The sequence below is a fragment of the Peromyscus eremicus genome, chromosome 6 (genome assembly GCF_949786415.1).
Source record: "Peromyscus eremicus chromosome 6, PerEre_H2_v1, whole genome shotgun sequence".
NCBI lineage: Eukaryota > Metazoa > Chordata > Mammalia > Rodentia > Cricetidae > Peromyscus > Peromyscus eremicus.
Genome location: NC_081421.1, coordinates 79,333,403 through 79,458,125, shown reverse-complemented (window position 1 = coordinate 79,458,125; position 124,723 = coordinate 79,333,403). Strand labels below are relative to the sequence as shown.

At 39.4% G+C, this 124,723-nt stretch overlaps 2 protein-coding genes across 3 annotated transcripts; both read right to left on the bottom strand.

The window, feature by feature from the left end:
* Positions 1 to 29,916: 29,916 nt before the first annotated feature.
* Positions 29,917 to 31,266, bottom strand: LOC131912855 (tripartite motif-containing protein 43-like). The gene has a single exon (XM_059265097.1). It carries the CDS (start codon positions 31,264 to 31,266, stop codon positions 29,917 to 29,919), a length of 1,350 nt encoding a protein of 449 aa, XP_059121080.1.
* A 26,576-nt stretch (positions 31,267 to 57,842) lies between these two features.
* LOC131912626 (chitinase-like protein 3) lies at positions 57,843 to 119,566 on the bottom strand. Of its 2 annotated transcripts, XM_059264938.1 has the most exons (11): positions 119,276 to 119,566; positions 74,133 to 74,162; positions 73,461 to 73,662; positions 69,102 to 69,158; positions 64,781 to 64,946; positions 62,274 to 62,398; positions 60,408 to 60,531; positions 59,967 to 60,140; positions 59,074 to 59,193; positions 58,851 to 58,992; positions 57,843 to 58,126 (listed from the first exon to the last, which is right to left on the bottom strand). In XM_059264938.1, the coding sequence occupies exons 3-11, from the start codon at positions 73,643 to 73,645 to the stop codon at positions 58,095 to 58,097; spliced, it is 1,125 nt and encodes a 374-aa protein (XP_059120921.1). In that variant the 5' UTR covers positions 73,646 to 73,662; positions 74,133 to 74,162; positions 119,276 to 119,566; the 3' UTR covers positions 57,843 to 58,094. The 2 variants fall into 2 exon arrangements, with proteins under 2 accessions (XP_059120921.1, XP_059120923.1); XM_059264940.1 differs by lacking the exons at positions 73,461 to 73,662; positions 119,276 to 119,566 and having other exon boundaries at positions 74,133 to 74,158.
* Positions 119,567 to 124,723: the final 5,157 nt, after the last annotated feature.

Sequence of the window (124,723 nt, the reverse complement as noted above, 5' to 3'; positions counted from 1 at the left end):
TAGCAGAGCTTATCCCAGGCAGTTCCTGACTGTGAAGTGTAAGATGTTTTTTTGTACATTACCTCAGACTTGAGTTTCAAAGTATCTATTCTTTACTTCTACCTCACACTGCCCACTCCTTGTTTTTGATTCTCTTCTCCTGCTCCTTTCTTCTTCTCTCTGCCCCTCCTCCATGTTCATACATGTATTCCCCTTTGGGTCACATGCATTTTATTATCATTTACATGCCCTTTCCTTTAAAAATTCTTCCATCTTAGCCAGGCGGTGGTGGTGCACACCTTTAATCCCAGCACTCAGGAGGCAGAGCCAGGCGGATCTCTGTGAGTTCGAGGCCAGCCTGGGCTACCAAGTGAGTTGCAAGGAAGGTGCAAAGCTACACAGAGAAACCCTGTCTTGAAAAACCAAAAAAAAAAAATATTCCATCTTTATTGTTCCATTTCTAGTTTCATGAGTCTCAGCATGCCAAGTGCAGAGATTACTTTGTTTATTTGGTTGGTTGTTTTATTAGATATGTTATATCTATATGTTCTTGGCTGGTGTGGTACTCAGATCTGGATGGAAATCTTGAGCATTGTTCTTCATCCACCTTTTAACTTTTGGAATAATATGTTTGACAAGGTGCACTAAGCTCCTTACTGTTATTCTTGTTTATTTTCATTCTTTCTTAAAATTTTTAAAAAGTTTATTATAATTACAGCATTTCTCCCTTCTCTTTCCTCTATCCAAACTCTTCCATATACCTCTTCCATCTCCTTCAAATTCATGGCCTCTGTTTTCACTAATTTTTATTGCATATGTATATGTGTATGTATACACATACATATTCCTAAATATAACTTGTTGGGCCCATATGATGTTACTTGTACACAGGTTTTCAGGGCTGAACACTTGACATTGAACATAAAATTGGTGTGATTTTCCCTGGGGAAGACTTTTTCTCCCACTTCTAGTTTTCCTCGGTTGCCTAGAATTCTTTGTGTATGGTTGAGGCTTTGTAGGCTTTTCCCCATTCACTTTGGTATGTCCATTGGCACCATCCTTGCTAGACTTAAGGATATTTCAGACCCACAGAAGAAGAGATATGCATGTAAATATTCTATAGTTATTTTTGTGGTTTATTGAGGTCCTGATTCTTCATGTTTTTCCTTAATTCTTAAAACTGGCTTGTACACCTGCATATTACTTTTACAAATTCTGAAATTGAGGCTAATAAACTGTTCCACTTTTCCATTCATAAAAGGTAATCAAGAAGACTGAAGCATACTGGTAGGAAGGATTTGAATATCCATCCTTCTGGAAATTTCCACTGGTTCCACTCTCTAGCTTGTTCATAAAAACAATCAATGAATTATCTGAGCAGTACTAATAAAATGGAGAGAAACAGACATAAGGATAGTGGTCAATTCCAGTTGTCACTATTAGGAAAGGAATGGTGGAAGCATTTGAGCTAAATGTTTAAAGTAGTTGATAGATGATGGATTTAGGAGGAAAATATTCCATACTGTAAATGGGCTCAGAAAAAGGTAAAGATGAGAGTTCTTTTGAACAAAAAGAACAAAATAATATGTGTGATTCATACTGAGATGCTAATAAGAGGTGAGGTCAGAAAGGTGAACTGAATGGAGTCTTGATGAAGGATATGAGAAATACTTCTCTTTATGTGACAGTTGGGATCAATTAAACCATCCCCATGTACATGGAACTGGGTATAGACAGAGACTAGATTTAAAACTCAGTAGGAAAAAAAGAACCCTGAACAACCTTTCACTATAATAATTTCTTGGAGCAGTGGTGTTAGGGAATACAATTAAGAGTCATGAGAAGAAGATAGATTCCAGGAATCACAAGTAAGAGTTATGAGAAGAGAGAAAATACAGAACCTTTACAAAGGCAGAAGAAGAGAAAGAGTTAGTAGGATGATTTTAGTATCCTAAGTGAGCAGGAGAGTTTTGGAGCCATTCAGGAATTGTGGTTAAAGAGATGCTGGCCTACAGGTAATAATCATCTGGACAGCACCATGCTCTAGACTCAGGGTCTGGTGACCAGTTGTATTATGTTGTATGTTGAGGCAGAGGAACTCAGTAAAGGCCACCTTGGGGTAGAAACTGGAACAAAGAAGAGGAACAGAAGTAGGAAAATTAATAAAAAGGGAGGTAATAAACTTGAATACAAAGGATAGACCACAATCACCCACACCTTTGTTTAAATAAAGACCCTATTCTTTAATGAGTAGATGAGTGACTTACAAGAATGAATGAGTGAGACGTTAGTCAGTATGCATGAGTGACAAAAGGGGAAATGATTAATTAGTTCCTTCACTTTTTTACTGTTCACTGTATATAAATTATCTTTAAATTTGTTAGGTGTTCCATTAATACAACCTATTAATATGATTCCTATGTTTGAGAAGATTTTCTCCTCCAAATAAATGGAAATCAATACAGTATTATTTTCCTGTCAATAATGAGTTCTCAAATAGTCTTGATATTTGTGAGCACTGTCAAGATGAACACGATGGAGCAATGAAACTCAAGGAAAATCTGAAAAGACATAAAAGAAAGGACAGAGAGTGTAAAGCAGGCTGTATGAAGGCAGATCTCCACCTACACAAATGGCCAAGCTCTCCCTACTCAGTAACAGGAGTTATTTTTACTCCATGCCCCTGAGCCAACTTGTTTCTCTAGTTTTCCAGAATCTTTAAAAATATTGCTTATCCATAAATACAAACCAAAGATCCTAATATTGCTTTTTGGACAAAGAATGTAACAAAATTCCTTTCTTGATGATTGGTCTCCCAGTGCCATGAAGTCTCCCTCCCCTAACCAAATCTCAATAGTCTTATTAATCGGAGTGGAAGGGTGTACTTACAAAAGAGACCCTTAATCTTTTTTGACCTCAGTTGGCTTGGAGTTAGCTGAGGGTCTTTTATTATTTATTTATTTTAAATTTTATTCATTTACTTGATGGGTATGGAGGTTTTGCCTGCATGTTTGTCTGTGTACTACTTGCATGCCTGAGGTAGGAGGAGATTGGAAGAGGGCATCAACTACCCTGGAACTGGAGTTACAGATGGTTATGAGCCTCCATGTGTATGCTGAAAATTGAACCTGGCTCCTGTAGAAGAAAAGCCAGTGCTCTTAACTATTGAGCCATTGCTCCAGCCCTGATAATCTTTTGAAAATGGAAGAAAGGAAAAGTTATTTGTAGCTGAAAGTTTTCCTATGTTCTGATCAGTCCACAGCCACTCAGACTCAAGTAAACACACAGAGGCTTATGTTAATTAAAACTGCTTGGCCATTAGCTCAGGCTAACTACTGACTAGCTCTTACACTTAAACTCGGCCCATTTCTGTTAATCTATATATTGCCACATGTTCCATGGCTTTACCTATGTGCCATTACATGCTGCTCCCAGAGCAGAAAGCTGGTGTCTCCTCCTCAGCCTTCCTTTTCCCAGAATTCTCCTCATCTGCTTGCCCTGCCTATACTTCCTGCCTGGCTACTGGCCAATCAGTGTTTATTAAACTGATTGTTTATTAACCAGTGTACAAAAGCATTATCCCACAGCAGTTATTGCTCATGAATTAATTCACAAAAGTTGCTCTGCCACAGATGCCTCACACCAGGTCACCATCCCTTGCTGTGTTGAGGCCAGCTCCTTATGCTGACAGAAAAAAGTGCCATCAATTCTTTGCTTATACCAGTCAGTTGTTCCTGCCTTATTTCTTGATGACTCCAACATTTATCATGACACTATGTGTTTCTAATTCAAAATATAGTAATTGTCTTTTTATGAGTTGAAAATGCTGTATAAGAACTTAAAAGCCCAAAGATAAAACCATCTGACTAATGCCTCAAAAGTAAATGATCTCCAGGCCTGATGACATGTTGACATTTCAGGGCTTGGAGCATCAGGAGTTCAATATTAACCTTGCTACATACTTAAAGTGAGGCTAATATGGCCTACTTGAGTCTTTACCTAAAAAACAAAACAAAACAAAAAAAACAATAAAAACATGGAGCAGCATCACCATGGTACTTCCTGCTCTGTAAAAAGCAGGCTTCAGTCCATTATCTTACTGATTCTGAGAAACAACACTGTGTGAAATTGGATGTAAGAGGTCTATCCATCCCAACTTACAACCAGCTAGCCAAGGCAGAGATGATCCATTATGACACATCCCAGGCCACGTGGAGGCTTTTAACTCCTTCCTGCCAAGAGTTCACTTTTCCATATTTAGAGGGTGGTGTATTGTAACAAGAGCCAAATAGCCTTACATAACCTTCCCTTCAGCATTTGTTTCCATGTGAATTAAAACAAGGGAAACATCAGGAAGTAGCTACCTCATAATGATTTGCAGTTATGTGCTAAGTAAGCACCAGTCATTGTTACTAAAATAACAGAAAACAACAAAGTCACAATTCACAGCTTCTGCATTTTATTTCAGCAACAGACAATGGCTTCTAGAGTTAATTGATAATCTTGTAATGGGGCAGGTAACTCTAAGGAGATCTTTATCACAGAAATACCCAGTATTTCTTACTGAAGTTCAATACCCAATGTTCTCATGTTATCTTCTCCTCTTTCTGACCCCCAACCAGGAAAGTTCTTTAGAAACCTGTGGTTTCTTATGAAATCTATAATCACTGCACAACTTTCTTTGCTATATTCTTCTCAGTAACAAGCTCTGCCCACCAGCTGATACACTATGCCCAGGCAAGGCCGAGGGCCTTCAACCAGGATGGCATCAATCCCTGCCTGTGCACTCACATGATCAGTGCCTTTCCTGAGATTTGGGACAAGATCCTGACCAACTCATGAAATAATCTGACTATCTATAAGGCATTAATTGGCCTGCAGACAAGAAAGTGATAGAAGAATTTAGGTTCAGAGACTTTTTATCTTTAAGAACATTTAGGGAAAGGCACACTATCATCCTCCTAGAAGCCATACAGATCACAGAGCTAAACAGTTTCCTTGTGCCTGTTGTAGGGATAGCATTAGCATTAAGGAGAATGAGTACATCACAGAAGTAGCTGCCTACATATTTACAGTTCAATAGTCAAAGCAAATTTATAGAGGTTGACTACAGATTGATTGAAAAGAAGTCTCTTTTCTACACAGACATAGCCCAAGCCTGGTACTCATGAACTATTCTATATCTTCAGTAAGGAACCTCACTCCAGGGCATAGAATTTTAGGAACATTAAAGAACAGTATCCTGGCCCATACAGTCTAACTACTTGCAATGTGGGAGTAAGAATGAAAATGGAGACAAACCAAGGTGAGAGTCTGCATGAACTTATGGGAACAACTAACTGTTGAAAATAGATTTCCAATTCTATCATATAACAGCACTTGTAGCATGAATCTTAAAAGTTCTTATTAATAAAATCAAACCTGAGGCCAGTTATTGGGGAGAAATGCTGGAAGGTCAGAGAGATAGAACAAGCCACAGCTAACCTCACCTGGCCAACTTCTCAGCTGATCTTGTTTCCTCAGACTGGAAGCTTCTGTGTCCTCATCCCAATGGCTCTCAGCTGAACTGTGCTCGAAATCCTGAACGCTTAACCAGCCAAATGCTTAACCAGCCAAATGCTTCTAGTTTCTGGTCCTCATGCCTTATAAACCTTTCTGCTTTCTACCACCACTCCCTGGGATTAAAGGCTGCTTTCTGGGGTTAAAAGTGTGAGTCACCATGCCTGGCTGTTTCCAATGCAGCTTTGAACTCACAGAGATCCAGAGGGATTTCTGTCTCTGGAATGCTAGGATTAAAGGTGTGTGCTAACATTTTCTAGCCTAAGTATCTTGTGGCTTTTCTGTTCTCTGACCCCAGATAAGTTTATTAAGGTACACAATATTTTGGGGAACACAATACCACCACATTTCCTCTCTTTTTGTCTAAAATTAAAAAAGGCTTATAACTAATACAAGAAAAACTATCCAATAAGTATATACAATATATACAGCCAAAATTATATTAATGATGTCTAGTCTATTAACATTTGACAGATTCAGATAAAAACTCCATTATATATATTAACAATGTCCAGTCCAGTAACATCTGATAAACTCAGACCAAAATTTTTTCATTACTTATCTTATTTAAAACAAGTAGTTCCTTTTTAAAAGTAGATTCCATAATCTCCCTTTTTAATCTTACCATAACCATATTCTCTCTTTTTTCTTTTCATAATGGATTCAGTAGTCTACCTTTTGTCATTTTTATATCTTCCCCTTTTTCTTCAGTGTAGATTCAGTGATCTACCTATTTATCCTATTATTTCTTTATCTTTTTTCTCAGAGTAGATTCAATGATCTATCTCATATCTTATTCTCTTTTTCTTTTTGCTTTTTAGGGGTGAAGATATCTTTAGGGAATCTTGAAAAGATAATTTTTGAGTTAATTGTCAAGTCCTATAACATTTGTCCAGTCTCTGTATAATAGGAAATTTTAGGGCTTGTCACAAGTTCTTGTTCAAGTAGTCTGTCAGGCTGGATCATCTCAGCTAGTCATCTCGAAATTGCCCTGACCAGTTTGTAGTCCAACGTAGATCTTTCCTTGGTGTTAACCAGCTTAATGGCTTTATCATAGTCCATGTGAAATCATCTTTGTGGAGTCCTGTCTTCTTTTTGAAGATTTCAAAGTTGCTGTTAGATGTAGTCATGGTTCCCTGCAGACTTTTTTTTTTTTGCCTTCTCTGTGGTTTGGAGCAATCACAGTCTGATAAACGTCTGTCTCTTGGAACAATGAATATTCTTCCCTAGAACAGAAAATCTTCACAGCAATTTCTCCCCACCATTTGTTTTGCCAAACTTTTCCAAACTGACCTTTGTTGATGCTTTCTTGTAACATGATGGTTCTGGCAATTCTTCTCTGAAAAAGCAGTAGTAAACCCTTCGTCCCAGGTAGCAGCATCACTGCAGTCACCAACACGATGAGAAGGAGCTGGCAACATGGAGCAGTAGCCACTGCTTCCATGGTCCCACCACTGTTTGTGGCTCAGTCTGGGCCGAAGCTTCTCCCAAGCCTCCTAGGCTGGTCTCAAACTCGGGATCCTCCTGCCTCCACCTCCTTCAGCAAATCCTACCGGTGTGCGCCACCACAACCGACCGAGAGTAGCTCGGGTCTTTTCAAGAATTAATACCACTAACGTTGGGTGCCAGATGTAGCATGAATCTTAAAAGTTCTTATTAATAAAATCAAACCTGAGGCCAGTTATTGGGGTGAAATGCTGGAAGGTCAGAGAGATAGAACAAGCCACAGCTAACCTCACCTGGCCAACTTCTCAGCTGATCTTGTTTCCTCAGACTGGAAGCTTCTGTGTCCTCATCCCAATCTCCTACTGTTTCTTTGGAAATAGTCAACTGAGGAACTGAAGAGATAGCTCTGTGACCCTGGGTTCAATTCCCTGCACGCACATGGCAGCTCAGAACTGTGTATAACTGTATTTCAATGGGGTTTGATGTCTTTTTCTGGTGTGCAGACATACATGCTGACAAAACACCCATATGAATACAATAATTGAATAAATAAACCTTAAAAAGAATAGCTGAAAATTCTCTTGAAGATACATGGTTTAAGATTTTGGGAATGGATTTAAGAAGCTTTAAATGGTTCCTTTTAAAAATGATTTTTCAAGTTGACTTTTTTTGAGGTATCAGGATCACCAAGACATTGCCCTCCCTTCTCGCAGTCTTTATCAGTTTTATTGTCATCTCCATTGTTGAAACTTCCAGACTTTCATTGCCTCAGTGTTGGAAAAGCTCTTCTCTGTCACAACATGGCCATTTCTGCGCAAAAATCAGAACAGTTGTGGTTACCCAAACAAGATGATTAAAATACTGGGTCTAACATGTCTTCATGGAGGGGTAGGTGCATTCAGGAGGCTGCAAAAGACAGAATCATGAGACAGTGTACAAAGATTCCAGAGGCCAGTTGAGATACCCTATTCTTCCCCTAGGATGTATCTGTTTAATGTTTTCTAAGGATAAGGAGAGATTTTTATTTGGTGATATAGTTCCTTTGCAAGTTGACCACGATTAGTCAATAATCCTAGTTAAAGCTCTTCATCTACCCTGCTAAACTAGGCTGGAGTTGCTTCTTTGTTATATCACTAAAACCTTACCTGGGCTAAATAGGTGTTTGTCCACCTCTCACCAGAAGACCCAGCCTAACACTTAGTAATCAAATGCCTGCATCAGTAGGAGTTTGATTTTCTCGACATGGACTGGAAATATCTCTAGCCCTCATGTAGGTCTACACAAAACTTGAAATATCCTGACTTTCCAGGTTCAGATGAGCTGAATTCTGTCATTTTAGCTGAAAAGCATTCCTGACTCTCATACAGAAAATGTCTGGGACCACTCAGAGAACCTACCTCTCTAGAGTCTCAGCTATAGACAAAGTATCAGGAGGCCCTATTCCAATCAGGATGCTGAAGAAGTAAGGATAGAAAATAATAATTAAGTAATTTAAATAATAAATATTAGATAAAAATAATAATGAAATCAAATAATTAAATATCATGATTGATAGAGTTGATAGTCTTAGACTGTCATCCCATTGAGGAAATTTTTGAGTAGGAAGTGATGCGGAGCAGCAAGCCTGCTCTGGTGATTACTACCATGGTAGGTTTTGGTATCTCGGGCATCAGTTCTTTGTTGAGGTCACCCAGCTGTGCTACTGGATGGTGTGTTATACTTTATTTTTCTGTGTTAAAAACCATTACCAAAAACAACTTGGGGAGGAAAATGTATATTTCACTTCACAGGTGAAAATTAATCATCAAGTAAAATCAAGGCAGAAACACGGAAACGGGCACCAAAACAGAGACCATGGAGGATCACTGCTTGCCTGATTTATCTCCCTAGATTGAGCAGCCTGCTTTCTTATACTCTTCAAGAACACCTCCCCATGGGAAGTACCTCCTCTAGTGTCCTTGACCCTTCCATGTTAATCATTAATTAAGTAAATATTGCACAGAGTTGCCTACAGGTAATGTGATGAAGACATTTCCTCACTTGAGGTTTCATCTTCACAGATGACTCTAGCTTGTATCAAGTTGATAAAGGCTAACTGGCATAGTGGTGTCTTGTCCTGAAACAACTCTGTGGTAGTTTCAATGGGTACACCATGGGTACTTTTTGTAGGATTTTAATTTCAGTCTGATTGCCTGTTTTGGACCTTGTTTGGAGGCTTTGAAAGGCATGTCTTTAGGATGTGTAGGTGTGAGAAATGTCCACAATATGATGTTAATTCCTATATCCTACCCCAGTTAGTTGGACTACACCCATACCATGAATTAAGGCCTTCATAGTTCCTGGGAGATCTACATTAAAAGAACAGCCCAATATTTATTGGTCACTAGCTGTAACATCCTTGTCAGTATGTGAGACTGCACAAAGATGCAAACCAGAGACAACTGAAGTCATCCGTGCATTTGGAGAAATAAAAGTAATCATCAGTTAAGTATTTTTTCAAGTGGAAAGTCAGATTTTCAAGTTTTGTTAGATATTTATTTTTAAAAGGTTCAATATATCAACACTATGCTTGATATTTTAAATAGCAAAAAAGAAGACAAATCATCAGAATTTATTATTAATAAAAATGAGATATTATTGATTCTTTTTGGATAAACTATAAACTGTTTTCTCTTACTTTGCCTCTTTTTTCCTTTTGCTTTGGATATTTATACCTTCTAATATATGTAACACTCTAGAAGAACCATGAAAAAGTTTTAGACTTTCTATTTTATACTTTTTATCAGATGGACATATATAAAGCCCATGCTATTAAAAGAGTTTGGATTATTAAGACATAAAACTTCAGAGTTGTCCCATACACTCTTGAATATGTTATAGGTACTTCATTTAGTAGACACAATTAAGTCAAAAGATGCTTAACTAATAATTACCATTCTGTCAGCTACATGTGAAACATTTATATCACTAATCTTTTTCTATTGCAGAATTGTGTAATGAACCTTTATACAGAAGTTAGACCCTGTTAGAAAGTTCATCATTAGATATTCAGCATATAGACACACCCTCCATTTGGAGAACTCCTAGACCTCATAGTGTTGCTATCTCCATATGTGACTCCGGGCCTTTTGTGTTCTATACTAGTCAGTCTGCATTCTGAAACTTCTGGGGTGTGTATCTGGAGAAGTGGAAAGACAGACTTTTCTTTCTTCATGGACTTAACAATATAAACAATACTCAATTTCTTTGGCTCATTTAGCATGTCCTTGTGGTAGAAAGTTGGCAATCATGCTTATCTTTAGTGGGCTAAAGCACACTATCCAGTTGCAGTCCATATCTCTAATCTCAGTGATTCTCAGGCAAGATGGGAGACAGAAAGAGGAGATCTCATAAGCTCACAGGCCAATTATCATAGCACACAACAAAAGCACTTGTATTATACAGGTTGAAGCACCAATACCTATGATTGTCCTCTGAGATATATCTGCATGCTGTGACATTTGCATGCTTGCAATCACACACATACTTTTATACATTTGAATGTACACACACTCACAAACTAAAAATAAAAGATGGTAGAGGTATGGATGTTTCTTTCTGTGTGTTTAGTTCAAAGAGGTTGATACTATATAACTCTGTAATTGTAGATTTAAAAGAATATGCTCTTGACAATGGTGGCTGTCAATACCAATGCTGTAATAGAAGTGGCAGTTACTACTGCAGATGTCAAGCTGGCCAGAAGCTGGAGAAAGTTGGCAGAGGATGTGACGGTATGGGTTGAGACAGCTTGCTTATGGATAAGGAAATCGAGAACATCTGTGCAATGCAAAAGATGTGGGTTGTTTCCCATACAAACCCAGTTGAGCACTTGTGATAAGTATTGTCAAGAGAATATCTTCTTCTTGTGCCTAGATTACCTAATTGCAACATGTTAGAACACATCAAGTATCTGAGTGCCTGACTCTCACGTAGGCTTACCCTTTTAATAAGGTTTCAAAGATTACAGTCACCTTTGAACATGAGACCAGACTGCCAGATGAGGAAACCTAGCCATGAGTTGGAAACCTCAGATCTTGAGCTATCCTATGGAAAATATTACATTCATGTGATAAACAGCCTTGGGTTTAACTGGTGATCCTACCATCACAATGTAGAATTTAAAATGGGGACATTTATAAAAATTGCCAGAAGAAAACTTTTGAAATTTAAAATAATAAAATAAAAAAATAAAACTCATAATATTCTATTCTTCCTCAAGGAGAGATCAACACTGAGTGTCTTTCTAATGCAGTGAGTATCTGTTCCAGGGAACAGTGTCTTCATCAATAAGAAAGACTGTGGTTCCTGTTAGGACTGTGAATCACAGTCCAGCCCTGCAGAGTTCTAAGTAGGACTTGCTTTCTTGCTCTAAGACTAGTCATTTAAATTCTATAAAAAGAAGAACATCATAGCACAATATCGAGGACTATGGGGGTCCAGCCCCTGGATAGTCCCCTCCCAGGGTCCGGGAAGAATCTACAACCAGCTGATAATTAATCTTTAATGATAGGAAATGAATCTATGTACACGAAACTCCTTGGTCCATACACTTTATTATTCTGTCAGTTCTCCCTCTACAAGCTTATATTCTGCTCTCAGTTTTAGCTCCTTTCTTGCCCAATTTCTCTTTACATTTATCTGTTGTCCCCTCCAGGTTCTATCTTAGTTCCTTCATCTAGTTCTGCCCCTTCTAGGTTCTCATCCATCTAGTTCTTTCTCATATTAGCTCCTCTCCCATCTCCTTCTCTCTCATCTTGTTCTTCCTCATCTTGTTCTTTCCCATCTGGCTCTTCCTCATCTTCCATCTCGTTCCTCTAGTCCTCTCTTCTAGCCCTTCAATCTAGTTCTTCCCCATCTCAGTTTGTTCCTCTCAAGTTCTTACCCATCTAGTTCTTCCATTCTCTTTTCTCTTCTCTGCCCCTCATGCCCTGGAAGTCCTAGTATTTATACACTTACAAGCAGTAATCCCTTGGCAGTGCAAAGCCAGGCTTCCAGGGTCAAATGGAGGGGTGATAAGAATCACATAGAGGGGCAATAACCATTAATTATCATTTGCAACCCCAAAGGGAAGTGACCAATGGGGAAATGAATTAACTAAAGGCTAAATTTGGGTTATATCCAAGAAGAGAGATCTTATGTGCTCAACTATAGTCTTAAACGTGATGGTAAAATGTTAAGAATCTATAAGTTGCTAGGTCAATGGGAGAAAATAAAACTGCCTTCTTTTTTTCCTGTGGCTCCTATCTGTCCAAGCTATCTTCCGTTTTTCTGCAGGGTGGGGGGAAAGTGTACTCAGTTGCTAAGCAACCTGTGTACAGCTAGATGCCTCTGGTGATAGTTAAAGGGAGATCTGGAACTACAGGTAAGGTTTGGGAAAGGAGGAAGTAAAGCTTAATTGGCACATCCACCAGGCCTTCTCAAACAGTTAGTCTGGATGCTTAAGTCTGTTCTTAGAGAGTACGGAGGTGTCTCTGATAAGGTACTTTCCTCCATCTGGGGATGGACCTGGCCGGATGCTGCCAATGATAATAATTACAGGGAGGCTAGAACTGGGATTCTGGCTGAGCATAGCTGTCAGCATGGAAAGTTATGTAAATATTCCTAGAAGTGGTTAGGTAAGGAGTTAAAGGTCTATAAAGTTAGTAAGGCTGTAAGAAAGAAGGATCCGGGTTAAATTGTGTAAAGATATTACTTAACATCCACCTGACCTAGGCGGTGTGTCCTTGTGGAATTTACCTTAAATCAGGAGACTTTCATGTGGACTATTGTTACTGCTAGCCATTGAAAGTGGCTAAGGGAGATATCTGATTCCAGAGAAAGCCTTTCCTGGGGCTGTTCTGCAAATACCTGGAATGTGTATGTTCAGAGAGTAATCAGTCCACACTGTTAACCCTTCTTAGGGAAAAGTCAATTGGGAAAACTATGAAGGTACACATGATTTTCATAACAGAAGACAGCTGATATATAACAAGCCAAATAACACCAAAAGCTCCTTGGAATTTGGCTTCCTCTGGAGAAAATCCTTAATCCCTCCAGGTAGTGACTTTGCCATAACCAGTTGAGTTCTTATGATATATTCCTGCGGCCCACAGCAGTACAATACAATTTCAAAAAGCCATTTGGGAATAATACATTAGAATTTTCATTTCCACACCCAGTACTCAGAAATATTTAAAGTGAATTTGCAGTTGAACTCTAGGAATGTTGGATTTAAGGAACAATAGATAAAGAGGCTCTAATCAGCTGTGATGAACACTGATTACAAAGCATAAATATAGCAACGGTTGCAAAAGGAAGAAGTAAGAGGTGATATGTTGGTCCTCCATATCACTTCAGGCTGTGTAATTAGAGAAATCAAATTCTGGCAGGTAAATGGATATATTTGTATTTGTGCCACTTCGTGGTTTTTCAGGCAGAGAGCTATCCTTGAAAAACACAAAAGGGATGGAAGTTACCTTTTCCATGTGTTTTATCTGTAATCCATTTAATTTTTGATCCCCCCTACCAATCATTTCTTGCTTCCTTATCACTCTCCACATAAAATCCGTTTCTTTCTCAACACAATATTTGGTGCTGTTGCCTTTTTAGAGTGATCTTTTATGAATGCCCCCTATTCATTAGGATTATTATAAGAGACATATGCTCACAGGGACAAGATGTTATTTTTATCTAAAATGTATGCTTTTAAGTCTATGACATCTCCCTCATGTTTCAAAAAAAAGAATAAGAAAGCTGTGCTTATCCGTGAAGCCAGATAGGGACAGTGCAGGTATCCTGAAGCTCTGTGAGGCAGGCCAGAAGGTGGTTGGCTCCTGAACAAATCTCCCAAATATAAGAAGTCTATTGGTCAGCTGAACTTCCACAGAAGAATTGGTCATCTGTTAGAAGGTCTTAGGTTTCATGTTAGCAGGAGCCTGGCTTGCAGCTCACTGTATTTGATTTCCTGATGAACTCACAGATGATAAGAATCATGGAACCAGGACCACATCAAACCCAGCAAAACTAAGAACAAAATCCAAAGCAGCTCACAAGTTACTGCTGTTCTGCGATTGCTCAAAGTCCTTCCACTGGCCATTTATTCATTTATTATTTGCTGTTATTCTGTAATTAGGTGTTCAAGCTGGAATAAGGAACAAATGTAAAAATCTGTTTTTATATTACATTGTAAAATGTTATTGAAGTAGGATTGAGCTATATAATTTCTCATTGTGACAGCTTGTCTCTGTTTGTTCTAGGAACACAACTTAAGTGCATTGAAGCAGGACAAATTGTTAGGTGACACACAACACACTTTATACATTAATGTACTATGCATTTCCTTTTATATTTCTATGCAATAATTCTCTATATTTAGCCAAGACAGTGAAAGTATATTTGCTCATATGATAATTTTACCTCAGATTTCAGCACTCTAGCTTAACCCAGAAACTTATCTGGTGGAGAATGAATTATGTTGCCTATGATTTGTGAAAATGCAAAGAAAACAACTCACTTACACCCACAAATATTAAAGATCTGCTATCAAAACCATTTCCCAATTCTTTTGGGGGCACATATTTATAGCAGAAATTGTGACACTTCCACCCTGACATACACATAAGCCAAATCTTTTTGAGTAAACTCCTATTACATGGCAGGAAAAAGACAGGAATGACAACTCCTTTATGTGTCCATCAGTATGATTCTCAAAACAATAAAAATCGCAGGTCTCCATAATAAAATGGGGGCTTATTATGACTGTTGTATGAAAGTTTGGAGACTTAATGGGTTTTAGTGAGAGCTTGAGGTCTGTGATACAAAAATAATTTCAGAATTGGATGTTGATACTGCTTGAATAACATTAAGTAAGATTATGGATATGTCTGATAGAAATGCATCCCAAATGGGGGATGAGAACAGAGGGGAACAGGAAGTTCGAGCTGGAACAGGGACAGAGTGGGAGAGCAAAGAAGGAGATACCATGATAAATTAAGACATCATGGGAATAGGGAGAAACAGAGTGCTAGGGAAGTTCCCAGGAATCCACAAGGATGACCCCACCTTAGACTACTGGTAATAGTTGAAAGGGAGTCTGAACTGTCCTACTCCTGAGATCAGATGGGTGAATACCCTAACTGTCATCACAGAGCCTTCATCCAGTGACTGATGAAAGCAGATGCAGAGATCCATGGCCAGGCGCCAGGCCGAGCTCCAGTCCAATCAATGAGAGAGAAAAGAGGGATTCTATAAGCAAGAGGCATAGAGATCCTGATGGAAAAACATACAGAGACTGCCAACCAAAGTAGTGGAAACGCATGTACTGTGGACCAATATCTGTGGAGCCCACATGGTACTGGACTAGGCCGTCTGGATAGGTGAGACAGTTGTTCAGCTTGAACTATTTAGGGGGCCCCCAGGGAGTGGGATGAGGATCCATCCCTGTTGTCTGAGCCAGCTTTTTGGAGCCCAATGCCTATGGTAGGGCACTGCGCAGCCTTGGTGCAGGGAGGAGGGATTTGGACCTGCCTCAATGGAATGTACCAGGCTCTGCTGAATCCCTATGGGAGACTTTGCCTTGGAGGTTGTGGGAATGGGGGGTGGATTGGGGAGAAAAGATTGGGGGTGAGAGGAGGGAGGAGAGGGTGGTCTGTGGTTGGTATGTAAAATGAATGGAAAATTTCTTAATAAAAACGTTAATAAATAAAATAGTTTTAAGATAAAAGTAATATAAATGCCATTTATAATAATAAATAAAAAAACAAAAAAGAAATGCATCCCAAGAAGGTAAACATGGTAAAGCCTATACCAACAAAATATGCCCAACCACACAAAGTCATTTGACAAGTAAATGCCAGATGACCAATCAAGCCAATGTATGAAGGGACAGAAGGTTGCAACCAACACTAGTTTTTTGTTTTTTTTTTTTAATTAAGAGATTTTTCTATTCATTTTACATGACAACCACAGATTCCCCTGTTCCCTCCTTCCACTCCCTTGCCTTCACCCACAACCCACTCCCCATTCCCACCTCCTCCAAGGCAAGGTCTCCCATGGGGAGTCAGCAAAGCCTGGTACATTCGGTTGAGGCAGATCCAAACCCCTCCTCCCTGCACCAAGGCTGTGCAAAGTGTCTCAGAATAGGCACTAGGCTCCAAAAAGTTGGCTCATGCACTAGGGACAGGTCCTGATCCCACTGCTTGGGGCCCCCCTAAATAGTTCAAGCTAAACAACTATCTTGCTTATCCAGAGGGCCTAATCCAGTACCATGGGGGGGCTCCTCAGCTATTGGTCCACAGTTCATATGTTTCCATTAGTTTGGATAGTTGTCTCTGTACTTTTTCCAATCATGGTCTTGATATCTCTTGCTCCTAGAATCCCTCCTCTCTCTCATTGCTTAGACTCCTGGAGGTCTGCCTGGGATCCGGCCATGGATCTCTGCATCTACTTCCATCAGTCAGTGGATGAGGGTTCTATGATGACAGATAGGAAATTCAGCCATTGGAAAACCAGAGTAGGTCAACTCAGGCACCCTCTCAACTATTGCAAGTAGTCTATGGTGGAGTCATCCTTGTGGATTCCTGGGAACCTCCTGCACTCTGCTTCTCCCATTCCCATGGTGTCTTCATTTATAATGGTATCTCTCTCCTTGCTCTCCCACTCTGTTCCCATCCCAGCTAGAACCTCCAGCTCCCCTAAGCTCTCATCCCCCAACCCTTGCTCTCCATTACTCCCCCTCACCCCCACTTTGTTCATTAATCTCACCCATTTCTCCATTGCTGGGTGATCCATGCTTCCTTTCTAGGGTCCTCCTTACTAGTTAGCCTCTCTGGAGCTGTGGGTTGCAGTCTGGTTATCTTTTACTTTACATCTAGTATCCACTTATGAGTGAGTACATACCATGTTTGTCCTTCTGAGTCTGGGTAACCTCACTCAGGGTGATTTTTTCTAGTTCCCTCTATTTGCCTGCACACCTCATGATGTCATTGTGTTTCTCTGCTGAGTAGTACTCCATTGTGTATATGTACCACATTTTCTTTATTCATTCTTCAGTTGAGGAGCATCTAGGTTGTTTCCAGGTTCTGGCTATTACAAATAATGCTGCTATGAACATCGTTGAGCATGTTTCCTTGTGAAAAAATTAATTTTTTATTATTAAAAGATAAGAGTTTTCTTTTTTTCCCGGAATTTAGGATCTTCTCACTACAAAGAAATGATCAGTTTTGTACACTAACTGGATTATGATTAATATATGATGTATAAATGAATTATGTATCACACCATACTTCATGAATATTAACAACTGCATACCAATTCAATAAAGTCACCTAAAATACAGTAAAAAAAAATAAGAGTTTTCTATTGCCAAAACTATCTTGTTTTAACAAATATATAACCTGCCAAAAGAATTCTCAATAGTTAGGGTTGAAGCAGAGTTTTGTTTTTGTTTTCCAGGAGAATGGAAGCATCCAACTAAGGAATCCAGAAACAACTAGACAAATGAGACATCTGAAGAAGGAAGAATCAACAAGAGACAATGTCTCAGGAAAAACAGAGCTAATTGGCTGATGGTATGACACATTTCCAACCAGATAAAATTTCATAAAGCTTCCCAATTTTTTCTGCTGTTCTCTACAGACATACTAGAAAATTGTCTTTTTGTAGTTCAAATTCAATTAAAAATTAAAACTGGCTTTGGAATTGGATCATGGCTCTCTCCATCTCTAAACTCAAGCATGCTTGTTAAAGGAAAATACAAAATCTGTCTAATGTAGGAAGAGCCACCTGGGATGGGACAGAAGAAAACTGAAAGTAGGGGACTATCCTATTGCCACTAATATCATCCTTTGGTTTTATTTTGACTGTTGGAAACATTTCTTAAGGTATAAATATTATCACAAAATTATCAAAATAGTATGTATTATATTAAATATTTGCATTTTTAATAAATATTAAATATATACTATATATAAATTTAAACTTTTTGTCATGATATTAATAGTCATATAGAGCAGTAACTGATTCTAGAAATAGGTTTCATCTAGCTACCTGTACATGTTTTGGGCTTGAGTCTGAAACAGATAAATAGGAATTAAGTTTGTGTAACCCAGATGCACTTAACAAATTGTGGTCCTTTAACCTCTAAGAGATATGCTGCATATGACATTTAAGCTGTTTCAATTTTCTGCAGTGGCCTGTGACCATTACTGGAAGTGACCTTTGAGGTCTCCAAGAAGATGATGGGGTCCCAGAATGACAAATCCACCTGGATTGCAATAATGCCACTAAGCTGACAAATACTATCCAAAGATCAGCTTTGGACTACAAACTGCTCAGGACAGTTTCAAGATGATTAGCTGAGATGGTTCAGCCTCACAGACTACTCCAGCCTGGACTTCAGATAATCTCTACACTATCCCATAACATAGAGATTAAACCAAAAAATAATACAACTCATTCTCCAAGGACTTGACCATTGTCCCAATTTTGTCGGTGTCACCTTATGATGCCATCTCTCCTAGACAGCAGGAACTCATCTAGAAAACATGATGCCCCCATTCCTAAGAGGTGGGGTGGGTGCTTTTTGGTTTGTCATTTAGGGGGTTGGTTGTTAGTTGTTACTGGTCATGGTCTGGAGAAAAAAACTAAGCAAAGGATGTTAGATTCAGGTATCTCTTTCTGAAAAGAAAATGTGTGGGATGTAAAAATGATAAGATAAAAGTGTAAATTGTTGAATCTACTCTCAACCTAAAAAAGCAACTACTAGTCTCAAATATTTTGCATTGGTATAATTTTTTTGTATATCAGTACAAATTTAAGGTTATTTCTACACTTACTTAAAATATTTTTATAAATTGATACAAATTTAAGGTTGTTTTTAACTTGCTGTATGTATGTTTCTACTCTTGTTTAAGGTATTGTATTTATACAGCTCATTTTAAAAAGCAATGTGAAGTTTAGTCCTTAAAAACTGTTTAGGATAATTAAAAATGTAGGTTAGTAGTCATGTATAACAATCAAACTTTAGTCATGTTAGGTATGTTTTCAAGGTCAGAGATATTTTAGATAGATGATCTTCAAACATTTCAGAGGCCTACAAAATAAGACATTTAATATGTTTTAACAACATAAGGCTTTTCATGACAGTGAGAACTATCTGTTCTTGGAAATACCAATTACTTCAGATAAGATGATAGGCATTGAAGAAAATTCATATGGACTTTGTTTTATTTGTAGCAAAGTTAGACACCGGGCAAATAAACTTCCCTTGCCTCGACTGCTGACAGTATACTGTCTAAATTGGACAAACAGGACACAAAGGAGGTGACTGCTGAACTTTGCCAAGACAAGGTAGGCAGTCCTTCAAAATTCTTGCTTCACAGGAATGTCAGTCTGTGGTGATATTGTGTACCCCAAAATATTGTGCACCCTAATAAACTTTTCTGGGGTCAGAGTACAGAACAGCCACTAGATACAGAGGCCAGAAAATGGTGGCACACACAACTTTAATCCTAACATTCCTAAAGCAGAGATCCATCTGGATCTCTGTGAGTTCAAAGCCATACTGGAAACAGCCAGGCATGGTGACTCAAGCCTTTAATCACACGAAGTGATGTCAGAAAGCAGAAAGGTATGTAAGGCATAAAAACCAGGAACTAGAGCTGGTTAAGCTTTTAGGCTTTTAGCAGCAGTTCACCTGAGACTCATTCTTCATGATGACTCAGAGACTTCCAGTCTGAGGAAACAGGATCAGCTGAGAAATTGGCGAGGTGAGGAAGTTGTGGCTTGTTCTGTTTCTCTGACCTTTCAGCATTCACCCCAATATCTGGCTACCAAATTTGTTTTTATTAATAAGACCTTTTAAGATTCATGCTACAGTCAGTCAGACATTCTAGGCCTGTAGGCTAAAGATGGATATCCCTATATTACAGATGAACCTTGGGTGACTGTCCAGGGAGCCAGCTTTCTTTGTAATTTCTATAGTTTTGGAAATTGTTTACTGTGTACTTCCTACTTACTCAGGTAGTATTATAACCCTCTTGGGTCTCTGATGGTTTGAAGACTAGATAGTTACAGGTTTCTTTGTTACCAAATTCAAAAATGAAATTTACAAAAGAGATGAAAATATATAAGGTTGAAAGATATAGACGCTTTAATTGTTTATCTAAGAAAATGTTTTGAGGTCTAAAAAGGTAGTTGTGGGTTGGTAGTACAAATTAGGATGGAAAGTAAATTAGGGACACAACTTTGAACTAACCAAGATAGCATAGATAATGAAGTCTTTTCTCTGAATTTGCCAAATGCAAATGAACTGGACATTTTGAATGCAATTCTTACCTTATACTTGTTCATGGTGTATATAGTTTTACTGTTTGAGTTAAAATATTTTTACTTAGACAAAAACGGGGAAATGTTGTGGAACATTTTGATCACATTCTGACTCTGTCAAGACTGAAAATAATGTTTACTTTGAACCAGAGGGTGGAGCTTGCTACTAGCTGACCAAAATTAGTCATAAAGGTTTTGGAGAACTGAGGACATATAGAGAGGCACAGGAAGTAGTAGAGAGGGGCTTAGAAGGATTCTGACATTTTGGATCCAGGAAAGAGAGAGAAAAGGTCACTGATCACTTCTCCACCTCTTCAAAGATGGATCAAGTTTTTACCTCAATATCTGACTCCTGAGTTTTTATTGATAAAAGAATAATTAGATAAATGCTTTAGTTCTACGCATTCTTGTCAACTGAGTCTATTATCAGAGTAAGTTTGGAGCTACAGGTTAAACTTAGTGTCTGATGAGCAAGTTCTCTTTATCTGTTACAGGACAATGGCTGAAGGACAATTTTGGAGGCCCACAAGATCCATGTTTTAGGATTTCTATTGTTGTGATAAAACACCATGAACAAAAGCAACTTGGAGAGGACTGGGTTTATTTATCTTACACTTCCACACAGCAGTTCATCATCAAAGGAATTCAAGGCAAAGACATGGAGGCAGGAACTAAATCAGAGGTCATGGAGAAGAGCTATTTACTTGCTTGCTCTTCATGGATTGTTCACTCTACTTTCTTTTTTGTTTTTTAATTTAAATAACAGTTTTTTCATTTATTTATTTTTCATTTATTCTACATATCAAGCAGTTCCCCCTCCACCACCTCTCCTCCTCCCATCCACACCCCTTTCCCATCTACTCCCCCTCCAATCTGCTCCTCCTCCATCTCCATTCAGAAAAGGGCAGGTGTCCAGTGGGATTGTACAAAACATGGCACATCAAGTTGAGGCAGGACTGAGCTCCTCCCCTTATATTGAGGTAGGGTGAGGTAATCCAGCATGGGGAACAGGTGACCAAAGTCAGCTACACACCAGGGAGAGGTTCTGCTCCCACTTAGTAAGGTTAGAAGCCTTACTAAGAGACCAAGCTACATAATCGTCACACTGCTTCCAGCAGTTACTGGATAGAATATCTCTGATGGCTATTAGGGAAGTCACCAATCTACTTACAGTAGATGGCCATTTCAAGCACCCTCTCCACTATTGCTAGGAGTCTTAGTTGAGGTCATCCTTATGGGTTCCTGGGGTTTTCCGTGGCACCAAATTTTCCCCTAACCCCCAAATGTACCCCCATCAAAACATCTCTTTTGTTACTCTCCCCTCCATCCTGCTTCCAACCTGCCTCCTGCACCCTGGGTAGCTGTTCCAGCTTTGACCTGGAGGTACTACCCTCATTGAGGCTTCCAGTAACTGTCACGCCTACAAGGCGGTTCTGAGACAGGAGTCCTTAAGACCTGAGATCCAGATGTTCCAGCTCTCTTGGTTCCTGGATCCTGGACGCTGGAGGTAGACCAAGCAGAGTTCTCCAGAGAACAACGCTGGCCTGTACTTCACCTCTCCTGGACCCTGTAACCTATCCATTTACTTGTAAGTTACCCCACAAAATAAACCTGCCTTTCAACTACATGGAGTTGCCTTAATACTTAAACCAATAGCCCACCTAAACCATTCCTTTGTGTTCCCATGCATCCATCTCCCAATGCCTGCCCCCAGTTTACCCAGGAGATCTTTTGTACTTCACCTTCCCAGGGAAATCTATGCATCCCTGTTTGGGCCCTCCTTGTTATCTAGACTCTCTGGGGCTGTGGATTGTAGGATGGTTATCTTATACTTTACGCCTAATAAACACCTATGGTGAGTACATACCATGTTTCTCTTTTTAGGTCTGTGTTACCTTACTCAGAATGATTTTTCTTAGTTACATCCATTTGCCTGCAAATTTCATGAGGGCATACTTTTTTTTTTTTAAACAGCTGAGTAATACTCCATTGTGTAAAAAAAAAAAACTAAAACTACATTTTTCTTATCCATTCTTCAGTTGATGGGCATCTAGGTTATTTCCAGGTTCTGGTTATTACGAATAATGCTGCTATGAATGTAGTTGAGCAAGGGTCCTTGTGGTATGATTGAGCATCCTTTGGGTATATGCCCAAAATTGGTATAGCTGGGTCTTGAGGTAGATTGACTTCCAATTTTCTAAGAAACCACCATACTGATTTCCAAAGTAGCTGTACAAGTTTGCACTCTGACCAGCAGTGGAGGAGTGTTCCCCTTACTTCACATCCTCTCCAACATAAGCTGTCATCAGTGTTTTTAATATTGGACGTAATGGCAGGTATATGATGGTATCTCATAGTCATTTTGATTTGAATTTCCCCAGTGACTAAAGATGCTGAGCAATTCTTTCAGTGTCTTTTGGCCATTTGAGATTCTTCTGCTGCAAATTCACTGTTTAAATCTGCACCCTATTTTTTAATTGGATTATTTCATATTTTGATGTTTAGCTTCTTGATTCATTATATATTTTAGAAATCAGCCCTCTGTCAGATGTGGGGTTGGTGAGAGTCTTTTCCCACTCTGTAAGCTGCCATTTTGTCTTATTGACCTGTCTCTTTGTCTTAGAGAAGCTTCTAAGTTTCAGGAGGTCCCATTTATTAATTACTGCTATCTGTATCTATGCTATTGGTATTATATTCAGGAAGTGGTCTCATGTGCCAATGTGTTCAAGGATACTTCCTACTTTTTCTTCAATCAGGTTCAGTGTAACTAGATTTATGTTGAGGGTTTTGATCCATTTGGACTTGAATTTTTTTGCAGGGCAATAGATATGGATCTATTTGCAATCTTCTACATGTCGACATCCATCCAGTTATGAGAGCACCATTTGCTGAAGATTTTTTTCCATTGTCCGATTTTCACTTCTCTGTCAAAAATTAGGTGTTAATAGGTGTGTGGACTTAAGTTAAGGTCTTTGATTTGATTCCGTTGATCCACATGTCTATTTTGATGCCAATACCAAGCTGTTTTTATTACTATAGCTCTATAGTAGAACTTGAGGTCAGGGATGGTGATGCCTCTGGAAGGTCATTTATTGCACAGGATTGTTTTAGCTATCCTGGGAGTTTTGTTTTTCCATATGAATTTGAATATTGTTCTTTCCAGGTCTGTGAAAAACTGTGTTGGGATTTTGATGGGGTTTTCATTGAATCTGTAGATTGCTTTTGGTAAAATTGACATTTTTACTATGTGAATCCTACCTCTCAAAGATTATGGAAGATCTTTCCATTTTCTGATATCTTCTTCAATTATTTCCTTAGAGACTTAAAGTTCTTGTCATACAGGTCTTTTACTTGTTTGGCTAGAGTTATCTGAAGATATTCTATATTATTTTTGGCTATTGTAAAGTGTGTTTCTTTCTCTTGATTTCTTTCTCAGCCTGTTTATCATTTGTATATAGAAGGGCTACTGATATTTTCAAGTTAATCTTGTATCTTGCCACATTACTGAAGGTGTTTATCAGTTGTAGGAGTTCCCTGGTAGAGTTTTTGCAGTCACGTATGTATACTATCATCTCATCTGCAAATAGTGAAAGTTTGACTTCTTCCTTTCCAATTTGTATCCCCTTGATCTCCTTTTGTTTTCTTAGTGATCTAGCTAGAACTTCAAGTATTATATTGAGTAGATATTGAGAGAGTGGACAGCCTTGTTTTATTCCTGATTTTAGTGGAATCATTTTAAGTTTCTCTCCATTTAATTTGAAGTTGGCTGTAGGTATGCTGTATATTGCTTTTATTATGTTTAGATATGTTCCTTGTATCCCTAATCTTTCCAAGACCTTTATCATGAAGGGGTGTTGAGTTTGTGGAAGTCCTTTTCAGCATCTAATGAGATGATTATGTGATTTTTTTTCTTTCAGTTTGTTTATATGGCATTACATTGATAGACTTTCATCTGTTGGACCACCTCTACATAGCTGGAAAGAAGTCCACTTGGTTATGGTAGAGGATATTTTTTTATGTGTTCTTGGATCTAGTTTACTAGTATTTTATTGAGTATTTTGCATCAATATTAATGAGGGAGATTGGTCTGTAATTCTCTTTTTTGGTTGCATCTTTTGTGTGGTTTGGGTATCAGAGTAAATGTAGCCTCATAAAAAGTGTTTGTTAATATTCCTTCTGTTTCTATTGTGTGGACCAATTTGAGGAATATTGGTATTAGCTCTTCTTTGAAATTCTGGTAGAATTTTGTGCTGAAACTATCTCTCCTGAGGCAGGTAAGGCCAAAAGCACTGGGCCATGCCTTAAGCAAACATGTGACATGTACAGTAGCATTCTGACCCAAAGGAGCCTGAAACCAAACCTCCAAGATGACAACTGTCAATGTAAGACCCAGGGCAAAACCAAGAAATGCCATGGCAGCTGGAAGTAGAACCCACCAAAAAGTACACACATGAAAACCTCAGCCCTTTGTTTAATAAACGAGATTACTTGCATATCTCACAGAATCTGTGCCATTGATTCCCACCTTCTGCCCCTGGGATTAGAGACAGCGGGACTCCAGCTGCAGAACCAGCAACATCTTGGCACACCAATATGACTGTCTGGATCCCTTCCTATGGCTCACTCTCTGGTCCACCTTAACTTTCTCTTTTGGGTGTTTTTTGTTTGTTTGTTTGTTTTGTTTTGTTTTTTGGTTTTGTTTTGTTTTGTTTTCTGACTGGTTTGCTGTCCTGATTCCCATTGTGACTCGGCATTGTGACAAGCCCCCTACGGCTGTTTTTCAGTGAGTAGACCCCTAGTTTCAGTTAATTGTTCTTCCTCCCCAACTGATGAGTGTTGGGGTCTCTCTCTCTCTCCATTTCTTTTCCCTCACTTGTCTTTATGCCAGTTCCTTTTAGTTCCATTGTTCAATTATCTGTCATCTCCCGTCTTCTCCACCTGCCCTCATTCCACCCTGAAGCACCCCCACGCAGGTCTGTCCTGGGTCTGTATGCCTTTGAGTGCAGGAAGCCACTTTCACTGTGGCTGCATGCTGCCAGCGCCACCCCCTCCCGGCAATGGCATCTCTGCCTGTCCTGGGTGCCTCTGAGTGATTGCAGGGAGATGCTGCCACTGTCACTGCCAGCTGCCTGTGCTCCTACAGCTGCCAGCTTGTCCCCAGTGCTGTGAGCAAGTGCAGGGAGCCACAGCTACTGCCAGTGTATCTGCATGGCATGGCCCAAGCTGTGATCGGTGGGCCTGAGCACGGATGGCTGCACACTCCTAAGCACAGCTCATTTTCCAGCTATGGGAGACTTGGGCAGTAGCTGAGGCATGCTATTCCACTTCCCTGAACCCTCCTAAGCTCAGCATGTAGTGCAGGGGTAGCAGGGGCCAGGCATTCAGACTATACTTCCTCCAACTAACAAAGGCAATGCATATGTGCTGTTCTGTCCCCACCTTTCAGTTGGCAGCAAAAGTAAACTCTCTGGCCCTTTCTCTCATGCTCCCCCCATAAGCGCACATGCTGTTTTCCACCCCCTGATATACAAGTGGCATGGAGGACAGGTCTAGGAGCCTGAGAGGAGGCGGGTCCCTCCCACCTGGTCTCCAGGCATCCAGAGGCTGCAACCAGTTTTGTTCCTGCAGACAGCCACCCTGCAGACAGCCGCCCTGCAGAAAGCTCCTGGTTAAGTGGCTGTGGTTGCGATCTGGAGAGAGCAGGGCTCTGGGTTCCTGGGCTGCTGCAGCCTTTCACTCCCATGTTCCAGAAGCACCCAGCCCTGTTCAGCAACCGAGGTTGTGATTAGGAGAGGGTTTCAGCTTTTAACTCCCCGGCAGCAATCTCAAGCACTCCCAGGAGAGTGCATTTTTACCCTCCCTGTAACTAACAATGAGTAATTCCCTACTACCATGAAAGAATCTCTGATATTAGCACTTAAAGCTCTCTTACAGACCAGGAATATTTGCATCAAGTGTGCAAACCTGGCTAGTTTTTGGGCTGAAGCCTCTGCCACAGCACCCTGGATATCTCCTGAGAATATCTGGGATTCTTCTGTCTGGATGCATATTTTATTTCTAGCCAGAAAAATGGAGGTTCAGGAAGGGAAATCTCCACATGAGTCATTCATACCTAGTACTGGGCATTATAGCCTGTATAAAATCAGGTACCATGGATGATATTCTTAAAGCTTTTAATGACCACTGTAAAACACACACAAAAAATGGATACCCTCTGGCTTAACTTCCTGCCTCCATATCTAGAGCCAGATTCAGAGGATGAGGACAACCAACCAAAGAAACCTCCTATACAATCTCCTCCCACCTCACCTCCTACAAAGGGAACTCTCTAACCCTGGGCAGAATTCCCTCATCCCCATGCCCTGAAGAGCATCAATGTGATTTCCTTAGGCAAAACCACCCTGAATAATTAAAGCCTGTCTCACAAGGTACCTGAGTCCCTTATGCAAGCCTCAACAATTAAATAGCACACTAATGATCCTTTTGTCTTTCCAGTTAATGTAGGAGCTAATGCTGCCAACCAGCCCTAGGTACCCACCCTTCTTACGAAACTGTCTTTTATTCATAAACCTGCTAATGAATCAAGTCCTGACTCGCCACATTTTGAACAGGTGCTACGACATTTACAAAACTATTATGATTGGTTCCATTTAATGAAAGCAGTACTGTACCCCACAGTTTTTCTTAATTGGCAATCAGCATATGAAGAACAAGCTGAAGCACAGGCACTCCTAAATATTCAATATAATATTGCTATGTCCCTAGGCACACTGACCAGCAGGGGCCAATATGTTAGTCCCACGACCGAAGCCCAAACTGGCCTTCATGCCTATTTTCAGCAGGTCTCTGAACTTGCATTTAAAGCCTTGAAATCCTGCACTTCTTGGGATCTGACTGCATACTTTTATAATCTAATACAGCAGCCTGGGGGACTGTTTACTGACTTCTTAGCCCAAGTCAGTCCGGCATAGAGAAACAGGATGATCCTGGACCAACCAGGGAGATGATTAAGCAATTAACATGAGAAGGGCTTAATGCCCCTACCCACAATGCAGCTGCAGCAGGGCATAATGAGGACATCCATAAATGGGTGATTGTTACTCAAGATCTTGTCCTCCAGGCAGGACCCATAGCTTCCCTTACATTCTCCCTCAATGCACTATTAGCTTCCAAAGATAATGATCATGGGCAGACCTCTCCCCACCCACCTGACTGTTCTTGCTGAGGCTGTAGTCAGTCAACTCACCTTTGTAGAGACGTTCCCAAAGCTAGGCCCAAGACCAAATGCTCCAATGTCAAAAAGGGTTTCATTGGGCATGTGATTGCAGTAGCTCGCCTCAAGTTCCTTTAAACACGAAAAAGGACACTCCTCAGCACAGTAGGTAAGAGGTTGTCGGCTGCAGGATTTGCATTAAGGAAACATCATCATAGAATAAATTGACCTTTAAAATCAGGCCTTCTAACACCTGATACTATTCCTAAAGAATGTCTTATATGCTATTATATTCTTTTTTGTTTTTGTTTTTGATCAAGTTCCTTTAAACACGAAAAAGGACACTCCTCAGCACAGTAGGTAAGAGGTTGTCTGCTGCAGGATTTGCATTAAGGAAACATCATCATAGAATAAATTGACCTTTAAAATCAGGCCTTCTAACACCTGTTACTATTCCTAAAGAATGTCTTATATGCTATTATATTCTTTTTTGTTTTTGTTTTTGATCAAGTTCCTTTAAACACGAAAAAGGACACTGCTCAGCACAGTAGGTAAGAGGTTGTCTGCTGCAGGATTTGCATTAAGGAAACATCATCATAGAATAAATTGACCTTTAAAATCAGGCCTTCTAACACCTGTTACTATTCCTAAAGAATGTCTTATATGCTATTATATTCTTTTTTGTTTTTGTTTTTGATTATTTATTTATTTATTTATTAATTTATTATTTTGCAATACAATTCAGTTCTACATATCAGCCACGGATCCCCTTGTTCACCCCCTTGCTGCCACCCTCACCCTTCCCCCCAACCCACTCCCTATTCCTACCTCCTCCAGGGCAAAGTCTCCCAAGAGGACTGAGATCAACCTGATAGACTCAGTCCAGGCAGGTTCAGTCCCCCCCTCCCAAGCGGAGCCAAGGGACCCTGCATAGGCCCCAGGTTTCAAACAGCCGACTCATGCAATGAGCACAGGACCTGGTCCCACTGCCTGGATGCCTCCCAAACAGATCAAGCCAATCAACTGTCTCACTCATTCAGAGGGCCTGATCCAGTTGGGGACCCTTCAGCCATTGGTTCATAGTTCGTGTGTTTCCATTCCTTTGGCTATTTGTCCCCGTGCTTTATCCAACCTTGGTCTCAACAATTCTCGCTCATATAAACCCTCCTTTTTCTCGCTAATTGGACTCCACCCGGGGCCTAGCCATGGATCTCTGCATCCAGATCCCTCAGTCGTTGGATGGGGTTTCTAGCACGACAATTAGGGTGTTTGGCCATCCCATCACCAGAGTAGGTCAGTTCGGGCTGTCTCTCGACCATTGCCAGCGGTCTGTTGTGGGGGTATCTTTGTGGATTTCTCTGGGCCTCTCTAGCACTTTGCTTCTTCCTATTCTCATGTGGTCTTCATTTACCATGGTCTCCTATTCCTTGTTCTCCCTCTCTGTTGTTGATCCAGCTGGGATCTCCCACTCCCCCAAGCTCTCTTTCCCTCGACCCTCGCCCTTCATTACCTCCACTCATGTCCAGGCTGTTCATGTAGATCTCTTCCATTTCTCCGTCACTGGGCGATCCCCGGGTCTTTCTTGGGGTCCTGTTTTCCAGGTAGCCTCCCTGGTGATGTGAGTAGCAGTCCAGTCATCCTTGTTCCACATCTAGTATCCTCCTATGAGTGAGTACACACCATGTTTGTCTTTCTGAGTCTGGGTTACCTCACTCAGGATGATTTTTTTCTAGATCCATCCATTTGCTTGCAAACCTCATGATGTCCTTGTTTTTCTCTGCTGAGTAGTATTCCATTGTGTATATGTACCACATTTTGTTTATCCATTCTTCAGTTGAAGGGCATCTAGGTTGTTTCCAGGTTCTGGCTATTACAAACAGTGCTGATATGAACATAGCTGAACAAGTGCTCTTGTGGTATGATTGAGCATTCCTTGGGTATAACCCCAAGAGTGGTATAGCTGGATCTTGGGGGAGATTGATGCCCGATTTTCTAAGAAAGTGCCATATTGATTTCCAAAGTGGTTGTACAAGCTTGCATTCCCACCAGCAGTGGAGGAGAGTTCCCCCAGCTCCACATCCTCTCCAGCATAAGGTGTCTTCAGTGTTTTTGATCTTAGCCATTCTGACAGGCGTAAGGTGGTATCTCAGAGTTGTTTTGATTTGCATTTCCCTGATGATTAGGGATGTTGAGCAATTCCTTAAATGTCTCTCAGCCATTTGAGTTTCCTCTGTTGAAAAGTCTCTGTTTAGTTCTATAGCCCCCCTTTTTTTTTTACATTTAATAGTTTTGTAATATTTAATAGCAGTGAAGGATGTAACATTACAGAGTAAAAACTTTAAAACAATAAAGTATTGGATTACACCTTCCTGTGATCATGAATAGCCACTGGATACGCAAGGCCTGACAGGGCAATTGAAGGTGCCAGGAGGATACCTGTATATGAGGGAACTCTTGGTAACATTCAGGAAGCTTAAACAACCATCCTCACAATCAAGAAGCACACCAACCTGGCCCAATGGCTTCTCTATGCAGTGCCGGAATACAGGGCATGTGGTGAGGAGACTGTAATGATTACCCTCCTTCACACACACAAGAAGAAATGCACCCTCAGATTCAATCATTTGGTTTCTACCCCTTAACTGTGAATCCTGACAGACTCCCACAGCCCACTCACAAGAGTCCTTCAAATCAATCTCCCAATAATATTTCCCTGAGATGAAGCTCTGTGATCCCCAGGAAGCAACATAAAATCCAGCAGAATCTGCAGGTGTATCCTTATGGTGAAGACTGAAGCTGAATCTTCTCATGACATTAAATATGTTCATCTTGGAATGAAGTATGGTTACGTTTTCAAAGATAATGTGAGCTTGGAACTGCTTGTAACTTTCAGTCAGTCCAGTGATAGGTAGAGCAGTGAGTTCTGTTTTCATAGATGGGGGCATGCTCAGCTGCATTGACTCACTCCTTCTGAACAAGTCATCCAAATCTTGCAGCAGGACCACATATGGCTCCTGGGACATTGCCATCAGCTCCTGGTACATTTCTCTTATTTCTTTGCTCTTTTGGATCATGATGGCTTCACTTGTCCTGAGTTTCTCTAAAACACATTGGCCTTCATTTCTCATAGACTCCATGTGTTGCACTTCCTCTTCAGAGAGGAGTGGGTGCAGTTTTGTATACTCTGTCCTGATCATTTGTTCCCGCAGAGTCAGGTAGTCCATCCACAGAGTTGTCATTCTGGTCTCTGCCTCTAAATTCTCTTGATTTTCTTGGATCTTCTCCCATAAAGATGCCATTTGCTTTACAAGTCTTTCCATTTGACTCTCAGCAGCTGCTTCAATGGGACAGTGTCTGTGTCCTCTGTGCTCATGGGAGTTAGAACAGAGTTGACAGAGGAAGATCCTATTCTCAGTACAGAAGATCCTCTTTGTCTCTTTGTGCATCATACACTTATGCTCCTCAGAGCTCAGGTCCTTCATGAGGCTGGTTTGTCTGGTAATGGACACCAGTTTCTTCAGAACAATGTTGGTTCTCAAGTCCTTCTGAGATGGTTCCCTACACATAGGGCATCGGACAGGAAGTTGGATGTCTTCCCAGGAAAGGTGGAGGCAGGCTCGACAGAAGCTGTGGCCACAGCTTATGGTGACTGGGTCTGTCAGGCAGCTCAGGCAGATGAAGCACGTGAGTTCTTTCTGGAAGGCTTGTGAAATGTCTGTCTCCATTTCTCCAAGAAATAGTCTCTCGCCTCAGCAGTGTTGTGGAGACACAACAATATTAGCTCAGCTCTGGGGAATGATCTTCAATGTGTGGAGGGGATGGATCTAGCAGTCTAGGAGCCAGGAGGTATGGAAACACACTCTGTCTAGTCTAGAGAAGAATGAGCCTGGCTGGCCCCTGGAGTGTCTTTATATACTCTCTAAGGACCACGCCTACTTCCTCCCATGTTGCTTTTACTAATGCTTGCTGTAGGTGAGCTCCTGTAAATAGCAGTATCCTAAATGGATGGAAGATTGAATTAACTCTTGGGCCAGTATCCACAAGCAAATCTCCACAACAAGGTTTCCTGAGTTCCTGCTTGGGTGTGTGTGGTAGCTCACACCTTTAATCCATGGAGTTCTAGGGAATGAGCTGCTGAAGCAGGAGGAGTTTTAGCTCAAGGCCTGCCTAGAATATACAGTGAGAACTTGTCTAAGAAATAAATAAATGAAGAGAAATTTTGCTACGGTATTTCACTGTTTCTAAATAATTTATGCTGTGATTCTATTTTCACTCTTCCTTTTTTTAATTTCAGTTAATGATATCAATGTGTGATTTTAGCAAAAATAAACATTAAACATTTCTCAAAAATTCTTTAGAATTTTGTTCAACACATTTTTATCATATTCACCTCAACTGTGAGTTCTTCAAGATTCATCCCTCCCTCTACCCTCTCAACTGTCTCTTCTTTTCTTTTTTTTAATAAATACATGAGGAAGCCAGGCATTGGTGGCACGTACCTTCAATCCTAGCATTCTGGAGGCAGAGGCAGGCACATCTCCGTGACTTAGTGGCTAGCCTGGTCTACAATGTGAATTCAAAGCTATGCTTCAAAGATACACAGAGAAACCAGGTCTCTGAAAAAATATATGTATTTGATTAACTAAAACCCAAGAGTCAGATTTTTCTTGGGAGGGAATTTTCTTGATTGAATCATTTGAGGCGGGAAGCCCCACCTAAACTCAGAAGTTTTGAAGTTTGAGAATCCACCTTAAATCTTTCCCCCTCCCCCCTCTGGTTAAGGATATTTCTTTTATTTTTTTTATTATTATTTTTTTTAATTTTGCAATACAGTTCAGTTCTATATATCAGCCATGGATATCCTTGTGCTGCCCTCTCCCGCCCTCCTCACCTTCCCCCCAACCCACCCCCTATTCCTACCTCCTCCAGGGCAAAGTCTCCCAAGAGGACTGAGATCAACCTGATAGACTCAGTCCAGGCAGGTTCAGTCCCCCCCTCCCAGGCGGAGCCAAGGGACCCTGCATAGGCCCCAGGTTTCAAACAGCCGACTCATGCAATGAGCACAGGACCTGGTGCCACTGCCTGGATGCCTCCCAAACAGATCAAGCCAATCAACTGTCTCACTCATTCAGAGGGCCTGATCCAGTTGGGGACCCTTCAGCCATTGGTTCATAGTTCGTGTGTTTCCATTCCTTTGGCTATTTGTCCCCGTGCTTTATCCAACCTTGGTCTCAACAATTCTCGCTCATATAAACCCTCCTCTTTCTCGCTAATTGGACTCCACCCGGGGCCTAGCCATGGATCTCTGCATCCAGATCCCTCAGTCGTTGGATGGGGTTTCTAGCACGACAATTAGGGTGTTTGGCCATCCCATCACCAGAGTAGGTCAGTTCGGGCTGTCTCTCGACCATTGCCAGCGGTCTGTTGTGGGGGTATCTTTGTGGATTTCTCTGGGCCTCTCTAGCACTTTGCTTCTTCCTATTCTCATGTGGTCTTCATTTACCATGGTCTCCTATTCCTTGTTCTCCCTCTCTGTTGTTGATCCAGCTGGGATCTCCCACTCCCCCAAGCTCTCTTTCCCTCGACCCTCGCCCTTCATTACCCCCACTCATGTCCAGGCTGTTCATGTAGATCTCTTCCATTTCTCCGTCACTGGGCGATCCCCGGGTCTTTCTTGGGGTCCTGTTTTCCAGGTAGCCTCCCTGGTGATGTGAGTAGCAGTCCAGTCATCCTTGTTCCACATCTAGTATCCTCCTATGAGTGAGTACACACCATGTTTGTCTTTCTGAGTCTGGGTTACCTCACTCAGGATGATTTTTTTTCTAGATCCATCCATTTGCTTGCAAACCTCATGATGTCCTTGTTTTTCTCTGCTGAGTAGTATTCCATTGTGTATATGTACCACATTTTGTTTATCCATTCTTCAGTTGAAGGGCATCTAGGTTGTTTCCAGGTTCTGGCTATTACAAACAGTGCTGATATGAACATAGCTGAACAAGTGCTCTTGTGGTATGATTGAGCATTCCTTGGGTATAACCCCAAGAGTGGTATAGCTGGATCTTGGGGGAGATTGATGCCCGATTTTCTAAGAAAGTGCCATATTGATTTCCAAAGTGGTTGTACAAGCTTGCATTCCCACCAGCAGTGGAGGAGAGTTCCCCCAGCTCCACATCCTCTCCAGCATAAGGTGTCTTCAGTGTTTTTGATCTTAGCCATTCTGACAGGCGTAAGGTGGTATCTCAGAGTTGTTTTGATTTGCATTTCCCTGATGATTAGGGATGTTGAGCAATTCCTTAAATGTCTCTCAGCCATTTGAGTTTCCTCTGTTGAAAAGTCTCTGTTTAGTTCTATAGCCCATTTCTTAATTGGAGTGTTGAGCATTTCCATTGTCTATTTTCTTTAGTTCCTTATATATTCTGGATATCAGTCCTCTGTCAGATGTGGGGTTATTGAAGAATTTTTCCCATTCTGTAGGCTGTCACTTTGCCTTGTTGAACGTATGCTTTGCTCTACAAAAGCTTCTCAGTTTCAAGAGGTCCCATTGATTGATTGTTTCTCTCAGTATCAGTGCTACTGTTGTTCTATTTAGGAAGAGATCTCCTATGCCAATGTGTTCAAGACTACTTCCTACTTTCTCTTCTAGCAGGTTCAGAGTAGCTGTATTTATGTTGAGGTCCTTGATCCACTTGGACTTAAGTTTTGTGCATGGTGATACATATGGATCTATTTGCAGCCTTCTACATGTTGATATCCAGTTTTGCCAGCACCATTTGTTGAAGATGCTTTCTTTTTTCAACTGTACACTTTGGGCTTCTTTGTCAAAAATTATATGTTCATAGGTGTCCGGATTAATGTCAGGGTCTTCAATTTGATTCCATTGGTCCACATGTCGGTTTTTATGCCAGTACCAAGCTGTTTTTATTACCGTTGCTCTATAGTAGAGCTTGAAGTCAGGGATTGTGATGCCTCCAGAGGTTGTGTTATTGTACAAGATTCTTTTGGCTATGCTAGGATTTTTGTTTTTCCATATGAAGTTGAGTATTATTCTTTCCAGTTCTGTGAAGAATTGTGTTGGTATTTTGATGGGGATTGCTTTGAATCTGTAGATTGCTTTTGGTAAGATTGTCATTTTTACTATGTTAGTCCTGCCTATCCATGAGCATGGGAGATCTTTCCATTTTCTGACATCTTATTCAATTTCTTTTTTCAGGGACTTAAATTTCTTGTCGTGTAGGTCCTTCACTTGCTTGGTTAGTGTTACCCCAAGGTATTTTATGTCATTTGTGGCTATTGTAACGGGTGATGTATCTCTGATTTCCTTCTCCGCTTCTTTGTCCATTGTATATAGGAGGGCTACTGATTTTTTTGAGTTGATCTTGTATCCTGCTATGTTGCTGAAGGGGTTTATAAGCTGTATCAGTTCCTTGGTTGAATTTTTGAGGTCACTCATGTATACTATCATGTCATCTGCAAATAGGGAAAGCTTGACTTCTTCCTTTCCAATTTGTATCACCTTGATCTCCTTTTGTTGTCTTATTGCTCTGGCTAGAACTTCAAGTACTATATTGAATAAGTATGGGGAGAGCAGACAGCCTTGCCTCATTCCTGATTTTAGTGGAATTGCTTTGAGTTTCTCTCCATTTACTTTGACATTGGCTGTTGGCTTGCTGTAAATTGCCTTTATTATGTTTAGATATGTTCCCTGTATTCCTGATCACTCCAAGACCTTTATCATGAAGGGGTGTTGGATTTTGTCAAATGCCTTTTCTGCATCTAGTGAGATGATCATGTGGTTTTTTTCTTTGAGTTTGTTTATATGGTGTATTACATTGACGGACTTTCATATGTTTAACCACCCTTGCATCCCTGGAATGAAGCCTACTTGATCATGGTGGATAATTGTTTTGATGTGTTCTTGGAGTCTGTTTGCCAGTATTTTATTGAGTATTTTTGCATCAATGTTCATGAGGGAGATTGGTCTGTAGTTTTCTTTCTTTGTTGTATCCTTGTTTGGTTTAGGAATCAGGGTAATTGTAGCCTCATAGAAGGAGTTTGGTAATGTTCCTTCTGTTTCTATTGTGTGGAACAATTTAGAGAGTATTGGTTTTAACTCTTCTTTGAAGATCTGGTAGAATTCTGCACTGAAACCATCTGGTCCTGGGCTTTTTTTGGTTGGGAGACTTTTAATGACTGTTTCTATTTCCTTAGGGGTTATGGACTATTTAAATAGTTTATCTGGTCTTGATTATCTTAGGTATGTGGTACCTATCCAGAAAGTTATCCATTTCTTTAGGTTGTCCAGTTTTGTGGAATAGAGGTTTTTGAAGTATGACCTGACGATTCTCTGGATTTCCTCAATGTCTGTTGTTATGTCTCCCTTTTCATTTCTGATTTTGTTGATTTGGATGCTCTCTCTCTGTCTTTTGGTTAGTTTGGATAATTGCTTGTCTATCTTCGTGATTTTCTCAAAGAACCAACTCTTTGTTTCATTAATGTTTTGTATTGTTCTCTTTGTTTCTATTTTATTGATTTCAGCACTCACTTTGATAATTTCCTGGCATCTAAATTTCCTCGGAGACTTTCCTTCTTGTTCTAGAGCTTTCAGGTGTGCTGTTAAGTCACTAGTGTGAGATTTGTCCAACTTCTTTATGTGGGCATTTAGTGCTATGAATTTCCCTCTTAGCACTGCTTTCATAGTATCCCATAAGTTTGGGTATTTGGTGTCTTCATTTTCATTGACCTATAGGAAGTCTCTAATTTCTTTCTTTATTTCTTCCTTAACCCATTGGTGATTTAGTTGAGTATTATTAAGTTTTCATGAGATTGTAGGTTTTCTGTAGTTTTTGTTGTTGTTGAAATCTAACTTTAGACCATGGTGGTCTGATAGAACACAGGAGGTTATTCCAATTATTTTGTATCTGTTGAGATTTGTTTTTTGGTTTTTTTTTGTTTTTTTTTAATTTTTATTTTGCAATACAATTCAGTTCCACATATCAGCCACAGATTCTCTTGTTCTCCCCCCTCCCGCCCCCCTCACCCTCCCCCCCAGCCCGCCCCCGATTCCAATCTCCTCCAGGGCAAAGCCATCCCCACAGACTGAGATCAACCTGGTGGACTCAGTCCAGGCAGGTCCAGTCCCCTCCTCCCAGGCCGAGCCAAGGGAACCTGCATAGGCCCCAGGTTTCAAACAGCCAACTCATGCAATGAGCACCGGACCCGGTGCCACTGCCTGGATGCCTCCCAAACAGATCAGGCCAATCAACTGTCTCACCCACTCAGAGGGCCTGATCCAGTTGGTGACCCCTCAGCCATTGGTTCATATTTCATGTGTTTCCGTTCGTTCGGCTATTTGTCTCTGTGCTTAATCCGACCTTGGTCACAACAATTCTCGCTCATATAAACCCTCCTCATTCTCGCTAATTGGACTCCCAGAGATCCACCTGGGGCCTAGTCATGGGTCTCTGCATCCAGATCCCTCAGTAGTTGGATGAGGTTTCTAGCACGACAATTAGGGTGTTTGGCCATCCCATCACCAGAGTAGGTCAGTTCGGACTGTCTCTCGACCATTGCCAGCAGTCTGTTGTGGGGGTATCTTTGTGGATTTCTGTGGGCCTCTCTAGCACTTTGTTTCTTCCTATTCTCATGTGGTCTTCATTTACCATGGTCTCCTATTCTTTGTTCTCCCTCTCTGTTGTTGATCCAGCTGGGATCTCCCACTCACCCAAGCTCTCTTTCCCTCGACCCTCACCCTTCACTACCCCCACTCGTGTCCAGGCTGTTCATGTAGATCTCAATCCATTTCTCTGTCATTGGGCGATCCCTGTGTCTTTCTTGGGGTCCTGTTTTCCAGGCAGCCTCCCTGGTGATGTGAGTAGCAGTCCAGTCATCCTTGTTCCACATATTGGGAATCCATCTCCCCCAAGATCCAGCTATACCACTCTTGGGCAGATACCCAAGGAATGCTCAACCACACCACAAGAGTACTTGTTCAGCTATGTTCATATCAGCATTGTTTGTAATAGCCAGAACATGGAAACAACCTAGATGCCCTTCAACGGAAGAATGGATAAACAAAATGTGGTACATATACACAATGGAATACTACTCAGCAGAGAAAAACAATGACATCATGAGGTTTGCAGACAAATGGATGGATCTAGAAAAAATCATCCTGAGTGAGGTATCCCAGACTCAGAAAGACAAACATGGTATGTACTCACTCATAACAGGATACTAGATGTGGAACAAGGATGACTGGACTGCTACTCACATCACCAGGCAGGCTGCCTGAGATTTGTTTTGTGGCCAAGTATGTGGTCGATTTTAGAGCAGGTTCCATGGGGTTCTGAGAAGGTATATTCTTTTTTGTTAGGATGGAATGTTCTGTAGATATCGATTAAGTCCATTTGAGTCATGACATCAGTTAAGTCCTCTAATTCTCTGTTAAGTTTCGATTTGGGAGATCTGTCCAGTGGTGAAAATGGGGTGTTGAAGTCTCCCACTATTAATGTGTGGGGTTTTATATGTGGTTTAATCTTTAGTAATGTTTCTTTTACATATGTGGGTGCCCTTGTATTTGGGGGCATAAATGTTCAGAGTTGAAACTGCATCTTGGTGTATCTTTCCTGTGATGAATATGTAATGCCCTTCTTGATCTCTTTTGATTGACTTTAGTTTGAAGTCTATTTTGCTGGATATCAGGATGGCTACACCCGCTTGTTTCTTAAGACTGTTTGATTGGAAAGTCTTTTCCCAGCCTTTTATTCTTAGGTAGTATCTATCTTTGAATTTGAGATGTGTTTCTTGCATGCAGCAGAAAGATGGGTCCTGCTTTCATATCCATTCTGTAAGCCTATGTCTTTTTATAGGTGAATTAAGTCCATTGATATTAAGGGATATTAATGACCAGTGTTTGGTCATTCCTGTTATTTTTTTGTGGTAGTGTGTGTGTGTACTTCTCTTCTTTGGGGTTTACTGCTGTGGCTTTATCTATTGGCTGTGTTTTCAAGGGTGTATCTGACTTCCTAGGTTGGAATTTTCCTTCTAGTGCTTTCTGTAGGGCTGGGTTTGTGGATAAGTATTGTTTAAATCTGGCTTTGTCTTGGAATGTCTTGTTGAATCCATCTATGATGACTGAATGTTTTGCTGGGTATATTAGTCTAGGCTGGCATCCATGGTCTCTTAGTGTCTGCATTATATCTGTCCAGGTCCTTCTGGCTTTCAAAGTCTCCATTGAGAAATAGGGTGTTATTCTGATGGGTTTGCCTTTGTAAGTCACTTTGCCTTTTTCCTTTGCTGCTCTTAATATTCTTTCTTTATTCTGTACGTTTAGTTGTTTAATTATTATGTGGCGAGGGGACTTTTTTGGGGGGTCTAGTCTGTTTGGTGTTCTATAGGCTTCTTGTATCTTCTTAAAGAAGGCATTTCCTTCTTTAAGTTGGGAACATTTTCTTCTATGATCTTGTTGAGTATATTTTCTGTGCCTTTGAGTTGGTATTCTTCTCCTTCTTCTACCCCTATTATTCATAGGGTTTGGTCTTTTTATGGTGTCCCAAATTTCTTGGACATTTTGGTTCATGACTTTGTTGGCTTTAGTGTTTTCTTTGACTGATTAATCTATTCTTCTACTGTATCTTCAACACCAGAGATCCTCTCTTCTAGCTCTTGCATTCTGTTGATTATACTTTCATCTGAAGTTCCCAATTGTTTACTCAGATTTTGTATTTCCAGCATTCCCTCTGTTTGTGTCTTCTTCATTTTTTCTATTTCCCTTTTCAGGTCTTGGACTGTTTCCTTCATTTGTTTCATTGCTTTTTCTTGATTTTCTTTCAGTACTTTATTGTTTTCTTCCAGGACTTTATTGTTTTCTTCTAATTTGTTTGCCCTTTCCTCTAGTTGTTTACAGTGTTCTTCCCAATTTTTTGTCTTTTCCTCTACACAAGCCTCTACCTTCTTCATGATGTCATTCATAAGGCTGTTTTCTTCTGCTTCTTCCAATTTTTGATGTTCAGGTCTTGATGTTGGAGGAGGGCTAGGTTCTGGTAATGCTGTATTGCTCTTCATTTTGTTGTATGTATTTCTGCTTTGATGTCTGCCCATCTCCTTGTGGTTCATTCTTGGTCTTATGAGCACACTTGGTTCAGACAGAGCTGACAGATTCAGGAAGTCTCTCTCTCTTGTCCAGATGGGAGCTCTCTTGTCCAAATGGGAACTCCGGGGCAGGATGGGAGCTCTTGTCCAGACGGGAAGTCCAGGGCAGGATGGAGGCTCTTGTCCAGATAGGACGTCTGGGGCAGGATGGGCGCTCTTGTCCAGAAGGTAAGTCTGGAGCAGGATGGGTGCTCTTGTTCAGAAGGGAAGTCCGGGGCAGGATGGGAGCTCATGCCTCTCTCTCTCTCTCTCTCTCTCTCTCTCTCTCTCTCTCTCTCTTCCAGAAGGGAAGTCCGGGGCAGGATGGGAGCTCTCTCTCTCTGGTCCAGAAGGGAAGTCCAGGGTAAGATCATATGCTATTATATTTAAAGGACTGTTTCTATACTATATCTTTCCATCCAAATAATTGTAAAAGATTTGCTTTCAGTGTACCTTTTCTCAACCTATCTGAACCTATGAAAAGATATCATTGAAAATTTTGCCTCAGAGAATGGCACATAATCCAACTTTGTGTCAAGAATTTGTTGCTGTTGCTTTAAGGAGAGCTATAGAATTGTTTCCTATTGCTTTAATGAAACATTATATGGATGATATTCTGCTTTCTGCTGAAAATGAAGTGCTGGAAGATCGGTTTGCAGGAGTAAAATTTGGATTAACCCTTTATAGATTAGTTATAGCTCTAAGAAAAAATTCAATGAACTACTTCAATTTAACATTGAGGAAATTTTATGTCTTCATTGGTAGTCCTCAGAAGGTGGGAAATAAGAAAGGACCCTTTAAACACTTTAAATGATTTTCAAAAAATATTAGGATATATTGATTGGATTTGACCTATGTTAAAAATTTCCACACCAGAACTGCAACTTTTATTTGATGTCCTTAAGGAAAATCCAGATTCTTTATCTCCTAGAGAATAGATTGAGCTTATATGTACAGCATTACAGAAGGTGGAAAATGAGCTTAAAATGTTCAACTTTAGCTTATCTCAAATTCATACACTGTTCTTATATTGTTAACTATCCCCAACATCCCCACTGGGATGTTCTGGGATGAGTGACCAATAGAATGGGCACATCTCTCTATTAGTCCAGAGAAACTCATCACTCCCTGTTGGGTGTTGTTTGCTGAATTGGTTATTTTAGGCAGGTCTTACATAAAACAATTATTTGGACAAAAGCCAACAAAATTTTGTATTCCTTATGTTAAAAAAACAGATAGAATTTTGTTAAATACCTTGGACGATTTATCAATGGCTTCTGTTGTTTTACCTTTTCTAATTGATAATTATTTTCCTTCCAGCATACTTATTCATTTTTTGCATCAAAACATGCTATTCTAAATCCTAAAAGTACCAGGGTTTGGCCAATACCTTCTGTACAAAGAGTATTTGTAGATAGCACAAAATATGAAAACAGTGCCTTGGTTTCTAGACATGCTTCACTGATATTTACTCACCCAGCTACTTCTGTACACCAAATGGGATTATGCATGATTTACATTCCATTCCAACATTACCCTCAACCTCTAAACTTATGTTCTGATTCTCAACACACAATGCTTGTGGTACAATGTCTAGAAACAGCATGGATAACTTCATCAGGCACCTCTATTTATGATTGCTTATGATTAATTTAACAGAAATTTCAGGCACAAGAGAACCCAGTTTATTTTGGTCATGTTAGGTCACATTCTGAATTTCTAAGACCTTTATCTGAAGAAAATGAAAACACAGGTTTTCTTTGAACACTGACACTTTTCCTAGGGCCTTGCAAACTAAAGGAATCACAAGATTCTCATTTGCATTTTTATCAAAATGATTCAGCATTGTAAAAACATTTTTCACTAACTAAAGAGCAAGCTCACTTGATAGTTAAGGAATTCCCTTCATGTGTAAAATCAATACTGTGACTTTTTCTTCATATAATGTGACTCCCTGAGGATTAATGCCAAATAAAATTTGGCATATGCATGTTAGTCATACTCCTCATTTTGGGAGTCTGACATATGTGTATGTCATTGTGGATATTTATTTGTTGTTCATTTGTGATATTCCCTTGTAAGGAGAAGCAGTTAAGAATGTTATTACATTTTTAAACTCATATCTTGCTATTTTAGGCCCTGTAAAATATATAAAACTGACAATGGTCTTATATATATTGCCAAGCTTATTCAGGAATTTTATCAACAGTATGCAGTAACCCACATCACAGTAATTTCATATAAATTATGAAATTTATATGTCAAATTTATAGGTCAAACCTCTGTGGAAAGAACTAACAGAAACTTAAACAGTATTTAAAAACAAAAAAGGAAGAATAGTATGGCTACTCCTCACAAAATTTTATCTTCTATTCTAGTTCCATCCATTTGCCTGCAAATTTCATGATGTCATTGTTTTTTTTACTGCTGAGTAGTACTCCAATGTGTATATGTGCCATATTTTCTTTATCCATTCTTCAGTTGAGGGCATCTAGGTTGTTTCCAGGTTCTTTCTATTACAAATAATGCTGTTATAAACATAGTTGAGCATGTGTCCTTGTGGTAAGATTGAGCATTCCTTGGGTATGTGCCCAAGAGTGGTAAAGCTGGTTCTTGAGGAAGACTTATTACCAATTTTCTGAGAAACCGCCATACTGATTTCCAGAGTGGCTGTACAAGTTTGCATTCCCACCAACAGTGGAGGAGTGCTCCCCTTTCTCCACATCCTCTCCAACATAAGCTGTCTTCAGTGTTTTTGATCTTAGCCATTCTGACAGCTGTAAGATGGTATCTCAGAGTTGCTTTGATTTGCATTTCCCTGATGACTAAGGATGTTGAGCAATTCCTTAAATGTCTTTCAGCCATTTGAGCTTCTTCTGTTGAGAATTCTCTGTTAAGCTCTGTAGCCCATTTTTTAATTGGATTGTTCAGTATTTTGAAGTCTAGCTTTTTGGGTTCTTTATATATTTTGGAGATCAGCCCTCTGTCAGATGTGGGGTTTGTGAAGGTCTTTTCCCATTCTGTAGGCTGTCGTTTGGTCTTATAGACCGTGTCCTTTGCACTACAAAAGCTTCTCAGTTTCAGGAGGTCCCATTTATTAATTGTTGCTCTCAATGTCTGTACTACTGGTTTTATATTTAGGAAGTGGTCTCCTGTGCCAATTCATTCCAGACTACTTCCTACTTTCTCTTCTATCAAGTTCAGTGTAACTGGATTATTTGTTGAGGTCTTTGATCCACTTGAACTTGAGTTTTGTGCATGGTGACAGATATGGATCTATTTGCAATCTTCTGCATGTTGACATCCAGTTATGCCAGCACCATTTGTTGAAGATGCTTTCTTTTTCCCATGGTACATTTCTGGCTTCTTTGTCGAAAATCACATGTTCATAGGTGTGTGGATTAATGTCAGGATCTTCAATTCGACTCCATTGGTCCACATGTTGGTTTTTATGCCAGCACAGGGCTGTTTTTATTACTATAGCTCTATAGCAGAGCTTGAGATCAGGGATCATGATGCCTCCAGTGGTTGTTTTATAGTACAGGATTCTTTTGGCTATCCTGGGTTTTTTGTTTTTCCGTATGAAGTTGAGTATTGTTCTTTCCAGGTCTGTGAAGAATTGTGTTGGTATTTTGATGGGGATTGCATTGAATCTGTAGATTGCTTTTGGTAAGATTGCCATTTTTACTATGTTAATTCTACCTATCCATGAACATGGGAGGTCTTTCAATTTTCTGGTATCTTCTTCAGTTTCTTTCTTCAGAGACTTAAAGTTCGTATCATACAGGTCTTTCACTGGCTTAGTTAGAGTTACCCCAAGTATTTTATATTATTTGTGGCTATTGTAAAGGGTGATGTTTCTCTGATTTCTTTCTCAGCCCCTTTTTCATTTGTATATAGGAGGGCTACTGATTTTTTCGACTTAATCTTTTATCCTGCCACCTTACTGAAGGAGTTTATCAGCTGTAAGAGTTCCCTGGTAGAATTTTTGGGGTCACTTATGTATACTATCATATTGTCTGCAAATAATGAAAGTTTGACTTCTTTCCAATTTGTATCTCCTTGATCTCCTTTTGTTGTCCTATTGCTCTAGCTAGAACTTCAAGTACTATATTGAATAAGTATGGGGAGAGTGGACAGCATTGTCTTGTTCCTGATTTTAGTGGAATCGCTTTGAGTTTCTCTCCATTTAATTTGATGTTGGCTGTCGGCTTGCTGTAAATTGCCTTTATTGTGTTTAGATATGTTCCTTGTATTCCTGATCTCTCTAGAACCTTTATCAGGAAGGGTGTCAGATTTTGTCAAAGGCTTTTGCAGCATCCAATGAGATGATCATGCGGTTTTTTTCTTTGAGTTTGTTTATATGGTGTATTACATTGACAGATTTTCATATGTTGAACCATCCTTGCATCCCTGGGATGAAGCCTACTTGGTCAAGGTGAATAATTTTTTTGATGTGTTCCTGGATTTGGTTAGCCAGTATTTTATTGAGTATTTTTGCATCAATGTTCATGAGGGAGATTGGTCTGTAATTCTCTTTCTTTGTTGCATCTTTGTGTGGTTTGGGTATAAAGGTAACTGTAGCCTCATTAAAAGAATTTGGTAATGTTCCTTCTGTTTCTATAGTGTGAAACACTTTGAAGAGTATTGGTATTAGCTCTTCTTTGAAGATCTGGTAGAATTCTGTGCTGAAACCATCTGGTCCAGGGATTTTTTTGCTTGGGAGAGTTTTAATCATCTTTTCTAATTCCTTAGGAGTTACTGGTCTATTTAAATAGTTTATCTGGTCTTGATTTAACTTAGGTATGTGGTACCTATCCAGAAAATTATCCATTTCTTTCAGATTTTCCAATTTTGTGGAGTAGAGGTTTTTGAAGTATGACCTGATGATTTTCTGGATTTCCTCATTTTCTGTTGCTATGTCTCCCTTTTCATTTCTGATTTTGTTAATTTGGATGTTCTCTCTCTGCTTTTTGGTTAATTTGGATAAGAGCTTATCTATCTTGTTCATTTTCTCAAAGAACTAACTCTTTGTTTCATTGTTTCTTTGTATTGTTCTCTTTGTTTCTATTTTATTGATTTCAGCCCTCAATTTGATTATTTCCTGGCATCTGTTCCTCCTGGGTGAGTTTGCTTCTTCTTGTTCTAGAGCTTTCAGGTGTGCTGTTAAATCACTAGTGTGAGATTTCTCCAATTTCTTTATGTGGGCATTTAGTGCTATGAATTTTCCTCTTAGCACTGCTTTCATGGTGTCTCATAAGTTTGGGTATGTTGTACATTCATTTTCATTGAATTCTAGAAAATCTTTAATTTTTTTCTTTATTTCTTCCTTGACCCATTGGTGATTCAATTGGGCATTATTCAGTTTCCATGAGACTGTAGGCTTTCTGTAATTTTTGTTGTTGTTGAAGTCTAACTTTAGACCATGGTGGTCTGATAAGACACAGGAGATAATTTCAATTTTTTTGTATCTGTTGAGATTTGCTTTGTGACCAAGAATGTGGTCGATTTTGGAGAAGGTTCCATAGGGTGCTGAAAAGAAGGTATATTCTTTTGTGTTAGGGTGGAATATTCTGTAGATATCTATTAAGTCTATTTGAGTCATAATTTCTGTTAGTTCCCTTATTTCTCAGTTAAGTTTCTGTCTGGCAGACCTGTCCATTGGTGAGAGTGGGGTTTTGAAGTCTCCCACTACTAGTGTATGGAGTTTGATGTGCGATTTAAGCTTTAGTAATGTTTCTTTTATGAATGTTGGTGCCTTTGTATTTGGGGCATAAGTATTCAGAATTGAGACTTCATCTTGTCCAATTTTCCCTGTGATAAATATGTAGTGTCCTTCCTGATCTGTTTCAATTTATTTTAGTTTGAAGTCTATTTTATTAGATATTAGGATAGCTACACCAGCTTGCTTCTTAAATCCATTTGATTGGAATGTCTTTTCCCATACTTTTACTCTGAGGTGGTGTCTGTCTTTGAAGTTGAGGTATGTTTCTTGTGTGTAGCAAATGGATGGATCTTGTTTTCATATCCTTTCTGTTAGCCTGTGTCTTTTTATAGGTGAATTGAGACCATTGATATTGATGGATATTAATGGCCAGTTATTGTTAATTCCTGTTGTTTTTTGTGGTAGTGTTGTATGTTTCCCTTCTTTGGTATTTGTTGGTATGGGACTATCTATTGCCTGTATTTTCATGGGTGTATCTAACTTCCTTAGGTTGGATTTTTTCCTTCGAGTGCTTTCTGTAGGGCTAGATTTGTGGAGAGATATTTTTTAAATCTGGTTTTATCATGGAATATTTTGTTTATTCCGTCTATGTTGATGGAGAGTTTTGCTGGGTATAATAGTCTGGGTTGGCATCCATGGTCTCTCAGTATCTCCGTAACATCTGTCCAGAACCTTCTGACTTTTAGAGTTTCCATTGAGAAATCAGGTGTTATTCTTATGGGTCTGCCTTTATATGTTACTTGGTCTTTTTCCTTTGCAGCTCTTAATATTTTTTCTTTATTCTGTATGTTCAGTGGTTTGATTATTATGTGGTGAGGGAACTTTTTTTTTGATCCAGTCTATTTGGTGTTCTGTAACCTTCTTGTATTTTTATAGGCATTTCCTTCTTTAGGTTGGGAAAGTTTTCTTCTATGTTTTTTTGAATATATTTTCTGTACCTTTGTGTTGGTATTCTTCTCTTTCCTCTATCCCTATTATTCTTAGGTTTGGTCTTTTCATGGTGTCCCAAATTTCCTGAACATTTTGGGTCATGACTTCATTGGTTTTAGTGTTTTCTTTGACTGATGAATCTATTTCTTCTACCGTATCTTCAACGCCAGAGATCCGCTCTTCCACCTCTTGCATTCTGTTGGTTATACTTGCATCTGTAGTTCCTGTTTGTTTACTCAGATTTTCTACTTCCAGCATTACCTCAATTTGTGTCTTCTTTATTGACTTCATTTCAGTTTTGAAATCTTGAACTGTTTCCCTCACTTGTTTAATTGCTTTCTCTTGGCTTTCAAGGGACTTACTGATTTCTTCCCATTTTTTGTTTGACTTTTTCTCAATTTCTTTAAGGGAATTTTTCATTTCCTCTTTTAAAATCTCTAATATCTTCTTAAAGTCATTCTTATGGTAGATATCTTCTGTTTCTTCTGTGTTGGTATGTTCAGGTCTTGCTGATGTAGGTTCTGATGGAGCCATGTTGGTTTTTATGTTGTTGACTGTATTTTTGCACTGGCGTCTACCCATGTCTTTCTCCATTTGGTGCAAGTGGTGTCTTTGAGGGAGCCTCTCTTGATCTGATTGTTACTCTTGATCCAGTGGGACCTCTTGGTCTAGCTGATGCTAATGGACTTTTTGCCTTAGGGAGCAGCTCTTAGTCCAACTCGCACTAGTGGGCTCTGTCTCAGGGAGTAGCTGCAGTCTTACTGTGTGGTAGATGGTGGTAGTCTGACCTGTCTGCAGGATGTCTGCCTGCCAACTGGCCTCTTAGTCCAGGTGGGTGCTGGTAGGTTCTGTCTCAAGGAACAGTTGCAGTTTCAGAGGATGGGTGGGATTTGGGAGAGGTGGGACTTGGGTTTCAGGGTGTGATGGGGGATGGTGGTGGTCTGTCCTGTGTGCAGGAGGTCTGCCTGCAAACTGGCCTGAAACTGGAACTGCAATGGTGGTGGTGTAGGGGTGAAGGTTTGTGTCCTTGGGCCAGAAGCCTAGGGGCTGGGGTGTTTGGGTATGAGGATAAAGACTCACCTCCTAGTCCAGTCGGGTGCTGGCAGGCTATGTCTCAGGGAAAAGTTGCAGTGTCGGAGGGTGGGTTGGTAGTCCCATTCATTAATTGTCACTCTCAGTATCTGTGCTACTGGTGCTATATTTATGAAGTGGTCTCCTGTGCCAATGCCTTCCAGATTACACCTACTTTCTCTTCTATCAAGTTAAGTGTAACTGGATTTATGTTTATTCACAATTGTTTACTAAAAAACAATAAAGCAAATCTTGGTTCATGCTTAACATGAACATTAGATAGAATTCACACAAATATATTCACTGTATTACTAGCTTGCTGCCATTTAAAAACTGTATACATACTCAAATAGCCACTAGATGTAGATTTGGATTTGTTATGCCTTTAATAGTTAGGAGAATGAGGCAAAAGCAAAGCAAATAAATTGTAAAGTTAAACTCAGAAGCAGAGCTGTGATTCATGTAGACAGAACCTGGATCTGAGGTCTTGCTTCTTACAACATAATGCTTCATTCTTGATAAGTTGTTGTAATGTGAATCAGAACTGACCTCACAGTCCATTGCAATTGAACTCTTGGTCCCACCTGAAAAATATTTTCAGAGTTTGTTATACCTTTTAAATAGTAGGTAAAAGATGAGAGTAGGTCATTATTATTTGTTCTTGAGGCTCTGTGTACCTCCAGTTCTGTAATGGCTTGTAGTTTCCCTGACTGTAGAGTATGAGAAGTGTCTATTCCACACCTCAATCACCATCAAAAGAGTAGAACTTGCTACGATGCCTTTTTCTTTTTTTTTGGGGGGGGGGAGCACATAACAAACCCTATTTATTTATTGAATATAGAATGTTATATAAAAACACCAAAAGCTATAAATTACCCAAATAAGACCCCTCCAAAATTCAATGCTTTTTGTCTCTAGTAGGTCAGATCACCAAGTGAGAAGACAAACTGGAAACAAATTTGTTTTAGTCAGGACATTGGAAAACCAGAGAAAGACTATCATGGCTTTGCATCCACGATGGGCTGAAGTATTTCTAAATTATTCACCATAATTGAATAAATGTTGCTTTTGTGGTTTCCGGTACCTGTGATGTGAAAGCTATTAATAAACCAATGTGAAGCCTTATGATTTGGTGACATTTTTGCATGAGATGAGAGGCATATGTTCTAGTATCTCAAAGTACTTGTCTGGCAAGAAAGAAGAAGACAATGAGCAGGATAAGAGAACAAAAAAGAGGGCAATGAATAGTCCTATAGGGTGGTCTTTTCTCAACTCCAGAGAAACAACAGGTTCTGACTTCTGAGTCTTCTCTTGGATGTTGGCAGAGGAAATGTGCATCAGCAATAAGGGACAGTTTACTCTTATTTTCCTCTTATAGGTGACAAAATGGAGCCCAGAGAAAGTCAATGTGTACTTAAAAGTCACACAGCCCAAGTTAGTGACTCATCACTGACTGACCCTTTATAAATTGTGTCACAACATGAGGCCTGAGACATTATGGGCAGTGAGAAGGATTTATATCAAGAGAAAATATTGTGTAGTCTCAGTATGTGAGCTATGAGATTAGATAATGGAAAAAAGGTAATGTTTCCAAGGGGATCCTTGAAAAAAAAGATCCTGTCAACCTCTGCACTGTATAGGCACTCCATAAGTGTCCACTGTACAGATATTCCCAAGCTGCCTATACTGCAGGTAATAGAGGAGTAGTAACTTCAGGGGAAATTGTGGAATGTACTGAACTTATATTCCTCAGCAGGCCAAGCAGAGCTACCAGTCTTACAATCTTCAAGTCACCACACCTTTAGTCAGAGAGTGTCCACTAGGTTACAGATATTTCCTCTGAATGCTCATCCTACTCCATGTGCCAAAATTTTATAAATTTCATTCTTCAGTGTCCACTGTCATGCAGACAGAAAAAGACAATATGAGGGCTAACTGTAATAGTTCCTCACAGCCTCTCTTCAGTCTCCCTGGCATTTGACATGTAGAGAATTTCGCCTAATGACTAAAATTTTGAAAAATGCATAGATTGCCATCTAATTGTATTTTGGAGATACCAGTGCAATGAGATGACCACAAAGAAGAGCAGCAACAGTGGAGTGGAACCAGCAGAACTTACAAGAGGATCTGTGTGTGCTGCAGAGGGCAGAGCCAGAGAAAATGACACAAGCATTTTGGAGGAGCCCAGGAAATTGTGACTGGATCCAAGGCATTGGACACTGTGTTATATACATTGTTGGGATATCGGTTTTGCTTTAAAGTGATTGTGACTGTGCCCTGGTTCTTCCCCCTTAAAGTAAGAAAATATTTAACTAAATTGTTATTTTTTTCAGGGGCCCACAATTGAGAAATTTCAAGGGTTTAAAGAAGAGTTTGTATATTTTAAAGGAATTGAACTTTTAATGCGTTTAAATTTTTAAAGACTGTGGGACTTTTAAAGTTATTTATGTTTATAATATGAGGTCTTGGGGGTAAATGAGAAAAGAAAGGTTGTGGCTTAATGGTAATGAATTTGTTGTCAAGATAATAAGGGATCAAATTTTTCTGGCTAGGTTTATATCTACTGTACACAAACTAAAATCATCTGAGATCAGGGAACCTCCTTTAAGAAAATGCCTATATAAGATTGGGCTGTCGGCAGAACCATAGAGCATTTTCTTAATTAATGATCGTTGAGGGAGGACCTCTCTAAATATGGGTGCAGTCATCCCTGGGCTGCTGGTGATTCTAATTTCTACAAGAAAGCAGACTGAGCAAGGCATGAGGAACAAGCATCTTTCTATGGCCTCTGTATCAGCACCTAGTTCCAGGTTCTTGCCCCATTTGAATTCCTGTCCTGCTTCATTTGACAATTAATAATAATATCAAAATATAAACCAAACCCTTTCGTCCTCAAGTTGCTTTGGTCATGGTATTTCATCAAATCAATAGGAACTCTAAGACAATTGATGTGTTACTGGCCTTGATTCCAAGAAATGCCAGAAGACATTCTTTTCCTCAGTGGGTACTGTCACACAATGCTCTGATCCAGAATTATTGTCACTGCATCTACTCCCAATTCCAATGAGAGCAGGAGCTCATTCAAAGTCCTGAATGGATATCTCACAATCTGTAAAGCCAGCCCAAGGAGCACAGCAAAGGACCTCAGGAAGTGGCAGGCTTCCACAAATATAAAGCACTGTGATTGTGCTTCCCTCTGAGGGAGGCAACAGTGATATCCAGACTCTCGCAACCTAGATCAGAAGTCCATACATAGGATATTTTAAAAAATGTATCTAACCAGCCTGGCTTTTGAATCAAAACATGTGTTTTGGGCATTGGAATCCATTCAGGAATTTAGTGATCAAATATTGTGTGTCTGATACAACACAGCACCTGGGAGTAAACACACTCCAACACTAGGGACAACTGTGGGTACTGCAGCACTGTGTGAACCTTATTTAGAGATGTGGGATCACTCTCATGTGAAGCTTGTTAAACCTCACTGTGAAAACTGAAGTATATTCTGAAGAAAACAACCATATGAAAGGATAGTTTTTTATACTAGGTGTCAGTATGCTACTTCCATCAGATAAAATCTCATTCTGTGTGCAAAACAACCAATGTAGACCTGGTTTTCCATTGTAGTATAAAAGCCCTGGCACAGAATTGGAGGACTGGGAAAAAAGTTTTGCTCTCTTTACAGGCCAGGGTCAATATGATGAAATGGGAAGAGTTCCCTTGAGTAATGGAGCTAAAAATTAGAAGAGAAATGTGTGTACACATTTTGGCTACATTTGTGTCCATAAAGTGACCTCCACATACCCTTGGGTTTCCTAGCTGGAATTTAAGTTATATAAGCTTAAGCTTCCAAAGAAGAGAATGGGGAAGTCTGCTGCTGATAGAAAAATCTGGAGAAATCATCCACGGTCCAGATTATGGCTTCTGCAAAGATATTCTACGTACTTACTAGTTTAAAGAAAAGAACAACTCAGAATTATTTGATTCCTGTAACACAAGGCTGGGGTTATAACTTCCAAGGGATCAACCACTTGATGGTGCCTGAGTTTACCCACTCTATCCCTGATAGGCTTTGGGCACTTCCTGAGTGAAACTCCAAGACTGGATGGCTCCAAGATTTGTGAAATTTCATATATCTGAAAAATGAAGATATTCAAACTCCTTAAATAATAATACAAAGAGACATGGAATACTAATCAAACCTTAATATTTTAGAGAACATTGCAATGTATTATAAAACAGGCTTTAAAACAAAGATCTACTTGCTTCTGCACCTGAAGACTGTGCTTAGGAGTGTGAAGCATAGAATCTATAAAAATATTCTTAACTGAACAATGTCATCTCTTATTGCTTACTGTCATGATGCAGATTAAACTCAGATCCTTGGCAATAGTCAATTGTTCACTAAGGCTCAAACCGAACTAATATTATTTTATCAGTATTCAGATCATGACCATATTTTCAGTGTTGTATTTTTGGAACAATGTAGAAAGAGGAACACACTTACTTTTATAGTCATCATGACCAAAAGAATGTATATGTTGATTTAAGGAAGTTGATGTATTTTTTTTTCATTTTTATTTGAAGTAGAGACATACATGATAAAATTTAAGTCTCTAAAGTAACACTGTTTAGAAAAAGTAGGTACAAGACAGAAGGAACATGTGATGCAGCACATACTCTGCAAATGACTATTGGACACCTCTGCGCATAAAATTCAGAGCTTATTGTATACCTTTCATGCTGACCATATAACACACTCAAGATGAATCTGTTTTTTTTGTGGGGTCTTGGAGGGCTATTACTAGTGATAGGTATGTGAAATCCATTGTGAGGGGTCAGTCAAACTGGAGGTCCATCCATACTTTCTTCTCAGCCACAGTCCCAATACCTCTTGTCTTTACTGATATAATGCTGCAATTGTATAAGGTTAGCTACAGGCCACATGAATCAGATAAACTGTACTTAGGTATGATGATAACATTTTGATAGGATGAAAGGGTAGATTAATGAACTTTTTTTTTTTTTTGGTTTTTCAAGACAGGGTTTCTCTGTGTAGCTTTGTGCCTTCCCTGGAACTCGCTTTGGAGACCAGGCTGGCCTCGAACTCACAGAGATCCGCCTGGCTCTGCCTCCCAAGTGCTGGGATTAAAGGTGTGTGCCACCACCGCCCGGCTAAACCTATTTTTAAAGAGCAACACCTTGTTTAGAATTTTACACTGCTATGGATTTTAATCTACTGATACAAGTTTAAACTTAATTTTGTTATACTGTATATATATTTCTACTCTCATTTAAAGTATTATGTTTATGTAACTCATTTAGATTGTGATGGATAATTAAAAAATACAGATTAATAATTAGTCTTCTATGATAGTCAAACTTATAATCATGTTAAGTTTTCTAGGTATACATAGTATAACTTAGTTAGGTAGGTAATCTTCAAACACTTCAAAGACCTACAGAATATGGCATTTAAAATGTTTTAAAACTTTAAACTTTCTGGACAGTGAGACATGTTTTCTCCTGGCAGCACCATTTTACTTCATAAAGATGGACATTGAAGACACTCCATATGGAATTTATCTTCTTCTTGGCAAAAATAGTCATTTGGGCAAGAAACTGTTCTTGCTTGGACTGATTGACAAAATGTTGTGTCGACTGGACATGCAGGACCCATGGGAAAGTGACCACTGAACTTTGCAAGGCAAAATGGTCCTTCAGGTTCCTGCTTCACAGAGAAAAATGCTAGACATTCTACAGGACACAGAGAGAAGTGACTGAGAGACTCTAGGCCTGTGGGCTGAAGACAGATGCCCCAACTTTACAAAGGAACTTTGGATAACTGTTCAGGTTGCCAGCTGTCTCTGTCTACTCTCACAAGACTCCCAAAAGTTGCTTATGTCCTTCTCCCTTTTTTCAGGTAATATTATATCCTTCTGAGGTCTTTGATGTAGTTGAAGATTGGATAGTTTTAACTTCCTTGGTCATGATAAAAAATAAGTTAGATATGAAACCTTAGACTCACAAATATAGGATAGATAGGATATCTTCTTTAATTTTGCCAAATACAAATAGACTAGATATTATAAATAGACTAGATATTGTAACTGTAATTCTTGCTTGATAATTGTTTTGTTATATGTAATTTTACTATGTTAAATTTAAAACCTTCCCTTTGGAAAAAAAAGAGGAAGTGCTGTGGATATCACTCTGTATGCTGTGAATGTGTTGCTCTGATTTGGTTAATAAACAGAACACTGATTGGCCAGTAGCCAGGCAGGAAGTATAGCAGAGGTGAGATAATCAGAGAGGAAAATTCTGAGAACAGGAAGACTGAGTGAGGAATTGCCAGCCAGATACATAGGAAGCAAGATGTAAAAGTACTGGTAAGCCACAAGCTACATGGCAACTTATAGATTAATAGAAATGGGTTAATTTAAGATATAAGAACTAAATAGCAAGAAGCCTGTCATAGCCATACAGTTTATAAGTAATATAAGTCTCTATATTGGGTCTGAGTGGCTGCAGGAGCCGGGTGGACATAGGAAAACTTCAGCTACACCATTTTCTGAAAGGTCACATGATATGCTATTAATAAAAGATGGGTTATATGTTGTGTGTCCTACAAACATTTGAAAGATACCATAGGAAATAGGATATGACAAATGACCAAACATGACAAGACATAAAAAAAAACATACATTTATTTTCTGTCTGAAACTTATATGACTTTCATGACCCTTGTTTTGTGTCCTATTTGTCTGTACTCTACCTAGGTTTGAGGTAGGCATTGTTTCTAAGGTAAAGATTCATAAGAGATAGTATTATTCAGAGCAGAGTGAGCACAGGTAATGGTTAGGATGAGCCCAAGGACCTTGATAAAGGAGAATGAATTCAAACCATTTTTAACTTAAACTAATTATTATTCATTTGATATGTGCACATGTGTTTCTTTGCATGTATAGCTGTAAGCTTAGTTCAAGAAAGCAAGAGAAGATTGTCATATCTCATGAAACTGGAGTTACAGACAAATGTTATGTGCCATGTCAGTGCTGAGGATCAGGCCATGGTACTCTGGAATAGCTACAAGTGTTCTTAACTATTGATCTATCTCCTTTTGACATCATTTCAGATGGTCATTTTCTACTCCAGCACAATCAGTAGATACTTTTCCAAAGCCTCCAAACAAAGTTATAAAGCAGCATCCCAAGGATAAGTGTCCTCTGCTTACAAGCATGCAGGTTTTCCAGAATGGGACGAATCTCTCCTTGGGGTGGCTGTGGACCTTGTTGTCAATCAAGATGTTAAAGAGGGGAGCAGACACTCAGGTAGGTGGTTACATCAGCCTGGGTTTGTTGTTCTCATTTACCTCCTGCTCAACAGCCTTATCCTTTTACTATAGAAAGTTAGAGGAGGGCAATAGTAAGTGCATTTTTAATCCTTAATAATGAAGAAGATTCAGCTTTTTCAAAGTGCTTTAACATAATTTATGTTACTTTAGCGTGGCAATATCTCAGCAAAGTCAGTGTGATGGATAGCAGTGAATTTTACCAAACTCTAGTCTGCATGTAGTTACAAAGTTTCACTAAATTCTACAGAAAAGTAGCAACTTGTCATGTGTCTCAGATCAATATTCAGAGCTCAGTCATCTTCTCCACACTCTAAATCCACACTTGGATTCTGAGCTTCCATCCATGCCTCAATGGTGGGGAAAATTGATTCCATTTGCAATTTATAAGGATTATGACAGGAGATTGACAATCCGTCCAGTGAAGTGCCTAGTTGGACCATAGCCATGGGCACATGAGGAATTAATTTTTTAAGCTATTTGTAGTTAGGGTGTCATGAGACTTGTTTGGTATACTGGGCTTATCTCTCATAAGGTAACTATCTGAGTGTGCTGGACACGTTTACACCAGATGCCTAAGAAATTTTCGACCATAAAATATGCCTGTAATTGGATGACACCAGGGTTTGTCTCAGGACTGAGATAGAGCCTCACTAACCAAGAAATATGCTCCTGGTCTAAGTGTAGTGCAGCCATATACTAACTACACTGGGCTGCTTTTGCACTCTGTAGGCATTCATGAGCATTTTTTAAAATAGGCTGCAATAGTTCATTATGTTTCAGTCTTTACCTTCCACTCCAGGACAATCCTCATACAAAAACATTGCCTTATTCTCATTTTAAATTACATCTAAAGTCTAGCACAGAGTCTGTGTTTCACATTAACAATAGATAGATCAATGTTTTTGTTATCAGCAGTAGACTTTGGCACTAGGAAGCATTGGCAGTTATGACACTTAATAGTTGTATGACCTTGAGAAAGTTACTTATATTATTTCTGTACCTTAGTTAATCCTTTATAAAATGCAAAGGGTAATGTGTATGGCATTCTATGATGTAGAAACATATGAACATGAACTGTACTGAGTTTCGCTTAAAATGCATTCTATACATTCTCTGAGGACTCATAAAAATTGTAGTTTTTAACAAATAAATATTTTAAATATGAAAAATTATATTCACAAATTATTTGCTCAGGCCTACAATTTAATTTGAATATATACATTTCCAATATCTCTACCCAACAGGTCAAAATACTATCTCCTCATAACCCTATGGCCTCTGAACTAGAACGCTCTTCTTACTATGTCCCACTGACTTGATTTGGCACTTCTCATGCATTCAGGAAAGAGCAGTGCTACTTTGGAGTAAAAGGTATAGTAATTCTTCTAGGCATGTACTCAAAGGAACCTAAGGTAGACCCCGAAGAGATATTTGTAACTTTGTGTCCAGAGTAACATTACGGACAATAGAAAAAAATATGCAATGATGAATATTAATCAGTAGATAAAAATAGAAGTATACTATAATATGCATGCAATGGAGTGCTCTTTAATTTAAGAGGAATATACTGACAAATGATAAAACATTAAAGAACAATATAGAAATTATGCAGAGTGACAATACCAATTGACTAAATGAAAAATTGCACGTTCTAAGAATGCAACATGAGCCGGGCAGTGGTGGCACTCTCCTTTTATCCCAGCACTCAGAAGGCAGAGGCAGACAGACGTGGGTTCGAGTCCCATGCTTGACAATTGTTTTGTTATATGTAGTTTTACTATATTAAAGTTAAAATCTTCCCTTTTTGAAAAAACAGAAAAGGGGAAGTGCCATGGGATGTCCTGCATGTTGTGAATGTATGTTGCTATGATTGATTGATAAATAAAACACTAATTGGCCAGTAGCCAAGTAGGATGTGTATGATAGGCAGGACAAGCAGAAAAGAGAATTATGGGAAGAGGAAGGCTGAGTGAGTAGATGCCAGCCTGCCATCCAGAGAGGAACATGTAAAGGCAGCAGGTAAAGCCACGGAACATGTTGTGACATATAGATTAACAGAAATGGGCTGAGTTTAAGTGTATGAGCTAGACAGTGGTAGGCCTGAGCTAATGGCCAAGCAGTTAAATTAATATGATCTTCTGAGTGATTACTTTGTAAGCGGTTGTGGGGTCCATGAGGCTGGGCAAGACTGGAGAAAACTCCAGCCACAGACAGATCTGTACAAGGCCAGCCTGGTCTACAGAGCAATTTCTATGACAGCAGGCAACAAAGATATACAGAGAAACCCTGTCTCAAAAAAATTAATCCGATATGACATCCTCAGAACAATCAAAATAACAGAAAGAAAAACAGAATGGTGCTGCTATATGAAAGTTGAAGACTTATCTAGTGTTAGAAAAAAGTTGAGTTCTATAATACAGAACTGCTTATGGAATTGTATAATAGAGCTACTTGAAAAAACATAAATATTTCTGGTGGATATAAACTACATTCAAAGATTTTCAACATTGTAGTGTCTATATTCACTTGACTACAGCAAAATATATGAAAAACCAACAATATTTGACAAGTTAAGGAGAGATTCACAGTCATTCCACTGGATTAGGGGAGAGCATATGGCCTCCAACATTGGTTTCATTGAGTAAGACTGCTTAGGATGGATCTCCTTCATATTCAATAATGGGAAAGCACCAAATGAGAAGTCCTTGCATAGCTTCCAAATCTGCAGAACCAGTAGGTGCTCAAACAGTTTTGATTCCTCTGAAGTTGTCTATGAATGTCCTACAAAGGATTACTGGTCAAGCCAAAGAGCACTGATTACCAATTGGAATCCTAGAGTCACTGTGGCTGCTTGTGGAGTATGGTCAACATGGTATAAACACTTCTTCCTGCATTCTAAATTTTATGAACCACGAAACACTGCCTTCTCCCACAGCTCCCACTTTCCTACAGAACCATGTTTGCAAATATAAGATAGAAAGCAAATTAGATCCCCAAATACTCTCAATGCCTCTTTCACCACTATAACCAATGAGTAGATGGCATCTCACACCAACAAAAGATTTGCTCCAAATCACACACAAAACACAAGATTTGAACATGAATTTTATTTTTAAAAAAGGGCAGAAAATAAGTGGCTTTAAAAGAAGCGTGGGAGGATGTTCAGAGCTTGGACAAATGTAAAAGGTGAAGACCATGGCTGGTTGCATCACAGCTGGTGATATGCATCACATACAGTTGTGCTGGTATGTGATTCAATTCAGGCAGGACCAGCATCTACTTCTGTTATTTTCTATGGGAGGCTGACAGAGAACCAACTGCCCAAATTGAGGACCAATTACAGGCTAAAGCTCCTCACGATAAGATGCCTCATAACCTGAAACATAAAGTACAAAGACAAAGTTGTGATCCTAGATAGAAGGTAGACTGCTCCTGGAAATGAAGAGAAGTACTAATGAGATAGCATGAACTGGAGATACAATTTAACTTCATAGTCACTCAAGTTAGATCAGAAGACAAAACCAGACTCGGCTGTTAGGGAAAGTTACCACATAAATCCAGTTTTTATTACATTTCCATGTCTTCATTGCCTACCTGAGAGTATGTTGAACAATTAAATTTACTTCTTTTACATTAACAATATTTTATAAATAGCCAGTCAAGTATTTCAGTTTGATCTTAAAAAAAAACTCAGTACTTACTGCTCATCAGAGAGAATATGGATACAGGTGTGCATTGGACACTGTTGAAGTCTTTCTGGTAAAATGCCCCAAAGGGGCATGGATGTATGCTAATGAAGATCCTTAAAGGGTTAAAGATTTGAAAACTGAATGTGACTAAAGTTTCTGTGGACTTTTATGCCTTGAAGACTGAGTAGACCTGGAACATCCCACCCCACCCACAAGGTAGGCCTGGTTCGTATTAAGTGTATAATATTGATTATTGGAATCAAGGGATTTGGAAAGCGAAGAAACTGTCTCACATCTGGGAAAGGTCCAACAGATAAAATAGAAACATTTTCTCTGGGAACTGGGTGTGGAATTGTCAAAACTACCTTTGGTTAATGAAGGGCATTATACACCAATACTACTACTACTTACAAGGACAGTGGACATTGAGAGCTTTCTTTAAGGTAGAGGTCAGAGGGAAACTTCCCTGGTTACAGAAAGAACCAGTGAAGTCATCCATGTTCAGGGGCCAGACCATAGCACCTCCTAAGTTATTGTCCTTGAGCCACTGAGCCTGTTTAAACAGAAGATATGAGTTACTTGATCCCTGTGAGTCAGAAATGAGATCGCTGCACATCCAATGGACTGAATTTACCTTAATCTGGAAGCTCTTGACATTATCATAGCCAACCCATTCTGTGTTCCTAAATGCATAGGGCACTTCCTGAGGGGCATTCCATTTCTCAGTGGCTCCTTGATTCAAGAAGTTGCAAATCTTTAAATATTGGAGAGATTCAAATATTTAAGCATTAATACCAAAAAAAGAAAAATAGCATACACTTTGTTTGTAGTGGGTAGCTATTCCAGCTTTGACCTGGAAGTACTACCCCCATTGAGGCTTCAGTAACTGTCACGCCTACAAGGCAAGGCCAAGACAGGAGCCCTTAAGACCTGAGATCTGGATGTGCCGGCTCTCTTGCTTCCTGGATCCTGGATGCTGGAGGTAGACCAAGCAGAGTTTCCCAGAGAACAGAGCTGGACTGTGCTACACCTTTCCTGGACCCTGTAACCTATCCCTTTGCTTGTAAGTTACCCCACAAAATAAACCTCCCTTTTAACTACATGGTCTTATTAGCAGACCTAAGGGTATGATTTAGGTTTTCAACCTGTAGTTAGCAACCCCTACATTGGTCACATATCAGATATTTACATCATTACTCATAACAGTAGCAAAATTACAGTTATGATGTAGCAACAAAATAATTTTTTTAGTTGGGAATCACCACACATGAGGAACTATGTGAAAGGATCACAGCATTAGGAAGGTTAAGTACCATTGATCTATCATATGAAGGAATCCTGTATATTCTAAATTATTCTCTATTAATTATTAGTTAAAAATAATAAAAATAAATAATTTGGAATGGTCATTCTGCTTGAGTCATGTAGGTACTACACATAATAAGCATTCATTTTCAGTAGGTTTCAGTGTCAAGATGAAAGAACTTGGCCTGCAGTTCATTGACCACTCTACAACAATCTACTGACCTCATAGTAGGCCCATACTCCTTTTTCATATGTGTGCTTCTCACTAATGGTATAGGCACCGATTCCATTGTCAGAGGGATCACTCAGAGTGAAGGTTTGTCCATACGTGGGGAATCCAACAATGAGCTTCTTAGGATCAGCCCCATGGTTCTTCCAGTAGGTCATGATGTAGTCCTGCAGTAGCAGAAGGTAGTAATAGAATCAAAGCAGCTGGTGATCTGTGCTTACTTAGGTTAGTTTCGGCTCTGAGAGCTCAAATTGTGTGACCTTAATGAAAAATTAATTAGATCTGTTTTTAAAAATATATTGCTGACTTAGTTTTTCAGATCTGCTAAGCAGATTAAGAAGACTGCATAAGCTCAGCTAATGTTTATTTTGTGATTGAATCTCCCAAGGTATTAGACATTTCTCATTTTCATTTGAAGTTGTCCAGGGTCTTACCACATTGAGGTAGGCACTAATGCCATGGTCAGAAGGACCTTCATAGAGGGGACTGTTTTCTCCAGTGTAGCCATCCTTGGAGCTATGGAGATCATATGTCATGACCTGAATGTAATCAAGGGATCTGGAAAAAAAAGAAAGTCCTAAGAATCATTCTTCTTTTTGGTCAAATTTCTGAAAGCTCCGCATTGTATCATTTCCCTATCCATTGAGATTTTAAACTTCCTGCCTTGGCTACTCCCATTTTCCAATTTCATTTTATCTATAATGAAATGTTCTAGAAAATTCTACTTTGAAAGTTACATTCTTATACTCAAGTAAAAAATTAATCTAGGGCTATACAAAACACACACACACACACACACACACACAGAGAGAGAGAGAGAGAGAGAGAGAGAGAGAGAGAGAGGAATTGAAAGGGTTTTGGGTTATATGGTAAATATTTTCATGGCAGAGTACAGATTTTGGGGAGGAGAGTGAAGAGTGGCTTAGAAAAAAATTAAGATTTTAGAAATCTGCCAACCTACAAACTTGTAAGCTGACTAAAATAAAACACACAAAAAGTAGTTTGAACAAAGTACCCAGCATGAATAGAAAATACTCTTCAAAAAGCCCTAGTTTATTAAATGAATGTGTCCATGTGATATATGGAAGACCTCCCTACAAGTTATTAATCAGGTAGGCATTAGAGACATCTAAAACAACCCACCATGCTGCCATTTGTCTTTGATGTTCAGCGGAACAGAATGATAATACCTGATTGTTGAATGCAACACACATTAACTCAAGACAGAAGAATAAGCCTGAAAATGACAATGAAAAGTGTTTTCCTGTTAGCAAGCCTACATCACATCAAAAAAGTTATGTAATCTGGTCAGGGAGAAAATACAACAGTCTTACTGAGTGCTAGACCTTGTATATTACAAAATTGCCCTGATTAGCAATTAGGCATTAAAGACATAATGGTTATGGAAATAATAACTATTTACTGATTGTATAAAATGCCTGGTAAAGGGATGAATCTCATGCCTGCTACTGTAAACTTGGACAAAAGTACAATCCCATTGAGCTCACAGACCCAAGAGGAAATCAAACTTGTTGTTTTCCTTTTGTTTAAAGTACAGAACCCAAGTAACTGTGAATCCTCAACTGTGGATCAGACATGTATATCACAACCAATCAACTTGAAGGCTCAATGAATGTCATAGAAGAGCCAGGGCAAAGATATTATGTGCTGGTGGTAACTTGGGAGGAAGACTGTGAAATGCTGATATCTGGACAAGGTTTGGCTGTTGCACACATTAACTAGCAATGGCTGTGGTTACCTGCACAAGACCTACCAATATCAAGTCAGCCAAAATTAAAACAGTGCCCATTTCATGAAACAAACTTGGGGAAGAAGTTGCTGATGATTAAAGGCTGCTGAGAAAAACAAATTCAAACTCCATGGGGAATATTGCCACAATTATGTGTGTGTGAAACTATGGATAACCCCACAACCATGCACATATAGGCAAAACTAATTGGATTACAGTGGCATTAAGGTCATAAACAACTCAAAACAAGAAATATTGAATTCAATGGGATAAATGTTGTAAGGAATGAAGAAAATTTGGAGAGAGGCAATGGTGAATAAATTTAATCAAAATACATTACAGAAATGTATGAAATATTTAAAGAATAAATAAAAATCTTACTTATAAATTCAAATTCAGTTCATTCTGGGTGCTGTTTTTCTTGTCAATGTAAACAAAGCATTCCCTTTATAAGGCCTATATTCAGAATGGTAGAGCAGCAAGAAAGATCAGGAATAAGTGTGTTCTGTGTAAATACTAACAGAAATTGTGAATATGAATCCTCACTCACTGTGACAGTTCAGGAATCTTGTAGGCATGCTCAATGATGGAGATGACACCAGATACTGTGGCAGTGACTAACAGCCTGGTCTTTTGTTTCTCTAAGGATTCTTTCTCAAAAGCTTCACGCATTTCCTACAAAAATTATTTGATGTTGTTATTTCAAGCTTATTTCAGTTCTTTTCAAAATAAATGTATATAGACTTAAATTTCTTGCAATACACGTTTTCGTATTTTGTCTTAACTTATGATGTTCTTACCTCAACAAATTCAGGAGATTAGATGCTATTACTAAATATATGACTTTCTAATATGTATAGGCATTTAAAAATATCAACACGTTCAACATCTAGTAACTTGTAGTGGTCAGTATCCAGGCTTCAATGTTTGGTCAGAGCTGCTCTTGTACTCAGTTCTCTGGAAATGTCTTCTGGCAGTTCCCTGCATCCCCTTGCAGTGTTGTGGAGAGAGCTGCCATTGCTGACTAGATGAATTAGCTTATACGCTGTACATCCTGTCTAATGATATGCTGAACTGATGAACTGGAAAGTTGGTAAGAACAGTGTAACAGGTCAAATTCTTGCCTGTTGTAATCTGCCTAGATTCTATGTGACTCTATTCTCGTCTTCAATACTCAGGTTATCTCTCATCACTGTTTTGGGGTGTTCTAGAAACTGTTTCTAAAGTACTTTCCCAGAATTTGCATTGTTGCAAATGGGTCAAATGATAAGGTCACTTTACTGGTGAAAGAAGCACAAGAAGAAAAGTGTTTTAGCTGTCTCCAAATATTAAGTGCAAAAAATGCAGCATGATTGCTTTAATTTTGTCCTGTTGAAGAGAAATCACCTAGAAACAATGGCTGGAAATTGTAAATTTTGCACTGAAATTTGTTTCATATCATTACTCATATCATAGCTATCCAATAGAAGCTACCTGTCATTTAGTTGGTACAGAATATTGAAACTCTTCAGAGGTTGGGAAAATATCTAATGGTAAGAGTGTTATTGTAAAGAATCTGTTGTTGAGTGTGTCTGTGTAGATCAGTGGTAGACCAATCTGTCAAAAATTAAATACACAAATAAATTTTTTTTCTTTTTTAATACAAGTATTACAGAAATGACTACATTTTAAAAACCTTCTCTAATCTTTGATTATTATTCTTCTGGTATTTGCTGGATGATCACCAACCTTCCTTTTCAGAACAGTACTTAAAGTCATGTTCTAGGTCATGAAATCTATTATCAGCATTCTTTCAATGCATGTTTTCATCTCCATACTTCACATTCACTATGTTCATAGGTAAAAGAGTAAGTTCCTGTCAATAAATCAACTGTTATTGTTATTTACTCTCAACAAACAAATGTATTCTGATATTGTCCTTTATGTCTGAAGATTAGGATGTTTTTTCATCTCTAGCACAAAATGGTCCCCTATTCCCATTAATGTTTATGTTCTCTGTCTACATGCCCTCCTTCCTTCTTGTAAAACCACTTTTGTCTCTGATCACAGGTCCCCTAATTTACTTCAACAACTTTCTACTGAATTCTTAGCTGCTCACTCTAATTAATTTTAGTTAATATCATAATAATCATCAAAAGACCAAGTTCTGTCATATTTCCCAATTATCTACAACTCCTCAAAATATCCCACGTTCCTGCAGGAGAATTATATATCTTTATCTATGACTAAAGCTCCCTCATAATCAGAAACTGCCACCTTTATAAACTGAAATGTCTCACAAAGTGACTTGCTCATTAATCTCTATCACTTCACTGTGACAGACCCATGCTTAACGAATTTGATGACAATGTTTTTTTTTCTTCATAGACTAAACTCAGGCTTCACTTACTCAGAATCTCTTTCTGATCCTTTTCATACAAAGTCAGTTGCACACACATTTGAGTTTCTGTTGTACACTATTTACCCCTCTCATGGTCATTACCAAGATGCAGTTCAATTGTTTTGTAGATTACAGTGTTATACCTCAGATGAGAATAATTTGAAGCATATTTATTTGAATTTGAAGCAAGTTTATTTTCGTCTTTAGCCTTTTAACTACGTGGAGTGGCCTTAATAATTCTACCAATACTGTACCTATTAACTACCATTGAATATACCATTTTCAGTCACTTCTAGATATTCTGATGTAATTGTTATGAGGTTTGAACTCTGCAAGAAAACAAAACTGGCAGATATGATACTGTTATCTGAATGACTCTGGAAAAATTATTAAAGCCCTTTCTGTATATTAGTTATTTGTCTGTAACATAAAGATCATAATGACTCTGTAACTCACATCATAGACAACATATGAAGATACATTATCATTCTACACCTACGTGTGGTGTAGTGTCCCACATGCTTGTTGAATCAATGAATGATATTTCAGGACCTATGCAATGCTAAGAATCTATAATTATAAATTCTAGTTTGGTTTACTCTAAAAGAACCCAATTCTCCTTGGAAAGGAGAGACTTTGAGTCTTCTAGGAATGAAGACATCTCCTGATTTCCCCACCTTCACCAGGAGAGTAAAGAGATGCTTGTCCTTAGGTGGGCTTCCACCTGACCCAGGGTAACGCCAGTCCAGGTTTAGCCCATCAAAATTGTTTATGCGCAGGAAATTGATGACTGACGTAATGAAATTCTGACGGCTCTGGGCAGTAGACACAATGGCACTGAACCTGAGGGAGACCAAAGGAAGATAAGTAAAGATTTGTGTAAAATTACCACATTGGCAATTTCAGAATTCGCGGCTAATTTCAGAATCTGTGTTGTTCTCCAAGGCTCCCTGGTTTGTTTCCAGCCTCCCCTTGCAAACTACCTGTTAGCAATGACACTTCAGCATTCCCTTTGTTTTGTTAATCCCACCATAAGTACTATTAGATTTGTCATTTTGCTAGTGGTGGAGTCAGAGGAGCAGCAGGTTGCAGTTGAAGTTCAAGGTGTCAGCCTAACATGAGGCAACTCCATGATGGGTGAATATAGCACCAGGAACAGGGATATTGAAGGAATAATCAAGAAGACTGTATGGGGAGGAGTGGAAGCTCCTCTTGGAGATTGTCCAGAGTGCAGAATTCTCTTGGGGATTGCCCTGAAAGAAGAGGCAATCCTCTAATGGTCACCATTGATAGAATCTCACTCATGGTGCTGCAGCCCCTTGCCAGGTACTGCTGCCTGGAGCACCAGCCTCTAGCAGCACAGGCCTCAAAGGGAAGCCACAGAGTTGGCACGTTCTATGACTTTGGTATTGTAGGGGGTTAGGGGAAAAAGACACTCATATTTTCTCTTGATGATTTCCTTCTTCATTCTCTATTCTTCACTGTTCTTTCTGTGTTCTTTCTATAGTATACTTCTTTTTCTACAGCTTATATACCCCAACAAAGTTTTTGAAGCAATACAGGAATTACAATGTGGTTACATTCTGTTTTTCAAGTTAATGACTACAACAAATACAAAACAAACAGTAAAAAATAGCATGTTTTCATATTCCTTACATGATTAAACATTTTATGTATTATAGGTGGAAAACAAATAATTCCAAGAACCCACATACATTCATACCCAAACAGCTTTTTATATATTAACAATGTAGGCAAGCAAGATGTTATTCTCAGCCAAGTCTTTTACTGGTAGGCTGCAGTTTTGTAGTTACAAAGAGAGAGCCAATTACTTTATTACTTATCATGAAAGGTAATCTTATAAGGAATCTTAAAGGAATCACAAACCTAAACTTATATATGAAAAATAATCAGTCAGTTCTACTTTAAACTTTAGGGTACATACCCACTCATCAATAGGTTTTTATATCAGGAGATTTAGAACAAAAATGGGTACAAGGAATTAATCATCACCTTCTGTCATCAACCAATCCTAGCAAGAAATATATGTGAGTTAGTAACAATTGGGCTGCTTTGTTCTCGTTCCCTGAACTTAAAGAGTTCCACATTCAACTCTATGCCTTTCTAAAACTTTATCTTCTTTGGTTTTTCATCTTGAAGTTACTTGACAAAAACATCTTAGTCTAACTTTAAGATATTTTCAACATTGTTTTAGCTGTGATGCACTCTGAAACCTGCAAACACATCTTTCAACAATTAATAAATGGGACCTCTTGAAACTGAGAAGCTTTTGTAGGGCAAAGGACACGGTCAATAAGATAAAATGACAGCCTACAGAATGGGAAAAGATCTTCATCAACCTCACATATGACAGAGGGCTGATCTCCAAAATATATAAAGAACTCAAGAAACTTCACATCAAAATACCTAACAGTCCAATTAAAAAATGGGCTATAGAGCTAAACAGAGAATTCTCAACAGAAGAAGCTCAAATGGCTGAAAGACATTTAAGGAATGCTCAACATCCTTAGTCATCAGGGAAGTGCAAATCAAAATGACACTGAGACACCATCTTATACTCCTCAGAATGGCTAAGATAAAAAACATTGAAGATAGCTTGTGTTGGAGAGCATGTGGAGCAAGGGGAACACTCCTCCACTGTTGGTGGGAATGCAAACTTGTACAGCCACTTTGGAAACCAGTATGGCGGTATCTCAGAAAATTGGGAATCAACCTCACTCAAGACCCAGCTATATCACTCTTGGGCATATACCCAAGGAATGCTCAATCATACCACAAGAACACATACTCAACTATGTTCATAGCAGCATTATTTGTAATAGCCAGAATGTGGAAACAACCTAGATGTCCCTCAAATGAAGAATGGATAAAGAAAATGTGGTACATATACACAATGGAGTACTACTCAGCAGTAAAAAACAATGACATAATGAGGTTTGCAGGCAAATAAATGGAACTAGAAAATATCATCCTGAGTGAGGTAACCCAGACTCAGAAAGACAAACTTGATATGGACTCACTCATAGATGGATACTAGATATAACCAGAGTGCAACCCATGGCTCAATGGAGGCTAGCTAGTAAGGAAGACCCTAGGAAGCTTCCTGGGTTGCCCATTGATGGAGAAATGTATGAGATCTACATGAGCAAACCGGGGGTGAAGGAGGGTAATGGAGGACAAGGGATGGGGCATGAGAGCTTAGGGGAGTGGGAGGTTCGAGCTGGAATGGGAACAGAGTGGGAGAGCAAGGAAAGAGATACCATGATAAATGAAGATGCCATGGGAATAAGGAGAAGTAGAGTACTAGGGAGGTTCCCTGGATTCCACAAGGATGACTTCACTATAGACTACTGGCAATAGTCAAGAGGGTGCCTGAGCTGGCCTACTCTGGTGATTGGATGGCTGAATACCCTAACTGTCATCATAGAACCCTCATCCAGTGACTGATGGAAGCAGATGCAGAGATCCATGGCCAAGCCCCAGGTGGAGCTCCAGGAGTCCAATTGATGAGAGAGAGGAGGGATTCTATGAGCAAGGAATATCAAACCATGACTGGAAAAAGTACAGAGAAAACTAGACAAACTAGTGGAAACACATGAACTGTGGACCAATAGCTGAGGAGCACCAATGGTACTCGAGCAGGTCCTCTGGGTAACTGAGATAGTTGTTTAGCTTGAACTGTTTAGGGGGCCCCCAGGCAGTGGGATCGAGAGCTGTTCCTAGTGCATGGCCGGCTTTTTGGAGCCTAGTGCCTATGCTGAGACACTTTGCACAGCCTCGGTGCAGAGAGGAGGGGCTTGGACCTGCCTCAACTGAATGTACCAGGCTCTGCTGCCTCCCCATGGGAGACCTTGCCTTGGAGGAGGTGGGAATGGGGGATGGTTTGGGGGGAAAGGCTGGGGGTGAGAGGAGTCAGGACAGGGGGATCTGTGAATGGTATATAAAATGAATAGAAAATCTCTTAATAAAAAATAAAAAATAAATTAATGAATAAAGCCTATATGTTCAAATTAAAAAAAGAATTTAAGCTAGCTAGGCTAACTGGGACTCAATTGTTTTTTTTAATCATTAACCTAAGCCACAGTCTATATCACTCCTCAATAGAAACTCATGTATTGTAGCAGTGTGAAATTTCCTTACTTATATTTTAATCATCAAAACTCTACTTAAACTAACATTATTTTGCTTATCATTTATTTAACATTATCATTTAGACAGTACAGCTTAGGAAAAAATCATCTTCATAATAATCCATAGTCAAAAATGCACAGTAGAACGGATGTTTCCATGAGATAAACTTGCTACATTATAGGCAATGAGGATCTCCCACACCCATTCACACCATACCAGATACCAGAAAAAGATAGCAGCAGCAAACATGTAAAGGCACAGCAGAAGCAGTAGATATTCCAGGGTCTGTGGTCTTGAGGCCTTCCCTATCCGAGATTCACCACCAGAGAATTGCCTCCTGGTAGTCTGACACCTTGAACCTGAATTGCCACCTGCTGCTCCTCTGATATGGCCACTGACACCATTTCATTTTTAATAGCCTTCCATGCTAGCTAATCAATCATATACTGTCTTCAAACATACCCCAGTTTATATTAAATCAAAGCATATTTCTTTTGTATGAGAAAACCTCAATTCAGTTCATAAAGTGTTGAAAAGAAGCAGTATATGAAACTTCTCTGACCTGGAGGTTTTTAATTACTCAGAGAAACAGGACTTTGTAGTAAGTAACTATCACTCAGAGAGAGGCCAGAATACCCAAATAAATTTCAATTTGTGAAAGCCACATATGGCCTTGTAAAGAGTGCATTATGTTTATTTGAGTTTCTAGTGAAACAAATTAGTTAATCCATTTACCCAATGGATATTCTTAATAACTTTTTGAAAATAGATTTAATGGAATGAGATTGTGTTGCCATAGCTTGGTTACACTAGCAAAGAACAATCAATCATGTGTACAGAACTTACTGGTTAGAATGAAGCTCACTGCCTCCAATGGCCAGGAGAGTTTTCAGTTCCTTGTTCCTCAAAAACAACAGAAAAAGAAAAATAGAGAAACCTTAGGTTTCCTTTACATAAAGTATCAGTGTGATTTCTACATTACTCATATTATTTAGTACTGTGGTGCCATGAAAAAAACCCATGCCAGTATAGTTTTATATTACTTTTGAAAATTTTGTACAAAAATTCTTTGTTATATTTTTATAATGAAATGTCTTTAAAGTTAGGTCCTCAATAAAAGTTTTCCATGTAGTGTACTAACTGCATTTCTGTGCCAATAACTTAGAGCCACAGTTAGCTCACATTCTTCCTGATGACATAAAATGACAGATTATTTTACCTTTACTAATTTCTCCACCTCCACAAAAAGAATACAAATAAATTCAGTTGAAAGTACACATCTTCATTGGAATAGTTGTTTTGAGACATTAGCTCCCAAATAATTATGATTGTCAGTTGTGATAAGACATTAGAGTTATAGGTTTCCTGTCTCTTCCTTGGAGATCAGATTCTGTGATCCAACATATGGCCGGGGATTACTTTCAGTGTTTAGTTTAGTTTGATGCAGGAAAATGAAAGGAAAAAAAAGTAAGGAAATTCCTTTAGATGAGTTTACTTTCAGTTAGAAATCATACCTTAGATTATTCCTAAGGAACGTGTCACTACTGAATATAGAAGTCACTTGAGTTTTCCTCATTATAGTTATGGGTAAACTAAAACATGCAATTGCAGAATATGAGAGCTTGACTCATAAAAAAAGGAAAATGACAATAAATCAAAATTTCTGATTCTGGCCGAGCGGTGGTGGCGCACGCCTTTAATCCCAGCACTCGGGAGGCAGAGCCAGGCGGATCTTTGTGAGTTCGAGGCCAGCCTGGTCTACAGAGCGAGTTCCAGGAAAGGCGCAAAGCTACACAGAGAAACCCTGTCTCGAAAAACCAAAAAAAAAAAAAAATTCTGATTCTGGGAATCAGTTCTGTCTAAATTCTAACATCCTTCAGTTCTTACTTCCTGAAGTAGAAAGCTAAGATTTCTTTTTCCATTTATAAAAAAATCCTCTGATGCAAAAATCAATCCCTGAGACAAAGAAAGACACTCATCCCATGGGATGTCATAATGATCAAGTCAGGATTTGAAAAAGACTGTGTGCTTCCTTTCAGTTGACACATGGATTCCAAGCCATAAGTGGCAGCATCCTGCAGCAAGAGGTTGCTAGAAAATCAGTCTTCTCTATAGGCCACTAAAGAAATTGTTTCACAGTCTCACACCATAGGAAAAAAATCAACTCACAGTGAAATAGGGATATAAATTAAGGTCTAAATGTACTAAATTTCTGTAAGAAAATAATAAAAAAGTCATTGGAGTCATCTGTGCAGTGACATTGCTTGAAAATATTCCTAAACATATAGGCTACTATTAAAAAGTGAAGAAAAGAGTTTCTTCTATGAATCTGGGGAAAAAGAGAAATCAACTGCATGAAGAGATTTACATTACTCTGGATGAAAATACTTTAAATTATACAACGTTAAGGAATTAATTTGAACATATATACCAGGAATGAAATAAACTACAAATTAAGAAATAAATCATCCTTGAAAAAGTGGGCAAAGCTCTTAAATAGACATTTCTCAAAATATGAAACCTAACAAGTGAATGACAATCAACCTAACACATTTCAAAGAGAGATATTTAAATTGCAACCACATTGAGATAATGTCTCATTGCTGTGGGATGGTCTGTATGTCAAATGTGTTGCTGATTGGTCAATAAATAAATCACTGATTGGCCAGTGGCCAGGCAGGAAGTATAGGCGGGACTAAGAGAGAGGAGAATGGAGAGAACAGAAGCTGGGTGAGAGAGACATTGCCAGCCGCCACCATGACAAGCCGCATGTGAAGACGCCGGTAAGCCATGAGCCACATGGCAAGGTATAGATTTATGGAAATGGATTAATTTAAGCTATAAGAACAGTTAGCAAGAAGCCTGCCATGGCCATTCAGTTTGTAAGCAATATAAGTCTCTGTGTTTACTTGGTTAGGTCTGAGTGGCTGTAGGACTGGCGGGTGATAGAAATTTGTCCTGACTGTGGGCAAAGCAGGAAAACTCTAGCTACAAATGACGTCCAACGTGTTGGCAAGAGTTTCCACCTAAAAACTGAGAAAAAAGATTCTAAAACGGAGCTAAAAACAGTTCCTAATTGTCTCTCTCAAATGAGCAGCAGCTGCAGGTTTGAGCTACTGGCGGGTTCCTAGCGTGCGTGCATACTCAACCTGCAGTATGGTGGGAATGAGGCCTCTGCAAGTGGCACATTAAGCTGTGTGGTGGATTTAGCCTTTGCTAGTACAAAGCAAAAAACAAAAACAAAAACAAAAAAAGAGGTTTCTGGGCTACACGCTGCTTTGATAGAAGCATAGACCCACTATTTCTGAGAGTTGATGGCTCCCAGAGCTGGCGGAAAACGTACCACCGCCATGTTGGGAAGCTGAACTGGGCGGAGCCAGCAGCCATAGCACCAGAGCTGTTTCAGGCTTAGAAGGCTGATTTTTAAAGCAATAGGCTCAAGCTAATATAAAAAAATAAGCCACATAAAGATGGCTACCACACAGAGAATCTGGATTATGTTCTCTTTGGTATTCGTAACTGAAGAAAAACATTTGATTACAAAAGCTGTTGAGTTATGCCAAAATTTATATTTTAAAGGTACCTTGACTTCAAAATTTGGATGTAAGGATATGTTGCTTTGGAAAGGAGGCTCTGCTTTTGTTTCCACAGAAAGCCAGAGGCTATGGATTTGTTCCAGATTAAGATACATCAGGTTTGACCAGCCAAGACCACCTGAAAGGTCTCTGATGACACCATGGCCCAGATGATCCAACATCCAGAACCATTTCAAGACAACTGCCTCAGACGATACACCCTCATGGACTACTCCATAATCCTAAAATATTCTTTGTATCCCCATAAGATACAGCGCCCCCCTCCAGCAGGAAGTAGTAAGAGAAGCTACGCCCAAATTCCCAAATATACCAAGCTGACTTTGGAGATGTGTAAAGGTTAAAACCTTCCTTTTTAAGAAATGAAAAGGGGAAGTGTTGTGGGATGGTCTGTATGTCAAATGTGTTGCTGATTGGTCAATAAATAAATCACTGATTGGCCAGTGGCCAGGCAGGAAGTATAGGCGGGACTAAGAGAGAGGAGAATGGAGAGAACAGGAAGCTGGGTGAGAGAGACACTGCCAGCCGCCACCATGACAAGCCGCATGTGAAGATCTCGGTAAGCCATGAGCCACATGGCAAGGTATAGATTTATGGAAATGGATTAATTTAAGCTATAAGAACAGTTAGCAAGAAGCCTGCCATGGCCATTCAGTTTGTAAGCAATATAAGTCTCTGTGTTTACTTGGTTGGGTCTGAGCGGCTGTAGGACTGGCGGGTGATAGAAATTTGTCCTGACTGTGGACAAAGCAGGAAAACTCTAGCTACATCTCATGTCTATCTCAATAAGTATAATAAAGATGAAAATATCCAATTTTATCAGGGGTGTGAATAAAGAAAACACTTGTACACAATTGGTGGAAATATAACTGTATAGTCACTTAAGAAAGCACTGTGGAGATCCTTCAGAAATAAAATTGCTATATGACCCAGCAACCACACTGCTTAGTTTATATCTTAAAGTACATGAAATCATTTTCTTCCTAAAGGATGAGAGCACTTGACAGGAACTGTAGCATTATTTTCAAAACATAACTTGGTATCACAGAAAGTATTTGGCACTGGATCAATGGATAATGGTGTGCTATACATAAACCCCCCAATACTATTTGAACATAAAAAGAAGGAAGGCTGCTATTTGCAACTCTGTTTGTGAATCAGATGGACACTACATTATGTGAAAAGGTAATTGATAGACAAATAGAACATGGTCTGACTTACAAATGCTAACTAAAATGTTCAGACACATAGAATATGAAAGTAGAATGGTTATTCTTAGCAAATGGGAAGAAGAGAAAGAATGGGGAAAACATAGTCAAAAACTAATGAAATATGAAGAATATGTGCAAGGACATTGAATAAGAAGAAGTCTTACCTTGTCAGGTAGAAGTAGGTGAGATTACACATACACTAATGGGATCATGAACTATTCTATACTATAGTCTGAAATCAAAGGTAATACACAAGAAAAGTAGCCAGTCTGCCTCAACTTAACATTCAAGAAAAATACATAGGCAGATTGTCAACTCAAACATTTTGATTCTGAACTACATTTAAAGAATCATTGACACAGGTACCAAACCAAGTATCTCAAACCTGGTCCTTCTCTTACCTGTTTTTCAGATCATATATACCTTTGTACTCCTTCAAGTCCACCTCATTTTTCATGATGATTTCATTGTTTGGCATCCAACCAAAGTTAAAGATTATGTGAGTACACAAGCAGGAGTCAATAAAACCAAAATTGAAACTCCCCAAGACAGGCAGGATCTTGGTCGATATGTGAGAATAGCACATCAACTCATAGGCAGAATCTGGGGAAATTTATCAGAACAATGCCCTCATTTAGATACCAGGGAACTTGCTAACAATTTTGCATTTCCTCTTCCCCTTGCTGTTGTTCATATACCAGTTATACAGAACTATTCAAATCAATTATTGTACATTTATTCATTAAGTGTACAGATTCACAGTCAAATTATGGCTAACCTTTGGAGCCTCTTGAGAAAACAAACACATAATTCCTGTAAAGCACAGAACTTACCAGTTTCAATCTCTTAACACATCTCACTAGAGGAGAGAGCAGTGAAAGCTGATGTGAGTCTACTATCCATAAAGCCAACCCCTTCTTTTACCCCAAGTAGATTATCTCATAATATCTTTTTCCAATAAACCAATATGAGGAAGTAATACTAAAAGAAATTATGACAGGCAGATGATTGCATTAGGAATACTTAATAAATATTAGAGACTTATATAAGTAAGATTTTTGCCAATAACTCACCGAACTGAGCATTCAGCACAATGGCCAAACCTAGAGAGGGAGAAAACACATTTTCTCTGAATCAGTTACTAGAATCATAAGGATCAAATTCTCAGTTCATGTGGCCTGTCCTACTAACTATATATCATTACATTTGCAAAGAAACATTACAGTTTTACAAGGTGTGGACCTCAGAGTTATCATGCTTTTCAAAATCATCTACACTTATTATTAAAACCTAGTAATGTCCTTCTGTTCCATCTTATGTGTCCTGATTGTTATGAAATTTGAAATCTACTACCTCTGCCACTGATACTGAGTGAAATGATCAACAAGAATTTCTACTTAGTAAGCACACACATTGCAGTCTCCAGAGCTGTAATGAGTCAAGCCTTCCTCCAGCCAAGACACATCTCAAGAACATCATTCAACATCTTCTAGAGCTTTGGCCCTTATTTGGAAGCATCTGTTAAGAACCCTTGCTGGAGGACACATGCTCAATTATGTTCATATCAGCATTATTCATAATGGCACAAACCTGGAAAAAACCTAGATGCCCCTCAACTGAAGAATAAAGAAAATGTGACACATATACACAATGGAGTACTACTCAGCAGTAAAAAACAATGATATCATGAAATTTGCAATCAAATGGATGAAACTAGAAAATATCATCCTGAATGAGGTAACCCAGACTCAGAAGGACAAACATGGTATGTACTCACTCATAAGTAGATACTAGATGTGAGGGAAGGGATGGCCAGACTACAACCCACAGCAACAGAGAAGCTAGCTAACAGGGAAAGATCCTAGGAGAGACACATGGATGTCCCAGTGAAGGAGAAGTAGATGAGATCTACATGAGTGGACTGGGAGTGGGAGGGGGTGGCAGAGGGAGAGGAGTGGGGGATGAGAACATAGAGAAATTGGAGAGTCGAGCTGGAACAGGGACAGAGTGAGAGGGTAGGGAGGGAGATACCAGGATAGATGAGAATATAATAGGAATAGGAAGATGCAGGGTGCTGGGGAGGCTCTCAGGAATCCACAAGAATGACCCCACCTTAGACTGCTGGCAGTGGTGGAGAGGGTGCCTGGACTGATCTACTCTGGTGACCCGTCTAGTGAATACCCTAACTGTCATCATAGAGCCTTTGTCCAGCGACTAATGGAGGCAGATGCAGAAATCCATGGCCAGGCACCAGGCTGAGCTCTGGGAATCCAATTGATGAGAGAGAGGAGGGATTCTGCAGGTGGAGGATGATGAGATCATGATGGGAAGATGTGCAGAGATAACCAGCCACACTAGTGGAAGCCCATGAACTGTAGACTAGTGGCTGTGAAGCCCCCATGGGACTGGACTAATCCTTCTGGATATGGAAGATGGTTGTTTGGCTCAAACTGTTTGGGGGGCACCCAGGCAGGGGGATCAGGATCTGTCCCTGGTGTGTAGGCAGGCTTTTGGGAGTCCAGTGCCTGTGGTGTGGCACCTTGGTGCAGTGGGAAGCGGCTTGGACCTGCCTAGACTCAGTGTGCTGGGCTCTGCTGATTCCCCATGGGAGACCTTGATTTGGGGGATGTGGGGATGTGAGGATGTGGGGTGGCTTTGGAGGGGGTGCTGGGTGCTGGGAGTGGAAGGATGAAGGAGGTAGGATCTGTGGGTGGTGTGTAGAATGAGTAGAAAATTTCTTAATAAGAAAAATGAAAAAAAAAAGAATGAGACAAAAAAAAGAGCCCTTGCTGGTGGAAATAAGATATTTTGCTCCATATGACATTTTTGGCTACAAAGGAACAATTTAAGTTTGAGGATGTTTCCTCTTTGTTTGTGCTGTTTTGATCAATGAGTCAGGGTCTCACACTAGGTAGCCCTGGCTGGCCTTCTACTGCACAATGTTCTGACTGTGCTTCTTGAGTGCTGATATTTTGGGATTGAATCATTATCATGTAACTAGAGCATCTCCACTGTGAAACTTTTACACACTGAGCTTGTCTTCACTTGAATAAGGTTCTGAAGCTGAGAAAAGTGTGTACAGAAACAGATTTAGTGCAAGTGGTAAATTGTGACAACTTGGGTTAAAATGCCTAAATCCAACTCCCGAATGATTTAATGTCTCTCCCTGTGACAATTTAAATCAGCAATGAGATGGGACAATGGAGGAGAACATGAATTAATTCTGAAAAAAAGAAGAGCAAAGAAAACTTGGAGAGCTCTACCTCAGAGTCTAGTGATAGCCATCTCTCAAAAAAATTGTTCCACAACATCTGCATGAAAATAAACAGATTGTGAATTTCATAATGGTGGTATAACAAGAGGTAAGGGCAATGAATGGCTGTTGAAAAAAAAGAGCAAAATAAGCATTGAATAAAGGGGAGACATCAGTGTCATGCCTGTGGTATCACTGAAGGCAAAAGTATCCTCTCAACTACGGACTTATGAGATCCAGGAAAGCCTGAATAAGGAAAGAAATTTTTAAATGGCAAATGAAGAATGGTAAAGCCTAGAGTTGTAGTGTCAAAATTGCCTCCTTGTCAGATCCTGTGAGGAAAGAATCAGGCAAGACTGAGGGTCTAGGTCTGATTATCAACTCACCTGTAGCAAGAATGAGCTTGGCCATTGTGTCTTCGGATTGTTCCAACAGAGCTTCTGCTGACTTTTTATACTCTCTGACACAATGATTTTCAAAAGATTTTGCAAGTAGAAAGTTTTTGCCAGGAAGTATTTGTGGGTAATCTTTTAATCCATGGCTCCCTACTGCTGACTCAGCTATAATATATCACCAGCACTTTTTAATCACCTATTCAGTCAAAATTGCTGTCTCCAAGAAGTGGGTATATACCATCACCTAGGCATCACTCATCCAGCTAAGATCATCTTGTCAAGTCCCAGAGACTCAGCATTTCTTTGAATATTGGAATTAATACTTACTGGGCATATTTCATACCTAAGCAAATCTCAATCCTATTGGAAAGTAAACAATATGATTGATTCCTTGAAATCCATTGTACTTCCTTCATTCATTTATGTGTGTCTTGAGATCATTACCTATGGGAAATTCTCTGGTTATGGGCTCCTTTCTGAACATTGTGCCAACTATTTTCTACAGGAGGACCTTCAAGTAAGATTATAATATAACCTTACCTAAGAATGTATGAGCCCAATCATGTTCCAGCTCATTTTCTCAGGTACTCTCTAGTCTTGCATTCTGTCTCCTGACATACAGAGCGATGAAAGCAATTCCCACTTACTTCTACATAAAGATGTTAAAACCGCAATTATAACACTATGAAGCCACATAAATATTTTGAGAATTCTTTGTTTGGAATTCATTTTAATCACCATTTCCAAGCATTGTCTATTACTAGCGTGTTTTATTAAATTTTGATATCTGAAAAGTTATTTACTTACTACCTTCAAAAAAAGCCTTGCATGTCACTCTCCAAGCTCTCACACCAGCCTTTTGTGTCTTCCCTGATTCCAATAGTATCTGTTCTTCAAAGTCTAGATGAGGGCCTCTCTTAAGCACTCACTGATATCCTCTTCCTCACAATTTCTGAAATCATTCTAACACATATTAGATGTCCTCTTATGGTGTGACTTGTGATGACACACAGCACTCAGGTCATAGAAAACGTGTGTTTATCATAGAACAATGGGATCTTCCCTGAATTCATGGACAACCACATGGTTTTCTCTATTTAAACCATTTTGAAATTTAAATGTATCTAGTTAATCTAGAATGATTGTGACCTCACAACTTGGTTTCTACTCAAGGGAGCACACAAATTTGGTAGAAATCCAATCAAGAATGATTCTCTTGTAAAATTATCATGAACATGAGCAAATGAAACAATCCAATGAAATAGTGGGGTGCAGATCTAAACAGAGAATTTTCAACAGAAACATTTCAAGTGGTGGAGAAACCTTTAAGTAGATGTTCAATGTCCTTACCCATCAAAGAAATGCAGATCAAAATGACATTGAGATTCCATCTAATACTTGTACTAATGACTAATTTAAAAAACATAAGTGACAGCTCATGTTGCAGGGGATGTGGAGCAAGGGGAACACTCCTGCATTGTTGGTGGGAGTGCAAACTTGTACAGCTACTTTGGAAATCAGTGTGATGGTTCTCAGAAAACTGGCAATCAACCTACCACAAAACCCAACTATAATGCTTGTGGGCATATACTCAAAGGACACTCAATCATTCCACAAGGACACTTGCTCAACTATGTTCATAGCAGCTTTATTTGTAATAGCCAGAACTTGGAAACAACCTAGAAGTCTCTCTACCAAGGAACGGATAAAGAAAATGTGGTTCATTACACAGTGAAGTATTACTCAGCTGTTGAAAACAAGCATACCAGGAAATTTGAAGCAAGTAGATGGAACTACAAAAAAAATCATCCTGAGTGAGGTAACCCAGACAGATAAAGACAAACATGATATGTATTCAGTCATAAGTGGATATTATTTGTTTAAAATTGATAATTGTCACAATTGACCCAGAGAGACGGGGTAACAAAGAGAGTTCTTGGGTGGACACCCAGATCTCTCTGGGAAAAAGAAATAGGAGAGATTTCAAAGAAAAACATGATGTATATTCACTCACAAGTGGATATTACTTTTAAAAAACATGATAACTGTCACAATCTATAGACTCAGAGAGATGAAGTAACAAGGAGAGTTCATGGGTGGACACCCAGATCTCCCTGGGGAGGAGAAATAGAAGAGATTTCATGTGTAAACTGAGGGCAGGTGGGATGAGAACACAGGCAATGAGATTGAGGGGGCACAGAGGGGGGGGAGTGTTGAGGGCGATTCCTGCAGGGGGCTTTTTAGGGTCTGTTTAAAGCCTGGCACGGAAATCTTCCAGGAGTCTATGGGGAGGAACCCAGCTTAGATCCCATAGCAATAGTGAGTAAATAGCCTGAACTGGTTGTCTTTTGTGACCAGATTGGTGCCTGGTCCAACTGACATCTGAGAGGAGTCATCCAGCAACTGATGGAGTCAGATACAAAGACCCACAGTCAAACATTAGGCAGCATTCAGGAGGAGGAGGACGAGGACGAGGAGGAGCAGGAGGACAAGGATGAGGATGAGGAGAAGAAAGGAGTGTTATTGGTGAAATTATTAAGGCCACTCCACGTAGTTAAAAGGAGATTTATTTAATGGCGTAACTTACAAATTAAGGGATAGGTAGGTCGCAGGGTCTGGGGAAGGTGTATGACAGTCCAGCGGTGTTCTCTGCAGCTCTGCTTGGCCCACCTCCACCATCCAGGGTGGAGAGAGAGAGAGAGCCCTCGCCTCCAGATCCAGATCTCGGGTCTCCAGGTGCCTCCCTTGGCCCCGCCTTGTAGGCGTGACAGTTGCCGAAGTCTCAATGGGGGTTGGAACTTCCAGATCAAAGCTGGAATGGCTACCCACTACAGAGTGTAGGAGCAGAGGGGTCAAGGACACCATGGCAAGGCTCACACAATCAACTAACCTGTGTTCATAGGGTCTTGCAGAGACCAAACCAGCAACCAGGGAGCCTGCATGAGACTGACCTAGGAACTCTGCATATATGTTACAGTAATGTAGCCTGGTCCTCTTGTGGGACTCCTAAAAGTGGGAACTGGGACTGTCTCTGACTTTTACTGCCTTTTCGGTCTCTACTCCGGATACTGCATTGCCTTGTCCAGCATTAACACATTAGGGGTGCTTAGTCTTACTGCAACTTGATGTGCGATATTTTATTGATACTCATAGGAGACTTGACCTTTTGTGGATGAAGAAAGGGATTGAGGGACGGGAAAGAAAATGGAGGAGAGGGACTGGAGGGGAGGATGGGGTAGAAAGGGTGCAGCCAGGATGTAAAGTAAATAAATAAATAAATAAATAAATAAATAAATAAATAAATAAATAAATAAATGAATATAAAATCCAAAAGCACATATACCATATTAGAGTAAATACGAGGACTTTATGTCACTGCTATTGTATCATGTCTACTCTTCCGATTAAATACTCTGAAAAAATGCTACAGAAGGCAGGATAAGTAAGGCTTAAAATTGCAGGCTACATGCCATTATTTTGGAGAACTCAGGAAGGACCAGAAAGCACCACATCCACAGTCAAGATCTTAGAGAGAATAAACACGTGGCTCTTCACTTGTTCTTGTCTAACAATCTTCTGCCATTTAATATTCAGAAAATTCTGCCTAGATAATTGTGTTTCCACAATATGTAGAACATTCCTACTTCAATTAACACAAGAGACACCCACATGAATATTTCCACATGCCAAAGAGTTCTGGATAACCCCTAGCTGAGACACACTTCACAGGTGATTACAGGCTGTGTCAGCATGAAAAGCAAAGCTGAGCAGCAAATGTCTACTCATCTAGATATTAACTATAATCACATGCATACTAGTAAGAATGTTCAGGTTGAGTCATTGTATTTATATACTGAGAAATATATATATGGGAATTAGGTATTTAGTATACACACACATATATGCATACTTACATAAAACAACAAAAAATAAAAAGAAACCATAGATTTGAAAGACTGCAAGGAAGGGACAGTGTTCATGGTTTGCTTTGGAAGGAGGAAAAGTGCAACTGATATAATTATATTATGATCTCAAAGACCAATACAATATATTGAAAAAGCAAAGGATCACATTCACCTAGTTCAGCAGGCACCTCAATACTTAAAAGGAGCAGAAATCAATACACTTTACTTCTTACTTTGTGCTTCTGGTTTTGAATTTATATGTAATGACATCATCGCCCTGCTTCCACACTCCAGACTCTTTCATATACCCTTCCTTGCACTCTTCAAATTCATGGCCTCTTTTTACTACTTATTAGTGCATATATGTATACATATAGTCTTAAATATGACCTGCTCAGTCAGTATAATGTTACATGGATGCACATTTTCAGGGCTGCCCATGTTGTATTTGATATGCTGTGCTCCTTCCTGGAAATGTCTTTTCTCCAATTCTCAGCACTCCTTCTTTGCCTGAAGTCCTTTGTGTGGGATTGAGACCTCCTGTGGTTTCTCAAGTCCACTTTGGCATGTCTTGTGTTTAGGGGCTCATTTGGCACATGTGTAGGCAACCAGATGGTGAGATTTTTTTTGCTGTTGCTTCTGACGTTGTTAGGAGACAGTGTCCCAAGCAAACTTTCTGATCATCCAGATATTACAAGAACCCTGTCCCTCCTTCCATAATGTTACTTAAGCCTTAAGTGCCAGAGTTGTTTTATTCATGTATCAATTGTGACTAGGATCCATAAATCTGCATTTTGATTGACTGTACTTTTCAGAGTCTCTTTCTGTTGCAAAGAGAAGTTTCATTGATAAGGATTGAGACTGCACTTACTTTTGGTATAATAACAGATATTTACAGTTGTTATGGATTATACTCATTTAGTAAGTTCCTGGTTGTAAGTTCTCCAAAAACCATGACTTCAGTAATCATAGGCCATTGTCTAGGTTTCCAGTAAAATCATAATATCCTAAGTGTGCAGCAGGACATAAATCCATTGAGAGAGTGGTTGATTACAATCAAGGAACATGTTCTCTCACTGAACCATTAAAGTTATTGTTTCCTTGTGATCCTTGTTTACCTTGTAGGCATCACAGCTAAGTAGGATGGTTAGTGGTTTGTCTCCTGTGCAAGCTTGAATAGTACCTTCTACTCTCATGAAAGCTTGTTTTCAGGAAAGAATCAGAGGATCCTGGGACATGTGGCTAACGTACATTGTAACTAAAGCAATGGGGATATACACTATCATCTGTGGTGCAAGCAAGAACACCAGCAATAACATACAATGGTTGGGGAATCTCTTGGACAAGTCTGAGCAACACCTCAAAAGAGGGCTTCTCATATCCTATATTGTGGTCTTTACTAATTGTTCCTTTGGTGTTGTAGGTAACAGATATGTGCAGATATGAAAATACTACTTAAAGTGTATACATAAATTTACACACTGATTTAAAGTCTATTGGGGTGTTTTTAAGGTAGATAGTTGCCATTATATTTGCTTGTGACTTTTTTCAGACATCCTTATTGTTCTTTTACCTTTGCTCCTCATTGTTCTGTCTTTCTCTCCCTCCTCCCAACATATTTAGGGTCCTCCTTTCCCTTATATCCACAATTACATAACTTTTACACAGCTAGTCATCCCTCTATTGTTTTCTCAATCCTCCATCAGAAGGGAATGCTCCCATTGTAGTTTCCTACTTTCTGCAGTCACTCCAGGATATATAATCCCATCATAAGATACAGAATTAGGAGCCTCTGATGAAAAATTCTTTTGAAAAAATTGATGTAGTTTTAGATAGAAAAAAAATGTCCCCAAAATAAACCTGATGAACTGAATAATTTAAACCATGGCAACATAAAAGAAATAAGCAAAAATTCTCATAGCTAAAAAACAAAAAAAAAATCCAGGACCACTGCTAAATTCCACCAAAAGTTCAAAGAAGAAACAATACTAATTGTATACATAATAATCTTTAAAATATCAAGACTGTTCACAAACTATTTGTTATGAAAATAGTGTAATCCTGAGTCCAAAATTTATCATACCAAGAAAAGGAAAATATGCATAGCTATCTGAAATTTACATACCTATCAGGTGCATTTCCTTCCCTGTAATATTTTAATGTCAATCATGTACTGTAGTAAAAACATTGTAGCCATCCTGCTTCGTTACATGACTATCATGATGATGACAAAACAGAAGCTATTATAGCTGTTATGAACAATTAAAGATCCTGAACTGTAGTCCCTCAATCACCTGTGATTTTTAAGTCCACTCCATGTGTATAAATAGTCATATTCCTTTATTAGTACCTGAAGACCTTGTTTTGGAACCCAGAGTCAGCTCTGTTTATGACATGGGAAAGGAGCAGTGTCAACTAGATTGAAGATCCAGTCTTAGAAATAGTATAATACAATAGGTGTTAGGCAGAGCCTATTCCAGAGAAGAGAGTGAGCAAATCTAACAAAGAAAGTGCTGCCACGGTTGTTGTTTTCTTAGGAAGCTCAGGTTTCCAAAGAACTTGCCAAACATGTGCTGATCTGTATATGCAAAGGTTAGTTCCTGCTCTGACAGCTCATATTGTGTGATGTTCATGGGCCTGTTTTGCAACACATATTGCTCAATTACAGTTTTTAAGATACTCTAAATGGCTTAAACTCATCTAATGTTCGTTTTGTGCATGAACATACCAAGATATAAGCAATTTCTCTTTGTTATTTGAATCCATAGGGAGTCTTACCACATTAAGGAAGGCATTAATGCCAGAGTCAGTTCAAAATTTGTAGAGGGGACTATTTTTTCCTTTGTGGCCATCCTGGGAACCATGGAGATTATATGTAGTGAACTGAATGTAGTCAAGAGACCCATGAACAGGGGAGGTCTTAAAACTATTCTTCATTTTGATTAAAATTCTGCAAGCCTCTCACTGTGCCATTCCCTTATCCATATCTCAATAGTTACACCAGTCTGTCTTCCCTATATACTCTAATTCCTCTACTTTCATTTTATGTATAATGAAGGGTGTTGTGATAAGCTATAAGAACACTTAGGTTCTTCCACACAACAAAAACATTTTAATTCAAGCAGATCATAGAACACCGATAAGATGAATAAGTCAGGGATTATATGGCTAGTGGATTTATGTTGGCATAAAGATTTTGGAAGAACAGAGAGCAGAGAGTGGCTTAGTTGCTGATGACCATGGCAGCAGTTGGAAATTGAGTTTCAGAATGTCAGCCCACCAGGAGGCAATCCCTTGATGGATAATTTCCAGATAGGCTGGGCCTCAAGATCACAGACCCTCAGAATGCCTCTTGCTTCTGCTGTACCTTTTACATGTTTGGGGTTGCTATCTTTCTCTGATAGCTGGCATGGTTGAACTGGGTGTGGGGAGAGCCCTACTCTCTATAAGATAGAGAGAAATCCAGTGCTAGGTAAGTTGCCAGAAATCCCCAAGGATGACCCCAGCTTGGACTACTAGAAATAGTGGAGAGAGTGCCTGAACCGAACTCGCTTACCCCAATGATCACATTGGTGAATACCCTAACTCATCACAGAGCTTTTCTCCAATGACTGGTGGAAGCAGAGCTCCAGGAGTCCAGTCAAAGAGAGAGAAGAGAGATTCTATGAGCAAGTGCAGATCATGATAGGGAAACCTTCAGAGATGACCAAACCAAAGTAGTGAGAACTCATGAAAGTTGGATCAATGGCTGTGGAACCTGCATGGGACTGGACTAGGCCCTCTGCATTATGATACAATTGTATAGCTTGATCTGCTTAGGGGACCCCCTGGCAGTAGGATCAAAATCCATCCCTGGTGCATGAGTGGGTTTTTGGAGCCCACTACCTGTGATGGGACAGCTCATGCAGCCTTGAGGCAGGGGAAAGGGCTTGGACTTGCCTCTACTGGATATGCATCCCCATGAGTGGGGTGTGAGTTGGGAGGGGGAGGTTGGGGAGTGGGAGGAGGGAAGAGGGGGATCTTTGATTGGTCTGTAAAAAGAATGAAAAAATTTCTTAATCAGAATATATATATATATATATATATATATATATATATATATATATATATATTGCAGACATGAAAAAAAAACCAAACCTCCAGTGTTAGGAATAGTTTATATCTTCTTGAACCATTAGGCAAATGGATTCCCACAAAATCACAGCCTGATGCCATGGATACTTTGTTATTCTACAAACATGCTGGTAAGACTGTTTTGCTGGGCAAGGCAATCCAGCATGAAAAATAGGTAACCAAGAGCCAGTCAAAGCACCAGGGACAGCCTCTGCTCCCGTTGCCAGGAGTTCCACATATAGACCGAGCTACACAACTGTCACATATATGCAGAAGGCCTAGGTGGGTCCCATAAAGGCTCCTTGGTTGTTGGTTCAGGCTCTGTGAGTTCCCATGAGCCAGGATAGCCATTTCTGTGAGTTTTCCTGTGATGCCCCTGATCACCCTATCTCCTACAATCCTTTCCCCCTCTCCTCAATAGGACTCCCTAAGCCTAAATACAGGAGGAAGTGGTCTTTTGGCAGCTTGATATGCCATGCTTTTCTGAAGCCCATGGGAAGTATGCCCCTTTCTGAGTGATTACAGAGGAGGAGTGGACTGAAGGATGGTGAGGAGGAAGGGGTAGGGAGTGTGAGGAGAGGAGGAGGGAGGAGAGGCTGCAGTTGGGATGTAAAGTAAATAAGTTAACTAAATTTTTAAAATTGGAGGGCAAAAAAAGACTGTTGCTGAAGACACAACTTATTTATGCCATAGAACATGGAGAAATTGAGCTGCTATCCAATTGCAGCTTGACTGTTACTGACACACATTCATGGACCTGGAGTCACTTTGCATGCTACCAGAGGAGAAAAGTAATCATCAATAAATATCATACAGATACAAGCTTTGCAACCTACAATAGCAACCTACCTGCAGGATATACTAGTACAATAGGGGCATAAATGTCATGGGAGTAAGCAACCATTTTTAATTGAATTTAAAGCACCCTCCATAAATTACAATCTGTATCTGACATTGCTAAAGTGGTCAACAATCTGAGACTAGATAGTTAATGTGTCCTTTGGGAAAATCTACAAATATCATTCTGCTAAGGGAACATAGCAATAAAATGACTTATAATCACAAATAATTATAGCCATAGATGTGAATATTATCCAACCCTCATCAGAGAAGCCACTTCTTGTAGTAATGGTAATTAGCAGAGAGACTATGCTGGACAATGTGCTGAGAATAAGAGGTTTGGGAGTACTTAGCTCTAAACAGGATATCTTTATTAAACACCTCAGTGATCCCCTTAAGGCTCAGGTATCTAAGAAATAAGAAAAAAAAGAAAAGAAAAGAAAAGATGAAGAATGAAGGTTGTAATAATCATAGGCGGTAAATGATGCCAAGTAAACAATGATATTACAGATGCACATATGAATTCACAGAGACTGTGGTGGCATGCACAAGACCAGCACAGGTTTTAGAGGTAATGACATTTAAAGTAAATAAATACTGGGCCACACCTGTAACAAAAAGGTCTTTGCAATTGATAGCCACTGGCAAAGGAAAAAAAATCAGTTTTTTCCTAATGGTGTAGCAATCATCTGCCAGGAAAGACTATGCCAGTGAGTAGTTGGCCAACACAGAACAACATCCATTTACCTATGGAATATTTGCTTCACTATCAGTAATTATTTGTCTTATTGGGTGTTTGTTTTGATTTTTATTGTTGTATTTTTGTGAGAATTCTTTGAGAGTGAAATAATATGGAGCTGAGTGGGTTGAGTGATGAGGACTAGAAGGAAGGGAAGAAACATAAACAAAATATAGTGTATGAAAAAAGTTTAATCAAATGAAAAATAAACTATTGGTCTTTGTATTAATTTATCTGAGTTTATATGATGTTAAATGTATTAAATACTTGAAGTTTTACATAAAGATGTGGAAACCATTCAATTCTTTATTTCCTAATTGCAAATACAGCTTTATGTCCTTGAGCCACAAAAGTTGCTATGCAGTGTTTGCTTTTATTTATAGCTGTTGGGCATTGCATTCATCACTGTTTCTACATAGAACAATTCTATTTCAATTTATTTTATGATACTTTGATTTTCAAAGTAGCTTTATCAATTTTTGCTAACAAAAATGTCTTAACATCCATTCTAGTTTTCATCTTCAAAAACTCAGTATCATTAGACTGAAAAATCTATGTCACTGTTGCCTGTGGTAGGTCAGGCACACCCAATGCAAGACTAAACATCTGAGAGCATTTTGATAGCACAAATGGGATTGTTGGGTATAAAGAAAAACATTATAGTAGAGACCTGGGTGGATATAAGAGTGCAGTGGACTTGGGAAGAGAGCAGGGAAGAGTTAGTTGGATCAAAATGTATTATAAATCTCAAAGAGGTACAAATAATGAAACAAAATAAAGAAATTATTTAATTTTAAAAACATTGAAAGAATTTTATATAACAAGAAATTTGTATGTGAGGCAGAAATATTGGTGTGTAACAGAAATAAATTAGTTGAGAAGACATAGAACTTCAAAGGGCATGCCCCTGGATATATTGTTGGCACATTCTCAGGAGACACAACCAGGTGACAAGAGTGTAGCCACTAACTCATAAGCTGTGTGGAACATGGTTGTAATTCACCTGCTTCTACAGCAGGATTATGTCATAAACTAGGAATTGGGGCCACAGGCTAAAAGGGTAGTATTGGATTTCCAGAGTAAACAAAATACTACATGCTCAAGAACCATAGAAAGTTCTCCCCTACACTGGTCCCAGTAATTTGAAGCACTGTAGAAGTCAGTTGTATACAGGAGAAGAAGAGATATACACAGGAAAATGTTGGAATAGAGGAATGGTAGATTTCCCTGACTCCACTGACTTAAAAATACAACCACATTCAGTGTCTCCATTCCATTTTGTAAGTCACTGGATATGAGCTGATGGTCATGGTTATGGAGCAGTAAAGTGGGACAAGATAACAGCTTCACTTCAGTTGAACTATTGGAGGTTACTGTCAAGAAGAATACAGCAACTTACACAGACTGCTAAGTGGCTGCCGCATTTCTTTGTCAAAGGATGTGACCCTTATTGCAAAAATAAGCAAAATGGGATGCTGGTATTCTGAGTTATGTGGTACAACCAAAGAAAGGGAGACACTTGAGCATGCAATGAAGCCTTGAAGGAGCAAGGGAGATGGTCTCAAGGATGGAACCCCAAGAAACCTTTCAGAAGCATTTATTGACTGTTGAACAAAAGCTATTTTTAGAGTGAGATAAGTTCCTCATACCAGAGCCCCTGATCTAATCTGTGTTTCTTGAAGGAACACATCACCTCTACAATCTCAGCCTCTATTGTACACTGTTTGCAGTGATTAATTGTGTAAGACTTCCTGGTTTGCCAAGAATGTCTTGTAACTAAGATCATGCAAAGGCTTTAATGCTTCTTCAGAAAAAAAAACTCGGGAACCCTCACCCATTGCTGCCCCAGATGTTGGCCAGCAGGGAAGATTGCTTTGGGCAGGCTTCCCTACCAACAATTCCCATGGGACCCTGCAATCTACAAGACCCACTCTCTACCCCAAACCCACTCATCCCCCTGTGACCTCATAGGCTTCCTGAGACACAGAATCTACCAGCTCTTATCATAACAAGAGGTGAATGACTCTTCTCTGACCCAGAGATTCCTGCCTAGATTCCGGAGCACAACCCATTCCCAGGAACTCCCACCCATCACTGTCCCAGGTGTCAGCCAGGAAGGAAGACTCCTGTGGCAGGCTTCCCCAACAACAACCCCCATGGTCCATGAAATCTACAAGACCCATTCCCTTCCCCAAAAAAACTCACCCCTCTGTGACCTCAGCAGCTCCCTGAGACACAGAATCTGCCAATTATGATTGAACCAAGAGGTGAGTGAATCTTCTACCACCCAGAGTGTCCTACCTTTAGGACCTAGGCCCTGAGGCACAACCCATCCCCCCCAACCCCTACCCATCATTGCTCCAGTTGCAGGCCAGCAAGGAAGACTCCTGTGGGTAGGTTTCAACACCAAAACCACCTACTCAACCCTGCAATTTACAAGACCAACTCCCTACCTGAAACCTACCCTTCCCCCTGTGACCTCAGTGGATTCCTGAGATACAGAATCTACCAGCTCTGACAGGATGAAGAGCAACTCCCTGAGGCACAAAATCTGGCAGCTCCAATTAGCCCAAGAGCCCCCAATTGGACCAAGAGTGGCTCCCTGAAACACAGATACAGCAAGCAAGGATTGGACCAAGAGTAGCTCCCTCAGACACAGATATCTCTTGCACCTATTAGAGGAAGAGATGGTCAAATGCCAGTGCAAAAATACATAAAACAACATAAACAGCAACATGGCACCACCAGAACCTAGCAGTTCTACAACAAGACCTGATCATCACAATATAGAAGAAGCAGAAGAAAGCAACCTTAAAAATAACTTTATGAAGATGATAGAGGACTTTAAAGAGGAAATAAAAAATTCCTTAAAGAAATTGAAGAAAAGACAAACAAAAAAATTGGAAGAAATCAGTAAAGAAATTGAGGAAAAGACAAACAAAAAATGGAAGAAATCAATAAATCCCTTAAAGACAGCCAAGAAAAGTCAATTAAACAGGAGAAGGAAACAGTTTAAGACTTGAACATTGAATTAGGAACAATGAAGAAAACATAAACCAAGGGAATGCTGGAAATAGAAAATCTGAGTAAATGAACAGGAACTACAGATGCAAGCATAACCAACAGAATATAAGAGGTGAAATAGAGGATCTCTGGCATGGAGAATACAATAGAGGAAATAGATTTGTCAGCCAAAGAAAACACTAAAGACAAAAATATCATAACACAAAATGTCTAGGAAATCTGGGACACCATGAAAAAGCCAACCCCAAGTATAATAGGGATACAAGAAGGAGAAGAATGTCAACTCAAAGGCACAGAAAAAAATATTCAACAAAATCACAGGAGAAAACTTTCCCAACCTAAAGACAGAAATACCTACAAAGATACAAGAAGCTTAGAGAATACCAAATAGACTAGATCTCCCAAAAAGTCCCCTTGCTACACAATAATTAAATCACTAAACATACAAAATAAAAGAGCAACAAAGGAAAAAAGGACAACTGACTTATAAAGGCAGACCCATCAGAATAACACCCAAATTCTCAATGGAGACTCTGAAGGTCAGAAGGTCCTAGACAGGTGTAATGCAGACAATAATAGAACACAGATACAAGCCTAGACTAATATACCTAGCAAAATTTTCAATCACCATAGATGGAGTGAACAAGACATTCCAAGATAAAACCAGATTTAAACAATACTTATCCACAAATTCAGCCATACAGAAAGTACTAGAAGGAAAAAAATCCACCTAAGAAAGTCTGCACTCACAAAAACACAGGTAATAGATAACCCCACAGCAGCAAATACCAAAGAATAGAAATGCGCGCACACACACACACACACACACACACACACACACACACACACACTAGCACCAAAAGATGACAGGAATTAACAATGACTGGTCATAAATAGCCCTTAATATCAATGGACTCAATTTGCCTATAAAAAGACACAGGCTAACCTAATGGATATGAAATCAGGATCCATCCTTCTACTGCATACAAGAAACACACTTCAACTTCAAAGACAGACACTACCTCAGCATAAAAGGCTGTGAAAAGACTTTTGATTCAAATGGACTTAATAATCAAGCTGTTGTAGCTATGCTAATATCTAATAAAATAGACTTCAAATAAAATCAATCAAAAGAGATCTGGAAGATCATTACATATTCATCACAGGAAAGATCCAACAAGATGAAGTCTCAATTCTGAACATTTATTCTCCCAATACAAGGGTACCTACATACGTAAAAGAAACATTACTAAAGCTTAAATCACACATCAATCCCCACGCAGTACTAGTGGGAGACTAGTACTCACTCTCACCAATGGACATACCTGCCAGACTGAAACTTAACAGAGAAATAAGGACCTAACAGATATTATGACTCAAATGGACTTAGTACATATCTACAGAACATTCCACCTTAACAAAAAGAATATACTTTCAGCCAGGCAGTGGTGGCACATGCCTTTAATCCCAGCACTCGGTAGGCAGAAATAGGTGGATCTCTGTGAGTTGGAGGCCAGCCTGGGCTACAGAGTGAGTTTCAGGAAAGGTGCAAAGCTACAGAGACAAACCCTGTCTCAAAAAAAACAAAACAAAACAAAAAACAAAAAAACCAAAACAAAAAGGGAATACTTTCTTCTCAGCACCCCCATGGAACCTTCTCTAAAATCAACCACATACTTGGTCACAAAAGAAGTCTCAACAGATACAAAAATATTAGAATGACTTCCTGTATTTTATAAGACCACCATGGTTTACAGTTAGATTTCTTCAACAACAACAAAAATTAAGAAAGCCTACAATCACATGAAAACTGAAAAATGCTCAACTGAATCACCAATGGGTCAAGGAAGAAATAAAGAAAGAAGTTAAAGACTTCCTAGAATTCAATGAAACTGAATGTACTACATACTCAAATTTATGGAACACTACAAACGCAGTGCTAAGAGGAAATTTTTTTAACATTTTTTTTGAGACAGGGTTTCTCTGTGTTGTCTTGTGCCTTTCCTCGAACTCACTCTGTAGCCCAGGCTGGCCTCCAACTCACAGAGATCAGCCTGGCTCTGCCTCCCTGGTGCTGGATTAAAGGTGTGCACCACCACTGCCTGGCAACTAAAAGTAAAATTTATAGCACTAAATGCCCACATAAAGAAGTTGGAGAAATCTCACACTAGTGACTTAACAGCACACCTAAAAGCTCGAGATCAAGAAGAAGCAAATTCACCCAGGAGGAATAGATGCCAGGAAACAATCAAATTGAGAGCTGCAATCAATAAAAACAGAAACAAAGAGAACAATACAAAGAATCAATGAAACAAAGAGTTGGTTCTTTGAGAAAATCAACAAGATAGACAAGTCCTTATACAAACTCACCAAAAGGCATCAGAAATGAAAAGGGAAACATAACAACAGACAACGAGGAAATCCAGATAATTATCAGATCATACTTCAAAATCCTATACTCCACAAAATTGGAAAATGTAAAAGAAATGGACAATTTTCTGGATAGGTACCACATACCAAAGTTAAATCAAGAGCAGATAAACAATTTAAATAGACCAATAACACCTAAGGAAATAGAAAGAGTCATTAAATGTCTCCCAACCAAGGACGCCAGGACCAGATGGTTTCAACATAGAAGTCTACCAAATTTTCAAAGAAGAGCTAATACCAACAGTCTTCAAATTGTTCCACATAACAGAAACAGAAGGAATATTACCAAACTCCTTTTATGAGGCTACAGTTACTCTGATACCCAAACCAAACAAAAATGCAACAAAAAAAAAGAATTACAGACCAATCTCCCTCATGAACATTGATGCAAAAATACTCAATAAAATATTGGTAAACAGAATCCAGGAACACATCAAAAAAATTATCCACCATGACCAAGTAAGCTTCAACCCGGAGATGCAAGGATGGTTCAACATACGAAAATCTGTCAACATTATACACCATATAAACAAACTGAAAAACAAACCACATGATCATCTCATTAAATGCTGAAAAAGCTTTGACAAAATCCAACACCCATTCATGATAAAGGACTAGGAGAGATCAGGAATACAAGGAACATAACTAAACATAATAAAGGCCATTTAAAGCAAGCCAACAGCCAACATTAAATTAAATGGAGAGCAACTCAAAGCGACTCCACTAAATTCAGGAACAAGACAAGCCTGTCTGCTCTCCCCATATTTATTCAATATAGTACTTGAAGTTCTAGCTAGAGCAATAAGACAACAAAAGGCAATAATGGGAATACAAATTGGAAAGGAAGAAGTGAAACTTTCCCTATTTGCAGATGATATAATAGCATGCATAAATGAACCCAAAAATTCTACCAAAGAACTCCTACAGCTGATAAACACCTTCAGTAATGTGGCAGGATACAAGATTAACTGAAAAAAATCAGTAACCCTCCTATATACAACTGATAAACAGATTGAGAAAGAAATTAGAGAAACATCACCCTTTACAATAGCCACAAATAATGTAAAATACCTTAGGGTAACTCTAACTGAGCAAGTGAAAGACCTGTATGACAAGAACTTTAAGTCCCTGAAGAAAGAAATTGAAGAAGATACCAGATAATGGAAAGATCTCCCATGCTCATGGATAGGTAGGATTAACATAGTAAAAATGACAATCTTACAATCTACAGATTCAATGCAATCGTTATCAAAATCACAACACAATTCTTCACAGACCTGGAAAGAATAATACTCAACTTCATATGGAAAATAAAAAAACACAGGATAGCTAGAACAATCCTATACTATAATGCCACCTCTGGAGGCATCGTCATCCTTGACCAGTAATAAAAACATCTTGGTATTGGCATAAAAACTGACATGTAGACAAATGGAATTAATTTGAAGACCCTGACATTAACCCACACACCTATGAACACCTTTTTTTTGACAAAGAAGCCCAAACTGTACCATGGAAAAAAGAAAGCATCTTCAACAAATGGTGCTGGCATAACTGGATATCAACATGTAGAAGATTGCAAATAGATCCATATCTATCACCATGCAAAAAACTTATGTCCAAGTAGATCAAAAACTTCAGCATAAAACCAGTTACACTGAACTTGATAGAAGAAAAAGTAGGAAGTAGTCTTGAATGCATTGGCACAGGAGGCCAATGCATTCTAACTATAACTTCAGTAACACAGACACTGACAGCAACAATTAATAAATGGTACCTCCTGAAACTGAGAAGATTTTGTAGGGAAAAAGGCACAGTCAATAAGACAAAAATGGAAGCCTATATAATGGGAAAAGATCTTCAGCAACCCCCCATCTGACAGAGGGCTGATCTCCAAAATATATAAAGAATTCAAGAAAGTAGACTTCAAAATAACGAACAATCCAATTAAAAATGGGCTGCAGAGCTAAACAGAGAATTCTCAACAGAAGCTCAAACAGCCAAAAGACATTTAAATAATTGTTCAACATCCTTAGTCATCAGGGAAATGCAAATCAAAATTACTCTGAGATACCATCTTACACCTGTCAGAATGGCTATGATCAAAAACACTGAAGACAGCTTATGTTGGAGAGGATGTGGAGCAAGGGGAACACTCCCTCCACTATTGGTGGAAATGCAAACTTGTACAGCCACTTTGAAAATCAGTATGGCAATTTCTCAGAAAATTGGGAATCAATCTTCCTCAAGACCCAGCTATACCACTCCTGGACATATACCCAAGGAATGCTTAATCATACCACAAGGACACATGATCAACTATATTCATAGTAGCATTATTTATAACCAGAACCTTGAAACAACCTAGATGCCCCTCAACCAAAGAATGATTAAGAAAATGTACATATACACAGTGGAGTACTACTCAACAGTGAAAAACAATGTTATCATGAAATTTGCAGGCAAATGGATGGAACTAGAAAATATCATCCTGAGTGAGGTAATCCAGACTCAGAAGGACAAACTTGGTATGTACTCACTCATAAGTGGATACTAGATGTAAGTCAAAAAATAACCAGGGTACAACCCACAGCTCAGAGAAGTTAGCTAACAACGAGGAACCAAAGAAGGATGCATGGATCGCACTGGGAAGTGGAAACAGATGAGATCTCCATGAATAAACTGGGGATGAGAGGTGGGCAATGGACGGTAGGGGATGGGGGATGTGAATATAAGGGAATGGGATGGTCAGGCTAGAGCATGGATGGAGTGAGTGGGAGAACAGTGAAAAAGATACCATGACAGAGGGAAACATCATGGAGATAGGGAGAAACCAGGTGCTAGGGAAGTTCCCAGAAATCCCCAAGGATGTCCCCAGCTTAGACTACTAGAAATAGTGGAGTGGGTGCCTGAACTGGCTCACCCCAGTAATCACATCAGTGAATACCCTAAGTGTCATCATAGAGCCTTTCTCTAGTAACTGATGGAAGCAGATGCAGAGATCCACAGCCAAGCACCAGGCCAGGCTCCAAGAGTCCAGTGGATGAGGGAGAAGGTGGATTCTATGAGCAAGGGCATCAAGATCATGATAGGGTAACCTACAGAGAAAACCAAACCAAACTAGTGGGAACTCATGAAATTTAGATTAACAGCTGTGGAGCTACATGGGACTCAAATTGGCCCTCTGCACAGTGAGACAGTTGGGTAGCTTAATCTGCTTAAGGGACCCCATGGCAGTAGAATCAGAATCCATCTCTGGTACATAAGCAGGCTTTTTGGAGCCCACTACCTATGATGGGTCACCTCACAGTCTTGAGGCAAGGGGAAGGACTTGGACCTGCCTGTACTAAATGTACCTTCCCATGGGAGGCCTTACCTTCTTGTAGGAGGGAATAGGGGTAGGATAGGAGGAGGAGGCTGGAGGGACTGGAGGAGAGAAGAGGGGATCTTTAATTGGTATGTAAAATGAATAAAAAAATTTCTTAATAAAAATAAAAGGACACTGTACTTCTGAGGTTGTGGAGAACAGAGTAAGGAAAAGAGTACAGAACAATTTGGTAAAATCTTGAGTGAATAGGAGAACTTTGCAGCTATTCAAAGAAAGGAGTGAAGAAAGATCTGGTGGCCCTGAGGGAAGAATCATCTGCACTGCATCACCCATAGTCCTCAGTGTCTGGTGCATACTGTGATTTTTAGTGCTGAGACCAATATAACTCATTGGTGTATCATGGGGAGAATTTACCCAGGCTATGAAGAAAAAAGCAAAGGCATTTCAAGGGGTTACATGAGAACAGGGATGATAAACAAGAATATGAAAAATAGTCAGCAGAAAGTAAAATACTTTTTAGTGTAAAGAAAAGTGTCTAGGAGGAACTGGTTCTCAATATTAGTGTTTAAGCCACTTCAAGTAATGAATGACTATGAAGTTAATCAATGTTGCTGCATGAGAGAAATGGTCAATTTGTTGATTCTTCATCTTCCTGGACATTGTTCATTATACATATTACTGCTATGTGCCTTAACTTTGACTCTATAAGCAATTCTGTAATGAAGCTTATCAGTGTGGTTTCTTGTCTTCAGCCAAATGTTTTCTCCCAATAAATGAGAATTTCATTTCCTTGACAATATTGACTTCTCAGAGAGTCTGGACCTCCTTAGTACAGTCAAGAACAACATTTCAGAGCAATCACAATAATAGATAATGTAATTAGGCACAAGAAAAAAGGAGAATGTGTAAATGCAGACTGAAACCAGCTCCATTTGAGACAAGTTGATAAGCTCTCCCTCTTCATTTAACAAAAAACCATGTGCCCCCATGCCTTTAAGTTATCTTCTCATTTTGGATTCTTTGTTACTTTAAAATTTTTCCTTTTCAAATGCAAACTAAAGCATCAAAATTTCTGCTTTTGAACAAAGTCCCAAAACAAAATCCCTTTTCTGTTGATACTTCTCATTCTGTTTTGAAGCCTCCCTTTACCCACAAGGTTTGATGATCTTGTCAATGGGAGTAAAAGGAAATGCATTTCCGGAAAAGACCTGGGAAATTTTCAACCTCTGTACATTTGAAGTTGGTTGAGGATCTTCAAAGAAGGAAATACAGGAAAAAAATATGGATAAACTATGGTCCCTGGCTAACAAAGGCTGCTATATCACAGATGCATCTAGATCTTCATCCATTGTTGCCCTGGGGTCAGCTCCATGCATTAAATGTGATGACAGTAGAATTTGACTATTCTTTTCAATGACAGGTCAACAGATTGTTGCTGGTTTACTTCACCATGACCCTCTGTATTTTTAATTCAAACCAAGGATATTAATTACCCTTTTAAGTGTTAGAAGTCCTGACTGTAAAACAATTATAATTGAGTTGAAAATTCCCAATAGTATAAACAACCATATGGTGATCCAAGAATACATGTTCTCTAGGCATAGGGTCATGTGCTGAAATGTTAGCAATTGGAATGTGGAGTCAGGAACAAGTTATTTTGTGCCCCATGTTGTGTTTTAAGGTTACCTGTTTTAAAGTAGACCATTTCTCAAAATGAAATAACAACACATTGAGGCAACATTATGATTCCTCCTTCTCTATGGAAGCAGGCTCAAGTCCATCTTCTTTTTAATTCTGTGCAAAAACCTTCCTTCAGAGGTTACAGAAGAGACATTTCCACCCACACTCATACCCACAAAGCCAAGGCATATATAAACTGACCAGCACTTCCTAGGTAACCAGGGGACATTTAAAAATTTTGTTGATTCTGAAAGGAGACTTTACCCCATCTGAATGGAGGAGGAATGGATAGGGGGTAGAAGGGAGGTGGGAAGAGAGAACAGGAGGGGAGGGAGAAGGGGAAACTGTGGTTGGTACATAAGACAAAATAAAAAAATCTTTATTGCCTGAGAATTTCATACAGGCATGTTATTTTGATCAAATGTACTTCCCGTTCCTTCATCCATATCCATTATTGACCCTTTTCTTCTCTTACCTCCAAACTTCATTTTTTAAGCATTCCAAGTCTATTCAGGTTGCCTTCATTTACTTGTGTGAAAGACTATTAACTGGACCATCCGTAGTCTCTCAGTGACTCCTACTAAGGTAACTTTTGATTTATGGTAAATGGCTCACTCTCATCTTAGAAGATTGACATGGTAACAGGTGATAAATATACTTGTGCTGTTATTCCTGTTTCTAGAGTAATAAAATAATCACAATAGTAACTACCTCATAGGGTTTGTGTGAACCACAATGAGGATATTAATGTAAATTTTCCATAATAATGCTTGCTCTTCGGGCGCCATTCATAATTCCTCTGACCAAGCACACAGTTGTTTGACATATTAAAATCACAGCTTGCCAGATTTAGAGTTTATTTTCAGCTAGAGGCAATGTTGTCTTCTTCCCTCCCATTGATGTAGTCTTCATCTCATCCCTACATATAGAACAGCAGATGTGTTATGGTTCTCGTGTTATTCTTCATAGAGCCTTTGGCATTTCTCCCAGCAAAATATTTGGAAATGTGGTTCTAAATCAAGCAATCATCTCTGGTGTATTATTCCTTTGTAACTTCCACCCACTATTTTTGAAGAATATGCTGCTCTTATAACTGGTTTGTCCACACACTGCCCATGTCTATGTCTTCAAACTGTGCTGACATTGACCCTTCCCTATGTTCTCATTTGATTGTCTTCAGTTCTGAGGCTTAGAACAAGATTTCAGTATAGCATTTACATAATGTGACTGTCTACAAGGTATTCAATGACCTTACAAATCACAAGTGATAGAGGAAATGAGGATCAATTTTTTTTAGTTTCTGAAAGAAAGTAAGAATTCCTAGTTAGCCTCCTGAACATTATGTCACACAAAGTTTCCTGAATGTCTTTTTTCTTTCCAAAACAAGAATAACATTAACATCCTGGAAAAAGACTAGCTATATGAAGTTTCTCCCAATAGAATTGCAGCTCAGTAGTCAAAGATACTCTGAGAGATGGAACTCTAGGTGGACTAAGATAAAATCCCCCTCTTGGTTTCAATATTAATCTCTCATTGATGTGGAATTGTTGAAATAGTGTACTTATATATTATTTTCTTATTAATTAAATTTATTTTACATCCCAACCACAGTTTCCCCTTCTTCCTCTCCACACATTCCCTTCCCCACCTCTTCTCTGCCCCAACCCCCAGCCAATTCACTCCTCCTCTGTTTCTGTTCAGAAAGTGGCAGGCCTCCCATGGGTATCAACAAAGCATAATATATAAATTTGAGGTAGGAGTAAATGTCTCCCCTTGTTTTAAGCCTGGGCAAGGCAACTCAGTATGAGGAGTAGGTTTCCAAAAGCCAACCAGAACGTTAAGGACAGCCCCTGCTCCTGTTGCTAGGATCTCACAGGTAGATCAAGCTACACAACTCTCACACATGTATAGAAAGCCTAGGTTGGTCCCATGAAGGCTCCCTGGCTGTAAGTCCAGACTCTGTGAGCTCATTTGGCCCAGGTTAGTAGTTTCTGTGGGTTCCCTTGTGGTGTCATCTGTGGGAAGCCAGCTACCACATTTAAAAAGGGTTCCTATGAGGAGGAAAGAGGAATAAGAAACTTTTAGATAGAAAGATAGTGAAAAGAAGACAGACAGAAACACAGGTTAGTTTTGGGAGGAACTGGGATCAAAATCCACCGGCCCATTCTGTCTCTTCAAAATGATTTTTATAATAATGCCAGGGGGTGGGGCAAAAGATCCCCCCCTTGCTTGATCAAATCATACTACACAGTCAAGTGTAGATCCTTTCAATTACCTGTTAACCATGCCCGTGGTTCAATCATTCATTATGCAGCCCTGCTGGGTAAAGCAAGCTCAGATTCTTGAACCGTGAGTTCTCACTAGGAAACCTCTGTGGGTCTCTATGGTTCCACCTTCTTAATATGTTAAAGGGTCCCTCAGATCAATCAGATAGACAATGTCTATCTTAAGTTATCCTTCTTCCCTAATCAGCCTTACCTCTCTTGGAGATACAATTTCTGTCAAGTGTATTCTGTTTTAGGTTGGCAGCTAGCAAGAAGAATGTTACCAGTCCCTGACTACTAGCCTCTGGCAGGAGGAAGTACAGAATTTAACTTAGCTCTGACTCAGGTCCCTACTAAGAGCTTGTAAGTAGTTGGAATAACAACAGCAATCCCTAGGGCTGCCACACCACCAGTAAAGGAGTAGAGAATGACCAAGATGGAATGACCTTTTTGAATGGGTCTAAGATGTCTATAACAGCCTTACCTGTGCAACGCCCTTTTGTAAATCAATAAACTCTTGAGACAAATGCACCAAATAAATCAATAAACTCCTGATGGCATTGCATCAAACTTAAAAACTCCATTAGCTTCACCAAACCATGGTTCATTAATATCAACAGATTAACATAATTCTAGTATAAATATCACTATACATATTTACAACTAGCATGGATATTACTATATGTATTTACAATTCTTACAAACGTACATTCAAAAGCAAACCCTATAGTCTACTTTGCAAACTTTAGCAAACATCTAAAAGAGATTTCTTAACAGAACTATTTACATTTTCTTGCAACAAGACAGAGAGTACATGAATTGTGTCACCACAATTAAAATTGTAGATGAACTCAAAATTGTTTAATTTCTGAAGTTTGCAAAAGTTCAGAAAAGTGGGTTCTAATAACAGTCTTATAGTTCCCCTGAAAATTTGAAATCAGAGCTTAATTCGTCAGTTACTCTAGAGTCTTTGTATCTAGCTCCCTCAACCCTGGGATTTGGTGAGTGCCACTGCCAGGGGGCTGTAACACTCAGGATGACATCACTCGCCCCACAGCCACCTTCCCTGCCAGGCCTTCCTAGGTGTTCCAGAACTAGTGGAAGCGCACCCAGTGGCAGACAGTCGCCAGCCAGGGGGTGGTCCCTTCACTCAAATTCATTGCAGTTCCCATTAATGCAACAATTCAACTAAGTTCAAATAGATGTTGCTGAAACTTCACTCTTAGTTACAGCAGCATTTTATGTCAGTCTTTCCTGAGGAAACTTTCATTAGGGAGAAGGTGGTTGCCATAGTAACTGAACTGCTGCAGAGCTCTTTGGAAAACTGTCTGCTCCATTAGAAAACAGAAACTGTGTGACTTTGTCTGCTAACTCTGTTCAGGCTTTTATAATCCCAGTCCTGAGGCCTGAGTGCTCTCAACTGCCTCTCACCCTAGGGGCTCAAGGTTCCTCCCACTGCTATGAGCCACAGCTCTCAAGTAGCCCTAGCTTGGGGAGGAAATCCAGCTGCTATGAGCTTTGGTTCTCAAGCAGCCCTTCCAGGTCTGAGAGAAAACCCAGGTGAGGCCAGCAGCAGCTGCTGCACCCCTGGTTCCAATTACATTCACTTGCACTATATTACCCTGGGCATCTGGGTGTTCAATTATGGGGAACATTTGAAAGCCTTGCACCTCTTACCCTCTGCTAGCTGCCTCCCAAATATTGGCTTGAATAGGAGATGCAGTACTAGCAGTGAGGGTTTGCCATGTTCTGGGAGGTTTTTGTGGCAGGGCAATTATGTGCGACTTTTCCATTCTGATAAACGACCTCCCAGGTGAGTCTAATTCTGCCCCTACAGAAGGAAAAGAGACCTGGGGAGGCGATATCTGAAGAGCTTCCAGTTTTTGAGAAAGAGAAATTACTTAGTTTTTCAAGCCCTTTAGTTCCTCCCTTGTCTCATCCCAAGACTTCTGTCTCCTAAACTTGGCTTCTTGGCCAGTAGGGAACTGACCCTAATTGAACAATGTTGTAAAAGTGTTCTCATCTAGTGGCAGTTCCAGGGGAGCAGAAGATTTTGTTCTGCCCATGCCCACCTCAGGGAAAATCCCTCCCATCACTCAGGGCTTAGATCTAAGCTGTGTGTAATTAATGCCTACAGTCCAAAAGCTTCCATGGGAATCTTTTCCAGCCCATGTTCCTCATAATATTTTTGCATTTTGACTCCAATTCTGCCCCAGGAATCTGTGTTCAGAGTCACATAGTCAGAGAACTAAGGACACAGTTCCTCCACAAACTCCAAGAACCTCTGCACTTTTTGCAGTTCTACCTTAATCCCTAGTTTTCAAACTTTCTACAAGTGAATACTCAAACATCTGCTTACTATTTCCCTTCCCCATTTCGGCTTTTCTTTCTCAGACTGCTAAGTCCATAGTGGCTGCTTGTTCCTGGACTCTGTTTACTTGTGTGTCAGGTCTGGCACTAGGGGAATTCTACTCTTACCCTAAGTTTTGTTCTACACAAAATTTCTATACCTCTATATTTTTCCTAACTAAATAGATAAAAATTGAGAGAGACAGAGAGAGAGAGAGAGAGAGAGAGAGAGACTTAGACAGAGAGATACTTGTTGCATCCCAATGTTTCTACATAGAGTTTTTGCTCCCAAAGAATAAAATATCACTGCCTTAACCTTAATACAAAACCAGACATGTCTAACTGCTTCCCACAGTGTTTCCTTACTCTCACTTACTTCCTCTGCACCCAAGTAAGTTCCTAGTTCAGGTGCCATCTGTGGGAGGCCAGCTCCCACCTTTTAAAGGTGTTTCTATGAGAAGGAAAGAGGGACAAGAAACTTTAAGATAGAAAGATAGCAAAGAGGAGACAAACAGAAACACAGGATACCTTGGGGAGACCTATATCCAAATCTACTGGCCCCTTCTATCTCTTCAAAAGGGTTTTTTATAACAATGTCAAGGGGTGGGGCAAAAGACCTACCACTTGCTAGATCAAAATACACTGCACAGCCAAGTGTAGACCCTTCCAAACACCTGGTAAACACACCCATGGTCCAGTCTTTCTCATATGCAGCCCTGCTGAGTAAAGCAAGCTCAGATTCTCAGATGCTGCATAAGTTCTCACTAGGAAACCTCTGTGGATCTTTACAATCCTTGATCCCCTGGCTCATACAATCTTTCCTCCATCTCTTCAGTAGGATTTACTGAGCTTGGCCCAGGGCTTGGCTGTGTTCTGTGCATCTGTTTCCATTAGTTACTGTATAAAGGCTTTCTGATGACAATTGGAATAGTCACCAATCTATGCATGTACCAGAATATTATTCAATATCATTATGCTGACATTTTTCCCAGTTTTGTTTGGTTCTATCCTAGATCTCATGGCCATTCAGCCTCTTGGTACTGGCAGTATTTTTTTTAAATAATCATACTATTGTGTATCAATAATACCATGTGACATTTCTATTGAGGGCTCCAATTCTCCCAGTTTCTGCTCACCAGAGACATAGTAGAATATGAAACAAAAAGCCCAGCATCAAGAATGGACTCATTCTTCTTGAGTTGTTGGTCACTGGGCAACATAGATCCCAATCATCACAAGCTATTGATATTTCTTTTGGTTGCCCTCCAGAATATGATAATCATACCCAGTACTTGCATAAACTATGCACTTGAATTAATAGGACATGGAGAATTCAAATGGAACTGACATGTAAGCTTTATCACTGTTTGGTTGTTTTCATGACACTGGCAGTTGCTTTGCAAACTACATGAGAATAGAAGTAGTCATCTTTCTTTTCTAGATGTCAGCTATGCAATCAAAAATAACAACTAACCTAGCAAGGTAGGCCCACTAGTTCAGTAACTTTAGGAATTTATTACTCAGACATGGGCAGTATGTGGACAAACTGGATGTAGGCACAACATGTTCTTCATAAATAGTAAGTGGAAGTCCCAGAGATTATATAGCCAAATACCATCTGCTGTGCACTGTAAGATGGAACTTGTCCCAACACCATAACCTGGGAGAGTAGCTAGATTTTCATTGTTCATATTTTCAAGTGGATACTTACTGCTTTCATTCTGCTAATTGGTCCTAATACTAAGCCATATCCTAAAGGATTAATGTTATTTACATAGTTAAAGGCACTTATTGATACTCAGGAGAGAAGTTCCTTCTTGGAGAATATGGGCCCAACACAGAAACACAACTTGTCAGTGTGCTGAGAGTAAGAGATTGCAGAATGAACATCTCTAAATGTAACACATCTCACTCACATGTCCAAAGGCTTAGGGATCATTCAAGATAGAGGCAGAATCTTTGTCAGAGCTAATAATAGTGAATGGCTCCAATGAAATTGGGTTTTCTGCACATAGCAAGAGAAATGCACATATGAACTGACAGCAGTTGTGGGTGCATAGTAATATCTGCACAAAATAAAGCCAGACAAAACCATAGCATGGGGGGGCAGGGACTTCCAACCCTAGATGAGGAACTTATGGATATTAATTGCTGCTTATTCAGTGAAAGTCAGTTTTTTCAGGATTGTGGACCCTGGGAGTTTTCTAATGTTGCAAGATCAGCCTATTCTCTTACCCATAAAAATGACTAAGTGGATTGTTGGGTTTAAAAACTTGAAGATAACAAATGAACTTTGGAGGTAACAGAGGTGATGAGGATAAAAGATGAACTGAAGGGGAATGAGTGTAGAGTGTATTTGTTGGCAACACATAACATGTATGTGTGCATGAATTTCAATCAATGCAATAAAAAATTGACACAGCGGCACAAATGACAAGTGATAGTTAAGGACATTCTGAAGCAACAGAAAACTGAATTAGGTATCACTACCTCCTGGATGCACGGAAGAACAATTCTGATAAATGGTACTGGAATGAAAACTTACATGAAGATCATTAGGCTAGACTAGATAATGCCCATATAAGTCCATGCAACTAAAGCTACCTAATATTTGACAAAGATAGAAAAAACATACATTGGCAAGAGAATATACTCTACAAATGTTAAGAAATCTGGATATAAACATCTGGTATACTGGGAATAGATCCCTATCTCTTATCTTGCACAAAAGTTCATTCCAAATACACTGAGGATCTACATACTAGGCTTGTCATTCAACACTGCCTGAGGATAAAGCCAGGAGTATGTTTTCACATGTATTCACTGGTTGAACTTTCAAAATATAACTAGACATTGTGCCAATAATGCATATGGAACAGTTCTCAGCCCAAAATGATATAGATGTATCACCTCTCCAAGGCTCAGAGACTACTGTGTAAGAGGAGTCAAAAAGAATACACAAACCACATATTGGGGAGAAATGTAACTAAAAGATTTCCACTTGAAGTGACAAAGCTTTAGAAGCCTTTTTGTCTAAACAAAGCTGCTTAAGACCGGATTTTAAGCATTATATGAGGTATTGAGGAGGGACTGATGTCTGTCAGTCCTTACATGGCCAATAATGTTTGTGGGGGTACTATGTGTCATTTTCTTTAGTAGTGTAGCCACTGATAAGTTGCCCTTGTTCCATTAAAAACCTCCCAACTGATCCCAAGCAACTAATTCTACAGGCTTGAGATTTATCTCAGTGAGACATGTCACAATAAAAGTAAAATAATATAAATCAGGTCTACAGTACAGAAGAAATAAGAGCAACAGTTGAAAAAGGGATGTCAGGAAACAAGAAAGGTTCTTTTCTGCAAAAGAAAAATGTTGTGATATATTGTGTCCCCCAATATATTGTACACCCTAATAAACTTATATGGGGATCAGAGAACAGAACCACAACTAGATTACACATAGAGGCCAGACAGTGGTAGCACACACACCTTTAATCCTATCATTCAGGAGGCAGAGATCTGTCTGAATCTCTGTGAGTTCAAGAACACACTGGGAACAGAGCCAGGCAGTGGTGGAACACATCTTTAATACCAGCACTTGAGATCTCATGTCTTTGCTTGAGAAGGACAAACACCTTTAATCCCAGGAAGTGATGGCAGGAAGCAGAAATTGGTATAAGGTGTGAGGACCAGGAACTAGAGGCTTTTTAAGCAGTTCAGCTGAGATCCATTTGAATAAGGACTCAGAGACTTTTAGTCTGAGGATTTGTGGAAACAGGATTGGCTGAAGAGCTGTCAAGGTGAGGTTGGCTGTGGCTTGTTCTATTCCTTTGATCTCTCAGTTTTTGCCCCAATACCTGATTCCAGGTTTTTTATTAATAAGACTATTTAAGATTCATGTTATAGAAATTGTCAGTCAAGTGAAGAGGTTGACCACAGAATAAAAGAACATCTTTGCCAGTGGTGCATCTGATAGAAAAATAGTACCTAGAATATTAGCACTTCAAAAAAAGTAATCATCAGGAAAAGAAATAACCCAATTAAAAATAGAATACTGAAATTAACAGAGAGGTCTCAAAAAATGCAAATGGGCATTAGAGACTCCAGAAAGTACAGCACATCTTTAGTCACTAGATTACCTTATGATTTAGTGTTATTTGAGATAAGTGAACCATCTTTAAGGACACAAATTGAAGAAAGGTACTGTGAATAAAAAGCTCCTGTAGTTTGATGGCATGTTTTCTGAGCCTTAGTTCTCAAAGAGTGAGAGGAACTAGTGTTGTTGCAATAACAAAAGCAAAAAAACTATTTGTAAATACCAATAGAGAAAATGTAGGTCCTTGAAATGATGGCAGTAAACTTTACATCCCAAACTCTTTTTTTTGTTGTTGTTGTTATATTTTAGAGGTTTTTTTTTTCTTTTCTTTCTTTTTTTTCAACCCTAGATTTTTTTTTTTTTATTTTGCAATACAATTCAGTTCTACATATCAGCCACGGATTCCCTTGTTCTCCCCCCTCCCGCCCCCCTCACTTCCCCCCAGCCCACCTCCCATTCCCACCTCCTCCAGGGCAAAGCCTTCCCCGCGGACTGAGATCAACCTGGTGGACTCAGTCCAGGTAGGTCCAGACCCCTCCTCCCAGGCCGAGCCAAGCGATCCTGCATAGGCCCTAGGTTTCAAACAGCCAACTCATGCAATGAGCACAGGAACCAGTCCCACTGCCTGGATGCCTCCCAAACAGATCAAGCCAATCAACTGTCTCACCCATTCAGAGGGCCTGATCCAGTTGGGGACCCCTCAGCCATTGGTTCATAGTTCATGTGTTTTCATTCCTTTGGCTATTTGTCCCTGTGTTTTATCCAACCTTGGTCTCAACAATTCTTGCTCATATAAACCCTCCTCATTCTCGCTAATTGGACTCCCAGAGATCCACCTACATCCCAAACTCTTAAGCACTAGTTATTGAAAAACAGTAACTAAATCTTTAAGAAAAATGAAGAAGAAAAGAAAGGTATGTGTCTTAAATAAAATTCATGAGGCTCAATGTGGTAGTTTGGATTATTTGTCCCCCATAATCTCATAGGGAATAGCACTATTAAGAGGTGTGGCTTTGTTGGAGTAGGTATAGCCATGTTGGAGGAAGTGTGTCACTGTGGGGGTAAGCTTTGAGGATACTGCCCAGTGAGTCAGTCAACTTCCTGTTGCCTCTGAGTCAAGATATAGGACTCTCAGCTCCAGTACATCTGCCTGAATATTGCCATACCATGCTCCCTGCCATGATGATAATGGACTGAACCTCTGAAAATGTAGGCAAGCCCCCTCAATTAAATATTTTCATTTATAAGATTTTCCCATGGTCATTGTGTCTCTTCATGGTAATAAAAACCTAAGTTACTCATATTTAAAGGAAAATGCTAACATACATAAAAGCATCAAAATAATTAAATCAGATTTGGACATGAAATATCATCTAGTCCAAGTTTTTTCATTTTATAGACAAAATAGCCAGGCACAGAGAAATTCAAAAATTTGCTTAGCATTTTGGGGGGTACTCAACAGAGGGAATGGTTTATCTCTTAACTCTTTTGCATGCTCACACAGAGTTTGGTGACCCAATCAAGAAGATACACACCTTATATTGTCACTTATATAACAGTCAATTATTTAGTTTTGTAAATTTAACAAGATTGTCTCTGCATCATGATAGAGGAATTAACCAGTGCTAGGAAAAAGTCCTAAGAGAGATGGGATAGTAAAACACATATAATGTTGTAACATGAAATCTAAACAAGTTTTTTTAATAAAAAAATCCCCTGAAGCCAGATATTGGGGTAAATGCTGAAAGATCAGAGAGAAAAAGGAACAAGCCACTGCCATGTCTCACCATGCCAACTCCATGAATTCTCTGACTGAATGCCTCTGAGTCCTCAGCCCAAAGTTCTCCAGCCAAGAAGCCTTTAGTTCCTGTCTCCTCACACCTTGTATACCTTTCTCCACTCAGCCATCACTTTCTTCCTAGTGCTGGGATTAATGGCATGTGACTACCAAGTATTGGGATTAAAAGTGTGTGCCACCACTGCCTGGCTCTATTTCTCTCCTAGACTGAGTCAATCTCATGTAGTCCAGGGTGGCTTTGAACTCAAAGAGGTCCAGATGGATCTATCCCTCCTGAATGCTAGGATTAAGGATGTATGCCACCACTGCCTGGCAGCTATGTTTAATCTAGTAATTTGTTCTATTCTCTGATCTTCAGTCCAATTTTATTAGGGTACACAATATATGACCACATAAAGTGACAATAGACATGTGAAATACTATCATGGAAAGGGTTAACTATGGTGGGAATCAAGGCTATTGGCAAAATTGAGAAGTTGAGAATGAGGCAGAGTTAATGAAAACTAAAGGTATATAAAAAGCCATATGCAAACCTACTATCTTCGAACACCAAACAATACTTTGAATGGAAATACTCCGTATGACCTGATAACATTGATCCTGGAACCAATGGGCTACTCAACATCAACCCAGTGCCAAGTGTGAGATACCTCCTCAGGAGAATTTGGCCAGAGAATTTCTGTAATCCTCCGAAGAACATACTGACTTTCTTTTCTACTTGGTTGCCCTCTGTACATGAATAGTGAGATCTGATTGCTGAAGATGCCATACACCAGGGTTCCAACATTGAGAAAGTAACCTGAGATTGAGCTGGGAAACTTCTCTCTTTTTGAAGCTTCCAAAATGTTACATTTTTTTATGTAAGCAGACCAGGGGAAAGACTTGAACAATTTTAATCAGCAATAACCTTGAAAACTATAATTTTTAAACTATAATTTACTAGATGTGACCTAGTAAATAGTGACAGCATGGTTATACATGTAACCTACTCTCTTTTGACTGTGATTGAGGCAGGTTCCATAGATAGCAACACACAGTAGTACCATAATCCTGGTCAGAACTGATGCTATGGAAGTTCATAGGTACCAGAAGAGAAACTACTGGATTTGATTAGTTCAATAGACATAATGTCACACTGCATTTTAAACACCTGTGTTTATGACCTCAGATAAGGATGTTGGAGAGGATGTGGAGCAAGGGAAACACTCCTCCACTGTCGGTGGGAATGCAAACTTGTATAGCCACTTTGAAAATCAATATGGTGCTTTCATAGACAATTGAGAATCAACCTCCCTCAAGACCCAGCTATACCATTCTTGGGCATATACCCAAGGAACGCTCAATCATACCACAAGGACACATGCTCAACTATGTTCATAGCAGCATTATTTGTAATAGCCAGAAACTGGAAACAACCTAGATGCCCTTCAACTGAAGAATGGATAAATAAAATGTGGTACATATACACAATTGAGTACTACTCAGCAGTAAAAAAAAAAAAAATGACATCATGAAATTTGCAGGCAAATGGATGGAACTAGAAAAAAATCATCCTGAGTGAGGTAACCCAGACTCAGAAAGACAAACATGGTATGTACTCACTCATAAGTGGATACTGGATGTAAAGCAAAGGATAACCAGACTGCAACTCACAACTCCAGGGAGGCTACCTAGTAAAGAGGACCCTAAGAGAGACACAGGGATCACCCAGTGACAGAGAAATGTATAAGAGCTACATGAGCAAACTGGGGGTGAGGAGTAATGGAGGACTACTCTCAAAATTGAAAAGAGAAGCATCTCTTTGCCATGAAGAGCAGAGAAAAAGCATTGTTAACCCTTCAGAAAAAGTGATGGGTGAGGACACAGCACTAAACACATGATACATAATAGCCCTGCTGGTTTAGGGAGAATGTGGAGGAAGGAACTGCCAAAATATGGCACTGGAAGAAGTGGATAAGGGAAATCATATCCTGTGAACACAATACAGTCAGTGTAATCATGAGCTCACATAAGCATTGATTTGTTCCAGTGAACCTGAGTAAAACAGGACCTTTCAACAGGCAGTCGTGGATTACAGGTGGTTATCTAGTACCCCACACTTACTAGTAAACTGTTGACTGCTGCTGAACAGTGGAGAAAGGGATCTTTGCTTTCAGTTGTATACCCAGTTGCAAAACCACCAGGCTATGATGGATATTTCCTACCCACAGACATATGGAATGCCCTAGTAAGATCCAGAAGATTGAAAATAAAATAAAAATCCATGAAAGTGATTAATAGGGATGTGGGCTATGTGGTCAGAACAGAGTATTAATTACCTGAAGAGGAGAATGAGAACAATCAAAATGCATTATGTACATATATGAAACTGTCAAGAAACTAATTCATTAACCCCCAAATAAATAAATAATAACTTTCATGTAGCTTTCTCTTTGTATTATGCAATGACCAGTAAGAATGAGGAGCCACAGGCACTGAGATACATGTAGCAGGAGCAGAAAGGCTCAAAGACAAAGCCAGACAGACAGTTTTGCATGAAGCTCCTGCCAGCAGCACAGCTGTAGAAGCCATTATTGTAAGGGGTCAGGGGAAGTCTGTTGCACTGTGTTGGCAAAAAATCCAATGACAGTAGTGCTGCCCAGTTTGCTACCAGTGCTAAGCTCCCACCATCTGCATGCAGACCTGTGCTGGGAATTTGCAATCTGAAGGGGAAGTCCAAACATTTTCCCTCCTTTTTTCCAGCAGTGCCTGGCATGGGGTTTGGGACCTTCTGACTTGGATTTTGTAATCAGCACCTCTGTTCCTGTCTCACATACATTAGTCTTCTAATCCTCCCATCTCTTTGTTGATCAAACTCACTTTCACCTTTCAAATCACAGAGAATTATTTCCTTTTATTTTATGGTATTGCTGATTCAATGGTGTTTCTCGCTGATACCAATTTTCAAGGTAGGTAAATTCCATTGTGTAAGAGAACATAAGAAAGAGGTAGAGATGGTGAGGTTTGCTTGGTAGATGTTAGTGCAAGTACAGGAAAGTTACACAAAAAGTACTTGAAAATTTTGTGGCTGTATCAGAAAATTTCTTATCTCATTTGGAATTTTGTTTCTTTATCCCATTGTAGTGGGAATTTAGTAGACTCATTATATCTGGACATTGTATCTGAAGCAATTGTTTTTAGATGTACTTAGATTTTGTGTGATTTCTGTGAGTGGTTTTTCTTTTTTATTATTATTAAGAAATTTTTCATTCATTTTAAATACCAACCACAGATCTCCCTCTCTTCCCTGCTCTTGGTCTCTCAGCCCCCCTCCCTTCTGACAAGGCAAGATCTCCTATAGGGAGTAAGCAGAGCCTGGTACAATCAGATGAGGCAGGTCCAAATCCCTCCCCATGAATTAGGCTATGCAAGGTATCTCACCACAGGTATTGAGCTCCAAAAAGCCAAATCATGAACCAAGGATGGCTCCCGATCCCAATGTCAGGGGGCCCCTTAAACAGATCAAGCTACATAACTGTCTCACTTTTGCAGAGGGCCTAGCCCAGTCACATAGAAGCTCCATAGCAATTGGTCTAAAGTTCATGAATTCCCACTAGTTTGATTTTGTTGTCTGTTTAGGTTTCCCCATCATGATATTGATGCCCCTTGCTCACAGAGACCCTCTTCTCTCTCGTCAGCTGGACTCCTGGGACTCATCCTGGTGCTTGGCTTTGGATATCTGCATCTGCTTACATCAGTTACTGGATGAAAGCTCTATGATGACAGTTAGGGTGTTCACCAATCTGATTACTGGCTTAAGCCAGTTCAGGCACCCTCTCCATTATTGCTGGGGTCATCCTTGTAGATCCCTGGGAACTTGCCTAGCACCTGGTTTCTCCCTACTCCCATGAGGTCTCCCTCTATCATGATATCTTTTTTATTGACCTCCCACTATGTCCCGTGTTCCAACTCGACCATCCTGTTCCCTTATGTTCTCATAGCTCATCCCCTACCTTTTATTGCCCCTCTCACCCCCAGTTTACTCATGGAGATCTCATCTATTTCCCCTTCCAAGGGCAATCCATGTGTCCCTCTTAGGGTCCTCCTTGTTAGCTAGCTTCTCTGGAGCCTGTCAGTTGCAGGCTGGTTATCCTTTGCTTTACATCTAGTATCCACTTACAAGTGAGTACATACCATGTTTATCCTTCTGAGTATGGGTTACCTCACTCAGGATTATATTTTCTAGATCCAAACATTTGCCTGCAAATTTCATGATGTCATTGTTTTTTACTGCTGAGTAGTACTACATTTTCTTTATTCATTCTTCAGTGGAGGGGGATCTAGGTTGTTTCCAGGTTCTGGCTATTATAAATAATGCAGCTTTAAACATACTTGAGCAAGTGTCCTTCTCGTATGGTTGAGCACGCCTTGTGTATATGCTCAAGAATGGTATAGCTGGGTCTTGAAGTAGATTGATTCCCAATTTTCTGAAAAAACACCATACTGATTTCCAAAGTGGCTGTACAAGTTTGCACTTTCACCAACAGTGGAGGAGTGTTCCCCTTGCTCTACATCCTATTCAACATAAGCTGTTATCAGTGTTTGTGCTCTTAGCCATTCTGACAGGTGTAAGATGGTATCTCACAATCATTTTGATTTGCATTTTCCTGATAACTAAGGATGTTGAGCAATTCCTTAAATGTCTTTCAGTCATTTGAGATTCTCCTGTTGAGAATTCTCTGTTCAACTCTGTAGCCCATTTGTTAATTGTATTATTTTGGTATTTTGATGTCTAGTTTCTTGAATTCTTTATGTATTTTGGAGATTAGCCTTCTGTCAGATTTGGGGTTGGTGAAGATATTTCCCCATTCTGAAGGCTGAGATTCTTCTGTTGAGGATTTTCTGTTCAGATATGTACTTAATTTTTAAATTGGATTATTTGGTATTTTGATGTCTAGTTTCTTGAGTTCTTTATAAATTTTGAAGATCAGCCCTCTGTCAGATTTGGGGGTTGTGAAGATCTTTTCCCATTCTGTAGGCAGTTATTCTGTCTTACTGACCATGTTCCTTTCCCTACAAAAGCTTCTCAGTTTCAAGAGGTACCATTTTTAATTGCTACTCTCAATGTCTATGCTACTGGTGTTATGTTTAGGAAATGGTCTCCTGTATCAATGCATTCAAGACTACTTCCTACCTTCTCTTCTATCAGGTTCATGTAACTGGTTTTAAGTTGAGGTCTTTGATCCACTTGGACTTAAGTTTTGTGCATGGTGACAGATATGGATCTATTTGCAATCTTCTACATGTTGACATCCAGCTATGCCAGCACCATTTGTTGAAGAGTTTTTCCATTGTACAGTTTTGGCTTCTTTGTCAAAAATCAGGTGTTCACAGGTGTGTGGGTTAATGTCAGGGTCTTCAAATCAATTCCATTTGCCCACATGTCAGTTTTTATGCCAATACCAAGCTGTTTTTATTACTATAGGTCTATAGTAGAGATTGAGGTCAGGGATGCTGATGTCTCCAGAGGTGGCATTATTGTATAGGATAGTTTTAGTTATCCTGTTTTTTGCTTTTCTATATGAAGTTGAGTTCTTTCCAGGTCTGTGAAGAATTGTGTTGGGATTTTGATGGAGATTGAATTTAATCTGTAGATTGCTTTTGGTAAGATTGCCATTTTTACTATGTTAATCCTACCTATGCATGAGCATGGGAGATCTTTCCGTTTTCTGATACCTTCTTCAATTTCTTTCTTCAGGGACTAAAAAGTTCTTGTCATACAGGTCCTTTACTTGCATAGTTAGAGTTACCCGAAGGTATTTTATGTTATTTGTGGCTATTGTAAAGGGTGATATTTCTCTGGTTTCTTTCTCAGCCCATTTATCAGCTTATCTATTGTATATAGGAGAGATACTGACTTTTTTTGTTAATCTTGCATCTTGCCTCATTACTGAAGGTGTTTATCAGTTGTAGAAGTTCCCTGGTATAATTTTTGAGGTCACTTATGTATACTATCATATCATCTGCAAAAGTTTGATTTCTTCCTTTCCAATTTGTATTCCCTTGATCTCTTTTGTTGTCTCATTGCTCTAGCTAGAATGTCAAATACTATATTGAATAAATATAGGGAGAGTGGACAGTCTTGTCTTGTTCCTGATTTTAGTGGAATCACTCCGAGTTTCTCTCCATTTAATTTGATGTTGCTGTTGGCTTGCTGTAAATTGCCATTATTATGTTTAGTTATGTTTCTTGTATTCCTGATCTCTCCAAGACCTTTATCATGAGTGGGTGTTGGATTTTGTCAAATCTTTTTCAGCATCTAAGCAGATGATTATGTTATTTTCTTTCAATTTGTTTATATGGTATATTACATTGACAGATTTTTGTATATTGAACCATCCTTACATCTCAGACCATTTGCATTATATGTCTGTAGAGAACAGGAAAAACAAGCATTGGGGAAGGTTTATGAAATTTTATCCTGTTGGATATGTGATATACCAATAGGTCAGTTTACTGTTTTTCTAGGGACATTTTTTTCTGGATAATTTGTCCTTTTTCTTCACATGTGTCATTTGTTCAATGGTCTTCAGATTCCTTAGCTCGATGCCCTCTTAAAAGACAAAAACAAAACCTGCCCCAACTCTAAATCAGGGGAGCTTCCCTTTTAGCAAGTTATATCTGATGGAATGGAAAACATTTGTTAGTTGTATAAATTAGTCTAGATTGAATGGTCATGCAGCTTGATGAACTATCACCTCTTCTAATCAAGAGGTCTACCTTGTTCAAATCTAATCTTTTTCAATTTTGATTTATGGTTTCTCCTGAAATTTTTGTTTTACTCTTTAAAGCTGTTCTATCATCCAGAGAGGCATGAATTTTTACAATAGGCATTTGATTCCTTAATTGCTCTGGGAAGGAGTTTCCTCCATGATGGCAGGAATCAACCGAATCAAACTTGACAAAAAGACCTGTGAGAGGCCCCTCTGTAGATAAACAGTCTTATTAAATAAGAAACACAGAGCCAATTGCAGAGTTAAAAGCCCAAGAGGTTAGAGCAGTAGCTGAGAGCTAAGCTTACCCTTTGCTGCCACTGCTGTCCTTCCTCTCAGCAAGAGCGCTACTTCCTATGTGTCTGTCTTTTTATAGACTTTCTGTTCTGCCTTCTCACTGCTTGTAAACCCAACCACATGACCTCCTTGTCACTGCTCATCTATACAGACCTCCAGGTCTTCTATGGTTAGTATTGAGATTAAAGGCATGTGTCTCCATGCTGGTGGTATCCTTGAACACACAGAGATCTGCCTGTCATGTGATCGGGATTAAGGGCATGTGCTACCACTGCTAGACTTCTGCTATGGCTTGCTATCAGCTCTGACCCCCAGGCAACTTTATTTATTAACATACAAATAAAAACATTTCAGTACAAATAAAATATCACCATACCGTACCTCAAGACCTTTCCCACTAGCAAAGGGTTACCTTGACTGTCCCTTGTTGATCTACATTCATTAGTCCAATGTCTGCCTTTGTCACACCTTCTACATAATCCAGAAAGGAGGAGCATTCTGTTTGGATTATTATTAGAAAAAACATTGTTTCTAGGAATGCCCTGTTTACAATCCCTTTTTAGGTAACCTTGTTTGCCACAATTAAAACATTTGACTTTTTGATTTTTCTTTAAACCTCTGGAAATCACCTCTCCTATCCAAGCATCATCATGGTATGAGATTCAATATTGACTATATTTGGATCCACTTCTCCAAGAGTGCTGATCTTGCCTTTAATAGCCTAATTACCCTTTTGCATTGTGCATTAGCATTTTCAAAAGCTAGAGATTCAATTACTATTTGTCTAGCTTCTGAATTTGGTATGATTCTATTTATTGCTGACATTAATCTTTGTAAGAAATCAGGGGAGGTTACTTTTGGACGCTGTATAACTTTAGTAAATGACTCAATTTTCTTTCCTACTTCTTCATTTCTGTCCCAAGTATTCAAAGCTGCTACATGGCATAAAGCCAGGGTGTGGTCATCATATAGAGGTTGCCTTTGTACAATAGCATAATCTCCCTCTCCAAAAAGTTGGTCTTGGTAGAGTTCCATACTTCTAGCCCTACTTCATTGCTCAATGGTCTTAGCCTCATCTTTCCACCAGGTCATCCACTGTAATTGAGGACCAGGCTCCAAGACTGCTGTAACCAAGTCACTTCAGTCTTGAGGGGTAATTCTATTACAAGTTGACCATGAGTTTAACAACTGCTTCACAAAGGGTGAATGCACGCCATATGAGATGTTTGCTTTCTTGAATCTCCTTAAATCTAACATTTCCATAGGAGTCCATTTAGCTCTTACACAGCCTTGGGGATAGCTATCATTTGGCAATTCCTGTAAGGTTACTGGATAAATTGAAGTTGGTTGTTTGAAATCCTTAGGTGGTTCCTCTCTAACCTTATAAGTGCAATGCTAAGACTGGTTCTCCTTTAAATTCCTCTGTCTGGGTCTGAATATCTCTATGATCTGTTTTAATTCGTTTTTCTAAAACTTGTGTCTTAGACTCATATTAACCAACTTTTTTAGTGATAAAACAAAATGATAAAACTGATAGTGTTTATAATTAGTATTATTTAAATCCCATCTAAATTAGTTCCCCTCTCATTTAATTGTTCCATTTTCAAACTGTCCAGAATATTATCATACAGAGACCTAACTCCCTCCATTATAATAGTGTTTCCAATTTTTAAATGGAAAAAACTCACCCTTTTAACTAATTCCTCCCTTTAAGAATTCTCAATTGTCTCACAAAATCTGCTGATGATGGTGAAATGTGAATCTGACTGCTGCTGTATAGAAAAGCAGAAGTCCAAGTGCATTTCAAAGCAGCTACCTAATTTGGGAGTATCCTGAGAAAGGGGTCCAGGGAAAGCACACAACCCATTGGGAGAAAAGAAGCCAAAGAGCCAGCTATCTGCTTGGGGGGAATTGCAAAAGTGGCTAACTCCTGTGACATTTGGAGCTCAAACGCCTGTGGAGTTTTCTGCAGAGGGGCTGTAACAGAAAAATTCCAAACTCACTCAGAGGCTTAGGAAAAAAAAGAGAGGAGAACCTAGCCAGCAAGGCAGTGACTCCAGAGGGAGCCCCCACATGCAGCTTCAGCATGTGCCAGTGGCTTCAAAGCCACAGGCTTGAAACTTTTTCATGAATTTGTGCCCCAAAGTTAGATGCTAGATATAGCACAAATTCTAATTGGTCTTAATAATAAAAACCCAGAGTCAGATATTGGGGTAAATGCCGAAAGATCAGAGAAGTAAAGGAGCAGCCAAAGTCACCTCTTACCTCCACAACTCCTCAGACTAAAACGGGGGCCAAGCTTCTGTCCCCTCCCACCTTGTCATTCTCTCTCTACCCTGCCATATCAATTCCTGTCTCTACTTCCCTAGTTCTGGGATTAAAGGTGTGTGCCACCAGTGCCTGGCTTCTATGGTTAACTAGTGGCTACCTCTGCACTCTTATCTCCCGTCAACCTGTATTTTTTAGAGCACAAACAAAATATAACCACAGTGGTTTGTAGCAAAACTCCCAGTTGATATTTTCAACTACTCTTCAGTATGCTGTTCATTTTAAAATTGTATTCAGATTGCTGTTCAAGCATACTTAGGTTTGGTACTGGACTAGACATACCTAGGAAAAGGGGGACTCAACTGAGAAAGAGCCACCATACAATTGGTCTATGTGTCAATTTGGTAATTGTTGATTGGTGTAGGCTGACTCATTCCACTGTGGGTAATGCCATCCTTAGGCAAGTGGCCCTGAACTGTACAAGAGAGGTAATTGAGCAAATCTTTAGGACCAAGTTAGCATAAGTAGTGTTCCTTTAGGGCCTCTGACTCATGTCAAACCATAGGCTCCTAACTTGTCTTCCTTGTTGATAGACTGTAACAAGTAAGCTGAAATAAAGCATTTTATCTCCAAAGTTGCTTTTTGTCAGTATTTTAACACCACAACAGAACAGTAAATGTTGTCCCCACTAGTAAGGTGACAATTCTCCCAAAATCCCTTTATCCATGATCTTGCAATAATTTCCAATGTATGTGGGCTTAAATATCAAAACCCACTAGATCATCCAAGGGGAAAAAATGAATGTAGAAGGGGCCGTATTTCAAATAAGAAGGAGATCACTGAGAGTGAAAGTAGAAAAAGGGAGAGTAATAAGGATGTGAGTGTGAGCAAAATACATTACATATATATGAAAAGGTCATGTTGAAACTCATTATTATGTATAACAAGTAGACACTACTACAAAAATGAGTAGGTATGACTCACCAATGAAGCCAGGATAGGAACATAAAGTAGTTCCTTAATCTGATTTGCAAAATACACAATCAATATGTACATACAAAAGAAGCCCAGAAAGTATCAAACACACTATTGGTTAAATTTGGAGGTCTGTCTTATATGGAAAGAACAGGTTGTCAATCACTTGGCTGCATGAGGCTAGGTGAGAAGTAGCTATATGCTCCACAAACCAATCCTAAGTTGTGTTTTTGTTTGTTTGTTTTTTGGTTTTTTGAGACAGGGTTTCTATGTGTAGCTTTGTGCCTTTCCTGGATCTCACTCTGTAGCCCAGGCTGGCCTCGAACTAACAGAGATCCGCCTCTGCCTCTGCCTCCCAAGGGCTGGGATTAAAGGTGTGTGCACCACCACCACCCAGCATAAATTATGTTTTAACTTGTTTCCATAGTATGTGAGTTTGAAATTCATTATTTATGAATTGAGTAATGGAAGAGCCTCAGAATAAATTTAATTTTATACTTCATTTTCCAGTCATCCCAAGAACATTATGAAACTCTGTCCACTACACTGTCTTCGCTTCTCATGAAGTTGAAGAGACCTTTAAGATGTCTTGGAGTCTTGTGCCCTGAAGTCTGTGGGATGCTGCATCCCACCACATGTGTGGAAAGATATTTTTCTTTGTAAGTATTTGAGAGAAGACTCAAAAGCTCAGTGTTCACACCTGGCGTTGGGGAGCGGCACTGAACAGCTTACTCTGTGTCCTCTTCTCCTTCCTCTTACTTTTGCTTTTCCCTATCCTCTGCTTCCTGCTTCCTAGACAGATATTTTGCATAGAGCTTTGAAGCAACAGAATCTTATGCCAAAAAATATCACTAATTTTTAGAGAGCTGCAAGCTAGATTATTAGTGCTTTTATTTATTTTTGTCATTGGGACAAAAACAACTCACAGAAAGCAGAAAATAAAGGAAATATTTTTCCTCGTGTTTTCTGAGGGATTTAAGTCTACAGTGGAATGGGAAGAAATGACAATAGTTTAGATGTGTGTCCTAGATGGTCCTTCTATGGTGCCAGTCAAGTAAAAAAAGGAAGCTTAACCAGAACCAAAGGTGAATAGAACGTCAAGGCCCATCCTCAGTGACCCACTCTTACTATTAGGCTCCAATACATGATGCTGCACCACCTCTAAAAAGAGCGCTACCAGGCCAAGACCAAGAGTTGTCATGACTGCACTATGGGCTCAGTTCACAGTTAAACCACATCAGCTTGTGTGGGCATGAAGCACTAGGTTATATACAGCCAGGCATCAGTGTCAGGATATCTCTGACTGAGTCACAGGGCTCCTACTACTCCGTGTGACCTTGGTAATTCATGTGGTCCCTTTAGAGCTTATTCCTCCTCATTTGTAAAGTCCATTGCAAAACAGCATGTGTACTTAAGAGTCATATTGTGGATTCACCAGTCTTTACTGAGAAGCTAGAAAGGAACTAATTATATTCAAGCAAAATATGCCTTATAGTCAAGTGTAGGGCGTATGTTACAGCTCCAGAGGGAAAGGTTTTGTGACTTTTCAGGAAGTCAGGCTATACCTGCAAAGTGTTAACTGCTCCAGAGGGAAATGCACCCTTTCTTGTCAGGAAGTCAGGCTAAACCTACACCTGTGAAGGGAGGAATCCTGGATACCTACAGCTGTGAGGAGAAAGGTATCCTGGCTTGTCAGGAAATCAAACCATACCTGAAGCTAGGTTATGGTGGGGGATGGTCTCCCCACGGGATGTGGCAATCCTGCTCCTCTCCAAGAGAGAGCTGTTCCAGCTGAGCTCTGCTCTGTTCCCCTAAGGGACGTTCCCCGCAGAGATATCCATTTTTTCTCAGTTCTGGCCGAAATTGTTACTTCTTCTGCTTCACTCTGCTAAGAGGGAAACACATGCAGAAATGTAGCATTTCTACTCCTGCTCTGGTGAAAAGTTGTTACTCTGTTCAGCTCCCCCTAAGAGAGTTTCCCAGCAGAGATGTCAGTTGCTTCTGCTCCCCTCCCCTAAGGGAGTTTCCTAGCAGAGATTCTGATTGGCTGGTTTCATGTTCAGTTGGTCAGGGGCATGTTTGGCTCTGGTTTCAGAGCCAAAGTGTGTTTCTTTTACTGGCTCCTTTTAGCCTTTTGGCTCTAGTTTCAGAGAAAGGGTGTGTTTCTTTTACTGGCTCTGGTTCCAGGGCCAAAGCATGTTTCTTTGGCTTTGGTTTCAGGGTCAGGGTGTGTTTCATTGGTTCTGGTTTAAGTGCCAAAGTCTTTCTTCCGCTGGCTCTGGTTTTAGGGCCAGGATGGGTTTCTTTCACTGGCCCTTTTACCCTACACTATAGTCATGTTATGCATTGACAAGATTTGGTTCAGTGTTTTGGGTAGCTAACAAAAAATGTGAAATAAATTAATCATACATCCAGAATGTTTAAACCAACAATTAAGACAATTGTAACTATTTTAGTTCCTATGCCCAGAAATCTTCCCTCGTGGGTATTTGTGTGTCTATCTGGAACATTGTGTACTATAAGGATGGACATCTTTACACAGTGGTTTATTCTTTATATGGATGTTCCCTAATGTATCCATCAAAAGACAAGAAGGAACAAAGCCTATTGGCACTTGTCTGTGATTTCAGCACTGGAGCATCAAAGGCAAGATGATCTGAGCGTTCAAACAAGCCTAGACAAAGTCGCCATATCTTTCTCTTACAAATTATTGATCAGCCGGGCGGTGGTGGCGCACGCCTTTAATCCCAGCACTCGGGAGGCAGAGCCAGGCGGATCTCTGTGAGTTCGAGGCCAGCCTGGGCTACCAAGTGAGTCCCAGGAAAGGCGCAAAGCTACACAGAGAAACCCTGTCTCGAAAAACCAAAAAAAAAAAAAAAAAAAAAAAAAAAACAAATTATTGATCAAGGGTAAGGAAAGTTTAATCAGTATTTAAGAGTCCTTGCTGTACTATGAATATACAAGACACTCCCACCACTAACTGCAAACCGTCACCTCTCCTGCTTCTTCAAATCAAATCTCCATGTCTCATCCCCAGATCTGCAAAAAAACACCTGCTGCAGCCTGCCTTCTATGCTGCCTACATCTCCAGTGAATCCTATAGATTTTTCACTTCTAACCTTACTCCACAACCAAGTTACTTTATCCCAGGTCCCAACTTCAGCAGGCACTCCTTGGGAACCCATGGGGCACTCCTGTCTAGGAAGCAGGTAGTCTGACTGCAAATCATCACTACACTCTTCGTTCTTCTAACTACAGTTCGCCAGTCTCATCCCACCTCTGTAGCAGAATAACTGAGGTAGCCACCCCTTTATCTCTAGTGAGTTCCTCAGATCTTCCCATCTTCACCCTCCTCCTCAACTTTTTTATTTATCCCACCTCAAAAATCCAGCAAGCACTCCCTGTGAACACACAGTCCACTCTTGCCAAGGATGAAGATAGACAAAGTGCAGACTTTCACTTGGCTTATGCACCTCCAAATCAAATGTCCCAGTCTCATCTCCAGCTCTACAATAGAAAACCTGTGATAGTCTCTGCTCCCAATCTCCAAGGGGTCCCACAGATCTTCCCATCATAGCCCACCCTACCCCACTTGTTGTTTTATCCCATCCTCCAACTAGAGGGGAATCCGTGGGACCCCACAGGCCATTTCTGCCAGGTAATCAGGGAAGGCTAACTTCAGATCCTCACATCTCCAACCATTCCTCTAAGTCCTCCAAAAAAAAGAGAAAAAGTAAAATTAATATTAAAATAAGCCACATAAAAATGGATACCACACAGAGAACCTGGATTGTATTGTCTGGGATTTTTAACTGCAGAAAGACATTTGATTGTAAAGGCTGCTCAGTTAAACGAATATGTATATTTTAAAGGTACCTTGACTTCAAAATTTGGATCTAAGGATATGTTGCTTTGGAAAGGAGGCTCTGCTTTTGTTTCCACAGGAAGCAAGAGGCTATGGAATTGTTCCAGATTAAGATAAATTAGGTTTGACCAGCCAAGACCTCCTGAAAGGTTTCTGATGACACTATGGTCCAGATGGTCCAACATCTAGAACATTTTCAAGGCAACTGGCTCAGACAATGCAGCCTCAGACAAGTCAGAACTTGACCATAATTCTTAATTTCTCAAGATCCCCATAAGAATACAGCACCCTCCATCAGCAGGAAGTAGCCTAGAACACTACACCCACATTCCCCCAAAATGGATTGTGGATGTTTGCCTTTGTTTAGGTTGTTGGTTACAAATTGTTATTGGTCATAGTCAATCTCTTTCTAAAATAAGAAAGGAGGATATAATATAGAAATATAGGATATAGATATGATAGAATGAAAGGGTAGATTATTGAATCTACTTTTAAAGAGCAACAACTTGTTTGAAATGTTTTACATTGCTATGGATTTTAGTTTATTGTTAAAAATTTAAAGTTAATTTTGTTATACTGTATGTATATTTCTACTCTTGTTTAAAGTATTTTGTTTGTGCAACTCACTTGAAATTGTAATGTATAGTTGAGAAATACAGATTAATAATTAGTTTTCTATGATAGTCAAACTTATAGTCATGTTAAGCTTTCCAGATATACATAGTTATATTTCAATTAGTTAAGTAATCTTCAAACACTTCAAAGACCTACAGAATATGGCATTTAAAATGTTTTAAAAATTTAGACTTTCTGGACAGTGAGACACATCTGCTCCTGGCAGAACAAATTTACTGAGAAAGACAGGCGTCAAAGACACTCCATAAGGAGTTCATCTTCTTCATGGCAAAATATAGCCATTTGGGCAAGAAACTGTTCTTGTCTGGACTGCTTGAAAAAATATTGTATGGATTGGACATGCAGTACCCATAGGAAGGTGACCACTGAACTTTGCAAGGCAAAATGGTCCTTCAGGTTCCTGCTTCGCAGAGGAAACTGCCAGACATTCTACAGGACACAGAGAAAAGTAACTGAGAGACTCTAGGCCTGTGGGCTAAAGATAGATGCCCCAACATTGGAGAGGAACTTTGGGTGACTGTCCAGGCAGCCAGCTGTCTCTGTCATTTTAGATTTTTTGGAAGTTACTTACAATACTCTTCCTGTTTACTTATGTAATATTAAAGCCTTCTGAGGTCTTTGATGTAGTTGAAGAGTAGATTGTTATAATTATGGTTTTCCTTGGTTATGATAAGAGATAAGGAAGATATAAAACTTTAGACTCATAAATATAGGATAGATAGAATTTTTTTTTAATTTTGCCAGATACAAATAGACTAGATATTATAACTGTAATTCTTGCTTGATAACTGTTTTGTTATATGTAATTTTACTGTGTAAAAGTCAAACCCTTTCTTTTTGATTAGACAGAAAAGGGAGGTGCTGTGGAATGTACTGTATGCTGTGAATATGTTGCTCTGATTAGTTGATAAATAAAACGCTGATCAGCCCCTAGCCAGGCAGGAAGTATAGGCGGGATAAACAGACAAGGAGAATTCTGGGAAGTGGGAAGCTGAGTCAGGAGACCCAGCCTGCCATCCAGGGAGCAGCATGTAATGACACACAGGTAATGCCACAGAACACGTGGCGACATATAGATTAACAGAAATAGGCTGAATTTAAATGTAAGAGCTAGTCAGTGGTAGGCCTGAGCTAATTGTCAAGCAGTTTTAATTAATATAAACTTCTGAACGATTATTTTATAAGCAGATGTGGGGTCTGTGGGGCTGGGCAGGTCTGGAGAAAACTTCAGCTACATAGTACTACATACAGCTCTAGATATGTTAGAGCAATGGTGACAGAAAGTTTGTAGAAGTAACCAACCAATAACACATCAGACTTAGTCCACAAGATGGAACCCATATCAGAAACTGACTTCTTGGATGACCAAGAACCTGAGACTAGGTAGCCCAATGTCCTAGGGCAAAACCAAATAATATGGGTCTAAAAGAGGGGGGAATGTAGTTATAAGATGACTCCTAATGATATTGTTATGCTCATAGATTGTGCAACCATTATCAGAGATGCTTCTTCCTGAAGCAGATGGGAACAAATACAGAGATTCCCAGGCATTACACAAAGAGTGAGAAACCTTGGAACACTAGCCCTAAACAGGATATCTCAATCAAATTCCTCCCCTCAGAGCTCATTGATCCACTCAGAAGGGACAGAAAGAGTGTAAGAGCCAGAGGGGATGAAAGACACCAAGAAAACTAGGCCCTCTACATCAACTGAGCAAAGCTCATGTGAACTCACAGAGACTGAAGCAGCATGCACAAGGCCTGCACGGGGCTGCACCAGGTCCTCTGTGTTTACATTATGGCTTCTACTTTCATGTTTTTTATTGGATTCTAGAGTGTGAGAATGTGTGGGTTCTGACTTCTGTTCCTTTTCTTAGGCAGTTTTCCTTCTGTTTGTTTTTCTTGTCCAATATGATGTTTTATTTTATACCATTATATTTTTTGTTATATTAAAATGAATGAATGAATGAGTGAAAACCTAGCCACTGGGGTAAAGACTAACAACTTAACTATCATTTATGCCTGTTGGGAAAGGGAAGATCAGTTTTCTCCCATGTAATGATACTGGATATATAAATTAATACAGGGCAGATCTCATGTCCAGGAGTAGATAAACAACAAATAATGAACTCTACAGGTTGTAGTTGTTGTTGTTGTTGGTGGTGGTGGTGGTGGTGGTGGTGGTAATAGTGTGTGTGTGTGTGTGCTTTTTTGTTACAGTTTGATGGTTTGTTGTTGTTGTTGTTGTTGTGGGTTATTCTACTTGGTTTTCTAGGTTTTTGTTTCATTGGGTTTTTGGTTTGGTTTTTCAGGAAGATCATAAAGTTGAACAGGTAAGTAGAAGTGGAGTATCTAAAACAACTTTGGGGATGGGAAAAATATAATCCAAATATATTTAAACAAAAATTGATACTTTTTATTAATTCCTGATATGTAATTGTCTTTGAGTCTCTTCACCAGAGTGTTTTAAATAATAAAAAATTAAATTTCAAAATTAGTTATCTGTGTGCTTCTTGTAAAATACCATTATTATGTTGAGATATATTGCTTGTATTCCTAGAGTCTCCAGGACGTTTATCACAAAAAGATGCTGGATTTTGCCAAAGGTCTTTCCTGCATCTAATGAAATTAAAATGTGATTTGTCTTTCAATCTGTTTA

Coding starts and splice junctions, on each gene's coding strand:
- LOC131912855 (XM_059265097.1), bottom strand. CDS start 31,266: ATGGAGACAGACATTTCACAAGCCTTCCAGAAAGAACTCACGTGCTTC.
- LOC131912626 (XM_059264938.1), bottom strand. CDS start 73,645: ATGTGCTATTCTCACATATCGACCAAGATCCTGCCTGTCTTGGGGAGT. Junction 69,159..73,460: donor ATATATGATCTGAAAAACAG/GTAAGAGAAGGA, acceptor GTTGTTTTTGAG/GAACAAGGAACTGAAAACTC. Junction 58,127..58,850: donor TCTCAATGTCCACTGTCCTT/GTAAGTAGTAGT, acceptor TTTATGTTTCAG/GTTATGAGGCATCTTATCGT.